This window comes from Anabrus simplex, chromosome 2 (genome assembly GCF_040414725.1).
Source record: "Anabrus simplex isolate iqAnaSimp1 chromosome 2, ASM4041472v1, whole genome shotgun sequence".
Lineage (NCBI taxonomy): Eukaryota > Metazoa > Arthropoda > Insecta > Orthoptera > Tettigoniidae > Anabrus > Anabrus simplex.
The window spans coordinates 819,489,905-819,634,083 of NC_090266.1; positions in this window are offsets into that span (position 1 = coordinate 819,489,905).

A 144,179-nucleotide genomic window follows, 5' to 3' on the forward strand; every position below is an offset into this window, starting at 1 on the left:
ACCAGAAGAAGAGGTAGAATGATAGGACACACTTTAAGACACCCGGATATTCAAAGTTGTTTCTTGGGGGAAGTATAGGCGGTAAGAACGGTAGGGGTAGACTAAGTTATGAATATGACAAGCAGATTAGAGCAGATGTAGGATGCAGCAGTTACATAGAAATGAAAGGGTTAGCACAGGGTATAGTAGAATGGCGAACTGCATCAAAGCATTCTACAGCCTGATGACTCAAATAATAATAATAATAATAATAATAATAATAATAATAATAATAATAATAATAATAATAATAATAATAATAATAATAATAATAATAATAATCATAATAATAATCATAATAATAATCATAATAATAATAATAATAATAATAATAATAATAATAATAATAATAATAATAATAATAATAATAATAATAATCATAATAATAATAATAATAATAATAATAATAATAATAAGTTCAGTCCCAATCTGTGCTTATAGATGACGAAATGTGGGAAAAGTATTTTTCTGACCTCATCCATATGCTATGATTCTCACTAAGATTAACATTGAATTCAAACGTACTACGCATGGTGCAGTGGTAGTGAGCCTGTTTCATGCCCGGAAGCACCAAATACGTTTCCCTGCCAGATCAGAGGTTTATACTTGAATTTCAGGGCTACTTCCAGGTCCACTCAGCCATCGTGAGAACAACTGAGAAGATATCTGACGGTGAAATAGTGGCCCCGGTATGGAAAGCCAAGATAATCGATCGAGAAATGTCATCACGCTGACCAAACGTCACCTCGTATTCTTCAGGCCTTCAGGCTGAGTAGTGATCGCTTGGAAGTCCAAGGCCCATCAAGGCTGTTGTATCATAGGGTTTGGTGTGTTTTGATTTCTTGTTCCTGAATAATTGTTTAATAAACAAAATCGAAATTTTCAGCTTCTCTGCTGTATCTTGTATTCCACAAAATACTCATAATCCTTCATTTACAGGCATATCACAGAAGTGAGTGACACGGAATATTAGTTGATAATTCATTACACACTTTGGTCTAAACCTCTCATTGCATTAATGTTTTCCCTCATCTCCGGCTCTGTAGGATAATCACTACATTGGTGGAAATACGCATATTTCTTGATATAATTTACACTACTAAGTTGATAAAAGTATCTGTCAGCTTGAGAACGAATCAATTTTATGATCGTTTTGAACAAATTCAAGGCAATTTTAAGATATCTCTTCCTTTTTAGTAGGTTGTTTAATTTCAAAGGCTAGATTATCGTTTCATTCTCAGCCCAGTGTTCCAAGCTTACTTCGTGCCGGAAACCTGTATGACAAACTGTTTTTGTAGTGTCTCTTCCGGCGTGTCTACTACCTGAGGTTAGGATTAGGTTGAAATAACTGCGGCCCTGAGATAGGTACCCTTTCAGCATTTGTTTTCAGTTTAAAATGGAAAATACATGAGAAAATTCTCAAGGTTATCTAATGGTAGGATTCAAACCCTCCTGCCACCAGAGATCGTAGGAAGGATTTGGTTAGTGCTCTACAACGATAAGCTATCTCATTCGAAAAGGAAGATCCAAGCACAGGCTGATATAATATGTGCGTCATTTTCTAAGATCATTTAAGAATACAATGAGAACAATCACGATTCAGAATATATTTGAAAGTATTCGTCTTGATCATCGTAGGCTCTGTGAATTGTAGGCTATATATCGTCGTTGCGCCTGTGAAAACCGCTATGTGGTAATTTTCTGGGAGATATACCGACCCGCAATACTGTACATATCGATGGCCTAGACTGAATACCTCGTATCTCACAAAGTTCTTCCTATCCATTATTTCCCTTAAGGCTGGTCACACCTCCTGCCTACACATGGATTATGCAGTCCATCAAAACAATGTTCGTTGGGTTCCTTTTTCCTATGCCGATGTACGAAGGAAAATGAACCTTACCGTACCGTACTATAGGAAGGTATGTTTGCGTGACGTATTTACTAACTCCTAGAGTATCATTTTTATAAGGTTCATTTTCCTTTACTCGTACGCATAGGAAAATGAACCCAACGAATATTGTTCTGATGGACTGCATACCCAAATGTGGCTGGAAGGCGTGACCATTCTTAAGGGGAATAATGGATAGGAAGAACTTTGTGAAATACGATGTATTCAATCTAGGCCATCGATATATCATCCTGAGCGAGGATTTTTGAACTTACTCAAACAATACTGAATCTTAGATGACATAACTTTAGCAACCAAAGTTCCAAGCTGAAATATTTCACACAGCGGTTTTCGCAGACGTAGACATTTCCTTTCTTTCTCCTCTTTCCCATCTTCTTCTTCTTCTCCTCACCTCATTCTCTCCTTCCTTACACTCTTTCTCCCTTCCTTTCACCTCTGCCTGCTTTCTTCCTTCCTTCATCAGTACATTGCTTCAATTCTTTCTTCTTGTCTTCATTCTTTCCCTGTTTTCTTTCATCTTATTATGTTTCTCCCCACATTCTTAGACTTATTCTCTTACTACCTCCCTTCCTTTCCCCTCTTCCTGCTTCCTTTCTTCTTTCAGTAGCGGATGCCGACCATTCCTTCCTTCTCTTCCTGAAATTCTTCGTTATTTATTCTTTTCCCTCCGCCGTTTCTTCTTTCCTTTCTTCATTCATTCTGCTTCTTTTCTGCTTTGCTTCCCTCTATCATTTATCCTTTTCTTCCTATTGTTCTTTGATTATTTTATACTTCCTTCCTTCCTTCCTTCCTTCCTTCCTTCCTTCCTTCCTTCCTTCCTTCCGCTCATTCATTATTTCCTTACTCCCTCCCCTCCTTCATTTCTTCCATCATTCATTATGCTTCTCTTCATTCTATCATCTTTCCTTCCCTTCTTTTTTCTTTCTCTCTTCATTTCCTTCTTTCCTTTATGCCTCCCTTTGTTACTTCCTTCCTTATCTTTCTTCCTTCCTTCCATCCATCCTATTTTTCTTTCATCATTCTCTCCGTTCTTCGTTACGTCCGTATTTCTCATCATGCTTCTCTCCTCTCTTCATCTTTCTTTTCTCCACAACTCCCATCAAATTTCCTCGTACTAATTTATGAAACATGATCTTGTTTTATAGCTGAACACAAGGATGTCTTTCAAGCTGTCTGAACAGCGTTTTGATTAACCGCATGTTATGTTAACACCGTAGCGTTTAGTGTCTTCAACAAAGTCGTAAATTACCGAGCTCGATAGCTGCAGCCGCTTAAGTGCGGCCAGTATCCAGTAATCGGGAGATAGTGGGTTCGAGCCCCACTGTCGGCAGACCTGAATATGGTTTTCCGTGGTTTCCCATTTTCTCACCAGGCAAATGCTGGGGCTGTACCTTAATTAAGGTCACGGCCGCTTCCTTCCAATTCCTAGGCTTTTCCTATCCCATCGTCCCCATAAGACATATCTGTGTCGGTGCGACGTAAAGCAAATACAAAAAAAAAAAAATAGCAACGTCATAAATTGAATTAAAGAAGACATCGGTCACCGTATTTCCCTCTTATTTACTGTAATGTTATTATAAGCAAAAGAAGAACGTTTGGTACGGCGTTCGGTTTATTATAGAGATGAGAGTCATCCAGGTATTAATTCATTTACCTGTACTTTAAAAGTATATATATATGCACTGTACGTTCCCCGTAGCATATTCCATCACCGGATGTTATAAAATAAGTTCATTTTGTAGAAATGTGATCATAATATGATGTATATTTTAACAAAATCATTCAAGTAACTTTTATGTAAGGTATAAAATCTCCAATGTTGACGAACGTTGTATTTCAGTGGCAGTCACGACAATTTCAATTACTGATGTTCAGTCACTTTCGTACGGTATGGTTTTCAATATCCTCCTTGGAGCGCGAAGTAATGACCTTCCTATTAATACTTCTGAGGATCTGCTCCCGCTCCAATTTAATACATAACATTTTAATTAACACTTAATGTCTGGCGCTACAGGAAAATATCACCTACCTCTTCCTTCGTTAAAATTTTCAAAGTACGGTAAATTTAAAAAAGTCCTTAATTCATATTTATGGATATCTTTCCTTAAATATAGAAAGATTTTAACGGCCCCGCTCTTAAATAATCACAGATATTAGATAATACACGATTTTAAGTCCTCATAACGTTTCAATACAAATGACCGAAGATCTTGAAGAAAATGTATTTGGTTTATTTCTCACTACAAGCGACGAAGCATTCAAATGCAGCCACTGTATCTTCGAATGTCTTATGAATCACGAGGGAGGACACTTAACGTCCTTTCGTTCTATCTCTTCCTATTTATATGGGAAGATGTTAATAGTCACGGAATTCACCATGCCAAACCACAAATTGTTATTATTACTACGACTATTATTATTTGAAAATTAATTGTTCATCTTCCCACCAGAGGGATCACATAGGTAGAGAGTAGAGACATCTGACGAAAAACGTTCAAACTTCTAGTGCAAGAAAGTTCACTGGGCATAATGCAGATGGCCAACTAAGAGGCGCTCACTTTAAATCAACGGTGTTGGTGTACCTCCGGTAGAGACCTCTACCCCCTAAAGCTCTTCCACGCTTGATGCAGTTTTAAATTTCGGCATTCTAGAATTTTAGAAAATTTGAATTTGGAGTCATAAAATTTCTTCATGTAGAGTTTATTCACCAGATATTGGAAGAAAATAATTATTGATGTGATTTGTGAAATTTTCAAAGTCCGGACAGTTATGCCCAAGTTTGACAGCAAGAGCGGTCGCCACTGCCAATGACAGGGTGGGGTCTTCCGGAGCCACCAAGTACCCTCAGATACGTCTCTCCTGTTCCCTTGAGAGGGGTAGCCATGGTGATGGTCGCCACGGACCAAATCTGGAATTCTGCCCAATGATGAAGTGGACGGTTTTGGAATCGCATCTCAGCCCTTGCCATTAATGATGGTGCTCAAGTTTGCCGTAGTAAAGGAGACTGGATCAGAGTGAGGTGGGCCCTACCTAGAGCCGGCATCTCTCGCCAGTTGTTACGACACAGCCTCAGATGGAATCAGGGCACTACAACAATAATTTCCTGGACAAGAGTGGCTGTTTTTATGGGGAGAGTTTGTTTCAGGCTTTTAGTTGGTGGTGCAGTTAAGGCAGGTGACATCGAGGACGAGTGTGTGGAATCCAAGCTCAGGCTAGGAGGCAGGGGCAAGGCAATGGCAGACAGGAAAAGAAATTACTAAAGGGAAGGTTCTTACAAGTGTCGACAAACCAAAGGAAAAGAAATTGTTTATATTAAAACTTTCTAACTGTTAACAGGGGCAGAAGGCCTCCTCTTTTCCTTAAGTAAACCTAATATTCTGAGATATTAAGGAAAGAAATAAAATTATATTCGCAATGCCAAGACTTGGTGACCTATACTGAAAAATGCTTTCGCTGTTTGGATGGCTCACCAAGAGGGTGACCGGCGTTAACAAATCCAGAATAATGCACGGTCCATGAAATCTGGGGGCAAGCTTGTCTGTAGGAACAACATTTTTCACCATGACTTGATCTCCAACCTTTAAATTGTTGGGTCTCCGTCTACGATCATATCTCTCTTTAACTTTATCATGAAGAGCTTTAAGGTCACTTTTAGCCTTTCTCCACAGAAGCCTGATTTTATCAAGATCTATTGTCTCTGGCAAAACCTCATTGATTGACCATAGATTAGACAACGGCGTGTTAGGAACGAAATTAAACATGAGAGATGCAGATGTAAACTTGTGTGACTCACGAACAGCCGAATTGAATGCAAAAGATAACCAATGCAGAGAAGTATCCCACCTAGAATGCTCTGCATGAAAAGCGATCAAGGCAGATCGAAGATTACGGTTAACCCGCTCAGCAAGATATGGCTGTGTGTAATAGGCAGATGTTGTTACATGTGAGATGGATAGGACAAATAGGTCAAAACAAAATTTGCGGAATAAATTAGAGGTGAATGCCTTGGCATTATCGGAGACTATGTACTGACAAGGACCAACAGAAGCAAAAATAATATTAAGTCAAGAAGTGGTAGACTGATCGGTGGCCAGCTTAGTGGGAAATACCCATGAAAATCTTGTGAACCCATCTGCAGTACACACATAAGGATGAACTTGTTCACGTTCCCCTTAGATTGAGGGAGGGGTCAGACGTAATCTATGTATTAGCCTTCCATACGGCGAGATGCTTGGTGAGATGACAATAACCATAGCTTTAGTGGACAAGGGGGCTTATTAAGTAAGTACGATTTACAAGCTTTAACCATTTCCCGAATTTCACTATCCATACTGTTCCAGATAAACATTTCTCTAATTTTGTCTCCAATTTTGAAGATGCCTAAGTGTCCCCGTAATGGGGTCCTATAATAGTAACTGAAGATAATAGGCACGTGAACAGCCGAAACTACAACTTACATCTTTGGAAAATGCCTCGAAGGGCGTCAAAGAACCCCATTCCTTAGAACATAAGGGACAATATTTTCCCCAGGAGAAAGGGTTTCCATAATAGGAACCAGTATTGGAAATTCCCGTTAATAATTTTCAATGTCACGGAATAACATAGGGGCATCGGTCAAAATAGCACTAACACAGGAAGGTATGGGAATAGAAGGAGAAGAGATTTCTTCTGGTTCAATGGGATCAACCTCTCCAGATAGCATGCGGCTTAATCCTTCTGCGACCACATTCTCTGATCCCCGAATGTATCGCACGTCAAATTGAAACGCCGAGATGCGGATTGCCCAACGGGCGATACGTCCTCTACGACGGGGTCTAGCTAAAACCAAACTTGGAGCCTGATTGCCGGATTAAAATTCGAACTTAACATGTTCAGGATACACGCGGAATTTTTCCAAGATGAACAGCATAACCAAACATTCTGACTCATAAATGGAGTACCTGGCTTCTTGAGCCGATAAAGACCTAGACGCGTGGACATTTGGCCGCCTCCCGAGTTCAATTTCTTGGAGAAGGACAGCCGCGGCTGCAGATGATGAGGCGTCTGTCTGAACGATGAACTACTTTGAGAAATCTGGCATAGCTAAGACTGGGGCGTTACAGAGAGCTAACTTAAGGTCTTCGAACGCAACTTGCTGCGATGGCCCCCATTCGAAGTTGACACCTTTCCTACCAAGTAGGTTCAGGGGCGCCACCCTATTAGCAAAGCTGGGGATAAATTTCTTGAAAAAATTCACCATGCCAATGAATCTAGCAATTCCTTTAACAGCCTTAGGAGGCTTAAAGTCACGAATTGTCTGCGTTCTGGAATGATCGATTAAAACTCCATCGGTTGACACCATATTCCCTAAGAAGGACATAGAATACTTAGCAAACGCTACCTGAGATAACTTTACTGTTAATCCGGCCTTACGAAGGCGATTTAAGACTTCCTTAAGATGATTAAAGCGTTCCTCAAAGGTTTCAGAAAAAATTACGACATCATCAAGGTGATGGTAAAAATATTCGAATTTGATGTCGGAGAAGACATTATCTAGTAGTCTACTAAGAACAGCCGCGCCCGTGGGGATCCCGAAAGGCTCCCGGCTGTATTCTTTACAAGTTCCAATCTGTGGCGAAAGCAGTCAGATGGTTAGATTCTTCCGGCAGAGGAATCTGATTAGATGCTTAGTTAAGATCTAGGATGGTGAAGAACTTAGCCTTACGAAACCAAGAAAAACACGAATGCAAATCAGGAAGGGGAACCCATTGAAATGCAACCTGACGGTTTAACGCCCTGTAATCAACGACAGGCCTGAAACCTTCTTGGGGTTTTGGTACAAGAGAGATGGGCGATGAATACGCCGAAGTTTGAGGTCGAATAATGCCATCCTTCAACGTTTAATCAATAATCTCCTAAGAGCCTTCACTTTAGGTGGAGATAGCCTATGTAGAGGAAACCTTACAGGGAGAGAATCAGTTACCTCAATCTTATATTCAATTAGGTAAGTAACACCAAGGTTTTCTAAAAATATATCGGCAAAGGACTGACATAATTTCCGTATACTATCAGCCAGGTCCTCAGGAAGATGTTTAAGATCTAACGACATCTCACTCTGGGTAGACGAAATTGACGACGATGAAGTCGAATTACATTTTAAAAGGGAAATATGTGAATTACTTTCAAATTCCAATGTGCAAGACTTGCTCCGAAGATCGAGCACGAGAACAGAATGTGACATGAAATCTGCCCCTGATATCACAGGACATGACAACTGTTTGGCAAGGAACAACTTAATTTTTCAGATAAATTAAAAAATGTGAACTTTAGCTTGAATAAATCCTAAAACTTCTAAGGGTGAAGAATTCGCCGAAACACATTTAACGGAAAATAATTAATCAGGAAATTTACAGCAAACTTTCTCTCTAGAATACCACTCCTCAGAAATAATAGAGCTAACACTTCCTGAGTTTAACAAAGCCGTAACTGGTTAGTTATTTATCTCAATTTTGAGGAAAGGCACAAATACTGAGGTCTCAGACGCGATTTTAAAACATATCTTTGGGCCTGAAAAAGATAAATTAGAGGGTGTTTCTTCCTCAGAGAGTTCGATGCCCGACTTAACCTGGCCTGAGCCTCGGGAACCCGAATTTGGCGACTCAGCCGGGTACCTCCACGATGGTCTGCACCATCTGACCTTCTGAGTAATGAAGGGCGAACACCCTTGTGTAGAACTTGATATCTTGAATAAAATCTGCTAGGTTCTCGTCTATCCCTTGAACTCGGCGGTAGAACCTTTGTACGAGAGATGATATTTCTCTTGCAGGAATGAAATTAGGTAAAAGATGTGCATGAAAATATTCTATAGAACTTTTATCAGCTATTGCCTATACAATCCTTTCCGACAGGACACGAACCGAGTATGAGTAAATGATTTGTAAAATTTGTGAATAAGACGGAAAAAACACCAATGCGTGATCCTGAAATTCTACAAGAAACCTTAGGAAGGTAATTACCTCATTAGTCGAGTTCACTGAAAATTTAGAAATGCCCCTAAACAGCATGTCTAACGGGTGAGGTAAGCTACTGAAACCTGGTGAAATAATGGGAGGCGGCTTTGGGGGTTGAGGGGGTTCAAAAGAGGTATTACTGATGACGAAGGGTGGAAGATGTAGTGGATGATTTACTTGTTCAGATGTGGCAGAAGTTTGTTGTTGTGATTCAACAGATTCCCTACTCTCAGAAGACTTAGTAGTGTTCTCGTCAGTTGGTACGTTTGCTGGTGGAAGATAGTCACCCTTAGCACTAGCGGCTCCTGACAACAATTGATTGACCTTATTTGATAAATCCAAAAATTGACCCACAAGAGAGTTAGCTATACTAGCATGATCATTCTTTAGTTTCAAAAACAATAGGTCCGTAGCACTATTGTAAAAATGGAATAATGGAACACGCTTTAGTTGAATTCCAGAAGTTTCACCTACTTCTGAAAACTTAACACACAGGTAAGCTCGGTAGAATTGACTGTGATGGTAGACAGAGCCTCATCAATTTCTTTATTCCCATACACCGGAATAGAAATGGGAAACTCTAAATATTCTTTAAGTTTAGCCGCGTCTATCGCAACCGTGGTAGCAGACTGGACTTTTCTAATAAAAAGTTCGTAAATAAGCTCTTCCTTGCGCAGGTACCACGGTGCAAGGACTTCCCTAGGACCAGAAATATTGAAGGAAAAGTTGACAAATTACGGAAAATACCGGAAGCAGAAACATTTTTAGAGTTCGGTTACAAATTCTATGAACAGCCGTAAAAGGGCGCTTTACCCAGACCGATTCAACCACGCTCTCCTACCACTCGTTCTGGAGATTGTGTAGAACGCAGAGGTGTAAGAAGGTGCGGTCACGAATGAGGGTGTAGAAGATAGATCAAATTTAATTTTAAAACTCTAAAATTTGAAATTTTATTTCTTTCACACTTTTTTCTTTTCAGATTGTAAACTTTGTTAAACAATAACCCATAATCAGGTACAATAAACATTTTAGTTAGGTAGCTCAAACGTTACACTATTACCAGGAGCACTACTGCTCCAATCAGTTACAAGTAAGAAGACGCGGCTCCAAAAATTACAACATTAGAAAGAGCGTCTTTGCTCCACACGATCTCCTAGGAGACTACTCTCCAAAATTTACAACATTAAAACCTCTCAAAGGCACAGTTTAACTTTTACATTAAGTGAAATACAACCAGATTCCACTGCCTTAATCGCTCTACATTACATATAAATAGGAAATTAAATAAGAATAGTTAACTGAAGCAATAAGTGCCCATTCTACCTGACCTTAGTGAAAAAGATTAAATTTATTGGTCGGAAATCAAAAGATTAGGAGGCAAACACTTGCACTCCTTTGAAGTTCACTTGAAAATACTTGAAACCCTATGTGAACTTATGGCCCGAAGTTACAGAGGCTAACCCTATACGACGGAAGTGACTAGATGAAGAAAACAAATTTTAAATTACTGAAAGGAAGAGATATACTTTAAAGTTTACGAAATCATAGACACCTCAGTATCAAGTTTAATAGGAATTAAAGAAAGGGTTCACACTCTTTATTCCCTAATTTAGACTAAGGTCTTTAGACTTGGTTGAAAATGTACATAGACAGAATTTTACATTATGAAAGAATGTGAAACCATCCCATCAAACTAGTTTATTGAGGCTATTACATGATTACAAGAAGTTTGCCATTACCTTGAGCTGGTGGGCCTTCCAGGGATGGGCAAGGCAAGCCGCCTGAATCCTCTACGAACACACTCTACTCCTTGACTGGAGCGATCGAAGGACAACATGGGCAAAACAGTCCCAGCTTTTATAGTAGAGAGTAAGATTCCAGAACTCTCTTGGCCGAATCCCTGTCCACACCCATAATGTTGATTGGTTGATTTAATAAAAGTATAAAAGTCCTTATTGGTCGAAAATTTATAATAAGGAAGTACGGAGAGAAGTGCTAGTAATCTAAGAACACAAAAAAGAATTTACCACATTTCAGTTCTGCAAACCTCTAAATTACAAATTTCTTTGAAAATGAATTGTTCATCTTCCCACCAGAGGGAGCACATAAGTAGAGAGTAGAGACATCTGACGATAAACGTTCAAACTTCTAGTGCAAGAAAGTTCACTGGGCGTATTGCAGATGGCCTACTAAAAGGCGCTCACTTTAAATGAACGGTGTTGGTGTACTTCCGGTACAATTATTATTATTATTATTATTATTATTATTATTATTATTATTATTATTATTATTATTATTATTATTATTATTATTATTTCGCCATATTTTCCTCACATTCTGGTGGGATTGCGGGTGCAAATTGTGTCCCACATGTGAATTTGATCCTGTTTTAAGGTTTGATGTCCCTCCTGACGCCAAACCCATGTGGAGGGATGTATTCACGATTACGTGTTTTCGTACTTGCTGGTTGTGTGTGTGTGTATGTGTGTGTGTGTTTGTTTGTGAAGAGGTATTATTGTAAAACACAAATACCCAGTCCCTGAGCCGGAAGAATAACCAGGCGCGACTAAAACCCCTAACCGTGCTGGGCATCAAACTCGAGACCCTCTGAACCGAACATTTCGACGCTGAGCGTCAGTCAAAGAAGCAGATGGATTAATAATAATAATAATAATAATAATAATAATATAACATTGGTTTTGCGTCGCACTATAACTACGTTTACGGTATTCGTAGAAAGTGAAAAGACGGAAATTAGTCCCGCAGTTGTTCTTCTGCTTGTCGATGAATCACTCGACTCGAAGCTGGATTATTTGATAATCTTCATATACCACCCCACTGAACTGTGTTCAAACCTGCCAACTTCGACTCAGAAACCCAGCGCTCTACAATTTGAGCACATAGTCCGGTTGGGAGAAGAAGAAGATACTCGTGAACTCATAGTTACTGAACACTTATTGTTCAAAATCACTCGTACAACAATACCGGTACAAGCGTTGTTCAAAACAAATACAATGCAAAAGCAGGTACAGCAAGTTCAATTAAAATTACGTACTACATACATTTCCGCATAAAAATTGCAGCACCTTTGCAACATGTACAAATTCCCTACGTTCTTATGCTTGCCCTCTCCTCTTAGAAACGCATTTCTCCAATTGAAGTCTTTTATTGACTACGTGGTATCCCTTTTTGCTGTTTTAGTGCAAATCCCTCCCGTCCACCTGATGGGCGCGCAACCAGTAGAATGTTAATGAAAAACGTGCTTGTGGTCCTGGTCGAGTTATTGAGGCTGTAATACAAGGGACGAGCTTATCGTCGCCGAGGTATTTCTAATTTGGATCGAATTGGCTGATACGCGTTAGACTGTTTCAAGCACGTAGTCCATACTTTAACCCAGGCCATTCCAACTTAAGAGTTTGATTGCTAGCGAGCCCCATGTCCGCCTAGGGCTGAATCCACTCTACCTCTCGTCGCTAAGGCTGTGGTGATAAGAGAACGTGCGCTCATCAGCTCTTCGACAGTTTTGACAATCGGTTTAAAATATCGAAGATATGCCGCCTGAATGACGAATTTTTATGACCCCCTCTTCCGTATATTGTGAGCAGGCTCCAGTCAACATTCAGAGAGAACTGTTAGAGCTGCAATGTAACACAATATTCAAAGACAGGTATTACATTATTCCACGCGGTCTTCCTGTGTTTTATAACAAAAAGGGCTTCCATGTATTCACACTGTGGCATACAAATTAGTTACTACGTTCGGTTCTGCATAGGATAGGCGTTGAATAACTTAATGGCTTAACTGCTCAGTGGATGAGGTTCGAATCGCAGTCGACTCTGAATTGAGATTTCCGTCTCAAAACTCACGTGGCGTCAGGAAGTACATCCGGCATTAAACCCCCAGTCAAAACGAAAATGGGTCACGTAGCTATCAGCTTGCATTCGGGAGAGAGTGGGTTCGAACCACACTGTCGGTAGCCTTGAAGAAGGTTTTCCGTGGTTTCTCATTTTTAATCCAGGCAAATGCTGGGACTGTACCATAATTAAGGCCACGGTCACTTCTGTTCCACTCCTAGACCTTTCCCCTCTCATGGTCACCATAAGACCATGCAAGTATGCAGACGTTCGTGCACTAGAAGTTTATTTTCTCTATACAGTCTATGTAAACATGCTACTCGGATTATATCCAAATTCACTGTATTTATAACAACACTGAGCCATAAATAAATGAGGTGTTGCGGGTAGTAAGGTCGAACTCCACAGCTTCCATCTGTCACGCTGTCCCTCCAAGTCTACTTCTCCTCAAGACCTCTTCAACTAATTTACAGAAATGTATACATAACTGTAGTTAAACGATTGTCTCACCTTCCTTTATATTACTTCCTAATCCATTCCATTTACCTATCTTTTTTGGCTATTGGCTTTACGTCGCACCGACACAGATAGGTCTTATGGCGACAATGGGATAGGAAAGGACTAGGACTGGGAAGGAAGCGGCCATGGCCTTAATTAAAGTACAGCCCCAGCATTTGCCTGGTGTGAAAATGGGAAACCACGGAAAACCATCTTCAAGGCTGCCGACAGTGGGGTTCGAACCCGCTATTTCCCGAATACTGGATACTGGCCGCACTTAAACGACTGCAGCTATCGAGCTCGGTCATTTATCTAATATTAAAATATCGAGGAGTAATAATAATAATAATAATAATAATAATAATAATAATAATAATAATAATAATAATAATAATAATAATAATAATAATAATAATAATAATAATGTGAAGGAAATCAGGTAGACGAAATGTTATTGAGTTCATTGATTTCGTCCAGCACAGGAATCTCTTAAACTGTACTTCCTCGCAACTAGCTTCTATGGCGTTCGCCCTTACTGCTTCAAAAGCCTCAATTGTTCATGTTGTCAATTCCTAAAATACGTATATTTTGAACCATGATTTACCCATTTCTCATCAATTACGATCTTACACACTTCTGATGTCTGTTACGTAATAAATGTTATACCATAACCAATGTTCATATCACCAGTACTGAACCCATGAACTTACCATTCCATCGTTTGTCGTCTGCCTCGGCTGCTTCAGTAAAGCAATATCGTACTCTTGGATCATGGGGTTGTTGCGAGTTTTTCTTTTTCTGTCACTTCATCGACCAAACGTAGGGTTCAAAGGAGAGCTTAACTATTTCAAATGAAGAGCAAAAAATGTGCTACTACAACATTTATTCAATGTAAACCACAATAATTTATCAATTAAATAGACAAAAAACCATTTAAAATTTTCACAGCATGTTTACCGCAGTCACAACGCATAACTTGAGTGGTAATGTTTTATTGAAATTATTTATTATTGTCTTTCAAAGAATTAAAACGTAGTGTAAAATTAGTGGGCAGCAAAAACCAGAAAACGAGAATAAAATCTGAAAATCGGGCACCATTGATCCCAACGATAACTGGGAGTTAATCCACACGATCCGTGGAAAATCTGACCTTCAACAAGTAGAATTCCAGATTTACATTTCATTCAGGTTATCCATCTTATCGGATATTGGAGCATTCCCCGAATGGATTCTAAATCGAACAAAATCGACTATCAGTTGCTTTGCGTAGGTTGCGAAATATCACTTGAAATCATGGTGTTCATTACAAGTTAACAACAATTGTCACAATAAAAAAAATTCCACCATATATTGTCATCTCGTGACACCCTTAAGCTACAGAGGAATCCAGATGCTGAAACATCCAACACCCCAAAGAGATGTTCAGAAGGGACCAACAACTTTTGATCCGAGGGGATCTTACGTTACGTCGTTCTGAAGGAACAAAACTGCGAAACGAAGGAAAATATTAATTCATTATGCATTGAGAAGAAATGCCAAACAGTGAAGTTAAAGAAATGTGATAAGTAACTTGAAAATATTCTTACTAAACCAACTTTCAGGTTATGAAACCGTTGCGTCGTTAAATTCGTTAAATTACAAGTCCACAATATATAGCAAACGAAATCAAGTCTTTCCAATTCTCTATAACTACGACTGCAATTAAAAATCTGTCTACCTGCACTTGTTCCATTAAACTAAACTACAAGTGATCGGTAGATCAACGTCTCACATAAATAATGTGAATAACGATAAATGAAAATAAAATAGATTAACAGCTGACGAATCGAAACCGCATTCGTAGTGTAAATCCTACAAAAATCAACTAAGTGACAACACACGACACTATCATAATATACCGGACACCCGAACAATAAATCTTAAAGTAAAGAAAAGTAAATAAATATGAACAAAAGTTCATCGAACTTGAACACTCGTGGCTAAGCACTAAGCATCAGTCTCCATCAGCCAGGATTCCACATGGGACAATCCTTACATTCATGCCGCTACTGATTCAACGCTACTATAGGAGCACCTTCTGGCTAGTAAGAATTATGCCTGAACATGGCCTGAATAGTACCTGCTAATATATTTCACATTCGTACCCACTACTGCAAACGCTAACATCGTTAAAGTCGATTCGCTAAAATGCCTAACGTATGACGTAATTATGTACAGACGACGCCCTAATGCTGTATATATCTTCAAATCGGAGTAAATATGGCTCCTTTTCATTTTAATCAACTTTTCCACCAATTCTTATTCATCATCGTGCCCTGTCCGCCTCTATTTCCTTCATGCTGTTCTAACCAACTCGTTACAATGTCATTGAGATTTCTTTCGCCCACTATTTCCTTTCAATATCTTCTTGCATTTTTTCCTTCGTCATTTTCTAATGTCAAAACTGTCTACTTTTCTTCCATTTTATAACTTTTAATTCTATGTCTTAATTTCTCAATCCATCTCCCCTTTTATTTCCATGGTGTGACTCAGGCTACGAAGGCTACTATTGTTAATGTATTGCAAATATTATATACACCCTATAATACTAAACTGTACACATAGTTATAAAAACACATTAAATGAACATACATACATACATACATACATACATACATACATACATACAAACATACATTATCATTATAGACTCTTATACCTTTCAGCGTTCAGTCTGTAAGCCTCTGTGAATTTATTAAACGTCGCCACAATCCTCGATTTGCAACTAGTGTTGTGGCCTCATTTAGTTCTATACCTCTTATCTTTAAATCGTTAGAAACCGAGTCTAACCATCGTCGTCTTGGTCTCCCTCTACTTCTCTTACCCTCCATAACAGAGTCCATTATTCTCCTAGGTAACCTATCCTCCTCCATTCGCCTCACATGACCCCACCACCGAAGCCGGTTTATGCGTACAGCTTCATCCATCGAGTTCATTCCTAAATTAGCCTTTATCTCCTCATTCCGAGTACCCTCCTGCCATTGTTCCCACCTGTTTGTACCAGGACTCATTCTTGCTACTTTCATGTCTGTTACTTCTAACTTATGAATAAGATATCCTGAGTCCACCCAGCTTTCGCTCACGTAAAGCAAAGTTGGTCTGAAAACAGACCGATGTAAAGATAGCTTCGTCTGGGAGCTCACTTCCTTCTTACAGAATACTGTTGATCGCAGCTGCGAGCTCACTGCATTAGCTTTACGACACCTTGATTCAATCTCACTTACTATATTACCATCCTGGGAGAACACACAACCTAAATACTTGAAATTATCGACCTGTTCTAGCTTTGTATCACCCACCTGACATTCAATTCTGTTGAATTTCTTACCTACTGACATCAATTTAGTCTTCGAGAGGCTAATTTTCATACCATACTCATTGCACCTCTTTTCTAGTTCCCAGATATTAGACTGTAGGCTTTCGGCACAATCTGCCATTAGGACCAAATCGTCAGCATAGGCCAGACTGCTTACTACATTTCCACCTAATTGAATCCCTCCCTGCCATTTTATACCTTTCAGCAGATGATCCATGTAAACTACGAACAGCAAAAGTGAGAAACGTAGGCCCTTTATAAAACAACACGAAAAGAAGGAAATTGACACAATGCGTCAATAAAAATAAATTTATCACGAAACTTAGTGACACGCGGAATTAAATGACAAAACAGGTAAACGCAATTCATGTATTTACACTCAACTTAATCCGTCAAAATACCCCTGGCAACATTTTTAATACCGGTTCAGATAGGCAACGAATTCCATGTTTAAATGTACTGACAACAAAAGAATTATTGTAGAGTGTGGATCTGTGATTTGGTATTTTGAGGATTAGGTTAACTGCAGCTCTGGTCGGGTTGTTATGAATGGTTGAGCGCAAGTGGAAAAAATCTGTTAGATAATAGGGTGTCTGCTTGTACACTACTTTAATAATAACAGTAAGGCGCACTCGAATGAGTATTGAGTTTAAAGGGTTCACTCTTTGCTATATTCAGATGGTGTTTTTAGTCTCTTTTTACAGTTTAGGATGTGGTAGCGAACAGAGACGTCATTGCACAGTGTGCAAACACAGTCACTCGTTGGGTTATGGTATTTAGCCTTTGCACATATTTGGTGATGGAAGCCATGTATCGCATGTCGGGTTAACACGTCTTCGTTCTTTGGTCCAGTTTCGATCGATTATAGCGTCACTGCCGTAGAATTCAAAGTCTATATCGGAGCGTTTCCTTAGACGTTTCTCCTGTAATGCTTGGAATGGTTTGGTAGATAGCAGAGGTAGGTTGATTCGTAGATCTTCTATGAAGTATGTTTCACGTTCGAGTCTGGAAGGAGCCGATTTTTCACTCCTAGGGCCTTCTTGAGGAATCTTGCTTTGACTTTTTCCATCTTCTCCAGGTCACTAAGTGTCAGGTTGCCCCAGATTATCTCGATTCCGTATGTGACAATCGGAGTTACTGTGGTCTTGAATAATGGCATTGCTGTGTTGAGTGATAGCATAGGTAGGTCCTTGATGTTGTGGATGGTCTTGATTGCTGCTGTCGTTCTGTCTCAGATGTGGTAATTGAAGGAAGTCATGGTCGTTTTAAATGTGATGCCTAAGTATTTGAATTTCTTGACTATTTCCAATGGAATATTCTTTAGGGTTATAGTGTTATCTGTGGCTAACTTGCCACCCTTTCTGAATACCATCTTGACTGTCTTTTCCTGGTTAATTTCAAATTTATTCTCTGAAGCCCATGTTTCTAAATTTAACATTGTCTTTTGGAGTTCCGTCTTTGAATACGATCCCAGAGCCGTATCGTCAGCGTACATTAATAGAGTAGTCTCGGGAGAGTCCATAGTTATTCGAGTGGGTGGGTGGGTGGTCACTCATAGTTATTCGAGTGGGTGGTCACCAATCATTTGCTTTAGTGTTCCTATCAGGATATCTCTGTCTATTAGGTCGAAGGCTTTTCTGTAGTCCACGAAGATGACATGGTATTTTTCCTAGGGTGTCTCAGTGCCTCTTCTACTTTCTCTTTTAGATATGCTACAGCTTGTATCGTGCTTCGTCATGTATAGAAGCCTAGTTTGCATTCTGGTATGAACGGGTCTACTTCTTTGGTCAGGTGTTTTGCTAGAATGGTTGCGAAATTTTTATATAGGTTACTTTCGAGCGCTATGCCTTTACATGAGTCGGGGTTGTCCGTATCTCCTTTTCCCTTGTATAGTACCTTCAGCGTTGGTGTTCTCCAGGTTTCCGGTATTTTGGCTGAGTTTAGGCATTGGTTGAATAGATCTGTGTAAAGTTTCAGTAAATAGTCTTGTGAGATTTTCAAGTGTTCTATGTAGATGTTGTCCGGGCCTGTCGCCTTCCCCACCTTGCCTTTACCGATTGCCTTCTGCAGTTCATTTTTAGTTAGTCCAATTTCGTGTACTTGGTCGTCATAGGAGTTTGCAGTGTTGCATGTTTCCTTGTTGCCCTTGCTTAGAAGCGTTGTGAAGTGTTTTTCCCATGTTTGCGTGCCTATTTTTCTCGGCCTGCACGTTCCTGAGAATGGTAAAAGGGTCTTTCTCGGCATCGGCTATTAGATTTATGGCTTCTTCCTCTAAGTATTTGGCTTTGTTATCTTTTAGGAGTTATTTGTATTTCCTTCTTTCAGTGGCATATGTCTCTAAGTGTTCAGAGGTCGCAGTGTCTGGAGTGCACGTAGAGTGTCTTTGTGTGCAGTGTAGCACTGGCAGTCGAACCACTTGTGTGCTCTCCCTTTCTTCGTTGGTAGGGTAGCTCCCTGTATTAGGTTTGTAGCTATCTCCACTGCTTCATCCAGGTGCCCTTGAGCAACAAGGGCTCTTGATTTCTGTATTGTCAATTGGTCTTGCATTTTCGTTGTATCAAGTTTTCTTGAAGATGGTACTTCCTTGTCATTGGGGGGTCGTGGCTTTCATTTCTCACTGCGTTCAAATTCTGTGTAAATAGGTACATGCTTTCTGATTGGAGCTGAGTTTGAGGATCATAGACCTTCTTGTTTCTTGATTGTAAATCTTACACCTCTGTAGAACACGACGTCAATTGCGCTCGTGCTATTTGTTGCGAAGTAAGTTTTAAGCTCTTTTCTGTTTACTATTATGAAGCCTTTTTTCTCAGAACTTGGGTAACTATTTCCGATTTTATGTTCGGCTTGCCTATCCTGCAATAGGGGTCTCTCGCGGTTATTACTTCGTCATCGGTGTTTACTTTCTCTACTGCGTCGAGCAGTGTTTCAACGACGTCATCTGCTGGTTTGTCAGGTGCAATGTATATTCCTATCATTGTCAGTTCGTTGGTCTTAATTACAACAGTGTTTACTCCTCTTCGAACTTCCTTTACTGTCCTAACCGTCGGTTTGAGGAAAGAGGAGACTCCTCTTCCGGCCTTTCCCCTGCTGGGATTGCATATGTGTGGTACCCATAAAATGTTGGTATGTCAGTTGGTTCAAATAGAAACGTTTCCAGTGTTCCAGAGGAGGATCTTGTTTGTTGCACTATTCGAGGGACACTCTAGTGTTGCGTGTTTTGCCTCGAAAGGAAAATCTTCTAACGAGGATCCCTGCCGGCCAAAATCCCGGGTTTTCGTCATTTGTAGGAATTAAAAGGGGATTCCCAGTTTGCAAGCTTTCATGGGACCAGCTGTGTTAAGCATCTCACCTGCCATTATCTGCGGAATGCCATTTTTATTAGCTTTTGACGTTCTCTTCTGTGGTTCTTTCTTTAACCTTTCCCACGAATAGCCAGGCGATTTTGCTTGCCGGTTGTAATTCGTCCTTGCTTTGTTTTGTGCCGATGATGGACGTTTGGTCTTTTTCACCATTGTGCTCCAGAGCTTGTTTTCCTCAGGACCGATGTCCTCAGTCGCTGGTGGGGAGCCGTGGTCATTTAGTTCAATCCTTGTATTCTTGTCTTCGGAATCATCATATGAACAGGGTGTAGGTTGATTGTTATGGGCTTGTGTCGTTCCGTCTTAGTGTATTTCTTGATTATCTGCCGCTGAGAGATTTGGCACATTCGACGTTCCATCCTTGTGTGCTGGTTGAATATATCTTGTTAATTTTTCTTCTTGTTACTTCCACTCTTAGGTAGAATGGGTGCCGGTCGTGTCTATCCATTTGCACACCATGTTTTGCTTTGCCTTCTTAATTTTGTTCTCCAGTTATGAAGTTCATATCCTTACGCATTGCTTGAATTTCCTATTTTAGCGCAGTTAGTTCTTCTTTGTTGTTCCTGAATGATGTCAGATCATGTCTGCATGCCTGACATATGCACATAAGCGAGCGGCTTTGTTTTTTTAGTTGGGAGCAGTCTCCGGCCCCCATTACCACACATTCTTTATGGAATCATGCATTGCATTTTTCTTCGCAGCCGACTGCTGCGTCATCTACATTCACTAATTTACTGCATGTACCGCAGGAACCGCTTTCCGCTTTTGCTTGCATTTTTCTTTCTTTCATATACTCCGTACATACACTGTGTTTGGGTACGATATTATTTCTGGAATGGAGTTTATCTCGTGAACTAATGTGATTTCTGCCTTGGAGTTCGTTTTCTTAACAATATAATAATGTCTGTTTCCGGTGAACCGTAGCTAGCGGGTACTCTAACCTAAATCCAGGTCGCTACTTTAAATCCCAGGTTTATTACAACTATAACACACTATATGTTACACTACAACTAATCATTCGATACGAAACCAGTGTAATTACTCTTTGCTTCTTTTTACCCCTTCGGGACTTTTTATATTTGTACAAACACTGTGCATTTAAACTCTTTGCTGCACTGCATAAAAATGGCGCTGATTTTCTCACCACGTGTTTACTATTCACAACACACCCAGTTTACGGAAAACACCAGGGAATTTACGGTTTCACATGCCAAACATTTCCTGTAATAGAACTACACATTCACACGTCATACCTTCCTACAACACACTGAGCATTAAGGTTTTCGTGGAGCTACACTTCCATGCAACCGTTCTCACCGCCATTCATCATATCATCTTGTACACTACTTTGTGGAGTAGAAGCGGTGAATGACAGCTACGACATTGGTTTAGTTTAAGCCAATTAGCTCATGGAATGCAGGAGTTATATGATGTAATTTTGGAATGTTCATTACAAAGCGGTCACAAGCACTCTGAGCTCTATGAAGTCTATGAGAGAGGGAGCCACTTAATCTCCTGCACACGACGTTACAGTATTCAAACAGAGGCATTATAAACTGTTGTACCAACAGCATTCTGACCTTGAAAGGAAGTCAGTCGTTCATTCTTTTTATTGAGTGAAGGGAGAAAAATACTTGTTGGCATATAGCTGTTACGTTTTCTGTCCAGTCTTCTCAAATTTCATCTCTGATGTAATTATTCTGTTTCCTTCTTTCTTGGCCATTGTCATTGTGCATATACCCTTCAATTGTGCATGTTAACCCCGTAATAGATTCCATACTCTTCGATAGAACACTCTTAAACTGTATCGTTCTGCTGATCGCCTATGGAAGTCATGAACTATTCGTTAGTTTACTCCCTTACACCTGTTATACAAAGATGTAATTTTGAAATTAAGTCATGTAAAATTGTAGAGGGTATGGAGGACCAATAGATATTTGTTCTTGCATACATAAAACTAATTTGATCGACACTTAAGTAAGCGCCACCAGACGAAATATCGCAGTCTGGATTTTAACTGAGGCACGGTGTATAGTTCCTTGCCTTTATCCTCTGATGGCTAGAGCCACGAGATTCATTCCAAAAAGTCCCATCTCAAAGTGCGGTTGAATAAAAGATTCCTATAGCAAGAAAAAATAACACAAATTCTACTGTATAGCAGGTAGGTTGATTCATGTAGATATCGATATTTAAACCTAGATATCCTTCCAGTATGTCTTTGCTATCCAGACTTAATGTTTACAGTCCATTGTGTCTTCTGGGATGGGCTAGAACAAGTTTGTTACTTCCATTCACCTGGCTCAATCTCATCGTTGGCTTTGACAAAGTGAAATTCGCTCTGGTAATGCTATTCCTTATGTTGCCTGTCTCTGTGATGAATAGTGTGAAAGTGTTGCTGACATTCGGCTGGTGCAAGCATTTTACTGGGCTTGGCAGATTGATATATACCAGCAACGTCTGGTTAGACAGGGAAAGCAACGGGAAACTATCTTACTCCTCATGTCCCTTGTACGCCATTTCAGTGACACCTAGGCCAGTATGACAGCTAAAGGTGGAGCTGTTGAGGATGCAAACACCCTTCGGGCTGAATACCCAACGTATAGCAGATAGAAAGACCGAAATTGGTATTCGAAGTTCACGTATACATTAGGATACACAGCCAGCCTTTAGTTTTCGCATTTTTTCAGACAAAGATCTCAGTGCATGTTACAAAGCGCAGTGCAGACTTAAAGTGGCGGATCAATTAGCCACTCAGTGTTTGCCTCAGGGCGCCTGCATGCCCGTGTTTACAAAACCAAACGTTAATCAGGTTCCCTATTCAAGCCAGCTTTCTGTCTATCCAGATTTGTTCCTAACTTCCAACTTACCAACATCAAAGTTCTAGTATAGGCATAGGTTGGAATAACAGAGAGATAATGACACCATCCACCAATTGAGTCACAAACAGCTGAGCCATTTCATACTGATTACCTTTATAATACAATATGTAAAGAAAGGTATACCTTGCGAATGCAAAGTGTATCTTGCATTGAAAACGTGCATTTAAAGATGGATTTGAAATTAATATTGTTATATTATGATAATATGATTTTAGCTCCAAAATATGCACACATCGCCCGTCGCTCTCATTATTAAGATGGGATAAGTCGTAGCATAGTAGATGTACTGAAAAGTGTATGTAGAGTGCAAAATAGAGCTTAAAGTGAAGCATCTCATTTACACTGAGAGGATGTTCGTGCGATTCGAATTATTTTGAAAATACAAATTTAAAAGTTAGTGAGGTAGACATTTATTTAATTGAAATAGCATTTGTGGTTTTTGTATTAGTATAGGAATAGAATAAATGAATTTATTTACAGTGAAGTAGTATTGTGAGAGAAAATCTAAACATTTTGAAAATTGACTTCTAGGAAAGTAGATTAATATTGCACCTTGTGTATCAGGGTTTATTAAAATTGGAATAGAGATTTCATTTTTCCGAAATAAAAAAAGCTAATTTGCTATATTTGTTAGTGTGGTATCATTATCAGAAATAGTAAGATTGTAGTGAAATATTAGTCGGTTTTTAAGATCACTGGTTCTCCAAGAAACGAATTTAATTCCGTATTTTATAGAAGGCGGTAGAGGTGGGATCCCTCGCTCAGTCCGAGGGAAAAACCGAACCTGGAGGGTAAACAGATGATGATGATGATTTTATAGAAACTTTGACATCAACGTATTCGTTGTTAATTGGATATAATATTTTAAGGGATAAGCTTTAGAATAGGATTCTAATTGTTATAAGGATATTAAGAATTGTAGGCTTTAAATTAGTCATAATTTGAATACTGTAATTTTATAATAGTGTTAAGTTGTACATTGGAGTAAATTGTTTAACATAATTTTAATTGCAATAATGATAAAATTGTACAAAAGTGTATTATATTTATTGAGTGTCAATTTGTATACAGGAACTGGGCAGAAATTAATGATCGCCTGTTTATCAAAAACGTGTCCTTTTGGGGTGCATTTAAGGTCGGGCGTGCGCCCTGATGAGAATTAAAGAGGCGCGGTAATTTGACCGGGCAAAGGTAGCATAATTATTAGTCTCTTAATTGAAGGCTGGAATGAATGTTTTGACGAAACGTTAATTGTCCCTGTATAATAAGTGGAATTTAACTTCTGAGTTAAAAGGCCTAAATGAATACAAAATACGAGAAGACAATATAGATCTTTATACGAAGTTATGTTTATTTTGTTTGGTAGTATTGTTAATAAGTATATTATCGCATTTTGTTGGGGTGATATGAAGATAATTAAAGCATTTATTTATGGATGATTGATCCGTTATTAACGATGATAACATAAAGTTACCTTAGGGATAACAGCGTATACTTTTGAGAGTTCTTATCGACAAAGAAGATTGTGACCTCGATGTTGGATTAAAGAATATGATTAGGTGGAGAAGTTTAATTAATAAGTCTGTTCGACTTTTAAATCCTTACATGATCTGAGTTCAGACCGGCGTAATCCGGGTCGGTTTCTATCTTTATAGTTATCGAGTATTTTAGTACGAAAGGACCAAATATTCAAAATAATTTTTAGTTGGGATGATAAATATTAATACTACTTCAGCAGAGAAGTGCATTGGATTTAGTATTCAAGACTGTAAGAGTATTACAGGTAGTACTGATAATGGAAGTGCTGATAAGAATATTAGGTGTTGTTATCTTAATTATTTGTGTCCTAACTGGGATAGCATTTCTTACTTTATTGGATCGTAAGAATTTAGGCTCTATTCAAATTCGTAGACGGCCTAATAAAGTAGGGTTTATTGGATTACCTCAGTCTTTTGCTGATGCAATTAGGTTATTTTATAAGGAAGGGACGTATCCGATAGTATCAAATTATTTGATGTATTACTTTTTCTCCTATTTTAGATTGTTTCTGGCACTGTTAACTTGATCTTTTTTCCCTTAATGACGACTTTGTTTAATTCATTCTAGCGATTTTAGTGTGTACGAGTTTAGGGGTCTATACTGTTATGACTGCGGGGTGGTCATCTTATTCAAATTATGCACTACTAGTTGGGTTACGCGCCGTTATCTCAAACGATTTCTTATGAAGTGAGATTAGCATTAATTTTAATAGGATTTATCTTTTTAGTTGATAGGTATTGTCTTATAAGATTTACGATTTTTAAAGGTTATGTATGAATTATATTTTTAACGTTCCCTCTTATGTTTACATTATTTTCATCATGTTTAGCTGAAACCAATCGAACTACTTGTGATTTTGCGGAGGGAAAGTCTGAATTGGTTTCAGGGTTTAATGTTGAGTATAGAAGAGGAGGATTTGCTTTATTTTTTTAACGGAGTATACTAGACTTCTGTTTATGAGAATATTATTTTGTATAATTTTTAGGGGGTGATGTTTTAACAATTTTAATTCACTTTTTAAGCTTTTATATACATTTGAGTTCGAGGAATGCTCCCTGGATTTCGTTACGATAAATTCATGTATTTATCATGAAAGGCTTATTTACGTTTATCACTAAATTTTATACTATTTTTATTGGATTAAAGGTTTTTACATTTTCTTTACTTATTTAGTGTATTCTATATAGTAAAGTTAATAGAAGATTTAAATTTCTGTCTTCCCTCAAACATATGCTTTCATAAGCTTAATAACAAGTTTACTAGATTATCTCAAATATGATACGTTAATGGACTTAAACTACGAGGATTGGAACTTAAATAGTGGCAACACTGCTTTGGAGACGCTATGCAACGGAATCTAATATTGTCGCAGATAGCACAAGTTTGTTACATACCTACCTTACCTCAGAGCAAATGGACTCGCCCTTCCCACATCACCTGTGTGCGCACAAGCGAGAGAAACATAGTCGCTTGTGAGCTAGCGGTCTAACGTAGCGTTGTCACTATGTTTTCCAAAAAGGAACAACGGAGTTGGATCAAGATTGAATGTGCCAGAGGTCGTACAGCACGACAGTGTCATCAAGGTCTTCAAGATGCTTGCAGGGAATCTGCAGTGCCTTACAGAACAGTGGCACGATGGGTAAAAGCCTCAACGATGGTCGGAAAACTGTGGCGGACATTCATCGGGCAGGTCGTCCTACGAGTGAAGAAGAAGTGCATGCTCTCGCCGCGTTACTGGACAGTGATCGAAACCAGACGATTCGTGAGCATTCGCTTCAGAACTGTTGCAGAGATTCGACAGGCAGTAGACCGCTCCATTCACACCATCAACAGAATAGAAATTAGGTTTATTTTAAAAGTTTAATGAAGTGAGGTGTATCTTCTATATTTAAAGTATTGGTTGTTAGATTAATAGATATTAGATCCATATTTTGGTAAGTATATTTAAAAAATATGGATCTGTAATTGATGAAATTGCTAAGATAAAAGTAATTGATAACAAAATAATAGCGATGTTTGTTATGGAGGCGTAGAGTAGTTCATTAGAAGCTAGACTAGTAATTTAAATAGAGTTCTAATATCCCCCTTAAGAAACCTAGAAATAGAATATAGGAAAACCAAAAAGAAGATTACATTATTTTCACAGTTCTAGAAATACAGTAGGTAATAGATGTTTGTACCATAATAATTAGGGTAATAGCAAGAGGATAATTGGCTTGAGCAAAAACTACACTATTGAATAAATTGAAGATAATTATTCTTAGATTTATAATAAAATTCAGAGGGTAGTTCAGTATAAAGTATTAATTTTGGGGATTAATGATAAGAGTCCTGTATTCTTTCCTCTAAGTTTTAGAAGAGGTATCTTAATATTGGTTTACGAGACCAATGTTTTTATTAAACTACTGAAACAAGGGTAATAAGTATATGTTGCTTTGGGGTGTACTACCCATCCTCCGATTACATCCCACATGCTTGTGAACACCCTGTGTAATTGAAACTACGCAATTTATTGCTTTGGTTATTGTTACAATTTTAGTCTCCTTTCAATCATCAGTATACAGTTGATGTCTACGAACTTTGGCTTCAGAGAACTATCTCTTGATGTTCTCCTTGTCACTGCACATTGTACTGAAGAGTTCTTCAGAACAGAGACATAGCACATTTCATGACTAAAGAGTGGTACAAAATTCAACACAGTAGCTTTGGTTGCAAGCTCTCGCAAGTATCTGAGATAGGTTTAAGCGTATACTCAGATGACATGTGTCAGTGGGGAAATCAACAGAAAAGAGGAATAGGTTAAACAGTCATTCAAGGAATAGCTTTTCTTTGGTCTTCCACTTCAACTCTAGATATGCAGAGCCTTATATTTCACAATTCTGCTGACCTGACGCTGGAGGAGGTGTTAGACTAACAGATTGCATCGGAATGTAGTGTGTTTGAGATTAATGAGATAGAGAATATCTGCAACAAGGCCGCAAGCCTTCTGCGGAAAAGAAAGTATACGCAAATAATTTGATTGAGGGAATGTTCTAGACGAAAGGTAAAATATTTATTATTCAGTACACTCAGGTGCTCAGTGGAAACATCTTGTGTATGCAAGTGCGGGAAATTAGATATTTTGGACTGGTAACATCTGCACGATATATACGCCTAAAGAGTGATGATGATTATCAGGGAAAAGATGATGACCATGACGATGATTTTTATTGTTTCAATGGGCTCTAACTTGAAGATCATCGGCCCTGGTGGAGGAGATTTGTCCAGTTGAATCGGAGATGCCAGGTATCACATCAGTTGGTGATGGCATCAAAAGTGTCAAATTTTGATCTGCTGAGTGAATCGGTAAGACGAGTATGGTGCAGTCCCTTCTGGTTAATAGGATTTCAAGAGGTCACAATGGATACAGATAGGGCGTATAAAAGACATGGCGATTAAAAGGATTTTTTGAGAGCACAGTCTCAATATTGTGGATTAAGAGAGATACAAACTGATGCTCGCCTTTGCTGGCAGGACCTAGTGTTTACAGTGCACTATGCCTTGTGGTATGGGCTGAAACAATTTTGTTACTTTCATTGACCTGTATTAGTCTTACCGGTATCCTTGGCTTTGACAATATGTAAGTGGCTGAGGTATGAGCAATGCTAGTAATGCCATTCCTTCTGCAGCCAGTCCCTGCTATGAATGGTGTGAAAATGTTGCTCATACGGTCACTTGGTGCATGCATATCAGTGGGTTTGCCAGACTGATATGTAATAGCAATTTCTGTCCCGGTGAGTAAAGCAACGGGAAACTACTTCACTCCTAATTTCCCTAGAATGCCTCTTCAGTGATGCCTAGGCTATCTATGACAGCTGATGGCGGAGCTGTTGAGGATCCAACCAGTCTTAGGGCTGAAGACTGAACATACATACATACATCAACTGATGCAAAAATGTGCTGTACTTATGCACTAGTTAAAAGATGCAAGAAGTGTGTGTTGAAAAGGAATGTAGTGAGGAAAAAGAAGAGTTCTTGAAGCTGTTTTAATGTCAAATATGAAAGGAGTTTTATGGTATAAATACTTTAAATCATTCAAGATATGAGCGGGCAGTGGAGTAGTTGGTCATGTGTGATGTTTGTAGATTTTTCAGAGACTGGAGAAGAGTATGAAGAATGTCAGTAACAAATATTGTCTGGTAGAAAGGCAGTGTCATGAGCACGGAAAAAAAGACATGTCCTGTAAATATCAATATGAATAATGAGATAATTTAGAGTGTGACAGCGGTGTAGCTGGCAGAAGGTGGAAAACAGTAATGTAATCCTTGGGAAGTTATGGAAGTTTTGTCATTTTTAAATGAAAATTACACTATCTTTTTCAGCCTTATAGAGTTACAGAGCACTGGACAAAGGGAACGATCTTACCAGGTGACGTGATATAGCGGTGACATGATGCATGTTAGGTTATGTATGATTGAAGTTCTGTCCATAGAGGAGTTGAGTTAATTTCATACTTCACCCGAAGACGTTTCTTGAGTTCATTCCACGGATATCAATAGATTTGTGGCGTTTGTAGGCATCCATGTAAGTCTTGACTCGTGTATTACTCTATAATGGATTGTAATTTATAAGTATTCTCTCTTCTTTTAGTACCGTCGTGGGTATGTAGCTCAGTGGACTCTGGTTAATTCGACATTGGATAATTCGAATAAAAGTTTGTTCCCCTTGATATTAATATTGTATTAATGCAAAAAATCGTGCTTAATTCGAATTTTCGAAGCTCAAATTTAAATGATTCGAAGTCAGTTTTTTTTTATCGTAAGTTACTTTTGTAACGGTTCCACGATGTGAGGCCTTCAAACAATTCCCAAGAATTCTCTATATTTATTGTAGCTTCCTAGTTACCTTTATCTCTGCGACTATCAAAGAGTGTAGGATTGGCATGGCCTTTGACAATCGCTTCACCATGGGGATCCGCACTTGGCTATCGGAAATCTTCCCCTTCCATCATCCCGAAGTCGTCAAGTTTGGAATGTGAGCTAACAATTGCGGACTGATTCCCTAAAGCAGGTTTCAAAAATAAAGAAACCAGTGTAGAAATTGTTCAAGAAGAACTAGAAACGCACGTGGAACCTGAGCGATGACAAGAAGTAGTGACTGGTGTCAGTTACGACGGGTACTGAAGGTGAAGTGTGTGTGGAGATCTGACAGAAGACGAGATTCTGCAGGAAATGCTACAATTCCATTCCATCGAATGATGAAGTGAAGAGTAGTCATGAAATTATAGAAGAGCCTCTACCGACCACGTCTGAAGCTTACAAAATGGTAGGAAATTTAAGAAGATATGTTGAAGCTCAGCCAAGTGTTTATGATGACGCGTTTCAAGCTTTAAATGAAACTGGATATTTTGTCTATCGTGTAAAACTAAAGAACCCCCCACCCAAAAAAAAAAAATTACTAACTTTTTCAAGTGCGCAATGGAATTAGTGTTCTGTTGCATGTGTTACATTGTGTGTAAATACTGTAAATGCTGTTATTTTACTAGTGTTTATACAGTGTATTTTCGTGTGAAATCTTTCATCTACAGTACGCGACAACCATAGCAGCTGTTAAGATAAGGTAGAATGCATAATACTGTAATAATGAATCATTACAATGAATTTATTACATTTTATGTATTCGTACAGTACTGTACTATATTTTACTTAAAGTAGTCATTCTTGGTTAATTCGAATGTTGTATCTTTTGATTTTTTTCTGATTTTTTTGGAGTTCAAATTATAACGAGTTCCCTGTATATGGTAAATGATGTAGACCAGAGATGCACAAAACGTGGTTCTGTGAGCAGGAACGAGTGTCGGAGCTCTTGCCACCCGCTCCGATCCCACTTCCTCAGTATTCATCTCGCTCGCACAGTTGCTGCCCACTGCGAGTTCGCACATGTGCTCATCCTACAAGCAATGGTATCTGCCACACTTTCTTGCATTCTTGGTCTCGAGCATCGGTAGTTAGTATGGGTGTAGAATAAGTAATTAAGATACGGTAGAAGCGTGTGTGTAGGTTGGAAACGTGGACAAGGATTGTTAAAAAAGGGACTGGTCGATGCCACTATGGTTGGTGTGGAGTCTGACGAGTTTACAGTTTAGCTGTGTGATGACGAAAGAGCTCGCATAAGATGTGAGTGGATTGTTATTTAACAAATGTTATGAACGAATTATCGCTGGTATAGACAGGTGGGTATAATGGCAGGAGGGTACTTGGAATGAGGAGATAGAGTCTATGATAGGAATAAATGTGATGAATCCAGCAGTAAGCGTAAATAGGCTTCAGTACTGCGGTCACGTGAGGCGAATGGAGGAGTGGTTACTCAGGAGAATAATTGACTCGGTCGTGGAAGGTAAGAGATGTAGAGGGTGTTGAAGATGACTATGGTTAGACTTAGTTTCTAATGATTTAAAAATAACAGATATAGAACTAAGCGAGGTCGAAGAGCTAGTTACAAACAGAGGATTGTGGAAGTGTTCAGTAAATTCACAGAGGCTTGCAGACTGACCGCTGAAAGGCATAACAGTCTATAATGAAGATGTATGTGTTACGTTATCTCGTTGATCGAACCGTGGTAGTTTATTACTTCACGTCCAGGTGTCTTTAGATGAACATGAGATTGCGTCTAAAATCAGACATTACTCAACACTTCCCCGAAGTCGTCGTGTCGCTTCACTATATCCCTGTACTAGTGACAACAAGTTTATATTATCACTGGGAATAGCTCCTCTGAACTCTCGGAGTCAGCGGAACTAGTTAACTTATCTCGTCCCCCACGGATGCTTAGTTAAGCAGGTCATTCCATTTCAAGTCATTTCTAACCGAAACACGTCTTCTGGTGCGTATGTCATGATTGTTGTAACACTTACCAATCGATTTGCTTCCGCATGGGTAAGTTCAGCCAACAGTGCTATATATCTTTCAAATCTGTTGTTTGCTAAATACAGCGTGAATGAATTATGTACAATGAACTTAACGGTATATACTAATGCATTATGTTGTCCGTGGCGGCCACTGGCAAAACTTATTAGATGTTCGCGATGTTCAATAAATTTCCAATTTCTTTGCAATCATTTAAGAAAAGGCTAGGAAAGCAACAGATAGGGAATCTACCGCCAGGGAGACGATTTTTGGTTTTGTAGAGTTGGCAGGTATGTCATTTCAGTCTGCAGATCAGTAGTGATTCGATTCGATTCGATTCGAGTGATTCGATAAAATAGTTTATAATTATTTACGCTTATAAGGATCGGAAGTGTGTTTTACGTATGAGTTGTTTCGATACGAATTCGTGTAACAGTTTCGCGAGTGTAACGTTCATTTCATGCTGTACTCAATGACTTTATTTTTGAGTAATTTTGAGAAGAACACATTATATTCAGTTCATCTGGCTTCTTGGCTGCATGGTCTGCGTATTGGCCTTCGGTTTAGGAGGTCCCCGGTTCAACTCCCGATCGGGCTGGAGATTTGAAACACGTCTGGTTAATTCCCCACCCCCACCGCTCGGAGACTGGGTCTTTGTGTTCGTCTGAAGTGACCGTTAACCAGACATCAATCAAAAATATTAATATTTACCAAACACAACAAAAAGCAAAAATTGTGACATAACTTAATCAGTTGCCTTTAAATGATGTCCATAAATAATGTGTTTTACATCAAATGCTGCTAATAACTGTGAATAATTTGTTATACCGTAAATATTTCATCACTTTCCAAGCCAACCAACAAACCCATTGTCCTGGGCCTCTGTATTTTTTCTCTTATAAGTTGCTGTAACAATTAGAAAAATACATTTCAAATTACATATTTTTTCATTAATAATAGTCTTGAATTAAAATTTAAAATGTTTGTCAAATTCTCACATTAAAACAACTATATAGAAAAGTCAAGGACATTCTAAATGACTCATTATTTGATAGGACAGAAAATACGTTCAGGAAACATTTCAAATTAAGTGAGCAAACGGTTCCAGAGGAAAGGAACGTAATATTTTAGAAAAACTAATTTGTGATAAACTGCTAAAAAATGACCTGCACAGTAAGTGCGCTATCGTTGCACTGAAGTGCTCAATGTGCAAATTCAAATGCTCAAAATATGAAATATAAAGGTTTTCGTCTGAAATTTCACACAGGGATGCATTAGAACTTTCTAAATTGTACATGAAAATCAGAAGAATCCTTCTTCCCCAATTTTACGATTAACTCCCCTTATAAAAAAACCTGCAGAATCAGTACACTTAAGCCGATGTGCTGAGGTAACCAATGTACAGATTCAAATGCTAAGAAAGACGTTAGAAATTGTGATTTTCGTCTGAAACTTCACACAGAAGTTCATTAGACAGATCGAAATAAAATTCCATGAAAAACTGAAGAAATCCCCGATTTTCCAGTTGTACATTTGACCCTTCGAAATAACATTACATGACAAAACAGAAAATATTTGCCCGATCTTTTCCTATTGTTTGGTAAAACAGACATAGAACAGTTCGAAATAAAATTACATGAAGAAAAACAGAAAAATATTTTCCCCGACATTTTTCCAGGTGTGCATTAGACACTTTGAAATAAAATTACATGAAAAAAGAAAAATGTCCTGATTTTTCCAGTTAATGCCTCATTAACGGGCATCGGCGTTTACATACAACACAGCACACCACTAACCACTAAAGAAACACACAATATTGACCCTCCAAACTGAATCAGTGTCAGGAGGGGCATCCAGCCGTGAAACTGTGTTTAATGCACATATCGTGCTGACTCCAAATAATTGGGATAAGACCAAGCAAAAAACTAGACATAATGCTCAGTTCATTGTTCTACAACACACAATGAGAAATATTTTTGATGATAGGATTTTGTGTTGATAGACGTTGGTAAATGGACACAGACTTGGAGGTGAAAATATTTAAGTCCAAATAAAAAGTATTGGGGTGCAGTGGAGTGAAGTCAGGTGATGGAGTAAATACAATTAGGAAACTGAAGTCTTGAAGCAGGTACATGAATAGTGTTATTTCAGAAGTGGAATAACGAACGATGACAGAAGTAAGGACATAAAATGCAGACTAGCACAACCAGGAAAGGCCTTTCTTAACAAAAGAATTTTGCTCGTTTTGGACATTGATATAAGAATTAGGAAAACGTTTTTTGTAGACTCATGTCTGGAGTGTGGCATTGTATGGAACGGAAACATAGATGATAACTAGCTCATAATGAAAGAGAATATAAGTTTAGGAAATGTGGTGTTACATAATAATGCTGAAGGTGATATGGGTAGATCAAATCACGAATAAAGAGATATTAAATCGAACTGCCAAGAGAAGAACGATTTGGTGAAATTGAATGAGAAGAAGAGATAGACTGATAGGACCCAGGACTTGTTCAGTTGGTATTTAAGGGTAAGTGTTGGCGGTAAGAATGGTAGGGGTAGACCAAGCTGCGAACATGACAAGCAGATTAGAGTAGATGTAGGATGTAATAGTTACGTAGAAACGTAAAGGTTAGCACAGGATCGGGTGGAATTGAGTGCTGCATCAATCCAGTCTATGGACTGACGACCCAAACAACAACGAAAAAACCAGACGTTAAGCGCGTTAAGTGACCACAGAATTGTCAAGTACCACTTTCCGCATTATTTTGAAGAACGTAAACATTAAAAAGTTACTACCTCATATCATAATAACTTATTTCAAACTTTATCTCTTGCTACTTTTGTCGATCATTCATTGTATGTAACACTAGCAAGATACCCGTGCTTCGCTACATCTTTAAACTGAAAATTATTATTCGAAGTGTTATATTTTGGAGAGCCCACTATCAGCTAAGCCTGTAAAATACGCCCTCAGTTCGTACGTCAAACGTTTTGGGGGGAATGGTTATTTAGTTTCTTATTTAACACCCATTTGAACCCCCATACGGGATAATTTGAATGTTTAAACTCTATCTTATTTAAAATCTGGGATGTAAAAGTTACAAACCTGTGAAATTTTGATTTTGTACGTCGAAGAGTAATGTTGGAATGAATACTTTTTAAGGGGTGAATGTTTTTAAATATTTATTAACAATTAGTGCATAGAATACAAATTTTCATGTTTGTGTCATCTTCAGGTAATTGAGATATAAGTATCCTCATAAAAAGAATTCACCCCCTTGTACAGTCCTTTTTAGAAACCCCACCACTTAAGTTTTTTTCGAAACAAAAATACTTGTTACTATATATTTAAAAGATTAAAAATACTAATTTTCATATCTGTAATATGTGGTAATTCCTTTTATATACTGTAGATATGCTCATTTTAAAAATTCGCCCCCTTTAACACTTCTCCTTAAGTGGATTTTTAGAAAATAAATTATGCGTGTTTCATTACTTTTAAAGGAGATTTCAAATATCAATTTTCACGTCTGTAACATGTTACTATTTTGACATAATATCTTAGATGTACTCATTAAAAAATTCATCCCCTTTGTGACTCGTGTTTACCCCTCTTAAGAAGATTTTCCAAAAACAAAAAATATGTGTATCCTTATTTTTAAAGATTTCATAGACCAATTTTCAAGACTGTAACATCTTCAGCTTTTTACATATACGTATCCGCATAAAAGGTACTCAATCCATTTTTCATCTTTTTTCACACCCCTTAAGAGGAATTTTCCGAAAACAAAAAATACGCGTTTCTTGATTTTTAAAGAAGATTTTCAATACCAATTTTCACGTCTTTAAAATGTCAAGCTTTTGAGATATAGATGCATTCATTTTAAAATTTCACCCCCATTTTCACCCCCTTAGCGATGGAATATACGATAATCCTCCCTTAGCGAGCACCTAAATTGTAATATAAAAGTATTCTCAAATTTAATTTCTTTATGTTCAGTAGTTTTGGCTCAGCGATGATGAATCAGTCAGTCAGTCAGTCAGTCAGTCAGTCAGGGCATGTTATTTTTTATATATATAGATTACTGCAGCTCGATTTTTATACTAAATGTGAAATTTCTCAGAATGAATTTTAACTCTAAAGCGGGTGCGTCTGTCAGTGGTACGTAGCCAGATGCGAGGTAAATTTTAATCATTGATACTTCTTAAACTTTGGAATTGATTAACTGTTGCTAACGCTAAACGTGATTATTGACTTTCAATCCTTAAGCAATAGAATTGAACAATTAAGGAATGAAAACAAAATACAACTGACAGTACATAATTATTCTTTGAAAATGGTAAAATTTGGTCAATATTTGGAAGACTGAAAACAAGAAAAAAGAAAAAATTATCAGTTCCTCAATAGTGGACACAAAAATCAACCTAAGTTGATGATTTTGAAGGATTACTGTCGTGATTGACTTCCGAGTAATCTTCACCATCAGAGGGAACGGAATCGTCATCGGCCTTCTCAATTTTTTCTTCTCGTTGGATAATTCATGTAGTATAATTCGTACGTCTTCATCCCTAACAAATTTGACCCTACAACAAATGTACAGAGCTATTTTATTCCTATAGTGTGTACAGTATACGTGAAATCCCAGGACCGTCAGAAGGTACGATTTTATTTACATTTCTGGGCGCTTGGTAGGAATAGATCACTGCCTGGCGACTTGAACAGATCACGGTACAAATTCATGTTACCTTCTGCACGGACAGCCTTACATATAGAGTGTTGAGAAAAGTTACCCGGAAGGTATTAGCAGTGGCATAGCGATTGCACTTAGGAACAAGCAACCAGAGGGCAAATAAACAGAATGAGCGCGCCAATTAACCTGTTTCAAGATCGAAAACATATCTCGGAGGTAGTATCAACAATTTTTAGGAGCAGCTAATTAACGTTTTAATGCTTCTGTACAGAGAGCAAACAAGTAAATAGAATTGAATCGAATGTTTTAAAAGGGGCGTAATATTAATGTCATACTGACTAATCTTTTGTGAATATACGAAAAACTGTTTGAAGACTAAACTACTGTAAGTACAACGTATGCATTTTCATATTTTTTTCTGATTGGTAAGCTATTAAGTAATGTTATATTAAACAAACTTTTAACTCCAATTAAAATACTACTTTTTATTGAATTATAAATTTTACTGACTTATGGCCTTTAAAAATAATACAACCTATAACTAGAGAAATTTAATTTATCTTATGGAACTCCATGTGATAATTATCCTAAGTACTACATTACTTATTATTCAGCCTCATATTTTAGTACTTAGAAACATACTTTTTTCAGACATAATCCTTCTGAAAAGATTTAGCAAGAAATAAGTTCAGCAAAAAAAAATATTGTTATTTGTTATATTTGTTATCACTGTTGCTTCTTATAATATAGAACACATTAGACAAGCAAAATAATCTCATTAACATTAATGTTTAAATGCAAACTAATCTTCCTTCAATGTTCCTATTCTGTATCATTGTCATGTTCGTTGGCCAAGAAAAGATTCCTGTGCAGAAGTCCTTGTGCCCCTAAGGAAAGTAGGTCTGGAATTTCATCAGGTCTTGTATATTTGCTTTTTTGGGATCTTTCTCAGTTTGGTATGACGGTACGGTGATGATGGTGGTATTGTGTCCTTGAACTAAGACCCATGAATAAGTTCGGTTGATAATACGGGTTACTGTAGGATAACCATCGAAGTAACCTTTTCTTTCATGGGAGAAAGCAAATGGTATAAAGGGTACTGATTGAGAAGTTTACTCTTTCGTTTCTAGATTTTCATTTTGTCTCTTCAGAGACATAGATGCTCGTTTAAAACAAACCGCCAAATTTGACACTCAGTCATCACTCAACCCGAAGCATGAAAAATGCCCATTTAAATGTAATCGGTAGGCCTAAGTTTGAAGTTTCCAAAATGCGCAAAAACAGAAAATAGACGAAACAGTGAGTTACGCCCGTTCTAAAAAGTCGATTCAATCGAACTGACGTCACCGCAGCATGACGTAGTAAAACGCTTCCAGTAAACAAGCTGGCTGGCGAGATGCCAGGGTCCACGTTAGGCAGTCCAAATTGGACCACCGAGAAGAGAAGAAGCGCAATAGGAGTGCATCATTAACAGAAGTTCAAACATTTCCACAATCATTAAGGTGGTGTGCAAAGAATTTCAACATGTACGTTTTACTCTTGTTCATAATATTGGTCAATTCCTATTATAAAATAATAATAATAATTGTAATAATAATAAAATTAAACGTGTGATTTGATAGAATTTGACGATAATCATTCAAGAAGAAAATATAATTCTGTATTTAATTAAATTTCATTTTTACAGTAATAATCTGTTTGTAAGTGTGTTACTTTTTTGGGTATTTTCTATATTGCTTAGTCGTACACTAATTTCGACAGTTGGGAAACTTCACAGTTATATATTAACTAAGTCAAAATTGGAAAATCGAGGGCTATAACAATTGAATCGGGACTCGCAAGAAGGAACTAAGTTCATTTTTGGCCTTTTTCTTTTCAGTTTGATATATTAAGCCGATCAAAGCGTACCTTGCTGTGGTGAACGGAACAGTGTCCAATTGTTTTTCATGCGGGAAATATCAGGAAACTTGACACCATGCAGAAGAGAAAGAAACTAACGTAAGTTGACGGGTAACTTTGATATTTGCAGCTATCATTTGTACGTTCGATTGATTGATGTGGAATATTGAACCCTTGACCTTTGTGTGATAAGGAACCAGAGTCCTAAAATCATTACATGATGTCCCATATAAATTGCAAGTCATGAGCTCTCGCTACATTTTTTTACTCTCTGACCAAAGACGGCACGTGGAGGAACAGGTGGTGTTTCTCATTCTCACGCTAAAGAAATTACGTCACCCGCACATGTAAAAGGAGCATGGATATGTTGGACTATTTTTTCTAATAAAATGTACATTTCAAGGAGAATTGGCGATGAAACTGCCGTAGAAAATTGTAAGTGAAACAAATTTGTCATTAATAATAAAGGTTATAGAGCGCTACATAGCTTCAGAAGGAAATTTGTCAAAAGATGCGCCTGTTCGTTCAAACTCTGTTATATCGACCAAATATAGTGCCTATCTTATGAGGTAATTTAGCAATTCAGTGGGTTAAGAGAAATCCTTAAATACTTATCAATAACACTGCTACTAAACTAAACAACTATGTGTTACATCGCGACCTGCCTTCAGTACATTTTTATGGAGCAGAAAAAGTGTTTGTAAGAATTTGGCGGTAAATGAAAATGGCATGAGAGTGGGAGTAAATGTATAACGGAACGGTGCGCCATTTGTAATCTCGCATTGTGTCCAGTGAATTCGAGGGGAGTCCACGTATTTCAGAGTAACCTTACAAACCAGCGTTTGAAAGACTAAGTCCCAAGGGAGATAGGTTTTAAAAGTGAATCGTAAACATTCTACAAACTACGATTTAAACTGTTGTGTTGTAGGGTTGAGGTCGTCAATTGCCGAAAATTGCATAACATGAAATCAATTAGTCAAAGTATTCTTCCGACAAGGTTATTGACGGTATTCCAAATGAGGAATCACCACGTAAATTCAGAGACAGGCAACAGACGGTCATTCTAATGCCGCGATGATGCAACTCCTGCAATTGAAGTTGTAAATATATTTTTTTGTATTCTAAAATATTGCGTGTGCGGGTTGGTGTTCGACAGACGTGTTCGGCCCGTGCAAGGAAGAGAACGTGTGAAGGGCATTTTTGTTTGGCATTATTTTCAGCTGAATTAAAATAAAATTAAAACAATAGGAAAAATATGTTTGTAAAGCCACTATCTGTCGAGTTGGCTAAATAAAAACATTGATATGCTCTAATGATGGGAGACGAAGTACGAATACAGTTATGTGAATCATCACATTTGTAGAATGCTTTTATTTATTTCATGATGTTACCATTCCTTGTGTGTATCTGTAACGCATTTTAGTCACCCCTTTTCGTCAAAATATCACAGGAATATGACATAAGTTCATTTGTTGGATGTTCAGTGTAGGAAACCCGAGGAGTTATTCTTGTGTAATTTATTGAGATGGGAAAAGGGTCAGTCCATAATTAGGATTCCACACGAAACCGTAGGACCGTGATGGATAAGAATATTTGAGTGACGTCTTAAAGTAAATCTCTTCGCATAATCTACGTGGGTCAAGCATTATATTTCATGTGAATTGCCAGCGAGGCAAGGTTTTTTCCTTTCATTTTGACGCAGGTTAAACAAGAATAACATGTGTTTCGTCCCGAGATAACGAAGCGAGGCTCGCGTTCCCGTTACTCCGGGGAGCTGTTAGGTAGTCGATTTAGTTCGCTACTAGAAAGAAACTAACTGTAACTGAAATTTGTCATTTGTAGTAAAATGTTTGGAATTAGATTTCATTATTTATAGAGATTCGTTTTGTAGAGAATTGAATTCATTTTTGGAATCGACGGAAATGACATGATGGTACGATTTATTGGAAATAACCATTTTCAGGGATGTCAAAATGTGAGAATCGGTAGTAATGTTGTTTGATATCATCTGAGGGTGTACAAAGTTTTATTTGAATGTCACAGAGCGATGTGACAGCGATTTATTTACTTTGCGTTGTGTGTTAATTTATGCAGATTGTAGGATTTAATGTTAGGATTATCTAAGCTAGTTCCTTAATAATTGTTAGGGTTATAATGTAAGCTTGTTGAGTGATGTCATGAAATAAATACGTAGTACTGGAAATTATGACAATATAAACGTTTCTTGAGCGGCAATGAAGAAAGTACGAGCAATAAAACAATATATTTTAATTAAATTATTATGGATTACAAAGAAACCATTCGTCCGGGAGAGATAAAATGTTGTTAATTAGGATTATGGGATAACTTCATTTGATAAATTATTAAATTCAGTGAAATCGTATTTGAGAATTAACTTAAAACCAAGTGACTAACTTGAAAGTGTATTCTGGAAATCTTAATTTTATTTGCTGGTAAATCTCAATTTATTAACGTAAAGATTAAGGGGGATTTGTCCGATGGCAAAGGGACCTTACTGCCATAAGTGTTGTGAGCGTTTGTTGTTGTTGTTATCATTTTGATTTTGATTTTTTGAACATCAGATGTGCTGAGGATTTATTAATGTGGAAAACTTGGACATCAACTACTGTAACTTAATTTTGTCCAGCCTTCAGCTTAGAAATTTTGATGGCCATGGGGTCATCAACCTCAGTGACTTAGATTAAGGCCATCTGCCATCATAGCACCATTTTCCTTGCGGTCATCATCCTCCATGACTTAAACGTAAATCACAAAGTTAGATGTCGGTCCATGACATAGTCGCTGGTCACATCGATTCAATTAAGGGTCCATGCCATACAACCACTGTGTGGTAGATACCGACTGGACTGCCTTAATTACACCAAGAGTCCACAGCTCGTGCTACGGGGGCTGGATCATTACGAATCATTATGATGGTACATGCAGTCTCACATGGAAGCCGATCTTAGGGATCTCCAGACATTCTTTATTTCACTCTTAAGACGTTGGTTTCTATTAAGAATGCCCCAGAGGAAGTTGAGTTAAAGTCTCCGAAGCGAGTATCTCTCATAATCTTTATTATTGTTAATTTTACGGACAAGACTGAGTTCGTTGTGTAGTGATGATACAGTGTCATTTGTCTCTTCGACCACATTTTAATTTTTAAAAATAAACATCAATTTCTTTGACCCGATTCCTCTCACTTATTTAGTAGATAGTTTAAATTACTGAAACCCGTCTCTTACCTAAGCAAGTGACGAAGAACTCGTATAGACCAAAGAGAAAGATCTCATGTCGATTTGCTAGTAGGTAAAGAAGGTAGGTACCCTACGAGGAACCTTAAAGGGTTTAATATGGAATGTGGCATGTGCTAAGACATGGTGTTCATTGGTTTGTTAGTTTTGTCCAAAACAGCTTCTAAGTTCAGTGATGTAGGACCTGTAAACAGAACACTTTCTTTTTCTTTTTTAGAATTTGTTTTACGTCGCACTGACACAGATACAGTAGGTCTTACGGCGGCTGTGGGATAGGAGAGTGCTAGGAGTGGGAAGGAAACGACCGTGAACTTATTGAAAGTACAATCCCAGCATTTTCCTTGTGTGAAGATGGGAAGGCACGGAAAACCATCTTCAGGGCTGCTGACAGTGGGGTTCGAACCCACTATCTCCCGAACGCAAGTTGATAGCTACGTTGCCCATACCACGCGGCTACTTGCTCGGTAAGAACACACTTGTGATTTACGAACGATTTCATCCAGTCCTTCTTCTTCTTCTTCTTCTTCTTTTCCCACACCTGTGGGGCCGCAAATGCGGACTGTATCGCATATGTGGATTTGGTCCTGTTTTACCGTTGGTTGCCCTTCCTGACGCAACCCTATATGGAGGGATGTAATCACCATTGCGTGTTTCTGTGGTGGTTGGTAGTGTGGTATGTTTTGTGAATGTGAAGAGGAGGGTGTTGGGACAAACACAAACACCCAGTCCCCGGGCCAGAAGGAATAATCTGATTTGAAAATCCCCGACTCGTCCGGGCATCAAACCCGGGCCGCTCTGAACCTAAGACCTCAACGCCGAACATTCAGCCAAGTAGTTGGACATTTTAATCAGAGATTGATTAGCAAGTATTCTATTTAAAAATAACAACGTACTTACATAAATATCACTATGATTAAGACGCAAAAGCACTGAGTTACTGCCTGAGAACGGTTAGCGAATGAATACAGTAATTAAGTACATTCTTTCAAAATCCTATTTATAAATACGTGTTTCAGAATATTTTATTTAGAACTGTTGATCATCTTGACAGATAAAACGAGAAATACGCAACGGATGTACTTTTCTGCTTCCCGTGAAAATAGAAGAAAATGATCACATCAATTTAAGCCTTAAGAAGTACAGAAACTTAAGCGTTATTGGTGACTTTAATCACGAATAGGTGCTGTTTACTGACGAAGCTTAGTTCCATTTACATTGACGTGTAAATTCAAGACATGATAGGTATTGATCACGTGTGAGTCAAAGACTAATTCACGAATCTCCACTCCCGAACTCAGAATTGTTGTTTGGTGCGGAATAACAACATTACTGTATTACAATATTATTTAAGTATTACAGAATTGCAGGATCGATTTTTGTCAACATATCATTAATCTCGCTCAAAAAACTCAAATTATTCTTCGCAAATTCTTCCTGTTACTGATTGAGGAGGACACTTAGCTATTTTCAACGAGACGTACCCAGAGCTCATTATTTTATATAACAAGGGCGTAATATTTTCGGGGACAGAATCATTAAAGATAGTAGTCAACTCACACTCCCAATTTAAAACCTTGTTATTTTTATTTGTGGGGTAATTTAAAATACAAACTGTACAGAAGAAAACTTATCACACAGAACTAAGAAATGTTTGCAGAATGTAGCCCGTAATATATCATTCTAAAACGCTTGTCTATACGCTAAGAGAGGGTCATTTCTGCACTGGTACTATGAGGTTAGTTTTATTAATTTCTTCTATTTTATTAATCCATTCGTAAAAACAGTTTATGGATTTTGCTACGAGCTTGTGCCCAGTGAGTGAGTTTTCCGCCACTCGGTGCAGAAAGAACGGACAAAACTTAACGATTCATCCTCAGTCGGTCATATCCTGCTGCTCAGTTCAAGTAAATGCTCCTAAACTTCGTGTTCACACGCTGAAGATATTTACATGATTTTGTGTTAAATTGGTGCACTTTTATTTAGTTACTTTCTGTTTGTTTTGAAATCATTGAGTAATTAGACTTTATATGAGAGGCTTATTATCCTCAGTGGGCAAATTGTGAGCAAGCAAATTAAAATACAGTTCTCTCTCTCCAACTAACTTTTTCCTTTTTTCCAACCTCCTCTCGCTCTCTCTTATTCTCTCCATCACATCGTCTCTTCTTTTCGTATCCCCTTCTTTTTCTATCACTGCGCCCTCTCTACTATTCTTCTCTCTTTATCTCCTTCCGCTTTCTTAACCCATTCTCTACCCCACACTCTTCTCCAACTCCCTATCAATCATTCCTACTTTATCTCTCCAATTCATATGAACTTCCCATCACTCTCCTTCTCTTCCTTTCCTTCTCTACCCCTATTCATTCTACTCTCCTTTCCCTGCCTTTTCCCCCTTCTGCCGGGCTGAGTGGCTCAGATGGTTGAGGCGCTGGCCTTGTGACCCCAACTTGGAAGGTTCGTTCCTGGCTCCATCCGCGGGTATTTCAAGGTGCTCAGATAAGTCCGCCTCGCATTGGTTGATTAACGGCCATGTAAACGAACTCCTGTGGGACAAAATTCCGTCAACTGAGTGTCCCCGAAAAACTTCAAAAGTAGTTAGGGGACTTAAAACAATAACGTTATTATTCTCTCCCTTTTCCCTTCTTTTCCACTCTATCCATCTCCTTTCCACTTTCTTTACCCGGCCTTATTTGTCCTCTTCTCCGTTTTTAATCTCTCTTAATTATCATCCTTATCCCTGGCCCTTCCATCCCCTCTTATCCGCTTCTCTCCCTCTCTCACACACTTTCTCAATCCTTCACCTTTTCTTTTCTCTCCTCCCTCTTTCTCCCTCTCCTTTCCACACAATTTCCTTCGTCTTCTCTGTCACCTTCTTCCTCCTCTCTTCCTCTCCCTCTTTATTCCTCTCCCTCACCTTCCTTACCCCCTTCTACCTCCTCTCTTTCTCTCTCTCTTAATTTCCCCCACTACCGTCCTTTCTTCACCTTCTCTATCTTCTCTTCGCTCTGTGAGCTTGCAGACCACGATGAGATGTCCCCAGAACCTATGAACTATTACGAAGGACAACAATAGAACTAATTTTCAACAATACTCTGATCCTTTCTAGAGGCAACTTTGCAGACAGTAACTATGAAAGAAGAGGAGGAGTCTCCTGTGGACATTCAACACAACTCCAAGAGGTATTACAACGTTCACTTTCTTAACACGAGTTCACAAAGAAGACAATGATGCTGTGTTGAGGTGACTGAGCAGTCAGTGCCCACTGCTGCACGCTGCTATCGATCCAGGCTATGCCGCACACGCGACTGTGTCAACTCGTCTTGCAAGACACTTCGTACTTTAGTTACTGCAGTAATGGGCTCACTGACCGCACTTTTGGAGCCAGCACTGTGAAGGACACCGCGGATTCAATGTCTAAAATAACAGTTTACGAATAAAGTAAAATTCAGAAATTAATTCTAGCCTTAAATATCGAAGAATGTTTAATTGTCTTCTTAAAGAATTGTCATTTACTTTCCTTTATTCCTGTCCACAAAGTACAGCTATACGAGACGCCGAGGTGCCGGAATTCTGTTCTGCAGGAATGATTTATTCTTTTTCTTCTTCTACCGCTCTTCCCACATTTGTGGGGCCGCGGGTGCAAACTGTGTCGCACATATCGATGGCCGGATGCCTTTCCTGATGCCAACCCTATATGGAGGGATATGACCACTATTGCGTGTTTCTGTGGTGGTTGGTAGTGTAGTGTGTTGCCTGAATATGAAGAGTTAAGTGTTGGGACAAACACAAACACCCAGTTCCCGAGCCTGAAGAATTAATCAGACGCGATTTAAATCCCCGACATGGCCGGGAATCGAACCGGGGGCCCTCTGAACAGAATGCCTCAACGCTGAACTTTCAACCAATGAGTCGGACTCTGCAAGAATTATTTCACATGCCTAAATCGACCGACACTAGGCTGGCGTATTTGACGACTATCAAATACCACCGGCCTGAGTCAGGATCAAGCCCAAAAACTAAGATCAGAAAGTCAGCTCTCTAACCATCTGAGCCATTCAGCCCGTCTGTCATACAGACGTCGCACCGACACAGATAGGTCTTATGGCGACGATAGGACAGGAAAGGCCTAGGAATGGGCAGGAAGCGGCCGTGGCCGTAATTAAGGTACAGCCCCAGCATTTGCTTGGTGTGAAAGTGGGAAACCACGGAAAACCATCTTCAGGGCTGCCGACAGTGGGATTCGAACCCACTCTCTTCTGGATGTGAACGTGGGAGATAAATACATTAATTGCCCTCCTGTTCCCAAGATAACAGATATGATGCCCATTCGGTTCGGTGGTATTTGGAGGTGTCTGTATATAATATCCCGTTCGATTCGGCACGTTAAGGGAACTTCACGGGACAAAATTATGTCATCCTTCCGTTCAGTAAGTCAGTTATCAGTTACTATGGACATTAAACAACAGCACATTCTTTTTACAATTCTCTTTACGTCACACCGACTTGGACAGGTCTTTCTTTTATTGGCTTTACGTCGGACCGATAAAGATAGTTATTATGGCAACGATGGGATAGGAAAGGGCTAGAAGCGGGAAGAAAGCGCCCGTGCCATTAATTAAGGTACAGCTTCAGCATTTGCCTGGTGTGAAAATGGGAAACCACGGAAAACCATTTTAAGGGCTGACAATCTTTTCAGAAAGTCGACAGCGTAGATCGTCAAGAGTTTGAATATTCATATCCCTACAATACAAGGCTATGAACAATTTCTTACCTGCTTTTCCAATTTGGTCAGGAGTAGCTTCTTACTGTCTGAAAAGTCTGACTAAAATCAAGTTTCAACTTGCTACTTTGCCAGCAACGCAAGATGCAGCCCGGTATCACGCATCACGCATTACGCACATATCAAGTCCAAATATGGTTGGGGAGGTAAAGAACCCTTGGGGTTGGGGCTGAATGACAAGCAGATAAGGGCTGACTCATATAAAAACAACTAAGAAACGCAGCACCAGTTTCGTTGCTATAGGCATGTGTTTGCCAGTGTAAGAAAGGAGCTGCTAAAGCTTGTAGCTGCAGAAAGGCTGATTTGCATTGCTCTATGGCTGTGGACAATCATGCCTAAATGTCCCTGAGATTATTACAAACGTCGATGACCTAGAGGAAGAAGCGTTTTCAATAACTGATCAGCTGATCGTCCAAGAAAATGAGGACAATGCACATTTTACATTTGCTATAGAAGGTGATGAAAGCGATACTACATATAAATCCAAAAGATCAAAAGTCTAACGTTACTATACATTTTTCTAAAAAAATCTGATTGCAGTTACTCAATATTTGTATTATTATTATTATTATTATTATTATTATTATTATTATTATTATTATTATTATTATTATTATTATTACGGGTTTTCCGTGGTTGGCAGAAGGATACGAAGCGTCTGGGTTGAATGGCTGGACAAGTAATGAAATAAAGCAGAATTTATGACAGCAAATTTGGAAATTGCATTTCTTTCGTTTTCTTTATTCTGATTTAAAATCGATAGAGAATCTGAAAGTATAACAAGCAAATAGAACATATTATTAATAAGCTCGTCAGCTCTAAAAATACAAGGGACTTAGAAGTCCGAAAATCTGGTACAATACTTGAGATAATTATCAGTTTGTTGATTTACATAGAAAAAAAGTATTATTGACCTCGACAGGTGCAAATATATTTTATAAGAGCAGGATTTACTCCAGCAAGATTACACTACTCAGGATTCGGAGCTCCAAATATACCACAGTCTAACCTCGCAGAGGCAATCAATTTCCTTTGCTATATAGAAATTACACTATGAAACCCATTGGGTGACCTCACTTCAGAGTGTTCATCAATCACTCCGCAATTTCAGTGACACTAAGCACTGTTCCTAAATGGAACCAAGACGCAGAAAAAGTTACCAATTAAACAGGGTCGTAATTGCCCATACTAAATGGCCTTAATGACAAAAGCAAATGGTTGCACATAACAAAATGCAAGGAGGCATGTGTAAAATAAAATGAACCTTAAATACATCATATTCTGGGAGTGGGTAAATATGTCATGCAAACATACATTCCTACAGTACGGTACAGAAAAGTTCATTTTCCTTTACACGTTATAGGAAAATTAACTCAACGGGATTTTTTGTGATGTACTACATATCCATATGTGGTTGGGAGGCGTGACCAGTCTTAAGGGAAAGAATGGACCGAACGAGCATTGACACATTCGCAGTTTTTGCATACGATGAACGATATATAGATATATTCCATATATTGTGGTCTTATTTTAACATTTTATGCACATATCTAACATTTGGCTACAAAGGGTCACTCATTTTATCCTTAAATTGAAGCAATAAACCGTTAGGATAACGGTCACTGTGTTTTAGTGGTAGTGTTCCTTTTGGAAACATATTGTGCTCTGAAGCTCTGTAATTCGGTGAATATGAGGTTTAGGAAAACATGTTACGGGAGTAAATTGCAGTAAATTTTGTGTTGTGTGAAAATTTATCAGGGTACCTTTTTGTAGGATGCAGTAGTAAAGAGTTATCGAGCAAAATTCGAAAAAGTGACACAAAAGTGCTCGTACTGACGCGAGCACAGGCGCGCCAAATTAGAAAACTTATATTCTTAATATTGGCCTAGGTATAAACAACATACCCGAAATCCAAAACTACATGACCATTTATCAGGTAACACTAACTTCCATCCCCACACCATTTCACGACCTGGCCACTGGCGTATATTTCAGCTGTAACATTATTTCCGACTTAGAGTGAGTTTGAAGTCAACCTTTAAGTTACTCTGACATTCTATAGGTAAAATAGAATAAATTGAACTGAGAATATATAGAGATAATTTTATCAGAATAGGAAGTAATTTCCATTCATGAATCTACTTAATTCTCCTGCAGAGTTACGTTCTTCTTCCTGTCAGCATTCCAGAAGTTACGCAGTTAATTCCCCATGCACGACAAACGGAACATTCTACAATAATCCACAGTCCCCAAATGAGTCTGTAGAACACTTTATTTTCAACGCGAACCTTCCACATCCGAGAAGTAGAGGAAATAAATAAATAAATAAATAAATAAATAAATAAATAAATAAATAAATAAATAAATAAATAATTTAATCAGTTACAGTGTGAAGGCATTTTGACTTGACGCCACTTACGCAGTCCGTGCGTCAATTTCTACCTTACGTAGTTCTCTACCAGATGAAAGAGAAACGTATTCGTATTGGGCAGTCTATATCTATTCATTTTGTCGGGTGAACAACAAATAAGTCACCAGAGATCGTGCATACCAAAATCGTATGACGTAGAACGTCGAATGCAATTAATTCCGCCCTTTAAAATTCCGACCACCTTTACCAGGTTAGAACCGGTGATTTAGCGATCCAAAGAATGGCACTCTACCACTGGTCCACGGAGGGAGCTAGTACATGACGTAACGAAATTTGATAGAATAGAATAGAATAGAATAGAATAGAATAGAATAGAATAGAATAGAATAGAATAGAATAGAATAGAATAGAATTGAGAAAACCCCAGCCGCTTGTCTCGGACCACCTGAAAGTGGGTGAGAGTGTTCATTTACTACAATCCATTTATTTGATACATGCATTAGATTTTCCTTGGTACAACTATTTGTCTACCACTATATTAAATATAAATACGTAAACCTAATAGTGTTTATATCCATTTTACACATTATCACACTTTTTCATTTTCATTTTGGTCCTAGATGGTATAAAATGTGACATATTCTAGGACAAACATGTATCCTACCCTTCATTGTTTTCGGCAGTGTTTATTCTATTTTAGCTTATTTTCTTTTTCCACATATTTCCTAAATTACATAAAAATGTGCTGTTCCTCCCAGTGGAATACAATCCTTACTTACTTAATCATTTTACAATTGTATGGAATTCTTTCTCGCTGTCTATTTTTTACTTATATTCACTACCCAGACCTTTAACCCAAAAATGAGTACGTCTCCCTACACAGTCTTAATAGATTCGCCTTAATAGATTTTCGTCATGATTCCTTCGTTGCCCCATGTTCTTATATATACCCATTAGCCATCTCTTAACATTTTACAAGTTGCTTTACGTCGCACCGACACAGATAGGTCATGTGGCGACGATGGGACAGAAAAAGGCTAGGAGTGAGAAGGAAACGGCCGTGGCCTTAATTAAGGTACAATCTCCACCATTTTGCCGGTGTGAAAACGGGAAACCACGAAAACCATCTTCAGGGCTGCCGACAGTGTGGCTCTAACCCACTATCTCCCGAATACTGGATACTGGCCGCACTTAAGCGACTGCAGCTATCGAGCTCGGTCCACCCCTTAACTTCTCTGTTCGTAATCCTCTTTCCTTCTTGACAGCTTTTGGATAATTTCGCAGAATTCCAATAATGTTCTTTTGGTCTTACATTCTGCCATGACCTGCTTCACAATATCTTTCACTTAATATCGTTACTTTATTTGGGCTCTGAAGCCCGCTACTGTGCCAAACCATATAATTAATCACCTATATAAACATAATATATTGTATATTATAATTACTTAAAATTAAAAGTAAATTTAATATAATTTATATTTAACGTAAAATGTCATTTAACGCCAATTGAAATTACCATCAAACTGAATTTCCTTATCTCAACAGTCTCCCATTCCTGTTCTCTCTAGCATGTAAATGTTTCATCTAATGATGATATGCGAAGTTCGATATTTCCATCCCATTTCCCCTTCTTAAGCTTAAAAATATTTTATTACCTTTCTATCTACTGTATATCTGGGTATATACTTACATCTTCAAATAGCATTGTAACTCTACTATTAGCTTTGCATTCAGGTAGACCCATTATTATTTTACAGTATTTATTAGTTAATGTATCTAGTTATTTTCTATCTACTTCAATGCCCCATGCTTCTGCCCCATACAATGTTCCTATTTTACAAACGCATTTAAAATATTTGTATGCAGCTTATACTCATCCTTTGTTATCTTCATCTCTAAATATCCCGTGCTAGATAAAGCAGTCATCCCTTTCAGTATTGCTTGTCTTATTTGGTCACTCCACATCCCAAAATATTTCAGTATAATTCTTAAATATTCTATTTTATTGACTACTTCTAATTCTACGTTTTCTATCAACCAATTTTCCTTTTCTTACTTAATTTATTTCCCATTTTTACATTTTGTTTCCTTAATATTAATTTTCAAATTCCACTTTCTGCAATATTCAACCACTTTTAACGGTATTATTAATAGTTGTTACTTATGTTCATAGCTGTGCGCGCTAAGGCTCGCTCTTTACGCTAGTTGTTACACCGAGACAATCACTTAACTTGTGCATAATTACTTCAATTGACCATGCACTCGGCATTTTACACGGAAATGAGACCTTGAAACACACAGATATTGATTAAAGTCTTCAAGTTATGAGTTACGTTGTTGTGAATACACCGCCTTAACAGTCATAGATAGGGCCTACATCAATATTATTTGGTTAACATTTGTAGCTCTTAATAAAATTCTAATTTAGAATGTACGCCTATCCTGCAGGTGGTGCTTGTAGTATCGTGAATTGTCTGGTGAAATTGTTTCTGTGACGTCCTGTACAGATGAAATTTCGAAGTGGTACCATCAATATCGCGAAGTAAGGAGGTATAAAATATCTTGAAGACGTTTTGTATATAAATCGTCGCTTAGAGCAATCGTGCCGTCGCCTATAAAGGCATTGGCAGATACACATAGTATACGCAATAAATTCACGTATAATTATATCACATTCAAAAAAAGTCTCTACGGTACGTATTTACTTGTCTTCCGGTACTTATTTCGTATTTTTGTTTTCTTTGCAATTAGTTTCACGTCGCACCGACACAGATAGGACTTATGACGACTACGGGATAGAAAATGGCTAGGAATGGGAAGGAAGCGACCATGACGCTGATTAAGGTACAGCCCCAACCTGCATTTGCCTGGTGTGAAAACAGATAACCACGGAAAACCATCTTCAGGGCTACTGACAGTGGGGTTCTAACCCACTCTCTCCCGAATGAAAGTCTCGTATTTATGATGGCTACAGTAGCTTGCTCGTGTTGTCTCCGAAGTGAAAAGTAATATTTCGGTCTGATTACCACAAAACACTTCTCAACATTAAACCCAAGTTTTAAATGTTTAGCACCTTTCAGGAACGTGTAATTGTCCAATTTGTCGAAGATTTGGCATCATATGTGATGGTGTTGTTATAAACTAACATATTAGTGCATTAGATTTTCTTTGTGTTCTGCCAATCTTCCCTTCCCTACGGATTGCAAAATTATGGTATCAAAACCAAGCACCAGCTTACAAAAGGACGACAGATGTACATACAAAGAGTATATTTCCGTAGAATTAGTTGTCGGCACTTGGACTTAAACCTTCTCACGACTGCCACTTATATGTTTCTTATCCGAACAATGTGTAAGACAAAACAGTTTATTATAACTACTATTCTAAATAAATTTTGTCTTGAGCTAGTTTACAATAATTGAAATTAAGAGGGTTCCTCCTATTCAATACAAAGATATTTATTAACGTGAATGAATCACATATCGTTCACATGAGGTACTAGTTTCGGCACCAAACTATGTGCCATCATCAGCCAACAAGTCAAATCGGGCAAACACAATATAACCTTAAAACAACTTTAAATACACTATAACACCTGCATGGATGAATATGAAATACAACTTTAAAACAACTTTAAAACACACTATAACACTTGCACAGATGAATATGAAATAAAATATGGTACATGATGATGTTGCATTTCAGATTATAATCCGTTAAAATGACGATGGCTCCGTTGTTGTATACCCATGGCGGTTTGTCCAGCTTGTATATGTCTTTAGATTTTGTAAACTGTTAAATTATGCTGCGGAGTTTAATGTCATATGAAGTTGACATTATGTGTGTTCTGTAGTTTGGTTCCGAAAAATAAACATAAACATGAACTTGGTTAAATCCAAAGAATTATTTCCCACTTCAATAAGGGTTTTGGAACCTTGAGCAGCCCGAGTAATATTGAATAGGAGGAACCCTCTTAATTTCAATTATTGTAATCCCACTTCAATACGGATCATGAAATTTCTAAATATTAACTGAGCTACTTTCCTGTCAATTCAAACGTAAGAAAGATACATACACCAATTTTTGTATTTCAGACTCCCTCTGAGGCTCGTCTCCTGAGGAGTTCTTCCTGAACAACGTATACCTAAAGATTCCACCCCCTCTTATATTGACCAGTTTCATGAACATCCACCAATCCGTTTTCCCATGATGCAGTAACAGACAAATGGACGGACAAACAGGCAAAAATTAAACTGAGTCCGACATAAAAATTATGTACTAAAAAGTACAGAAATACTATTTTCATGTTGAATATTGAATTTTCATAACCGCATTGTACTCGAAACTGACTTTCAACGGTACTTATTTCGTATTCTTTATTTTAGTTTTTTACAATTTGCTTTACGTCGCACCGATACAGATAGGACTTACGACGAAAATGGGATAAGGAACGGAGAGGAATGGGAAGGAAGCGACCGTGGCCTTAATTAAGGTACAACCCCAGCATTCGCCTGGTGTGACAATAGGAAACCACGGAAAACCATCTTCAGGGCTGCCGACAGTGGGGTTCAAACCCACTATCTCCCGATGCAAGCTCACAGCTGCTCGCCCCTAACGGCAAACATATTAGATCATGTTCAGGACATACAATACTCACCGATGAGATGTTATGTACAGAACAAGAATGGTAAAAGCATCCGATGCGAAATCGGAAGTTTGTGGGTTTGAATCCCACTGGTGTCCAGTTAGCCATTTTTGTTCTGTACTTAATATCTCTTCGGTGACTACTTTATGTGCTGAAAACGACCTAATACGTTGACAATTTATTAATACTGTATATGTTTACAGACCGGACTGGTGTCTGACTCTGTAGACAAATGGTTAGCATTCGCATTCTTGTCTTCACTCCCCTACTCTATAATATCGCGCACTTTACTACTTCCCATGACAGACGCCTTCCACCCTCATCGAACGGTCTGGATGGAAAGGTTGTACCAGGCTGTAACAGCCACAAGAAATTATTACACTGTAAAAGGGTGGATACATTAACGTTGAGTGGTTAGAGTGAGTTAGAATATATCTCATTCTATACGTAAGAATCCCAGTAGTAGCTCCCGCTCAGCTGGTCTGCGAACGAATCCCGGTTCATTTAAAATGCTACGATCGAGCGAGTTCGCCGTGCGCTTAGGAGGCGCGCAGCTGTGAACTTGCATTCGGGAAATAGTGGGCTCGAACCGCACTGTCAGCAGCTCTAAGGATGGTTTTCCGTGGTTTCTCATTTTCACATCAGGAAAATTCTGGGGCTGTACCTTAATTAAAGCCACGGCTGCTTCCTTCCAACTCCTAGCCCTATCCTATTTCATTGTCGCCATAAGACCTATCTGTGTCGGTGCGACGTAAAGCAAATATCAAAAATATATATGTATTTATAATAAATTGGTCTGTCAATAAATCGCAGTTGTTTTTTAAAGAACTTGGAAAAAGAAGCTGCCGGTACTGCGTACCGTTGCGTACGGACATGAAAAAGAAAGCACTGAGCCTGACACATTTGATCACTCCCAGATACCGTATATTTGTGCCAGTATTCTATTCAACTCTGCATCCCTACGCAGTTACCTGCATCATACAACCAGCCAACCTTCGTCTAGCGATAGGTAGGGCGGGGGGGGGGGGGGGATTTTTTAAAGTAATATTGTATTAGATTCAAACCATGTTCACTAGCTTCTCACCAAGGTGTCAGCGGTTCGAATTCCAGGCAATGCATATGTGGTTTATGGAATGAAAAGTAATGAGTGGTTCAGATTTTGTCTTAAAACTGGAGATGCCGTAGTCTCGATCACGATATCAACAGTCGCGTAAAATTACAAGCTTGCTTGGACACTGCAGACTGAAATAAAGTTCTCTATAAATGTTTGCCTAAATGGTACGAGTTTAAGAGGCCTAGGAACCTTCATACTACACCGTTCACCAGACCGTAGTTCTCAGACAGCGTATTAATCAAATGCCCCCTCTAGATATTCTAAGTGGTAAGCTAACGTTATCATCGATTTGTCCTTGTGATAAATACCGAAAATATTGGCAGGTTTAATATCCTTGCAAGCTGGAACAAGCAACATGGCTGAGTCTGCGCATATATTTGTTCATTATCGACCAATAGGAACAAGGCTTACTTGCATTGTTCATATCATACCGTCACCAGACATGTTTAATGGGTTAGTAGGTGCCATGAATAATTGTGTTGTGGTTCTGACCTTCGGAGAGGAACAGCAGTATCAAATTTCAAAAAGTGAAGCAACCTTAAGATTTTTATTTTACTGTATTTATTTTTGGCATGTTGAAACCCTGTTTAATCGAGAGAAAACGTGTTACACATTACAACTGAGAGTATTCATTGTCACTCAGGATATTAGATGTTCTAGGTATGCCGAGACTCGGAATGCCTCCACAGGAAAGTATGGTAAAGATGCAGCAAACAAGTCCACCATCAAGCCGCTATACAAGTTCCAAGAGACAGGGTAGTGTGGCAGATCTAGCCAAAGGTGGTCGTCCGAAAGTGCAAACACAATAAAAGTTGATCGACGTGCAAGCTGCATATTTCATGACTCCCACGAAACCTGTGCGACGCCTATCTAGCCAATCTGTCTCTCCGTTGGTAGGGCCCACACGGCATTACGCAAGTCTTTAGAGTTGCATCCGTACAAAATTCGCATCATTTACGAGTTGCTACCTGAAGGTGATGAAAAACGTGTAGCTTTCTGTCAACTGTAACTCCAGACGGAGAAGAACTCGATGATTGGTTTTGGTCTGAATGGTTCCACCTTGATGAACGTACAGAATTCACGCATTTGGTCTACGGAAGATCCATATCAGCTGCACGAGACCCTCTACACACACAAATATTGGGTGTTTGGTGTGAAATTCTTTAATGGCACAGTGGATAGTGAGCGATACATGCACATGGTGCAACAGTATGTAAACACTATACCTGAAGACCAGCAGCAGAACACGTGGTTTTAGCTGGACAGTGCTACGGCTCATTCAACCATGACTTTCTTGGAACAGTGTCTTTTCATGGACAAGAGATTTCGCAGGGATTGCTACCATGCAGCCACTTGTTCGACACCTGACTTTTCGTGTGGGAATACCTTAAGGGATGCTGCTTACAAAGCTCATCCTCACACTATTCCCGAACTGCAGGGGGAACTGAACGTTGTGTTGCTGCAATTCCTCAACAAACGTTACAACACGTGTGCAAAATCAATCAACATGGTATTCATATATGTGAATCGTGTAATGGAGGCGTCTTTCAATATTTTTCGTAACTCAATCGTTTTTTACATAAGATTAATGCGTCTCTTTATGATTAGGCTGTATTTAAAACTTATATTTCTGTTGAATGTTTCGTATAAAAGGAGAATGTGCAGATTCCACAAAAGATGTGTGTGTCCTTTCTAGAGCGCAAAGACAAAGGATATCCATTTCTCCTTGGCTTTCTTCCAATTACTTAGGGTCGACACTAGATTTAGATTAAGTCTAGTCTTACGACCGGATCTCTCTCCTGACACCATTCCTATGTGGAGGGATATATTCACTATTATGTGTTTCCGGATCGATTCGTAGCGCAATATGTTGCACGTAAATGAAACCGTGTATTAGGGGCGAACACGAACACCCAGCCCCGAGCTTGAGAAATTTACTAGATGTGTTTAATAACGCCTGGACGGCCGAAAATTGTAGCAGAGGCCCTCTGAACGCAACGCCACAAAGCTGAAGAATCAGTCAAGGAACCGGACACAGTGCTAAACGGAAATGTCTCCAACAAAGACAGTACACGGACTTTTAACAAAATGCACTGAGCCAGGTGCTCAGTTGCCAAATGAGGGCTGTTTAAGTGTCATTTACATTTTCTACTTGCCTCAGTGGCACGTGCTTCGCAGATGGAAAATTTAAAATTGAACGGAATGTGTTTGATTCATTGTCATACTTCTACTTAGATTTTAAATTTCAGTACTCAATATAAACTTGGTTTTCTTGATTCACTTTACGGCAGTTATTATCGAATTGTAGAACGCGTACCCCTAGATGTACTTTTCTTGCTGGTGGTGATTGCCAGTGGTTTAAAGGAGCTCTAACACGTCGAAGGTTTTCGGCGACACAAGGATAGGAAAGGGTTATGATTGGGAAGGAAGCGGCCGTGGCCTTCATTGAAATACAGCCCACCGGGCTCGATAGCTGCAGTCGCTTAAGTGCTGCCAGTATCCAGTATTTGGGAGATAGTAGGTTCGAACCCCACTGTCGGCAGCCCTGAAGATGGTTTTCCGTGGTTTCCCATTTTCACACCAGGCAAATGCTGGGGCTGTACCTTAATTAAGGGCACGGCCGCTTCCTTCCCACTCCCAGCCCTTCCCTGCCCCATCGTCGCCATAGGACCTGTCTGTGTCGGTGCGACGTAAAGCAACTAGCAAAAAAAATACAGCCCAAGCATTTGCCTGGTGTGAACATGAGAAACCACGGAAACCATCGTCAGGGCTACCAGCGGTGGGATTCGAACCCACTATTCCCGAATACAAGCTCACAGGTACGTGATCCTAACCGCACGGCTAACTCGCCCGGTCCCGAGAAGTACGCCTGAGACTTTTGATGGGGTATGCGAGCAGCTTTCAAGGGGAAATTTGAAGAAAAATTAGAATATGGAAAGATATACGACGAAAGTTAAACATATTCACTTCTAAAAATCCTCAAATTGCTGACATTGCCATCAAGTTTATGATGCGTTTTCACCAATGGTGTACTTTAAACACAAATACAAGACTAAATCTGGAGTCATGTCTAGCTTGAAAGTTTCACCTGGACTACCACAAATCAGAAAACTTTGTCACGCTATGCAGGCACAATCCTTCCCATTGAAATTTCGGTGATACGTAATCTCTTAATTCCAGAATTAAGATTTAAATGATTCATTCTTAGTTATCATTTTGATACTGACGTTAACATCTATAGAGTTTTGTGAAACTTTCATACAAGCAGGGAATGCTGTGTTATTTTGTTGTCATTGGATAACACTTGATATTCACGATCTTACCTTATTTACGGGGTGTATTTAAAAGTACAGTTTTAATAAATTAAAACTGTCTTAATAATTAGTAAAGTACTCATATTCTAACCAATAACTGAGGGATTTCTTTTTTCTGGGGGCACATTGAAATGTTAGTCATGAGTGAGGAGTGCAATCTTATAGAAGTTTAAGGATCTCTGCTTTACGGCATTGTGTTATCTACGGCAATTAATTGACTCGGTGTTCTTGTGTGTGAAGATGATTTTTGACCTCTATAATGTTGGGGTTTGTGGTAATGTCTGTCTCTCCGTCTGTTAGGTCATCAGCCTGAAAGCTGGTTTGATCCTCAAATAGCACCATTAAAGGTTTCCATCTCCGTAGCGTAACGGTAAGTACTATTAGCTGCCGTCATCTGAGGCCTGGGTTCAATTCCCAGTACTGCCAAAAATTTAAGAATGGCAGGCGGGCCGGTATGTGATCAAAATGGTACAAGCAACTCCCCTCCATCGGCGGTGTGCCTGGAAAGAGCTGCACCAACTGGGGTTGAGGACGCGAGTTTAATAATAATTTTATAGTTTTTACGTCCCACGAACTGATTTTTGACGGTTTTCGGAGACGCCGATATTCCAGAAATTTGTCCCGCAGGAGTTCTTTAACGTGCCAGTAAATCTACTGACAGGAGGCTGACGTATTTGAGCATCTTCAAATACCACCGGACTGAGCCAGTTTCGAACCTGTCAAGTTGGGGTCAGAAGGCAGTGCCTCAACCGTCTGAGCCACTCAGCCCGGCAGGACGTGAGTTTATTTTATCACTAAAGGTTAAAGGGAAACTGCAAAAACGATAGTGGCAGCCAAATGAGGCATATTAGACAATATTTGGAGTGAGATAGTTTGCCATTGCTTTCCCCACTGTGCTGAAAAGTGTTACTGCAGCACGATTGACACCTTTCATCGCATTTCTCGTGCACCGAACATCATTACTCAGCACCGCACACACCAGAGCAGCTTTCATACAGTTGAATGTTCTTCAGCTTTTCCCAGTTATTTCTGGGATCGCTGGAGCCACCCAGGCTCATTTTGGTTTTAGCCTGAGGTTTAAGGCTGCGTGCTCTTCCTGATGCCACGTGATTCCTGAGATGAAAATCTCAATCTATGAATAGACCGGGATTCGAACCTCAACCTTCTGGATGGGAAGCCAGCAGAAGAATTAATCATACGCTATTAAAATTCCCGACCCTGCCATGAATTGAACCCGTGGGCCTCCGAACCGAAGGACTCCACGCTGACCATTCAGCCAAGGAGTCGGACGTACTATTTCGGAAAAAATCCATGAAAATCTCCATCAACAAATACCAGTGAAAACGGATTTCTTTCCTCATTTACCAGATTTGCAGTCCTCTCGTCTGAAGGTCCAGGATTCGATAAATGAAATGGCGTATGGCTTTTATTGCCGGGATTGTCCGAGGATATGTTCGGCTAGCCAGGTGTAGGTCTTTTGATTTGACGCCTGTAGGCGAACTGCGTGTCGTGATGAGGATGGAATGATGAAGACGACACATACAACCAGCCCGCGTGCCAGCGGAATTAACCATTGATGGTTAAACCACCCGACACTGCCAGGAATCGAACCCAGGACTCCTGTAACCAAAGGCCAGCTCGCTAACCATTTTGCCATGGAGCCTGACCGTGGATTCGTTTCCCGACAAGGACAGGGTATTTTACCTGGACCTTGGGGCTGGTTCGAAGTCCACTCAGCGAACGTGAGAGCAAATGAGGAGTCATCTAACGGTGAGGTATCAGCCCTGGTCTAGAATGCCAAGAATAACGGCCGAGAGAATTCATCGCATTGACCACCTGTCATCTCGTAATGTCCTGACCTATGAGCTGAGCAGCAGTCACTTCCATTAGGGATGTAGAATTGTTGTTGTTTCATTTACCAGATTTATAATTTTGTCTGTAGATAAAAATGACTCGAAACATATCAAAATCATGGAAATGCACAGCCTGTTTCCATTCTACTGACCGGGTCAGGAATGGAAAGAATGAATCCCCCATCTACCTGGGAGGATAGGAATTGTGCCGGCTGCCGAAACCTGTCGCACTCCTCTGGGATAGTGATTAATGGCTGATAGATGAAATGATATTGGGGAGCGTTGCTGGAATGAAAGATGACAGGGAAAACCGGAGTACCCGGAGAAAAACCTGTCCCACCTCCACTTTGTCCAGCACAAATCTCACATGGAGTGCCCGGGATTTGAACCACGGAACCCAGCGGTGAGAGGCCGGCGTGTTGCCGCCTGAGCCACGGAGGCATCAAAATCATATTTGGCTCAAATATTTACTTCCAAATCTGAAAGATATGTTTCCATTTCAATTTGGGGATGGTATTTTAATCCAGTAGTATGGGTTAACGTTCTCAAATATCAAGATAAGTAATACAAATTAATTTTAGATTTGGAAATTGAAATGCAATTCAAATTCAATTTCGACATCCCAACGCGTGGAATTCTGCAGTCAAGCGCGCGTTTCACCACTCGCTCGAGTTCAGGGATATCTAACTGCTGCTAACCCACTGCTTTCATGCGAATAATAATAATAATAATAATAATAATAATAATAATAATAATAATAATAATAATAATAATAATAATAATGTTATTGGATTTGATGTCCCACTAACTAACTTTTGACGGTTTTTGGAGATGCCGAAGTGCCAGAATTTTGTCACGCAGGAGTTCTTTTACGTGCCAGTAAATCTACCGTCACGAGGCTGGCGTATCTGAGAACCTTCAAATACCAACGGACCGAGCCAGGATTGAATCTGCCAAGTTGGGGTCAGAAGGCCAACGCCTCAACCGTCTGAGCCGCTCAGCCCGGCGCTTTCATACAACATATTCGACTTCAGAACCTTCCAGTTAAAGATCGCAGCTAATTTTTGGTAAGTGAAATACCTATGAGACGTTGATGATCTCAGACAAATTTCAAGTTATATATTGATTTAAGCTCTTTGATAGTTCCCTTGTTAGACTAATACAGAAGATGTGAAACTCCGCAAACCTATGCAATCCCAGTCCTTCGCTATGGCAACAGACTTTCCAAAAGAGCAGATTTCGACGATCCAGGTGTGCCAACGTTAAATGGGCTCCAGTCACAAGGACAAATTGCGTGAACGAGCTGAGAACGAGCGGTAGAGCTGGAAAGGACACGTGATATGGATGCAACAAGACCCGTCGGCCTATGTCACAACGATGTGGGATCCAAGGACATGAAAACGGAGCACAGTATTGTCACAACGATGAAGGTCCTTAGAATTCATGGAAGTTGTTGGTGTACAATGCACTGGGACAGAAATAGACTGGCTAATATCGAAAGAAATGCTCTTATCTTTAATTTAAATGGAGCAAGGACAAAGGACTACGGGAACATTTATAAGTACCGCATGTGTAAATAGGTAGGAACTAAACCCCACAGGGACAGAAACGTCATAGCAAGAGAGATTTTTAATGTTATTTCTTACAATTTGTTTGACGTCGCTCCGACACAGATAGGTGTCATGGGGACGGGGGGATTGGAAAGGGCTAGGAGTCGGAAGGAAGCAACCGTTGCTTTAATTACGGTACAGCCCCGGCATTTAACTCGTGTGAAATTTGGAAACCACGGAAAGCCATCTTCAAGACTGCCGACAGTGGGGTTCGATCCCACTATCTCCAGAATGGAAGAGAGATTGTACTGGCTTGCCTATTATAATTTATTCATTTATATTCTACCCGGTTTTCCTGTTGCATGAGTTTCAAAGTAAGAGATGAATGTCAACTTAAGACGATCTCTAGTTCTAAATTCTAATTATTACTGAATTCAATTTTTCCATGAAGACTGGTCACGTAATAATTACGCAAATTCGTGACCTCGTCCCGAGCTAGCGCAGCTCATTTCAGGCACACTCCAAATGCAGGTGAGCTGCTTATACCAATGTAACGACATATCAGTCCTCTTGCCTATCTTCACTTTTCGGCAATGCTGGGGCTGTACTTTAATTAAGGCCATGGCCGCTTCCTTCTCAGTCCTAGCCCTTTCCTGTCCCACAGTCGCCATAAGACCTATCTGTGTCGGTGCGACGTAAAGCCAATAGCAATTTTCGGCAGTACCAGGAATCGAACCCGTGCCTCCAAGGACGGCAGATAATAGCGCTAACCGTTACGCTATGGAGGTGGAATAATAATAATAATAAAAATATATTATGATGCCCCTTCAATTGTTTATGGATTTTAAGAAATTCAGGGATATCAGAACAGCTCAATGAGAGTTTCATGAACTCAATATCAATGATAGCACTTTAATTCCTATACCTCTCATTGGTCAATGCAATGACGTAGTGTGGAAGAGATGGTGCAGTGAGCATAGGCCTAAGACATGGACTTCTGATGAATGAATTGATTTTTACATGCTTTCTGACAAAAGGGCGCGTTTTGTGTGGTGAACGCTCCGAGAGGCGTACTCATCGGACTACCTGCTTCCTACTTTTAAACATGCTGGCGGGTGACTAATCGTTTGGATAGCAAAATTCCGGCATTCTCTTCATCCTAGTATTACTTGTGTTAGTGACTGTGTGAGCATTTTAGATGGCCACATGTATTCTAGGGTACAGATGTTATTCTTTCACAAGAATACATTATTTCAGGTTGATAATACGATAAATGCACAGAGCCCGATTTGTTCAGTCTTTTTTTTTGAAGTGCATAAAGATGAACCTCAAAGTCTTCCCTGCCCTAGTCAATCACCCGAATTTAACCACTGTGGACACTTATTGGCACATGAATAAGAAGCTGATATTTTGCTCCATTGCCTCTGAAACAATTCAATGAGTCCGTTCACTGGCAGAAAATTCCACTTTATTCTGATCAGGTGTGTATTAATCCATTTCACAAATAATAATAATAATAATAATAATAATAATAATAATAATAATAATAATAATAATACACTGGCGGAAGAAAATATCCAAACACCGAAAAAGGTCTTGCTAGATTAATGAACGTTGGTAGGCGTGTTTATACATGTGAAAGATGACGTTGATTCAAATTTCCCGCAAATCGCATTAGCGTGGCGCTAGTAGCGGTCCCATGACGTTGCACATCAGGTTTGCTTTTGCTTAAAATACGGGCTCTACTGTATGAGAGCGTTAGATACCTGTGACATTGGACGGAGTGACTGTCAGTGGGTCATGAATGCCTTTACGACGACAAAGAGGCCAGTATTAACAGCTCACTGCGGTTGAACGAGGCCATAAATAGGGCTACGTGAAGGTGAGGTTTTCTTCCACGCTATTGCAGAACGACTTGGCAGGAATGTCTCCACTGCGCATGCGTGCTGGTCGCAGTGGTCACGAGAAGGTACGCTCGTAAGAAGACCGGGCTTCGGACGTCACCGTGGCACCACCGAGGGGGAGGACCGCCATATTCGGGGTATGCCTATGGCGCAGCGGACTGCATCTGCAGCAGTAATTCGAGCGGCTGTTGGTACCACTGTGATGCAACGAACTGTTTGAAATCGGTTACTTGAAGGATAGCTCGGAGCCAGGCGCCCTGCGGCGTGCATTACGCTTATCCCAAACCACCGCCGTCTGCGAATTCAGTGGTGTCAAGCGAGAGGATGGAGGATGGAGTAGAGGTCCGCTGTGTTTTCCGATGAGAGCCGGTTCTGCTTTGGTGCCAGGAATGGTCGTGTGTTGGTTCGAAGGAGGCCAAATGAGCGCCTGCATTCCAGCTGTCTGCGGCGTCGACGCACTGGACCTACACCGGGAGTTCTGGTCTGGGGAGCAATTTCCTATGACAGCAGGAGCACTCTTGTGGTAATCCCGTGCAACCTGACTGCAGATGTGTACGTCCGTCTGGTGATTCGACCTGTTGTGCTGTCATTCATGAACAACATTCCCAGCGGTGTTTTCCAACAGGATAATGCACACCCCTAGGCTGCCTTCGTAACTCAACGTGCTCTACAGTGTGTCGACATGTTGCTTAGGCCTGCTCGATCCCCCGTCCTGTCTCCAATCAAACACGAATAGGACATCATTGGACGACAACTCCAGTGACATCCACAACCAGCATTAACCGTCCCTGTATTGACAGACCAAGTGCAACATCCCACAAGCTGACATTCAGCACCTGTACGACACAATGCATGCCTGCATTCAACAGTCAGCCGATTACCCCGGTTATTAATGGACCAGCATGGCACATGGCGAAGGCTTATCTCGCGCAGATATTAACATGTAGTCTTGTACACTTAATCAATTAAATATGTTACCTCGACAAATATATTGCCAAAATTTCTGTATTCTACATTCCTTATTTCATGATGATTGGATTTTTTCCACCAGTGTAATAATAATAATAATAATAATAATAATAATAATAATAATAATAATAATAATAATCGCAAAGTCTTCAGGACCTCAGTAAATAAACACACATTTGTGGTCAAAACTAGCAGCAGAGCTAGTACAAATTGGTCAGAAGAATGGAAGAGGCAACACAGTGATTTCATGAAGGGATTTTGGAAGAATAATGAGGCGAAAGTCATCAAGCCATTGAACAAGTTCCAACGCACTCTTTGAATGGGCATAACTAAACAATAATAATAATAATAATAATAATGATAATAATAGTAATAATTTTATATATTTTGATGCCCCTTTCGATTGTTTGTGGATTTTAAGAAATTCAGGGATGTCAGAACAGCTCGATGAGAGTTTCGTGCACTCAATATCAATGATACCACTTTAATTCTTAAAACTCTCATTGGTCAATGCAACGGCATAGGCGGAAGAGATGGAGCAGTGAGCATAGGTCTAAGACATGGGCTTCTGATGAATGAGAGAAAGCAGTACTGTAATACTATTATACTGGTCAAAGGTTGTACGTCCTCAACTTGGCAGGTTCGATCCTGGCTCAGTCCGGTGGTATTTGAAGGTGCTCAAATACGACAGCCCCGTGTCGGTAGACTTACTGGCACGTAAAAGAACTCCTGCGGGACTAAATTCCGGCACCTCGGCGTCTCCGAAGACCGTAAAAGTAGTTAGTGGGACGTAAAAAGCAAATAGCATTATTATTATTATTAAGGTTGTACGACTTCTTATTAAAAATGAAATGTGTTGCCTTATGTGGTGTTTCCATTACTCTTCTGTGTACACTGAAGTTCTTGTCTTTGGAACGGGACGACTTTATATCGAGTGGTGTTCAGCCGTCAATCGAAGGGTATTGCCGTATTTTCTTTACTGCATACAACCGTCACACAGTCTTCGTTCAAACGTCCTAGCTTCTCTACGTATGACTATACTGGATCGATTGCAATTATGGTATGTAATTTTCTAGTAAGGATAGGCAGACAGCAGTACTGATCGATGACATTTAGTCCTCAGGCTGCCAAGGTTGTTCATTACAAGGAATGCATTTTGTAACTACGTTTGCGTTACCTCCTAGAACTTAATATACTTTATCATATGTTGAACTCGTAATATTCACCCATAGCTATAGCCATGATATCTACAATCTCGTGAAAGTGCAAGCTTCCTTGGTGTATATTTTCTCTGTGCGAGTAATATTCCCTCATCATCCAGTCTCATAAAAATTGTTACTTTATTTATCTAGCTTTCAGAACACACAAGAACCTCGTATATCCGAATTAAGTGGGACCGGAACTGTTTAGGATTATCGAAAATCCGGATTATCCGGAAAACTAATTAAAACAAATACAGTACATGTTATATAGTCTATTAACATAAGTTGTGCACAAAAATATAAGAACATTTTTCTTACATTTACTACTCTGATTTAAGCACTAAAATAATGTGAGTTTTTCTGTTTCACATTTGTATAGCGTTTGCGCGCAGCACGATCACGAAGACGTTTTACTAACATCAGTTCTGCCGGTGTGGTTTCAGTCTAGGATTCTAAATAGGCCATCGGTTTGTCCAGCTGCATTGTTGCCTCTCCATGAGTCATTGTCTCTTCTGATGGAGCACCAGTTTCATTTTCGAATCCATCATTACTCTCGTCATTACAGCCGAGGAAAATTCATCTGTCATTAAGCCGTAGCCTGAATCACAGTCATTTTTTCAACCAGTCATCTACGTCGTTCTCATCTACGTCCGAGGATCTAGGAATGTTTGCAAATGTGTCAAGGAACTCAAAAGAGTCCACGGTTTCCCATTCTGAATTCCAGGCGAATGCCGGTACGGTACCTTTGATAGACCGTGGCCGAATTACTTCCAATTCCTGTCCTTAACTATCCTTTGCGGAAAAGAAATTCAAGATGAGACGACCCCGTAAAATAAATACTGTACAAGTAAAAAACAATTTCGATCCGGATAAACCGGAGATCCGGATTAATGAGGGCCGGATAAACGAGGTTATTGTGTACGACATACTGATATAATCACGTCTTATCTATTACACTTTGCTCTACATTTTAGGAGTTCTTCTTGTGGATAAGTGGTAGACTGTAGGCCTCCAGATCCCAGTATCCTGGGTTCATACCCTGTGGAGGTAGTCGCATATTTGAAGAGCGGCGAAAGTTCATTCCCCAGCCCATGCCGTATGATATCGGAATATCTGTTGATATCGGTGTTAACCCGATAAAATTAATGAAAACTTAGCAATTGGTCTCCCAATAGAGTGCCGATATATCTGCTATTCAGAAATGTTTAATTTGACACGAAGGCAGTCTAAGGGACCAAATTGGAATGCATGCACATGGTATTATTATTATTATTATTATTATTATTATTATGATTATTATTATTAATTTTGCCCAATAAAGGAGCGGGCTTGAACTTACTTAAAACAATGTTTCTTCTTTTCTTCCCAATATCTCTTCATTCTTTACCGAGTTCCTTTTCTCCTTCTTCTGTCTATCATGTATACTTTCTTTCCTTTTAGGTTTTTATGCAAATTTATGTTTGCTTAGGCCTACTAGAGCCGGCCCCGTGGTGTAGGGGTAGCGTGCCTGCCTCTTACCCGGAGGCCCCGGGTTCGATTCCCGGCCAGGTCAGGGATTTTTACCTGGACCTGAGGGCTGGTTCGAGGTCCACTCAGCCTACGTGATTAGAATTGAGTAGCTATCTGACGGTGAGATGGCGGCCCCGGTCTAGAAAGCCAAGAATAACGGCCGAGAGGATTCGTCGTGTTGACCACACGACACCTCGTAATCTGCAGGCCTTCGGGCTGAGCAGCGGTCGCTTGGTAGGCCAAGGTCCTTCAAGGGCTGTAGTGCCATGGGGTTTTGGTTTGGTTTGGTTTTTTTAGGCCTACTAATCGACTAAATTTTGTTCTACCTTAAATGGTTTCCTCGGCAATACGAATTTCTTCTAGATCTTCGTTTATTTCCACTAACCAATTGTTGCGATTTTCCAGGGTTAGTGCTAGGTTTAGAAGTCAGCCTATTCTTATCCATTCTGTGTACAGTCTGCGTCTGAGAGAAGTCACGGCAGCTTGTAGATACGGCACGAGTAACAGATACTACACTCTAAGCTAAAAACCTTACTCGTGAAGACTGTGCGTGATCTCTGAAACAGATGCATGGCCATAATTAAACTGTTCAGTATGCAGTTCTTACAGTAAGTGTTTAGCTTCCGTGGCTCAGGCGGCAAGGCGCCGGTCTCTCACCGCTGGGTTCCGTGATTCAAATCCCGGTCACTCCATGTGAGATTTGTGTTGGACAAAGCGGAGGTGGGACAGGTTTTTCTCCGGGTACTCCGGTTTTCCCCGTCATCTTTCATTCCAGCAACACTCTCCGCTATCATTCCACTTCGTCTGCCAGTCATTAATCATTGCCCCAGCGAAGTGCGACAGGCTTCGGCAGCCGGCACAATTCCTATCCTCGCCGCTAGATGGGGGCTACATTCATTCCATCCCTAACCCGGTCGAATGACTGGAAACAGGCTGTGGATTTTCACAGTAATTGCTTAACTAAAGCTCAAATGCACTACCAACCTGAAACTTGACAAAAGCACCCCAGTTCGTAAGAATCACCGCGGACACAACAGATGTTTATTGTCAGGCCTTGAGACTTGAGACAGGCGCATGCACAGCAACTATACATACACCTCTTACCCTATACTCCGCATCCATGCGACTCCTCGTCACACGACCATACTAGGTGATTATAAAATTGTAATTGCTTTTATAATGATATCTATGATATTTTCTGTGACTTGATAAATTTCCTGTGGTTCCTTTTTTCATCCCAATTCCATTTACGTATTTTCGTCCTAGGATTCTTCTGAGAAATTTGCGCCCTTGTTTTTCGATGTTCCTTATTTGTGACCTGCCGCCAGTTATAAGGGTTTCGGTTGCGACTGCTTCCAACATTAGGCCATTGTGACATCTGATTGTCCCCACACTTGACAACTGCACGATGCGTCCAAACGACCTCTTGGAGACCCACAATCAGGGGCATGCATCTGAATGTCGCTACACCTGACAACTGCGCGATATGACCATATGGCGTCATGGAGACCCACAATCAGAGGCATGCATCTGAATGTCGCTACACCTGACAACTGCGCGATATGGCCATATGGCGTCATGGAGACCCACAATCAGAGGCATGCATCTGAATGTCGCCACACCTGACAACTGCGCGATATGACCATATGGCGTCATGGAGACCCACAATCAGAGGCATGCATCTGAATGTCGCCACACCTGACAACTGCGCGATATGACCATATGGCGTCATGGAGACCCACAATCAGAGGCATGCATCTGAATGTCGCTACACCTGACAACTGCGCGATATGACCATATGGCCTCATGGAGACCCACTATCAGAGGCATGCTCGTGTCAGCTCGCGAGCTTCTCAGATTGGCTGAGTTGATTCAATTTGCCACGCGCGGTGCAGATCGCCGATCTGGAATAGAGCCCTTGAGGCGGTAGAGGTGGGATCCCTCGCTGAGTCTGAGGGAAAAACTGACCCTTGAGGGCAAACATATTAAGAAAGGAAGAAAGAAAGAACTAGGCTGAGGTGGAGGTTGTCGGTCACTTACTGGGTTCATCTTTGCTCTGAAAATAATCAATGCACTATGCTTTATGACATAAGAACGTAGATCTGAATAACTTGGACCAGGTGAAAGAGTCCTACTAAAGACGGCCAGTGAATTCACTCCCCTCAAGAGAAAAAGGAAATATGGGTAGTGGATTGAATCCCGTGTCTACACGATAGCCCAAAGACAAACAGCTTGACTGAGATGGAAGTAAGACTAAGGAAAACTGGGAGAAATTCTTATAGCAGAGAACGCTCACGGCCAAAAAAAGAAAAAATCTGAAGAACCAGACGAACTTTCATGAACAACCAACTGACCCAGATCGAAGAGAGCTTCACTAAAAATATCTCGAGAGAGACTTTTACAGAATTTCCAAACAGAATCTTAGTAAATACACCCCACAAGTACAAGCTAGTTTACTACAACAAGGGAAAGTACCACCTTATAGCCGAATATTTTAAAAACCTGCCCAATTTTGATCCACCCAGTGACGACCTTGACTACCAGCAAACGACATCCAACACAGACACACTACCTTCTTCCGTTGAAGAAATTAGTCAAATTATCCAGCTACTCAAGAACAAGGCAGCTGGAGACGACTCAACTGAGACCGAATTCTGGAAGTGTGCCGGTAGAAAGGCAGTGAACAAGCTCATTGCGATCATTCAGAACAACTGTGAAACGGATGTTGCCATATGCCTGAACCTCAGGTATTATCTACCCTCTTCACAAGAAAGGAGATCTTAGAAACATGGAAAACTATCAACAGATCTCTCTGCACCCTGTAACCTACAAGGTCCTGTCTAATGCCTTAGTAACAAGGGTTTATAATCAACTGGACCATCAAGTGGCAGAATACCAGGGAGGCTTCAAGAAGAACCGATCCCGTGCTGAGTAATTCCTCAACCTCAAAATAGTACTAGGCTATTCGAAGATTCGAAGCCACAAGTTAGTAGTCACCTCTCTTGATTTTAGAAAGCCCTACGACTCCGCGGACAGAAAAATCCTTAGTAAAATTCTCAAGGAAGTAGGAGTAGACAACAAAACCCGAAGGCTCATTCTACAAACACTGGCTTACACTCAATCCATGGTTAAATTCAGAGGTGTGATCTCGGAAAACTTCGAGATCAAAACAGTGGTCAGGCGAGGAGGTAGGCTTTCCCCGCTTGTCTTCATCTGCGTCCTTGAAGAATTTGTGGGAGAATGACGCAATAACGTGACCAAGCCTACGCATAGCACTGATTGCTGAATCTCTGGAAATAGCGGCGATCCAGGTCTATTGTTTCAGGAGACGGGCATCCGAAGCCGGAGTCTAAGTGTCACTGGAGAAAACCAAGTACTTTACCAGCATCAAAGAGGCAAACAGAGAGACGTCTCTAGAAGAGTTTAAAATAAAGCGAGTGGAGATACTTAAATAACTTGGCGACTGAGTTCAACCAAACTTGCCTGAGAAAGTAGCCCTCCCCGAGAGAATTAACAAGCTGCAACTGGCCCATCGATTGATTCAAAACACCTATGAAAAGCGATGCCTGTCACGAACTCTGAAGCTGAAATACTACACAACAGTCAACCAACCGAAATCCCTGCATGCCATAGAGTGTCTCTCGGTAAATAGTAGAGGCTTCACTGAAAAACTGGAAATAAAAGGTAGGGGAATTCTAGGAAAGATCCTAAACCCGGTACTGGAAGATGACGAATACCGCAGACATCACAAATCGGTAGAGAAACTCTCTGAATATATCAGGAAAAGGATGGCATATGGAAACATTATCTCCCAAAGGACTGACTAACCACTTATTTACTTTCTGCGAAATAATAAGGTCCTTACCATCATGCTGTCATAGGCTGATAAGAACATAAAATAACTGGGGCTGACAGACTCACGAAACTGACAGGTTGTGAGACAGATCCTGAAGAAAATCTGTTTTTTTTTTGTTTTTTTTGCGATGGGCTTTACGTCGCACCGACACAGATAGGTCTTATGGCGACGATGGGATAGGAAAGGCCTAGGAGTTGGAAGGAAGCGGCCGTGGCCTTAATTAAGGTACAGCCCCAGTATTTGCCTGGTGTGAAAATGGGAAACCACGGAAAACCATTTTCAGGGCTGCCGATAGTGGGATTCGAACCTACTATCTCCCGGATGCAAGCTCACAGCCGCGCGCCTCTACGCGCACGGCCAACTCGCCCGGTAATCTGTGTTTTCAGGAATCACCACTGAGAAAGCATGTGCCCCCTTGTCGGAGGAAATAATAGAGCTACATTCGGAGAAGATGCGGAAATATTGGGCAAATATCAAAGCCCAACAGTTGAACAAGCTTGGTCCTAATTGGGACTATTCGAAGAAAGAAGATATGAACTCAGGAACCTGCTAATTATTCACTGTACAAAAGAGAGCAGAAGTGAAATGCAATTGCCTTACAAAACAAACGTGCACTAACTCAGTAGGTCATTTACATTCTGAGGGATGGCTGGACTTGTGTTGCCAAAATTTCTTTCCACAAAAGCATGGTTTTTTTTTAATTTAGCGGTTTGGATGACATATCCGTTGTCTTACCGCTACTGAACTGGATTGGCACTGCCAGCGCGACTACCTTACGATTCGAGAAACCACTCTGATACCATATATACGAGCGTTTATTTTTTCGTTTCCATTCCCCACCCTGAGGGGGTGAGGCGGGCCGCCAAGTGGGTTGCGCCCTCGCTCTGGCCGAGAGTTGCATACGAGCGTGCCCAAATCGGTGACTAGAGCTTAACTTGCCGCGATGTGTTACGAATGACACACTAAATGCCATGACGAGAAGCTAGCCCACCGAAAATTCCACCCAAAATACGGCCAATTTCAAACTCCGTCAATTGCTGGTGACACTGTCAGTGCCAGTGTCATGTCAGTAGGATTGGCGCATGGCGCATTAGCGTTTATAAGGCATAGGCCAACTCTGTATTCTCGTTGCGCTGACTGACTATTCGACCCTTCACACATGCCTGATAACGCTATCACAACCATCGTTGAGGCGTCACTACTACGCTCTTTTGGTGGCTGTTCTAGACGTTACAGATAAATGTAATTCTAAATATTTACACAGCTGTGTACGAAATTAAATTCCACGTTGGATAATTCCTTCTGAAGGCGTGAATTTTTGTCAGCGAGTGTATACAGGGTGCAGTATACAGTCCCATAATCAGAGACCGTCCGTCTCCATGGCTAAATGGTTATCGTGCTGGCCTTTTGGTCCAGAGAGACCCAGGTTCGATTCTCGGCCAGGTCGGGGATTTTAACCTTAATTGCTTATTTGCAACGTCTCGGGGTCTGGGTGTGATTACCGTTTTCAGGATTAGAATTCATCATTTCTTTTTTACAATTGGCTTTACATCGCATCGACACAGAAAGGTCTCTTTTTGCTATTTGCTATTTGCTTTAGGTCGCACCGACACAAATAGGTCTTAAGGTGACGATGGGATAGGAAAGGGACTAGGAGTGGGAAGAAAGCGGCCGTGGCCTTAATTAAGGTACAGCCTCAGCATTTGCCTCTTGTGAAAATGGGAAATCACGGAAAAACCATCTTCAGGGCTGCCGACATTGGGGTTCGAACCCACTATCTCCCGGATGCAACCTCACAGCTGCACGTCCCTCACCGCACGGCCAACTCGCTCGATAGAATTCATCATAGGTGGGGCTACATCCTGACAGACACGCAGGTCTCCTATACGGCGTCAACTCGATAGACTTGTACGGGTGCCTTCGGTGGCCACACGCCATTAATTATTATCACAGACCGAGATAAAATGGATCAGGACAACTAAAATTAAAAAGGAATCAACCCTCTAACTCGCAATTTCCTTCCAAAGTAAGGTAACGCAGTTTTCGAGCGAAAACTTAACAGGTGGGCGTCTCCGCGGTCTCAATTCAATATTTTTCCTTAAAACGATGCGTATGAGTGAAGCGAGTATTCTAATCGTGCAAAAATTCGACGTACGGTTTCTGACAGATCTTGACCATGGACACCTAAAAGTGTGTCTTGTAACATGATTATGATTTATGACGTCGCGAGGACTCATTCTGAGCCATTTGAGATGCAAACCTCGTCTAAAGCTACATCATGTTACTTGTCACATTTCTAGTTGAATGAAGATTGTGAATTATGAAGTGATCCCCTTTGTCACAACCTGTTGTTATTGGATGGCATTTTTCGTACAACCTACATAGCACGAAGCTCTCTATAATATCTATACAAGTGTCCTCTCAGGTGCTTTGTTACCTCCCTGCTATAAAATCCCCAGAACCTTCGTAGCGAAACATATTGACAATATGGAGATACAACATTTAGTCCTCAGTTGGGACTAGGAAGCACCTTATAGGGTTTTTCACAATCTGCCTTACGTCGCATCGACACAGATAGGTCTAATGGCGACGATGGGACAGGAGTGATAAGGAAGTGACTGTGGTCTTAATTAAGGTACATCCCCAGAATTTGCCTGCTGTAAAAATGGGAAACCACGGAAAACCATATTCAGGGCTGCCGACAGTAGGGTTCGAATCCACCATCTCCCGAATGCAAGCTGATGGCTACGTGACCCATACCACACAACCACTTGCTCGGTTTATAGGTCTGCGCGGCTTGCCCTTCTTAACCAGGCCTTCCACACTTCTTTTGTCACAACTGAGGTCAATGAATAATACCAATACTCAGTATTAAAGCTGAGTAGTTTCGAGATAGTCCGCCTCTGTGGTGTAGCGGTTAGTGTGATTAGCTGCCACACCCGGAGGCTCGCGTTCGATTCCCGGCTCTGCCATTAAATTTGAAAAGTGGTACGACGGCTGGAACGAGGTCCATTCAGCCTCGGGAGGTCAAATGAGTAGAGGTGTGTTCGATTCCTACGTCAGCCATCCTCAAAGTGGTTTACCGTGGTTCCCTACTTATCCTCCAGGCAAATGCCGGGATGGTACCTAACTTACGGTCACGGCCGCTTCCTTCCCTCTTTCTTGTCTATCCCTTAGGCCTACAATCTTCCCATCCCCACAAGGCTCCTGTTCAGCATAGCAGGTGAGGCCGCCTGGGCAAGTTACTGGTCATTCTCCCCAGTTGTATCCCCCGACCCAGAGTCTGAAGCACCAGGGCACTGCCCTTGAGGAGGTAGAGGTGGGATCCCTCACTGAGTCCGAGGGAAAAACCAGGGAAAAACCAACCCTGGAGGGTAAACAGATTAAAAAGAAGAAGAAGAAGTTTCGAGATAATGAATTAATGAGCTTGAACTAATAGCAATTATAGCAATTAATGAAGCGAAAATTATTTCATATATAATCAGGTGAAGTCAACGGCGGGGGAGTAAATCAAAGCGAAGGGGCAAATCTTAAGACAAGTACGAGCACGGGATATTCCAGTACAGTTTGGGAAAAGAAACGCAAAATTGAACTTGGGTCTTTGAAAACCTTGAAAATTTTTAAACAGACGTGTAGTCACTCATAAAAGGAATATGTGCATGGTATAGTATTTTCCTCGCGTTTAATATTTATTAGACTTAACTTATAATTATCATCAAATTATAATTCACTCCCATGTAGATACAAACCCTGTGGTTACCCACAACTTACATTATGCCTATAGTTCAATTGTTTCTGAGTAATGTGAACCTACGGGGAACTTCATCTTTTGAGCGACTGTACAAAACCATCAAAATCAAGATTACTTAAAAATAATTTCCTAATTGCATTAGCGGAAAAAGACGTTAACATTATAGTATAATATTATTTTGCGTAACTGTTCAGGTCCTTGGCTGAAAGATCACCGTCGAGGCCTTCGGTGCAGAAGGACCCAGGTTCGATTCCTGGTCGGATCGAGGATGTTAATTCCTCTGACTCAGAAATTCGGTATTTTTGTTATGCCCAACACACTCCTCTTCTTACACACACAACACAATACACCACACAACCAACCACCAAAACAACACGCAACAGTGAATACATACTTACACATAGGGTTGAAGATAAGAGGGGCATCCGATCGTTAAACAATATGAAATTCATATGTGCTACGCAATTCGCACCTGCTACCCCACCAGGGTGTGGGAGAAACGGTGGAGGATGAAGATTATTTTCTGCAACTTCGTATGCCTCATATATCAGCTACTCGCAGATATAGTACAGGCTTTCAATCACACAGATTCTTCACAATATCATTGAGATTAATCATTATCCGACGCGTTGGAGGAATGGTCAGCGTACTGCCCTTCGGTACAGAGGGTCACGGGTTCGACTCGCAGCCGGGTCGGGGATTTGAATCGCTCCCGATTAATTCTCTTGGCTCGGGGACTGGGTGTTTGTGTCTGTCCCAACACTCTCCTCTTCATATTCAGACAACACACCACACCATCATCCACCACAGAAACACACAATAGAGATTACATCCCTCCATAAAGAAAGGGCATCCAACCGTAAAAATTTGCCACATTAAATTGTTCGAAGCAGTTCGCACCCGCGACCCTAATGTTGTGGGAAAAAAGCTGTATAAGGGGAAGAAGAAGAAGATTGAGATAATAATTCTTCTTATTATTCTACCGCTTTTTCTACACTTTGGGGTCACGAGTGCGAACTGTCTCTCACATGTGTATTTGGCCCTGTTTACGTCAGGCTACAATTCATGACGCCAACCCTATATGGAGGTACATCCTTATTGCGTGTTTCTGTGGTGGTTGGTAATACAGTATGCTGTCTGAATATGAATGGGAACGTGTTGGGAAAAATACAGAAACCCAGTCCCCGAGCCAGAAGAATTAATCGGATGCGATTATAATCCCCGACCCGGCCCAGAATCAAACCCGGTAACATCTGAACCGAAGGCGTCAACGCTGACTATTCAGCCAAGAAGTTGGAATAGTGAGATAATCATTAAAATGTTCATTTTATTTTTATTCTAAAATTAGAAAAAAATCTGAATACATCAATTATTTTAGTTTCAGCGTTGTCAAATTGAAGCGACCATGAATGATATGCGAATACCCCTGTGGAAGGGGGCGGTAGAATAACACCCACGGTATCCCCTGCCTGTCGTAAGAGGCGACTAAAAGGGGTCCCAGGAGCTCTGAACTATGGAGCGTGGGTTGGCGACCATGGGGCCCGTAGCTGAATCCTGGCATTGCTTCCACTTACTTGTGCCAGGCTCCTCGCTTTCGTATATTCTATCTGACCTCTCTTGGTCAATTCTTGTTCTGTTCCGACCCCGACGCTATTAGGTTTGCGAGGGCTAGGGAGTCTTTAATTTCCACGTCCTTCGTGGCCCTTGTCTTCCTTTGGCCGATACCTTCATTTTTCGAAGTGTCGGACCACTTCCATTTTTTCTCTCTGTTTAGTGTTATATAGAGAATGGTTGCCTAGTTGTACTTCTTCTTAAAACAATAATCACCACCACCTGATATGCGAATAATGAAAAGAATTGGCATTATATAAATTATTTTTACTCACTTGAAACAGTTTAGAATTTCTCGGAAACAACTGTATTTATTATATTATAGTAATTTCTACGATGAGATCGTGTTCCCGTGATAAGCATGTAGCTACTGAACAAGGGTCAGCAACGCAACACGTGTTACACCGAAGTGCGCTGGGAGCAATCTCCTATATGTTGCAGTTTGTGTGAAAATGGAAAACAGCGGAAAACCATCGTCAGGGCTGCCGATCGTGGGGTTCGAACTCACTATTTCTCGAATGCAAGCTAACAGCTGCGCGCCCCTAACCTCACGGCCAACTCGCTCGGTTTGTGTAAGACTGCCAAAATACCGTCTCAATGAAGGGGAAGGAGATCAAATTTTATATACATATATTTCGAGAATCCTTAATAGGTTGTTCATAATATTTCTGTAAAAGTTGACTGTCGGAAAATGTCAGTGTTTAATCTAGTGAAAACTGAATAGAGGAAGCTGATATTGAGAAAAAATGAGTATATCCAACCTCTTTACTTTTCCAGGCTGTTAATTTAAAATGTACAAGTTTTGCAAATTTTTGTCCGGTTTGACGTCAGATGAAGCTGATCATATTGCATTTTTTTTGTACTTGGGTTTCATATTACTGTATAATAAATGAAGATACCTGCATAAAAGACAAATGAACTGTCATTTTGGGTAAGAGGAGCGGAGACAGATGTGTGGGACTCTTCGTATTTTATATTCTAAAGATAAGAAGCGTAGAGACGTCAATGATCCAGCGGTGCTAACTGCAAATAAATTAAAGTCTGTTGAGAAGCTTTATGGTTCAAAGATTTCCGCAAGCTAAATGCCGAATGTGTGCCGCCTCTGTGGTGTAGTGGTTAGCGTGATTAGCTGCCACCCTCGGAGGTCCGGGTTCGATTCCCGGCTCTGCCACGAAAATTGAAAAGTGGTACGAGGGCTGGAACGGGGTCCACTCAGCCTCGGGAGGTCAACTGAGTAGAGGTGGGTTCGATTCCCACCTAAGCTATCCTCGAAGTGGTTTTCCGTGGTTTCCCACTTCTCCTCCAGGCGAATGCCGGGATGGTACCTAACATAAGGCCACGGCCGCTTCCTTCCCTCTTCCTTGTCTATCCCTTCCAATCTTCCCATCCCTCCACAAGGCCCCTGTTCAGCGTAGCAGGTGAGGCCGCCTGGGCGAGGTACTGGTCATTCTCCCCAGTTGTATCCCCCGACCAAGAGTCTGAAGCTCCAGGACACTGCCCTTGAGGCGGTAGAGGTGGGATCCCTCGCTGAGTCCGAGGGAAAAGCCGAACGTGGAGGGTAAACAGATGATGATGATCATGATGATAAATGCCGAATGTAATAACTGCCTACAATTAAAAACCAATGGTTGTATGCGGGATAGTTTAATAATATTAAAAACTTCTATTAGCTGGCTTTGGGACCTATAGAACGTGAAAGATGACTAAGCTCTTCATTAACTGAAGGACAATTTTTCCTCAATCAGTTTCCCAGAACATTGTGAAGAGTTTTATCAATAAAAATGCTAATATTCTTACAGAGCTCCATCTTCTTTCTACACCAATGCCACGAGGCACCGTGCGCAGAGCTGGAACCAGCATTTTGTCAGAGAAAGCTGTTGCCTATATCTCAGGAGACATTAATTGCTTCTCATTTATTCCAAGTGTTTACAATAACTAATCTGGGGAGGCAGAGGCCTTCTACCACATTCTTGTCAAGTTCTACATGCAATTTATCTATTGCTATCCTTGATGTAACTTCTCATGTTATTTACTTTGTATTCTGCCATTTAATTTATCATAGCCTCTTCATGATGTAGTCATTCACCATATGCATCCCGCCTCCGTAGCGTAACGGTTAGCACTGTTAGCTGCGGTCCCCAGGGCCCCGGGCTCGATTCCTGATACTGCCAGAAATTTAAGATTGGCAAGAAGGCTTGTACGTAGTTAGAAAAGGACACGCAGATCACCTCCATTGGGGGCACACTGTAAAGAGTAGCACCACCTCGGGGTCAGGATACGAGTTTACATTTACCATACACACCGTATATTCTCCGATTTATCGTAAATACTCCTTGAAATAGGTTTGGGTCTTGCCCATTAGGTCTACATGAAGTAGCCACTTGTCTTTTCCATTGCACGAAGTAGTCTTTTATGATGTAGCTATTCATGTTGTCCATGATCGGGTCCTTGGATGACTGGTCAGAAGACCCGGGTTCGATTCCTAGCGGCTCGAAGATTTTAACCTTGGCTCGTGGACTGGTTATTCGTAATGTCTCCAAAATCTCTGATTTTACACACCCCACACGACACTATCCTCCACCAAAACAACACGCAGTTTCCTATACACTGCAGATGCCGCTCACCCTTATCGGAGGATCTGCCTTACAAGGGCTGCACCAGGCTAGAAATAGCCGTACGAAATTATTATCTTACCCATTACATGAAGTAGCCTTCTATTTTATCCATTACCGGTACATAAAGTAGCCATCCATTTTAACCATTACATGAAATAGCCTTCTATTTTACCCAATACATGAAGTAGCCTTCCCTTTTACCCCTTACATGAAGTAGAATTCCATTTTAACCATTTCATGAAGTAGCCTTCCATTTTACCCATTACATGAATCAGCCTTCTATTTTACCCCTTACATGAAGTAGCCTTCCATTTTACCCCGTACATAAAGCATACTTCTATTTTACCCCTTACATGAAGTAACCTTCCATTTTACCCCGTACATAAAGCATCTATTTTACCCGTTACATGAAGTAGCCTTCCATTTTACCCCGTACATAAAGCAGACTTCTATTTTACCCATTACATGAAGTAGCCTTCCATTTTACGCCTTACATGAAGTAGACTTCCATTTTACCCATTACATGAAGCATCCTTCAATTCTACCCATTACATGAAGTAGCGTTCCATTTTACCCCTTATATGAAGAAACCTTCCATTATAACCATTACATGAAGCAGCCTTTCATTTCATCCATTACATGAACTAGCCTTTCATTTTACTCATTACATGAAGTAGCTGTTCATCTTACCCATTACATGAAGTAACCTTCCAATTTAACCATTACATGAAGCAGCCTTTCATTTCATACATTACATGAACTAGCCTTTCATTTTACCCATTACATGAAGTAGCTGTTCATCTTATCAATTACATGAAGTAGCCTTTCATTTTACCCATTACATGAAGTAGCTGTTCATCTTATCCATTACATGAAGTAGCTGTTCATCTTATATATTACATGAAGCAGTCTTTCATTTTACCCATTACATGAAGTAGCTGTTCATCTTATCCATTACATGAAGCAGTCTTCCATTTTACACTTTACATGAAGTAGCCTTCAATTTTACTCATTACATGAAGTAGCTGTTCATCTTATCCATTGCATGAAGTATCATTCCATTGTAACCATTACATGAAGCAGTCTTTCATTTTATCCATTACATGAAGTAGCTGTTCATCTTATCCATTGCACGAAGTAGCCTTTCATTTCATACATTACATGAAGCAGTATTTCATTTTATCCATTACATGAAGTAGCTGTTCATCTTATCCATTGCATGAAGTAGCCTTTCATTTCATACATCACATGAAGCAGTCTTTCATTTTATCCATTGCATTTCATCTTATCCATTACATGAAGTAACCTTCCATTTTAACCATTACATGAAGCAGCCTTTCATTTCATGCATTACATGAAGCAGTCTTTCATTTTACCAATTACATGAAGTAGCTGTTCATCTTATCCATTTCATGAAGTAGCCTTTCATTTCATGCATTACATGAAGCAGCCTTTCATTTCATGCATTACATGAAGCAGTCTTTCATTTTACCCATTACATGAAGTAGCTGTTCATCTTATCCATTGCATGAAGTAACCTTCCACTTTACTCATTACATAAAGCAGTCTTCCATTTTACACTTTACATGAAGCATCCTTCCATTTTACCCATTACATGAAGTGCGGTAACCTTTCGTTTAGAATCTGAATTTCTCTCGTATTTGCTGGATGAATAATATGAAACATATGTAATCTTCATTTTTAATAAATTATTTTTCTAGGAAAAGTGGTACACGGTTAAAAGTGGTATAATTTCTAAAGATTAAAGTCTAAATCAGTTCTTTCGTAATCAACAGTTTTATCATTTCAAAATCAGTGAAACAAATATTCTCTCGTAAGTTCATCTTCCCTGAATGTTCCATTGCTTGAAGTGATATGACAGGTTTCTGTCGATGAGTAGTGGTAGTAGTAAAGCGGAGGTAAGAAAAGTTTTCCTCCGGGTACTCCAGTTTTGCCTGTCACCTTTCATTCCAACAACGCTCTCGAATATCATTTCATCTGTCAGTCATTAATCATTGCCCCAGAGGAGTGCGACAGGCTTCGGCAGCCGGCACAATTTCTATTCTCGCCACTAGATGGGGTTTCATTCATTACATTTGTGACCCGGTCGATCGAATGGAAACAGGCTATGGAATTTCATTTTCAGTAGTAGTAGTAGTAGTAGTAGTAGTAGTAGTAGTCGTAAAGCAAATAAGATTTTAGTACTGTGTGACCGTTGATATCGTGATCATAGCCACGGAACTTGCAGTTTTATGTGAAATTTGAACTACAAGGGCATGAATTTTCATTTCAAGAATCCCACATTATCGGCTCACCTGATGCAGGTCTTTCTATTTGACGACCATGGGCGCCCTACGCGTCTGGATATGGAATTATGATGATAATGAAGTCCACCTAGTGGCCGCGATCAAGAAGGCCTCAAGTCCATGTGATCTGAAACCGTGGTTAGCTGGTTCCAGTTCCGTTGTTGTAAAAATAAATCACCATCAGAATGACGACCAGCAGGGCAGGAGAAGTGGTGGTATACAATTTCTAATAATTTGATTGCGTGCCAAAAGCCTAAATTAAATTTAAATCTCTCCAAATCTTTCATATGGAGTGATGGTGTACGGCGCTGTTGAGGTGATTCATCTGTCGGATGGAGAAGTTAAATCTTAGACAGATCTCCTGGTGTTATTCGACAGTAGCAGGCTATGCACCGACGTCGAGTTTCACCCCTCCCTATCTCGTTATCATCATAATTCCACATCCACACGCGTAGGGCGCCCATGGTTGTCAAATAGAAAGACCTGCATCAGGTGAGCCGAAAATGTCTTCGGACATAAATAAATAAATAAATAAATAAATAAATAAATAAATAAATAAATAAATAAATAAATAAATAAGTAACATACCAATGAGAACACAATGCTCTTTCGTCAGTACTGCATTTTGAAACCAATCCTATGAAACGCAGACACCACGGCTCCATTAGAGTGTGTGTTTTAATATTAAGTAGCAGTGTTTTTATTATTATTATTATTATTATTATTATTATTATTATTATTATTATTATTATTATTATTATTTAGATTCGTTTCAACCCCGTACTGGTTACGATTACACAACTTCCTTGACTGTTGATGTTCTTTTTACGCCAATACTCGTTCATTCTCTGGATCGGTTTTGCTCGTTCCTCATCCGAGACCACCCTTCTTGTTCTCCTGGGTTTCTCTACGAACAGATCCATCACCTCCGCAATTTTCCTCTGAACACTGTTCCGTTTGTAATATCTCCCTCCTCAATGCCACATTTTTAAGGTCCTGATGAATTTCTTTCAGCCATGTTACTTGGGTCTTTCTTCTCTCCTGGAAGATGAGGATCTTATTTGCTAGACGTTCCGGTCCCATTCTTCTCAGGTGTCCATAGAAAGACAGTCGCCTCTTCCTTATCGAGGTTGAAATTTTTTTGCATTTTTCATACAACTCATGATTTGATTTCAAACGGAAGGTAAACTAATTTCCTGTTGCTTTCTTGGGTCCCAGAATTTCCTAGGATTTTTTGCTAGTTGCTTTACGTCGCACAGACACAGATAGGTCTTATGACGACGATCGGACAGGAAACGGCTAGGAGTGGGAAGGAAGCGACCGTGGCCTTAATTTGCCTGATGTGAAAATGGGATACCACGGAAAACCATTTTCAGGGCTGCCGACAGTAGGGTTCGAACCGACTATCTCCCGAATACTGGATACTGGCCGCACTCCTAGGAAATTTACGCTCTTTCTGTTCTATTTCGGTAAGTCACTTTCTGGCAATTATCTCTGCTGCATAAAGGCATTCAGGTGTCACCACGGTATTAAAGTGTCTGAGTTTGCATTTTTTTTGTTTTGTTTTGCAAGTTTCTTTATGTCGCACCGACACAGATAGGTCTTATGACGACGATGGGAGAGGGAGGGGCTGGGAGTGGGAAGGAAGCGGCCGTGGCCTTAATTAAGGTACAGCCCCAGCATTTGCCTGGTGTGAAAATGGTAAACCACGGAAAACCATGTTCAGGGATGCTGACAGTGGGGTTCGAACCCACTATCCTACGAATACTGTATACTGGCCGCACTTAAGCGACTGCAGCTATCGAGCTCGGTGTGTCTGAGTTTGGCTTGATAGGAGAGGGATTTGGACTTGTAAGTTTATTATTATTATTATTATTATTATTATTATTATTATTATTATTATTATTATTATTATTTTGTTTGTTCATCCCAAAGGCTGGGTTGATCCTCAACAGCTCCGCAGTCAGCTATCGTAGATGGCTTAAGTATCACTGAAGAAGGATACTGGGAAAATAAGGAGTGAAGTAGTTTCCCGTTGCTTTCATCACTGAGCCAGAAGTTGATATTACTTATCGGCCTTCCAGGTCCACTGAAATGCACCCACCAGTTGACCCTACGAGAGAGATTTTCACACCATTCATCATCTGGACTCGCTGCGTAAGGAATGGCATTGCTAACATCACTCATACGGCAATCAATTTCATGTCAAAGCCAAGGATGGGACTGAGACACGTCAATAAAGGTAACAACTTTGGTCTATCCCATAGCAGAAGACGTAGTGCACTGTAAACACTTGCAATTTTACAATTTGCTATACGTAGCACCGACACATATATGTCTTATCGCGACGATGGGACAGGAAAGGGCTAGGAAGGGGAAGGAAGGAACCGTTGTATCAATTACGGTACAGCCCCAGCATTTTCCTGGTGTGAAAATAGGAAACCACGGAAAACCATCTTCAGAACTGCCGGCAGTGGGTTTCGAACCCACTATCTCCTGAATACATGCTGATACTACGTAACCCAAACTGCACAGCCACTTGCTCGGTTAAACACTTGTTCTCACCAGCAAAGGCATTATTATTATTATTATTATTATTATTATTATTATTATTATTATTATTATTATTATTATTATTATTATTATTATTATTATTATTGTACCAGGTGGTACACCTCCACGCCGCTAATTCAAACTTTGCGCCAGTTAAAACTCCTCTACTGGAGGAAGCCTGAACTTTAACTTCCATATTAATTCAACGATTTCTCAGAAGATGTCATTACTATAAATTTTGAAGTGTTCTGAACTATGTCAGTTTCGATTCGTTTTTGTTTTATCTGTAGCAAGAAGTTTGAACAATCTCTTCTAGAGGACACTACTTAAGAATTATAATTGTGCACCCTAGTGCGAAGTGAAGGAACCTTTTTTTTGAAGAAATTTAGTACTTAATAAGTTTGTTCTTTGTTAAATTTCTTTCAGTCATTGTTTAAGTTGGCAATATTAACCCTTTCTTTCCGCCTGTTTTGAATTTGACCATTAAGGAATTTCTGTAATTAATTTTCCACCAATAAGGTGTTTCTTCTACATCTAGTGTAGTAGTTATTGCCATTATCCAATAAAAGGCTTGTGGGCGGGTGTTCTCATTCCTGAAAGGTCTCGAATGTTCCGCGAGGGTATATAAACTGCTGATTTTCGGGTCTCTGCGCCACTTCAGTAACATCTATCATTGTGTAAATTATGTAGCAGGGGGCGGGAAGCGCCTCTTTCTTCGGGCAGCAGTTCAACCACCAGGTAATGGCCTTTTAATAACTTCTTTTCTTGCTAGCTCAGCAGTTTAACTCTCGGGGCAGGTCCGAAGCCTTTTACCATGTAACTTTCCTTTAAAATGTAAAGACACTTGGTATCTATTCTATCTTTTTAAACTACAAATTGGGATAGAGAGTGCTTAACCCTCTCGATCTCCCACTCATATTGCTTTGAGGTGAACTTATTTTCACAACCGTTTCTTCCCTCCTAATGTAATGTAAATCGTTTTCTTATATAAGTCACCTCTTTAGTATGGGATTAGCCCTTGCATTAGCGGCCTAGTGCCAAGTAGGTTTTAGTAAAGTATATTAGGAGTGCAGTTTCGCCTCCTCTCAAGTTGGTATTTTGGAGGCCATGTAATTGTCCTGTTTCTTCACTGAATAGGCCTCAGTAGGTTGGGTATTTTTACCCCTGTGTTATTTGTGTTTGGAGGTCAACTTGAAAGTGGAGTTTGGTGTGGCCTTTGATAGGCTTGAACTTTAAGAGCGGGTTGCTCTTTCTTAAAATTTTGATTTCTGTGTACCTCGAGCAGGCTTTACTGAGTAATAGGGAGCAAGAGCTCCTGACCATGATTGGGGTTTCTGCCCCTTTGTCAAACCTGGTATCTGGCTAAAGTTGGGCTAATTGCTCAAGAATTATGTGTCTGGCTCTCGGAGCCCAAATCCTGTAACACTGTAATTGTACATTCTCGAATTGTTGCTAGGCTACTGAGTACCTGTTAAAATTGTTATTTATTGAACTTGAAAAGAAAATATAACCTTGTTAAATTAACTTTAATTCCGTATTTTGAGACCTGTTCACCCCAGCACCTTCTTTCACCTCTGCACATCCACAATACTCCGTAACAATTATTATTATTATTATTATTATTATTATTATTATTATTATTATTATTATTATTATTATTATTATTATTATTATTATTATTATTATCAAGCAAGTGGCTGCGTCGTTTGGGCCACGTAGCTATCAGCTTGCATTTGGGAGGTAGTGGGTTCGAACCCCACTGTCGGCAAACATGAAGATAGCTTTCCATGGATTCCCATTTCACACCAGGCAAATGCTTGGGATGTGCTTTAAATAAGGCTATGGTCATTTTCTTCCCACACCTAACCCTTTCCTATCCCGTTGTCGCCATAAGACCTATCTATACCGGTGCGACGTTAAACGAATTGTAAAAACAAAGCAAAAAAGTATTGTTATTATAATTATTAGTATTCATTATTATGAAAATAATAATAATAAAATCATTACATGAAGAGAATCTTGCATGTGCTCTTTTTATCCTTAAATAACTTGCTTCTTGTAGTTCACAAACTTCCATACAAAGATTGCTGTCACCCTCCCGATTCATGTTACAAATTACTAACAATACGGTACTACAGGAAAATTCTGCTTTCAAGGCAATGGCTTAAGACTGTCCTGAATAACGGTGGCCGTATTACACATTCTGCTCGTTTGCTCCACTGCACGCTATACATACTTGGATTGAGAGTGACTGCGGACTCAGTGGGGGAGACCTGTGATTCCAAACTGCCCTCTTGGCTTTAAGTTTTCCACATGCACAGAATTTCTAAAGAAGAAATCAATAGAAACCTTGGGATTACAAAAGAAATGCGCGTTGAACCTACGAAGAGCTATACACTATGATGAGTAAGGGGCGAATTTCTATGATACACCATATTTGTTCCACGAACTTCATTGAGATTTCTAACTATGCATTTCTGAAAGAATTACGGGCTATAATTTTGCTTTTAAAGCTATATTTTTGGACTTTTCTGAGATTTTGATCAGACTTCTGCTTAATTCTATATAAAATAACATTTTTTCCATATGCCATATTGTCATATTCCGATAGCATACGTGAGTTTCTGTGGCAAACATTCATATCGTCGTTGCCCCTGCGAAAACCGCTATGTGATAACATTTTTGAGAAATACTGACCCGCAGCACATATATTATGAAAAGCGAGAATTCTTTGACAGTATTGAACCTTAGATGACATAAACTTACTGGCCAAAGTTCTAAGTTAACATATTTCACTTAGTGGATTTTCCAGCCGCAAAGGCGATATATTACTACTGCAATAGGTAGGTGGTGGATGTGTTTCCGTGGAGGGAAAATGCTCAGTTTTAGTTTATTTTCAGTAGGTAGCAGTAAAAGCATGGAAAAAGGAGGCTTATAGGAAGTTTCTAATGAGCTCAACTTTGACAGTGGAAGACAACATCTTGAATAAGGCATCTTTGCTTAGTACGTCTTAATCTCAATCTTATCTGAATTGTCACGTTGCCAGACTTTCTTTCCGGAAAGGGGAGGAAAATCGAACCAACCTCCCCTCCACTCTTCATCTGTGCTTTGTTTGACAATTCAGTTTTTCAGTGTGATTTCAACATGTATAAGTGGAAGTGTTCAAAGTGCGAAACTGAGGCAATTCGTTCAGGAATTAGAGGGACTGATATTTTTGTAGTGATGATGTTATTTCATAGTATCTTTCGTGGCTGCGCGCCGGCCTCTCACCGCTGGGTTCCGTGGTTCAAATTCCGGTCACTCCAAGTGAGATTTGTGCTGGACAAAGCGGAGGCGGGACAAGTTTTCCTCCCGGTATTCCGGTTTTCCCCGTCATCTTTCATTCCAGTGACACTTTCAAATATCATGTCATTCAACTGTCAGTCATTTATCATTGCCTCAGAGGAGTGCGACAGGATTCGGCAGCCGGCTCAATATATCTTCGACCGGGCGAGTTGGCCGTGCGCGTAGAGGCGCGCGGCTGTGAGCTTACATCCGGGAGATAGTAGGTTCGAATCCCACTATCGGCAGCCCTGAAGTTGGTTTTCCGTGGTTTCCCATTTTCACACCAGGCAAATGCTGGGGCTGTACTTTAATTAAGGCCACGGCTGCTTCCTTCCAACTCCTAGGCCTTTCCTATCCCATCGTCGCCATAAGACCTGTCTGTGTCGGTGCGACGTAAAGCCCCAAGCAAAAAAAGATATATCCTCGCCACTAGACGGGGCTTCATTAATTCTATTCCTAACCCGGTCAAATGGCTGTAAACAGGCTGAGGATTTTTATTTTCAGTATGTTATTTCATAGTGCAAACTCTGAGAAGGTGGGGTATTGGCTCAAAAGTGTTTTAATGTGCAACAACACTGTGATACCGGTAAGAATCAAAGGTGTTTAACGAATTTTCCCGCCATGGAGAACAGGCAGCATGTGCTTTTTAGGGAGCTCCTTCAAATGCAGTCCTGTTAGATAACACTTGGGAATTTTGTAGATATCTCCGCATGATGATATGAATAGATCCTTCTTAGAGAAGCACAGCCAATTATCCTCTTGTTGTGAATATGTGCTAGAGAAGATAAATCTACAGTTCTCATCAATAACATAAGGGCTTCCGTGGACAACCGATGCAGATGGAAGATACGTACCTAACGTTAATATTGGTGTTGTTGTATGTCCGGCGCTCCCTGCTCGCTCCGCCAGCCAGCTACACGCGCGCCAAGTGTCATTCTTCTAGCCTCGACGCGCAGCTCTCAGTGCGCGTGCCTGAACTATCGTGTGTGTACTATAAAGAGGAACTCCCAGCCTGTCCAGATGCCCACTTGCCCCGGTGTCCAGCTCCAGAATACACCCTACGTCGAGCACGGAGGCTACTCCTCTTGAAAATGTGCTTCGACCAGGTGGACTGAATTTCTGGCAGTACGAGGTCTCACCTCTGGTCACCGCTCCTCTGGCCTATTCCGCTGCCCATATCCAGTCATACTATTACATACCGTAATATTTCCCTAATTAATGCAAGCTCCCTTGGTTTCGCCAAGTAAGAATTCTTCCTACATTGAACTTGCTTTTATGAACTCAGCAAGGAAGGACTTTCCAAAACATTTATGTCAGTACTTCTGATAGTTTTCGACTATCGACTTTTCATATATCAAGGACTATCTTTTCAAGATAGAAGTGGATGTAAATACTGCAAACTTGTATATAGTGTACAACAGCTAGACTCTTTCTCAAGATTCCTAATTCATTTTGCTTCAAGTTAAATTTCAGTTTTATTTGTGTAAATAGTGTATTTTGCATTTGAAGCAAATAATAAAGTTGTGTTTTGTAAATCTCAACCTTGGTTACAACAGGTGTAATGAAAGAGTACCGGCCTAGTGAAGTGTTTCTTCTAACATGTGAATTTCTGGAGAAAGCAAATCATTCCGCCGTTGCAGTGCTGTTTGATGATGCTGAGAAGCTACTCTGGCCAGATGGTTGTAAAGAAAAAAAACATTATACTGCCTTTAACCCACGCCGTCACGTGCACGACCTAGGCAGGAAAATGAAAGTACTTTACCCCAAAATTGTACATGATTCGTGTCTTGCGCATGGTTTGCATGGAGTATCAGAAGAGATTCGGAGCAACTACCCTGACATAGACAGACTAACTTCTGACTGGAAGGAAATGTTAATGAATGATCAATTTCGAGTACAAAAGATCAAAGAAACATCCCCTGCTCTACCTCATCCTCTTCAACCTCCTCACTGGGGGACGTGGCTTGATTATACTCAATATTATTGCAGAAATCATTATGCTTTTGAGAGGGTAATTCGAGAGCTGGATCCATCTGATTCGTCGTGTATTAAAATTGTACAAGATTTGTTTCCTTCTCAGAGCTTGGACAGAAACTTGGCGTGCATAACATCAATCTTTGGATAAATATCAGTATCAGTCACTTGTCTTGAAACTGGAGGGTTTCCACTTCGTAATGAACTGGAAATAGTAAAACAACCTGAGGATGTTCTAAAGCGAGTAAAATGTGAAGCAAGTGATATAATTTGTACGAAATTGGAAAAGGTACTGCTGCCCAATGTAGGTTACTGTACGCCTCACAAGATAAGCGGCACTTTTTGCGCACACGAAGCATTTCAGAATTCCTAACCAGAATTATCCTCGGATGAAGAAACTTTAATCGAATTTGCTCCCTTAACATCATGTGATTTAGAGCGGAGTTTCTGTAGGTATAAAACATCGTGTCTGACAACCGAAGAGGCTTCCAGTTTGCCAACTTGAAAACGAATGTTAATATCCAGGGTTGCTTCACTGACAGTGGGAACAAATGCCTGGTAGCGATATTTTATTCTCAGTTTCATAAACAATTGGCTGACGAGACACTAGCCAAGAACTTCGTCACTGATTGTTATTCTTTTCAGGGTAAGATGATTGATGATGATTGACCCTTGTTGTTTAAAGCAGCCTAACATCTTGGTCATCGGCCCCTAATGGTGCGAATTGAGACTAAATGAAATGACAAATTAAAATCCCAAAATCCTCCACTGACCACAATTCAAAACGTGAGGACGAAGAATGAATGGATGGATGGATATGAATTTAAAACGATCAGTGGAACAGACCGACAGTGCCTCACACGCAAAGAAGCTGGCGTAAAACAATAGTATTACTGACCAAGGCACTGCTTCTATAGCACGATGCTGAATCGATGATGCTTGTAGTCGAAAGGAGTCCAAAATCCAGGTCATCGGCCCCTCACAATGGTACTTATCGCTAGAAAAGTAGAACCATGGTATTTGTCATGTTCCGGTACTAACCAAGAGTAGCGTAGACTCGCGGTATTCCACACATTATGGTACTACTCACAGGTAATGAAATTCGCACATGTATTACAGACCTACTCTGTTTCCCACATTGCGGCGCCATTGACAAACAACACAAACCTATGGTGTTCATCACCTAGGTGTACTAACCACAGGGACTCGTGCTATCCCGTGGTGTTCCTCATATAATGGGTACTAATCATAGGCAAGCCAGAACCATCGGTTCCGTCATCCCATAGTGTCGCTCATATAGTGCTACTAATCACAGGTACTGTAAAAGCCGTCGCGCTCTCGTTTGCTACTAATCACAAACGTATTTGGTACCTAACACAATGGCACTACGCGCAAGGAAAAGCGACCCAATGTGTTCCCGGCGTGGTGGTACTAATCACAAGGAGTTTCATGGTTCTAATATAATCATCCCTTGGTCGCCTCTTTTAGTCGCCTCTTACTACAGGCAGGGTATACCGTGGGTGTATTCTTCGTCTGCGTCCCCCGCCCACAGGGGGTTGTGTGTTTGGTCCGCGAAAGGTATTTTATTTCCCTCAAGTCCGCCGGCAAGCCGGTTAGGACCCCCATATCCGCCACCTGGGACGCGCCACGGGGGAGTATCACCTCTCCCCCTGCTACGCCAGCGTAGTAAGTTCGTGGTTTTCAGGGTACGTAACTTGCAGGAGCTCAAGTTGAAGTGAAACTTTCTGACAAATGATAGGAATAATATATAATCAGTAATGATATTGAGATGTTAGTTATATGTTAATTAATTAATCAAAAAGTAAGATCACAATGTTATACATAAATTAATTAATCTGTAAGGTCATATTTCGATTTTTTTAGGTCATATTTGCTTGCATATCTTTAATATTTTTAAGTCATTAAAATCCGCCCCTTATGATTAGATTTACCAGGATAACCATGGGTCTAATTTTATAAGAAACTTTCTAACAGTAAAGTAGTCTCCTGACTTGCGATAGGTGGTAAAGCTGTTGGGCTCTGTAGATCACATCAATTCTTTGATGTCGTTCTGTCAGTCTTCTCTTGCGACCGACACCATCCTTTTTATCAGTTCTTCATTGTAGTATTGACTGCAGACGATGGTAGGCCTCTTGCTTCATCTCACAGCATGCGCAAAGTACTCTATTTCGTGATACTTTCTCAAAGAGAAAAGTTCACGGCCTGCACTTCTTCGTCTAAGGATTTTGGTGTTCCTTATCCTTTGAAACCACAATATTCGAACCATTCTTCGGTGGACTCATATTTCACATTTTGCTTTATGAAGTAATATTTACAAAATTTCGTACCGACAATGCTCTTCCTATCCATTATTTCTCTTAAGACTGGTCACGCCTCCCAGTCGCATATGGATACGCAGTCTATGAGAAGAATTTTCGTTGTGTTCATTTTCCTATATTCATTTGTAAATGAAAATGCTCCTTACCGTACCGTACTCTAGGAATGTATTTTTCCATGACGTATTTATGCACACCTAAAGTATACTGCATTTAATGTTCATTTCCCTTTACACGTTAGCATAGGAAAATGAGCACAACGAAAATTGTTCTAATGGACTGCATATTCATATGTGGCTGGGAAGCGTGACCAGTCTTGAGGAAAATGGTGAATAGGACGATTATCGTGCGAGACGATGTTTTGCTAGTGCAGCGACAATATAACAGTAACTTTGAAGCAGTATTATTGACGTAGGCCTACTTTCAGGCTGGGGTTATAATTAAAAAGCAGGCGTTTCATCTTGTTGAAGCTAGTTCATTCTACTTCGATTCGGCAACGAATTCCTAGCTACTGAACAAATTGGCCGTGCCGTTAGGATCGCGTATCTGTGAAATTCCACTCGGGAGATGGTGGGTTCGGATCCCACCGTCGGCAGACCTGAAGATGGATTTTACCTGGTTTTACTTTTCACACCAAGCAAATGCTGGGGTTGTACCCTAATTAAGGTCATGACCACTACCTCCCCATTCCTAGCCCTTTATAATCTTGGCGTCGCTGAAATGCTCTGATTGCGACGTTAAACACAATCAAAACAAAAATATTGCTCGGGGTTCTTGGTGATCATGTAACCCAAGTAAATAAAAGAATTATTTCTTAAATATTCTGGCCGTTCAACTGCAGCGAAACTTCTTAATGCAGTTGATGACTAAATACCACGAGCGTACATGCATGATTTAGAATTAATTTAATAATAATAATAATAATGTTATTTGTTTTACGTCCCACTAACTACTCTTTTACGGTTTTCGGAGACGCCGAGGTGCCGGAATTTAGTCCCGCAGGAGTTCTTTTACGTGCCAGTAAATCTACCGACACGAGGCTGACGTATTTGAGCACCTTCAAATACCACCGGACTGAGCCAGGATCGAACCTGCCAAGTTGGGGTCAGAAGGCCAGTGCCTTAACCGTCTGAGCCACTCATCCTGGCTAGAATTAATTTTCCAATAAAAATGTTCGTATGCATTTTCTTCGTAACTCTAATGGAGTTATGGAAAATTTCAACTTCGTGTGTTAAGAGAGCATTACGAACATGTGGCCCAGGCTGCTTACAAGTCCACCCTCGGAATGTGAAAAATCGTAGCTAAATTTTATGATCCAATATTATACAAAGCTCTAATATTTTCAGAAAATGAACTACATGGTAAGAAGTAGAATTAAGTAATGAAATAACAGTCAATAACACTGCTACAATATATATTTTCGTTCCGGAATATTTCTTTAGGAATTGTTTACGAAAACACTCGCGCTTCTTCAACGGCAGATTCAGTTCGCTTGCGTTCGTCTTACAGGGCGAGGAGAGAAGGGAATATTTTACCGTCCCTACTTCCGTGAAAAGTTTGTCAGAGAGTGGGGATGCAACCCGCCACTACAAGGTCCGGAATTCCTCGCATTTCTGTCAGCTGTCTGTTCGAGCGACTGAATTATGAGTCGCCCTCTCCAGGTACGCTCACACTGGCAAGCTTCATATTCCTTTCGCATGGAGCGCAGAAGAACTGCCGTTATCACGCAGAAATTAAGACATGATACACATCTGGCTATAATACGTATCGAACGTGAAAGTATTCCAAGTATGTGAAGGCCAAACCATCAAAATGTACAGGAATAAAAAAGAACGAAGATAAAACAAAAATAGAAACCGAACACAATGTTCCATATTTATTTGAAATTGTTTGAAAAAACATGCTACGGCGTGACTTTAATAAAAAAAATGTTATTGGTTTCTCGTCTCTGCATCTACTTTTGCGGGTTTTAGAGACGTTCAGGTGGCGGAATTCGTCCCACTGGTGTTATTTTCATGCATTTTGCCATGGTTAAGCCATCCCAGCACGACAGATTACCTTCCTGTTGATGACGCTGTCTACCCATGGAATCTTCAACATTCTGCGATACACCCACATTTCAAAGGCGAAACCTTCAGTGAACATCCTTTAACCTCCTAAAACAGCACCGGTAACACATAACACTTTACGACACATCAAAGGGTTTCGAATAGGAGGCAACACAATATGTTTTAATTTCAGGAGCACACGTCTTGTTGCAATGTCGATTCTGGGTTTTGATTTCCAGAGGATAGTAAAAATTAGAACAAGCGACTTCAATCTACTCTCCATTTTTCTACATTCTGACAAGACACATTATAAGATATTCAAGGACTACAGAGTTAGGGCCCTTACATCAGCAATCAGATTCACAGGTAAGGAGTCAAGAGGGCATGTATAAAAATTTGGACTGCCTACTTGAAGTGGTACAGACGCAATTGGTTCACTGAACATATTGCGATCTCGTTACGAAGTCAAGACATTCAGAAAAATAACCATGACACCTGGAGGGAAGCATCGGAATGTGAATGGGCATTGGACGTATTCTTCTCTCTGCTGTGGGACTACGTAACATGTATTGTACATCCTAGCGATAGTTTTCTATTAACTACGTGCAATATAGTCACGGAAGTTCATCTATTTTCGAATATATATACAATAATATACGGAAGTCGGATATACTGTATGTGACACCTAACGATAAATTTAATTTTATGTTTTGAACCCTCATACTCTCTAGTTCGTCGTAATCGATCACACTATAGAATATTTCACATTTTTATCTACCAAAATAACTAAATGTAATAACTTACTGGCAATTGAATACTTAATTAAGAAGTAAATCACTTCGGTGCATATGGAGTGAGAATATGTGCCTGAATTGAAGGTGATTAATTCGTTCATTGTGCAAAATTTTAAGATCTTAATCGGTACTTCATCCCTTAATGTTCCAGATCAGTTTCTTGATATTACAGAAAAATAAATTTTCCCTTTAATAGTGAAAGGTGCAGATAAATATCCTGTCCAGCTAATACAATCAGGAAATTTTTCTTGACTATACCTGAAGTCTCCTGAAATTAAAGCCAATGTGTTATTCTTCAATATTCACTTCACATCACGTTGTATGAAATTCACATAGCATTCCTGAACGTAAACCATTGGAGAGCTTTAGTGACTATGAAATAGTACTGATATTGTTTCTTAACAACGCTAAAAATTATAATTAATTTTATTCTCTCCAGAAAAGTTCCAGTCAAGGAAGTATAAGTCTATTTTAACTTTGCTTCCAACATGCTAGCATGACCCAGTTTTAATTCAATCATGACTGTAGCATTGTTAGTGGCATAGACGATGAGGTTTCTTTTGAAATGAGTGATATTTCTAACATTATTGTTTGTTATATAGTCTGCCAAGCGTGCAGTGACGATCGCTCTGTTCTTCTCTGGAAATTTTCATAGTACCAATCATAAGACAATTTCTGTTGAATGTGCAAGTATTTAGAAACTAGTATATTTTCGCTGAAAGTAAGATATTAATATTATGTTGTCCGTACGATCTAGTAATAATGTTTTGTCCACTCTGCCCTTATTTCTTGATATCTCAGTTCTCAACATGATACAAGTGTATCAATTAAATTCCAAGCACGATTAAGTTGAAGTGAGAACGTAAAAAGTTCTGGTTTTTAGAAGAAAACATTTCATTGGTGCATACAATTTCAGTATGGACTGTAATGCCTTTCAGCGTTCAGTCTGCAAGCCTCTATGAATTTATAAAACACCACCAAAATCCTCTATTTTTAACTACCTCTGTGGCCTCGTCTAGTTCTCTAGCTCTTATCTTTAATTCATTAGAAACCGAGTCAAACCATCATCGTTTTGGTCTCCCCCTACATCTCCTACTCTCCACGACCGAGTTCATTATTATTTTATGTGACCTATACTTCTCCATTCGCCTCACACGTCCCCACCGCCGAAGGTGCTCTATGCCTACAGCTTCATCAAACTATTTCATTTACAACATAGCCTTTATCTCCTCATTCCGAGTACCCTCCTGCCATCGTTCCCACCTGTTTATACCCGTGTTCATTCTCGCTACATTCTAGTCTGTTACTTGTAACTTAGGAATAAGAACCCTTAGTCCACCCAGCTTTCACTCCCGTAAACTAAAGTTGATCTGAAAACAGACCAGTGTAAAGGTAGTTTTGTCCGAGAGCTGACTTCATTCTTACAGAATACTGTTGATCCCAACTGCGAGCTCTGCATTAGCTTTGCTGTATCATGATTCAATGTTACTTACTGTGTTACTAGCCTGGGAGAATACACACCCTAAATACTTGAAATGATCTACCTGTTCCAGCTTTGTATCGCTAACTTGACGTTCAGTTCTCTTATCTACTACACTTTAGTCTTGGAAGGGCTAATTTTCATATCATTCTCATTGCACCTAATTTCAAGTTCCAAGATATTAGATTGCAGGCTTTCAGCACAATCTGCCATTAAGTCGTCGGCTTGGGCAAAACTGCTTACTGCATTTCCACCTAACTGAATCCCTCCCTTCTGCATTCAGTAGATGATCCATGTCAACTAGGAACGACAATGATGAAAGATTACAGCCCTGCCTAACCCCTGAAAGTACCTTGAACCATGAACTCATCCTACCATCAATTCTCACCGAAGCAAAATTGTCAACATAAATATCATTGATCGCAATTAATAATCTGCCCAGTATCCAGTATTCGGGAGATAGTAGGTTCGAACCCCACTGTCGGCAGCCCTGAAAATGGTTTTCCGTGGTTTCCCATTTTCACACCAGGCAAATGCTGGGGCTGTACCTTAATTAAGGCCACGGCCGCTTCCTTCCCACTCCTAGCCCTTTCCTGTCCCATCGTCGCCGTAAGACCTATCTGTGTCGGTGCGACGTAAAACAACTAGCAAAAAATGATAATCTGCCCTTAATCGCATAGTCCCCCAGTACGGCGAATACCACCGTTACCTCGGTACTCTGTTATATGTCTTCTGTAGAACTACGGAACATAACTTTCTATTCCTCTCGAAGCGTTCTTCAAATTCTTGGCGCATACTGAAAATCTATTTCTGAAAACCCCTCTGTGGTCGGAAACCGCACTGGTTTTCATCCAACTTACTCTCATCCACTGATCGCACCCTCCTTTCCACAATGCCAGTGAACACCTTGCCTTGTATACCGATATCTCGATAGTTGTTGCAGTCCTTCCTTTTCCCTTGTTTATAGATAGGTGCAATTACTGCTTTCATCCAATCAAACCGTGCTTTACTTACATTACTCTGTGTAGCTATTTCATCTCTGCCTTCTCACTGTATTTCACAATTTCAGGTCTAATTTCATCCATTCCTGCAGTTTTATGAGAATGGAGTTTATTTAGCAGACTTTCCAATTCCTTAATCATAATTTCAATTAAATCAGTGCCCTCCTTTCAATGAACTCGGTTGTTCACGACGTCACCAGACAGATTCCCTTTTACATTGAGAAGATTTTCATAACATTCCTTCTACTTGTCCAGTAATTCCCTGGAATCTATTATCAGTTCACCTAATTTATCCAAAACACTACTCATTTCTATTTTCCCTTCCTTTCCAAATTTTTTTATTACTTTCCAGAAAGTTTCCCTGCTGTTTAAAGTAGTTTTTCCAGGTTATTGCCGAAATCTTCCAACGAATTCTTGGATTCAGCAATTAAATTATTTGTTTCCTTCCGTTTATTTCATCTACATACAATCCCCTGTCTGCATCAGTCATTGTTTGGAGCCATTTCTGATACACCTTCTTTGTATGTTTACGAAAACCCCTCTGTGGTCGGAAACCGCACTGGTTTTCATCCAACTTACGCTACTTCGTCATTCCACCAAGGTGTCCGCTTTGTCCCATCTTTATACACAGCTGTTTGTAATCATTCCCTTGCTGTGTCTACTACAGCATCCTTGTAGCCACCCATTCTCTTTCTATATCCTTAACCTGCTTACCGTCTATGGCTTCATAATAATAAAAATGTAAAACATTAAAACAGAGACAAATATGTTATTAAATGCATTAAACCCAGAAAAACGCACTTCATCTAATTCAATGGACATCTTTTGATTCCTTAAATCACATATCATTAAAATAAAATCACCTTGGAAATACTTACAGCTACTATTCTACGTGACCGAGATCCACGTTAATTTTCCGAAACAGACAACCGACGGCACGAAAAAAGGGATGGTTAGAGCAGCAGTTGATTTTACAACTGCGAGCACGTGCTACAGGCATTTCACGTATTTTCTTCTTCCTAATTGGTTTCTAAAACTTGTCATTGGACAGATGTACGTACTCTGATTATAAAAACATTTCGTTATTTTCACTCCCATCATTGTTCCTCCATGTATCGTTACAATTATTGATATCATTATTAATATAATGATCATCTTTAACTTGTTATTAACAACAACGGAAGCAGCACTGTTGCTGACGGCGATGGTAGCAGTGGATGACAAAAACTTGCTTACATGAGTTGAATTGTCTCTACAACTGTAGGCCTACTTTGTGTATAAAATGGTAACGCTGCAGACCCCATTCACGATGTTCTGAGTTAGATTCCTGAGCCAGCACAGTCTTTCTAAACGTTAAACATGACGTTTCTAGAAGTTTGTCCTCCAACTTATTTTGAATATATCACAAATAGTTTGAAAAACTAAACAGTGCCGTACACGGAATGAACACAAGAAATTGCATCTCTTTCATAAGCTCACGAACACACATGGTGCAAATCATCAGTAACTTGTGTAACAGTGAAATGTGAATCATAATCCACTAGAAATGAATAACTAACAGAGAAAGGAATAACATTTATTATAGGTACACACATAGTAGAAAGAAAGAACATATTTGAATATTATTTTTTGTAACTCTTTGATCCTAATGGCAGATTGTGCTTAAAGCCTTCGAATATCTTGAAACTTGAAATTAGATGCAATTCAATTCAATCATCTAATTCAATGGACATATTTTGATTATGATGTGAAAATGTCAGGCAAGTAATTCAAAACTGGAAATGACATGTATGTAGGATGTGTATTGTACTAGGATTTTAGTATCGTAGGGCCTAAGTGAGACTGAATCAACTTGCATCAAAGCTAATGCAGCGAGCTCGCAGTTGCTATCAACAGTATTCTGTAAGAAAGAAGTCAGCTTCCGGACAAAACTAAAAGGTTCACAGACAGCTTTTCCTTCGCTATTACGGTGCATTATCCAAAGCAGTCGAACCTACACACATCTGAGGAACGGATAAAGTGTTTGGTCCTCACATTTCCCCAGTAGAACGAAGGGACGAGTAAAGATAGCTCAAACTTCTCTGTCGGCATATCAATGAGTCACTTACATTTGACCTACAACACAGCCCTTTTAGTATGATATGCCCGTGTGGATGTACCGCCAATAGGCCCAATAAAATTCAATATGAAAAAGTGGCGCTTAGCCGCTTTAGAATGTTAGGTCTACAATTAATGGTACCTTTCTCTGACAAACTACTGAAAGGATACTATTCAGATTTTCACGAATTTCTTAAAACAGTCATGAAAAGCCACTGAACCAAAATTGTAGTTAGATCTTTCCCACAGCCTGAATTGGGAAGACATACAATTTGTCTTTCTTTTAAAAATGTATTTCAATAATAATCCTGTTGTTTTTAAGTCCCGCTAACTATTTTTGACGGTTTTCGGAGACACCAAGATGCCGTAATTTTGTCCCCCGGAGTTCTTTTACGTAGCAGTAAATTTATCGTCACGAGGCTGACGTATTTGTGCACCTTCAAATACCTACCACCGGACTGAGCCAGGATCGAACCTGGCAAGTTAGGGTCAGATGGCCAGCGTCTCAACCGCCCGAGCCACTCAGCCCGGCTAAATGTTACTTCAAGTGAAAGGAAATCACAACGCGTTTTCAGCCTACACGTGTTGGTACAGAGAAATTACAAGAAATGCCAAAGGCAGCCCTACACATTTAGACATTCTACATGCAGAAGTTACAGAGATATGGATACATACCGTAAGTTCGACAAGTTCAACAATTAACAAGATAGGCATTTCAATTCCCCTTAAATAAATTCGTAAGGCACACATAATGTATAACAACTAAACCAGCCCCATAGGGCGTATAACTTGCCCACCGGTTGCACCACAGGCATCGTAATTTGTCCTTCAAAATGATGGGAGGAGTCTGCAGAAACTTTTACTGCTTTTTGCAACGTTGGTCTCAGGTAATGTTCCAAAAATGGACAAAAATGAAAATCGTGGCTACTCACATTTGGACCGCCTGCTTGCAGGAGACAGTCTACGCTGGATTCGGTGGACGTTTGGTATAGTCAAGAGAGTATTGAATATGAGAGAAATACGTAACTTTATATAGTATAAAACATATAAAACAGAGTCACATAAATGTGTAATAAATTAATTGAATGAATGAATAAATAAGTCATGCCAAAATAAAATATAATAAAATAAAAATAAAAATGTACCTGGCTTATTGAAACGTAAAGCAGAAGCACGCTAAATGTCATGTGTGTATTCTACGAATTCAGGAATAGTTCTACAACCACATAATGGACAAGAGCTTACGGGGTAACCAAACCGACTATTCTTTACGTTTCCATAAAAACTTGATATTAACCGAGAAGTGGGTTCTACAATATTTAACCGAAATTGAATATTATACTTCATTCTATAATTCTTTATGTAATGTATTATCAAAATCGGATGTTTTAAGAAAAATCATTATTACGATGTCTGGTTGTATTATAAAGATATTTCACATTTTTCAGTAACTGATATTAGCTCCTCAATCTTAAATATCCGTCGTTTCACTGCGATGAGTCAGTTTGTAGGAATGGCTCAAATTCCCATGGTATTGGGTTGTAAACTGCCGAGCTACCACCACAAGAGTGCAGTGATAGTATACTATGGGAGGTAGTACTTCGACGAATACTTATTTAGAATATACCTGCCTAGGCAATAACGTTCCCGTAAGAAAATCGGCATTACTTCTCCATCTACGTAGCCCCTGAGGGACTGGGGAGAAACGTTGGATTCCTGCATTCATAATCCAGTATTTAGTAATATTAACTTTCTCAGACGGTGGGAAATAAACGCTGTTTACTTCACTATAAATTAGTTTCCACTTTTATGCAAATTTCAGCATTTTAAGAATCTATCCAACATCCAGATGAAATACAGTGTTAGTCTATAGACCTATTTCGATGAAATGCGAATAGTTTTGTATATAAACTGTTCGATAAACAACAACTACCTCTATAATAATAATAATAATAATAATAATAATAATAATAATAATAATAATAATAATAATAATAATAATATATTCCTACTCACCAGACGTGTACAACTCTTTGATGTTGTGAATCTCCCGACTTACCTGCGGAGAAAGAAGCAAGGTAAACATTAGAAAAGAAATGGAATATTCTGTATATTTAAACAGAAATGAAACACAAAAATGAAATTCCATTCGTAGTTCAAAATACATTTCCTCTTTTTCTTTAACTTCAAATTATATGGAAACTTTTGTTTTACACTTAACATCAAACGCCTTATTAGTTCATATGGACAGCTGATTACGATCAATTCATTTTTAAAGGAACACTGTTATTATTTTCTGCCTATTTACTTAACAACTGGCTGAGAGCCATCAGCAAAAGTACTGTAGTCTACAAATAAGCTGAATCATAACCAGGCGCGTAAAGAATGTGACACGGACACGCTTGTCAAAATAGAAATGCGGGACCCCTAAATAAAATGTAAAACCTGTGATTAACATAATATAAATGTAATTATGCCTGGTAGGAGTAATGCAATATATTGTCAAGTTATATCAACATTCGTTTATCAAATAATGTTTTTTTGCTAGTTGCTTTACGTCGCACCGACACAGATATGTCTTATGGCGACGATGGGACAGCGAAGGGCTAGGAGTTGGAAGGAAGCGGCCGTGGCCTTAATTAAGGTAATTTGCCTGGTGTGAAAATGGGAAACCACGGAAAACCATCTTCAGGGCTGCCGACAGTGGGTTTCGAACCTACTATCTCCCGAATACTGGATACTGGCCGCACTTAAGCGACTGCAGCTATCGAGCTCGGTCAAATAATGTTTAATAGCTATTTTCATGCCGGTGTCGCTAAGCTGCTGCACCGCCTACACGCTCGTGTTTAACTTTAATTTTTCAGTAACTACAGAGCTATACCCTGTAACCGATACCTAAATCTCAGCTATAATAATTTATTCGATTACAACAAAGAAAAAGTATACAAACAAAATTAAGTCAAAACTGTTCAAATAACGTTTGAAACATTTCAAACCGCACAACTGGTAAGCCTATTATTAAATTCACCCTAAGGAAGCTCGTTCGAAACTGAGTTCTTATTGGCACCTGTTATCGAATAAATAAGTGACAACAGTAAAATGTTCGGCAAAATTTGTGCATAATATGACTTCAGGTGCACTGTACAACAAGCATGTATAATTTTTAAACTAAAATATGATACTTTGGTGTCAATAATCACTGCTACAGTTATTGTTAAATACTTTGGTGCAGGTCTTATGAAGAAAATGTCGCAGTGTTGCGAAAGACAAGGACAATCAGTTCTTACAGCTGTGCTGTGTTACGGTCAACACAGTAAACTGCTGCTACGTGTAATACACTAGTGTCCAAAAGTTAAGCATAATCACTAAACGAGGCCATACAGCCTGATCGGGATGCCAGACGGATTGCTGAACAAACGGAAGCTGACTCAAACACCATAAGTCACACAACTTGTCCAAAAAAAACAGTGTCAGTAAGGTTCTGATAGCTAAGGTACACCTTTGACAACAACTAACAAAACTTGGCAATGTCTTGCAGAAAAAATATGGTGTTAATAGGGTATATGCTTATCGCTAACGGTCACACATGCTTCGCAGCAACGTGGCATGCTCTCTATCAGGTGATCCAAGAATTCTTGTGGCAATCGATCCCATTCCTCCGAAAGGGCAATGCGAAGGTCTTGGGGGGTCATTGTTGGAGGCTGATGCGATGCGATTAGCCTCCCCGGTGCATCCAAGGCATGTTTTATAGGATTCAGATCCGCAGACCTCGCTGGCCAGACCATGCGATGAATGTCTTCCCCAGCCAGAAATTCATCCGCCAGAGCAGCGCGGTGCGGTCCGGCATTATCGTCCATTAATAGGAAGTCTGGGCAAACCGCGTCTCTAAAGAGTCGAGCATGTGGTGTTAATACCTCATCCCTGTATATCCTAGCGTTAACAGTGTTTCTCGGACCACCCATGAAGTTGTGCAAGTCCGTACGTCCATTCAACATGATGCCGCCCCACACCATGACGCCACCACCACCGTACTGGTACCGTTCCAAGATATTCCTGTGGTTGTATCGGCTATCCGGTATGTGCGACGGGAATCGTTCTGCAAACTGAAGCGGGATTAATCTGTGAAGAGCACATGCCTCCTTTCATTCATGGTCCAGTTTCGATGTTGACGGCTCCACAGTAAACGGGCCCGTCTCTGTGCTGGAGTGAGCGGGACGCACACCGCTGGCCGTGGGGCAAACAACCCCGCTGTTCTGAGCCTCCGGTACACAGTTTGCCGGGAAACAGCAACCCCTGAGACGCCTGCAAGCTCCGCCGACAATTGCCTTGCAGGTGCACTCCGATTTCGTCGTGCGGTTAAGGCCAGATATCGGTCCTGCTGGTCGACCTGGTACTGGCCTACGACTAACATTCCCTGTGTCTCGAAGTCGTCTCCAAAGCCTGGACATGACACTTTGTGGCACATTCAAGGATACAGCGACGTCGGTCTGTGTCTGGCCTGCTTCCAGGCGGCCGAGTATTTTACCCTGCAAAATGGAGTCCAAATGGCGTCGTTGTGCCATTACGTTGTCACATTCACCACGAGGCTGCAATCCGCACACTATAACAGGGCAAACACGACTGAGGGAGTATGGGGCGCAGGCACTGGCTGTGTTTTCGTTGCGGTTACGCCGCTAATCAAAGCAGGGAACACTCCTTTCCTATACAGAGCGAACACGTGAAGTTGGTAGGTGCATATGTCGGGCGATTTGCGGTCGATTTATTGTTGCCCTGCTCACTCGCAACTTATGCATAACTTTTGGACACTAGTGTAGTACCAATTCCCCTAAGTACAAATTGTCAAAGTAAAACTTATTTCGACTGATTCTACAAAAGCGCTTTGATCATTTCCGTGCAGAGTGACGTTAGGCTAGATATTTGATTTTGATTTTTTCGCGAGGACCGGGCCCGCCTAACGTTACGCCCCTGATCATAACGTCTTATTGCTCGTTCTATGATGTTAGTTACATTTCCACTTACAGAAATATTCAAAATATTCCCTAAAGTTGACGGACCTTTGAAAATGTACAGAATGCTTCTAAACAGTGAATTGTAATGCGGAAGTTCTGAGTGTGTTGTCTTTCAAAATTAGTGTTGCAGTTCACTCTATATTGAATTGAGAAGTCTAGAAAGAACAACATAAATGAATGTGTTAACACAAACAAGGAACGAGGGAAGTTTCCCCAAAGCTAACATGTCAAACATTTAAAATCAGCATAAAACCTCATTCTAACAACCAAACTGTACATTTTAACCAAGACTGAAGCAAAAAGGTACTTATGAACGACACTTCACAAAGTGTTTTAAAATAACTTTTCACGTACATACGTTGTTCATAATTTTATTATTTCATTGATATCTTTTACGGAGTAATTTCAATGTTTTGTAATTCATTGTAATTGGCTGAGAAAGAAAAACAGGTCGAAACATGTACCAAATAAATGTTGCATGAATAAGTTTATCTCATAAAGTGTGGGTTTTGGTGTGTTCAATATTGAAAGTTGGACCTATAAATTAAAATTCCATAATAATTAAAAACTAAGAGTTCGCAAGTCTATACTGAACCGTCATGAAGTTCACTGTATGGTAGGCCTAGATTAATGTGAAAAATGCTCATACTTCTAAAGACAGTCATAACGGTATCAAAATTGCAGAATATTTATTGTCTCCTGACTGCCCTACCACAACCAGTTTAGGACCCTGTTGGGAGAGCGGGGAATATGTATTTGAGTCCCAAGTGAGGAAAAAATTTCAAATTTTTCATCTCAAAAATTTCATTTTACCTGAGCCCACATCGATCACAGTGCTGATCAAGCAAAGATAATTAACATACGAAAGAATGTGCCTGGAAATAACGTGCTCTCCGGTTGTTTTACGTAGAAAGAAGCTTTAGATGATAGCAGACCGCGAGATTTGTCATCTTCAGGGATGGATGAGTACCTGCTCTAAATTTCCAGTTCATTATGGTTTTTACGAGTTCTCTTGTGTTATGAAGAAGATTAATACATTGATAATATTGAACCCCTATATTCTGACGCCGATGATAGGAACTATGTATTCGCTTACGAAAGTACCTGAATGTAGTAATGTTCATGTTTCTTCAAATTGTTAACGAACATGAATATGTACCTGATTTCCTAAGATCAGTTTAATAAAGAACGGGATTTTACTCTATCATAGCGAACTTCTAACGTACCCTACAAAAATCATAAACTTTTATCACGGGACGGATTCAGCCAGAAAGAACAATTTAACCAATGCACAGAGATCTCAGTTAGCCAAGTTAATTTGTACCCTCGTGCCGATGTAATGCAGCTTCTTTCAGGCATTACACCACTGGAGATAAGCCTCATGTACAATTTTAAACACATACCAGCCCTCTGCACTACCGGGAATCGAACCTGTGCCTCTGAGTATGGCAGCTAACCGTTACGCTACGGAGGCGGACGTGAACCAAGCGCATGCAACGTCTTAGTAAATTAATTATTATTCATAAGAGACTTCTTAAATATTAGATCAAAATCATCTCTAGCATTACAAATTATTCATGATTAATTTTAACCTAATTTTCCCCAAAAATAACTTTGTGCCGCTTAGTTTAGTATGGCTTCATACTGGCCTATTTATAGCCTGAAATTGTCTTCGCATGAGAGGTGTTTCAACTTGCTTGATTTCGACGATCAGCTAATAGGGTCTAACAAGGGGAATAACCAAGTATGATCTTACTGATAGGAGTGCGGAAATTGCCTAAAATACTTATTACTCATAGCTACTGCAGCTCATCGTAAATAGACATGAACCATTCAATTCGGGGTATCAATTTCACTAATGAAACTTCAGAAAACAACGTTTATAGTGAATTAACAATTAAACGCAATATACACTGTTACTGGACTGTAAAACTGATCCACTGCAGGTAATTACTTGACAGAACTGAAAAAAAATGTGGATGCGTTTGATCTATACATTGTTCAGATCCATCAAATATATCTTTTACAAGTTGTTCAATCTGTCGAAACAGAAAATATAACACTTTGAACACATAACGTACGTGTAAAATAATACATTAAAATAACAGAATGACATATTTCGTTCAACAAGAATTATGTATTTATTTATTTATTTATTTATTTATTTATTTATTTATTTATTTATTTATTTATTTATTTATTTTCCTTTAATTGTACACGTACAATCTATGTGTAGTAGATGGAGAAAGAGCAATCCCCGAATACACGGAAGTGCCTCCACCCCCTCATGTATGCTTAAATAAATTCTACTAAATCTATATATATAAAGTAGCTTGTCCTGACTGACTGACTGACTGATTCATCATCGCCGAGCCAAAACTACTGGACATAAAGAAATGAAATTTTGGGCATAGATTCATATTAAGATGTAGGTGCTCGCTAAGAGAGGATTTTTGGATATTCCGTCGCTAACGGGGTGAAAAGGGGGGTGAAATTATAAAATGAGTGTGTCTATATCTCAAAACTTTAAAAGTTTACAGATGTGAAAATTGGTATTTAGAATCTTCTTTAAAAATAAGGAAACACGTATTTTTTGTTTTCAGACAATCCCAATAGGAGGGGTGAAAAAGGGTGAAAAAGGGGTTGAATGCCTTTAATCCGGATACGCTACTTATATCTCACAAACTGAAGATATTACAGACCTCAAAATTGGTACTTTTGATCGCTGTGAAAAATAAAGAAACACATAATTTTTTTGTTTTTGGAAAATCCAATTAATGCGAGGGTGAAAGGGGGGGTGAATTTTTAAAATGAGTGCATCTATATCTCAAAAGTTTTAAAGTTTAGAGATGTAAAAATTAGTATTTAGAATCTTCATTAAAAATAAAGGAACACGTATTTTTTTGTTTTCGGAAAATCCCAATAGGAGGGGTGAAAAGGGGTGAAAAATATGTTGAATGCCTTTAAAGAGAATACATATATCTCAGAAACTGAAGATATTACAGACCTCAAAATTGGTACTTTTGATTGCTTTCAAAAATAAAGAAACACAAATGTTTTTGTTTTTGGAAAATCCAATTAATGCGAGGGTGAAAAGGGGGGTGAATTTTTAAAATGAGTGCATCTATATCTCAAAAGTTTTAAAGTTTAGAGATGTAAAAATTGGTATTTAGAATCTTCATTAAAAATAAAGGAACACGTATTTTTTTGTTTTCGGAAAATCCCAATAGGAGGGGTGAAAAGGGGTGAAAAATGGGTTAGGATGCCTTTAAAGAGAATACTTATATCTTAGAAACTGAATATATTACAGACCTGAAAGTTGGTATTTGGGATCTACTTTAAAAATAAAGAAACAGGTATTTTTTCGTTTTGGGAAAATCCAAATAATGGGGGGTGAAAAGGGGGGTGAAATTGTAAAATGAGTGTGTCTACATCTTAAAACTTTAAACGTTTACTGATGTAAAAATTGGTGTTTAGAATCTCCCTTAAAAATAAAGGAACACGCATTTCTTTGTTTTCTCTAAATCCCAATAGGAGGGGTGTAAAAGGGTGAATAATGGGTTGAATGCCTTTAATGAGGATACATATATCCCAGAAACTGAAGATATTACAGAACTGATAATTTGTAAATGGGATCTCCTTTAAAAATATAGAAACACGTATATTTTTGCTTTTGGAAAATTCAATTAATGGCGGTTAAACAGGAGTGGCAAATTGGGGTGAATTTTTTGAAGGACTATATTTACAGAATATCTGAGAAGCGTAAAATGTTACAGACGTAAATAGTGGGTATTTGGAATCTCCTGTAAGTGTAAAGAAACATAGGTGATTTGTCTTTGGAAACTCCACTTAAGGGGAACTAAAATGAGGTGAAATTTTAAAATGAGAATTTCTACAGTATATCTCAAAAAACTTAACATGTACAGAAGTGAAAAATGGTCATTTTTTTATACTATTAAAAATAAAGAAAAGTGTATTTTTAGTTTTCGGAAATACAACTTGGGTAGTGGGGGGTGGGGGGGTAATAGTGACTGAAAATGGTGTTGAATTCTTTTAATTAGGCTACTGATATCTCAAAAATGAAGATGTTACACACTTGAAATTTTATTTTTGGAATCTCCTTTAAAAGTAGACAAACACGTATTCTCGGAAAGTCCAATGAAGGGGATTTGGAGTGTTAAAGGATAGAAAAAATTAATTGACTTAATTGTATGAGAATACATACATCTAATAAAAACTAAAGTTGTTACAGACGTGAAAATTGGTATTTTGATCTCCTTTAAAAACAAAGAAAAGCGCGTTTTGGGGGGGAAACAATCTTGGTGGGGGGGGGGAATTGAAAAGGAGTTGAATTCCTTTCATGAGGACACATAAATCAAAAACTGAAGAAGTTAGAGTCGTGATAATTGGTATTTAGAAGATCCTTTACTATTAAAGGAACAAGTATTTTTTGCTTTAATATCACTTTGTGAGGGAGGGGGGCTGGAAGGAAGTTAAAAACGTGAATTATTTTTAGGGGGATACTTATATCTCAAAACTGAAGGTAATAAACGTGAACATTGGTATTTGGAATCTCCTTTAAACATAAAGAAACACGCCTTCTTTTAATTTTTTGGAGGGTGGGGGTAAATAAACTTAACGGCGGTGGGGTGTAAAAGGAGGTGAGACCAATTGATTTTACTGTTCGTAATGTACTCATAAGGAGCCTCCGTTGCTCAGGCGGCAGCGCGCCGGCCTCTCACAGCTGGGTTCCGTGTTTCAAATCCCGGTCACTCCATGTGACATTCGTGCTGGACAAAATGGAGGCGGGACAGGTTTTTCTCCGGATACTCCGGCTTTCCCTGTCGTCATTCATTCCAGCAACACTGTCCAATATTTCATTTCATTTGTCACTCATCGATCATTGCCCCAGAGGGGAGCTTCGGTAGCCGGCACAATTCCTATTGTCGCCGCTAGATGGGGCTTTATTCATTCCATCCCTGACCCTGTCGAATGATAGGAAACAGGCTGTAGACTTGCGATGTACTTATTCTGATCATAAACCGATCATTTTTAATCTTTCCTGGGTTCTTTTTCAACAGCCATATTTTCCTTCGGAGAACGTTCTTAGATTAGAGTAAATTCTCCTGGCATATAAATAAAAATTTAAACACATTTGAAATAAACGATAGGAATGAGATTGGCCGTCAAATTTTTCACCTCTATAATAAGGTCAATAATACACGGAGGTATGTCATTCGTATCGCCAGAAATTCCGCACACTTGCCTACGCGCAACAATGGTGCTGGTCACATTGTTAGCAATGACAATGGCAGCAGATGTATTTTACCGCCAAGTAGCGGTCTTGCATATTGCTGTGGGGTCCAGAACATATATAATAATAATAATAATAATAATAATAATAATAATAATAATAATAATAATAATAATAATGTTCTGGACCGTCGTCAAATGTGCGGAACGCGCTGGAAACGGGTCCTGGACGGGCAGGCCCTAATGACTAAGAATGCAGTCCGGTCGTGAGTTCAGTACCGCCAAGACACCCAAGACGACACCACGCCTGATCTGAAGGATTTGTTCCATATTAAAAATGCTTTTAGGAAAAGATGGCAAAAATTTAGGGACCCAAGTGACCGGGTGGTATACCTGGAACTAGCCCGGGAAGTACGAAATCGATTGCTGGAAGGAATGATTGAAAAGTGGGAGGAAACTTCCAGTAATCTATTAGAAAACGAGTCAGATCGAGAATTTTGGCTGATTCTCTCAGAAAAAGAGTCAGATCGCGAATTTCGGCGGATTATATATAAAACAATAAGCATTAAAATATAAATTTCAGTATAATACCGTAGCGAAGCACGGGTATCATGCTAGTGTTTATATATGTGTAGACGATTTCAGATTTACATATTTACACTCCAGACACTGTACTCTTAGAGTAATAATTACCTTACATTTATGCTATACATGTTAGAGCAAGAAGAACCAGTCATTTATACCCTTACTCATACCGTTGTATACACACTCATTCACAACAACTCTCATACCCGCACGCATACATATTCACGCACATTCAGCTGTACTTTCACACATCATTCTGGAAATTCTAATTTATGCAAGTTATATACTAGTAAGTGACATATGGGTTTCTATTTACATATACTGTATATTTTCTTTATTGCGTGGAGGAAGTGAGGAAGAAGAAACAGTTTTATTTCAGATGGTAGAAGATTCCAGAGAGGAGCAGACCGTGCGTAAAATCCATTTAAATATGGGGTTGTTCTGGTGAGGGATAGAACAAGAGTAACTTCTTGGCTTCACTTAACAGAGCGGTAATTAAGCTGCAGGAGGTGGAAAGGGAAGTGGTGTTTTTGTCTGTCAGGGATTTCTTAAGGAAGGCTGCGTCTATTTGATTACATAACGAGCTCACTGGTGGCAATGACCTGGCTGTATTTAGAAGGATGTGTTTGTTAATTATACGTTCTGCTCGTCGCTGAACACCTAGTATCCTCATATATTCAGTTGTCGTTGTGTGCCAGGAAGGAAGACCATATAGTAGTATGTGCCGCAACAGGGAAATATAAGTGGTTTATAGGGCCTCACTTCTTCCTCCCGAGAGACATCTACGGACAAAATCTTGTGCTCTGTATGTCTTACACCTCATTTCCTCATATTCTGTAAAATCACTGTGTAAACATTGTTTACGTCACGTAAACTTGTCAATATTTTGAATAATGAAAAATGAACAAAAGTCATTGGCCAGCTTGACATTTCGCGAAAGCCATGCGTCGTTTCTTCAGAAGAAAACAACGCCATTTTCATAAAATACCCAGTTTTCCACTATTTTGTCTCGCATCACACGATATGAACCTAGAATACTTCATGATCAGTAGCCTATACTGTTAAAACATTAATCAAAGCTGACTGCATTAAGATTGTTGTGCCATAAGACATATATTATTTACGAGCAATTACCCGCGGCTTCGCTCGCGTTGATTTCACAATTTGATCAGAGTATTCGTCCCTCGGCATTGTACTAAGAGACTATCTGAAAATTCCTAACGTATAAAAACTCACCCAAAAATTGAGTTTCATTTACCCCAGAAATTCTTTGTAAACCATGTTTGTGGTATTACCTTTTGGTGCTAAGACTACCATGTGACATAGAACTGTACATGCGAGAAACAGTCTTCTCTTAAGTCAAAAATTAAATACATATTTCTATATTTTAAAGGAGATCCCAAATACCTATTCCCACATATGTAATATTTTTTTTGAAATATACATAAGTTTCCCCATAAAAAGAATTCAACCCATTATTTTAAAGGAGATTCCAATTATCAATTTTCACGTCTGTAACATTTTCAGTTTTTAAGATATGAGTATCCTCACAAAAAAACAATTCAACTACTTTTCACTACTTTTCACTACCTGTGAAGCACCGTCTCGAAAACAAAATGGTACAGGTTCCTGTATTTTTAAAGGACTTTCCAAATACCAAGATCCTTGTCTCTAGCATGTTAAATTTTTGACATATGATGTAAAATGAAATGGCGTATGGCTTTTAGTGCCGGGAGATTCCAGGACGGGTTCGGCTCGCCAGGTGCAGGTCTTTTCATTGGGAGCCCGTAGGCGACCTGCACGTCGTGATGAGGATGAAATGATGATGAAGACAACACATACACCCAGCCCCCATGTGAGGGAAATTAACCAATGATGGTTAAAATTCCCGACCCTGCCGGGGAGTCGAACCAGGGACCCCAGTGACCAAAGGCCAGCACGCTAACCAATTAGCCATGGAGCCGGATGACATATAATGTAGATATGCCGGTACTCATTTTAAAAATTCACCCGCTTTTCCAATTATTTTCAGCCCCTCAATTGGATTTTCCGAAAGCAAAAAAAAAAATACGTGTTTCATTATTTTTAAAGGATATTCAAATACCAGATTCCATGCCTATACGTCTGTAACACCTCCAGTTCTTTTGGATAAATGTATACTCACAAGAATTATTCAACTTCTTCTTCCTCACTTCTTTCCACCCCTCTCCCGCCTTAAGTGGACTTTCCGAAAACAAAAAATACGTGTTTCTTTATTTTGAAAGGAAATTCAAAATACCAATTTTCACGTCTGTAACATCTATAGTTTTTGAGATATAAGTATCCTCATACAAAGAATTCAACTAATTTTTCAATTAATTCACCCGTTAAGTGAATTTTCCAAACACAAAATATTACGTGTTTCTTTACTTTGAAAGGAAATTCCAAATGAAAATGTTCACGTCTGTAACATTTATAGTTTTTGAGATATAAGTACCCTCATACAAAGTATTCAACTAATTTTTCAATTAATTCACCCGTTAAGTGGATTTTCCAAACACAAAATATTACGCGTTTCTTTACTTTGAAAGGAAATTCCAAATGAGAATGTTCATGTCTGTAACATCTTCAATTTTTGAGATATAAGTATCCTCCTACAAAGTATTCAACTAATTTTTCAACTAATTCACCCCGTTAGGTGGATTTTCCAAACACAAAATATTACGTGTTTCTTTACTTTGAGAGAAAATTCCAAATGAAAATATGTTCATGTCTGTAACATCTTCAGTTTTTGAGATATACGTACCCTCACGAAAAGAATTCAACTCCTTTATCACTCCACCCGCGCCCGTTAATTTGGTTACCCCCACCAAAGAACGTGTTCCTTTATTTTTACAGGAGATTCCAAATACCTATTTCCACGTGTGTAACCTTCAGTTTGAGATATACCTTTCTTCAGAAAAAGTATTCAATTTTTATACTTCCTTTCACACTCCCCACTCAAGTGAATTTTCCAAAAACAAACGGTATTCGTTTCTTTAAAAGAGCTTCCAAATACCAATGATCACTTCTGTAACATCTTCAATTTTTGAGATATATGTATCCTCGTAAAAGGAGTTCATCTCCGATTTCATCCCCCCTCTACCAAGTTCATTTCCCCCCCCACCCCCCCACCCCCGTTAATGCGTGTTTCCTTATTTTTAAAGCAGATTCCAAATACCAGTCTTCACGTTCTTAACATCTTTATATTTTTGGAATGTATATATACATACCCATACAAATAATTCAAGTAATTTTCCAATCCTTTAACCCCGCCACCCCCCCTCAAGTGTCTTTTCCGAAAACCAAAGAATACGTGTTTCCTGATTTTTTAAGAATATTCCGAATACCAATCTTCACGTCTGCAACATGTTCAGTTTTTGAGATATACTGTAGATATGCTCATTTTAAAAATTCACCCTATTTTTCAGGTCCCCTTAAGTGGATTTTCCGAAAATAATATTTATGTTTCTTTACTTTTACACGAAAGTCCAACTACGACTTTTCAAGTCTGTAATACGTTACGTGTCTGAGATAATTTGCAGATAAAGTCTTTTTAAAAATTCACCCCGTTTGTCACTTCTGTTCACCCCCCTATTGATTGGATTATCCAAAAACACAAAAATTCGTGTTCCTTTATTTTCAAAGGAGATTCTAAATTTCAATTTTTATGTCGGTAACATCTACAGTTTTTGAGATATAAGTCTCCTCATAAAAGGTGTTTAACAACTTTTCCCCCATTTTCACCCCCTTAATGGGATTTTCCGAAAACAAAAAAACACGTGTTTCTTTATTTTTAAAGTAGATTCCAAATACCAATTTTTACAGCTGTAAACGTTTAAGTTCTTGAGATATAGACATCCTCATTTTAAATATTCACCCACCTTTTCACCCCCTTTAGTGACGGAATACCTAAAAATCCTCCCTTAGCGAACACCTGCATGTTAATATGAATGTATCCCCAAAATTTCATTTCTTTATGTCCAGTAGTTTTGGCTCGGCGATGATGAATCAGTCAGTCAGTCAGTCAGTCAAGTCATCGTATATATATATATATATATGTATACTAGCAAGGTACCCGTGCTTCGCTACGGTATTATACTGAAATTTATAATTGAATGCTTATTGTTTTAGATATATAATCCGCCGAAATTCGCGATCTGACTCGTTTTCTGCGAAAATCCGCCAAAATTCGCGATCTGACTCGTTTTCTAATAGATTACGGCAAGTCTCCCTCCATTTTTCAATCTTTCTTTCCAGCAATCGATTTCGTACTTCCCGGGCTAGGTGCAAGTATTGCACCCGGTCAGTTGCGTAGCTATATCCTTGCCATCTTTTCCTATAAGCATTTTTAATATGGATGAAATCCTTCAGGAGATCCGGCGTGGTGTCGTCTTGGGTGCCTTGGCGGTTCTGAACCCGCAGCCGGACTGCATTCTTAGTCATTACCCGTCCAGGACCCGTTTCCAGCGCTGTCCGCACATTTGACGACGGCCCAGAACATTATTATTATTATTATTATTATTATTATTATTATTATTATTATTATTATTATTATTATTATTATTATTATTATTATTATTATTATTATTATTATTATAGATGTTCTGGACCCAACAGCAAGATGCAAGACCGCTACTTGGCGGTAAATTACATCTACTGCCATTGTCATTGTTGAGAATGTGACCAGCACCATTGTCGCGCGTAGGCAAGTGTGGGGATTTCTGGCCATACGAATGGCATACTTCCGTGCAATATTGACCTTATTATAGAGGTGAAAAACTGGACGGTCAATCTCATTCCTATCGTTACTTTCAAATGTGTATAAATTTTTATTTATATGCCAGGAGAATCTACAGTAATCTAAGAACATTCTCCGAAGGAAAAGTTGGTCGTTGAAAACGAACCCAGGAAAGATTAAAAATGGTCGGTTTATGATCAGAATAAGTACATTGAAAATCCACAGCCTGTTTCCAGTCATTCGACAGGGTCAGGAATGGAATGAAAATAGCCCCATCTAGCGGCGACAATAGGAATTGTGCCTGCTGCCGAAGCACACCTCTGGGGCAATAATCGTTGAATGACGAATGAAATCAAATATTGGACAGTGTTGCTGGAATGAATGATGACAGGGAAAACCTGAGTATCCGGAGATAAACCTGTCCCACCTCCGTTTTGTCCAGCACGAATGTCACATGGAGAGACTGGGATTTGAACCACGGAACCCAGCTGTGAGAGGCCGCCGCGCTACCGCCTGAGCAACGGAGGCTCCTTATAAATACATTATGAACAGTAAAATCAATTGGTCTCAACTCCTTTTACACCCCACCGCCGTTAAGTTTATTTACCCCCCGCCCCGCCCCCCCCCCCAAAAACTAAAAGAAGGCGTGTTTCTTTATGTTTAAAGAAAATTCCAAACACCATTGTTTACGTCTATTACCTTCAGTTTTCAGATTAAAATAATTCACTTTTTTCACTTTCATACTCCCCCCCCCCCTCAAGTGAATTTCCGGCAAAAAATACTTGTTTCTTTAATAGTAAAGGATCTTCTAAATACCAATTATCACGACTGTAACTTCTTCAGTTTTTGATTTATATGTCCTCATGAAAGGAATTCAACTCCTTTTCACTCACAACTCCCAAGATGATCCCCCCCCCCCAAAACGGGCTTTTTTTGTCTTTAAAGGAGATACAAATACCAATTTTCACGTCTCTAGGCCCTAAAATCTTTAGTTCTTATTAGATGTAAGTATTCTCATACAATTAAGTCAATTAATTTTTCAATTCTTTCACCTCCCCCCCTCCCCATTCATTGGATTTTCGAGAATTCGTGCTTCTTTACTTTTAAAGCAGATTCCAAATATCAAATTTCACGTCTGTAACATCTTCATTTTTGAGATAACAGTAGCCTAATTAAAAGAATTCAACACCATTTTCAGTCACTTTTACCCCCCCCCTCCACCCAAGTGCTATATCCGAAAACTAAAAATACACGTTTCCTTATTTTTATAGAGATAAAAATACCATTTTTCACTTCTGTCACATGTTAAGTTTCTTGAGATATACTGTATAAATTCTCATTTTAAAATTTAACCCCCTTTTTCTTTCCCCTTAAGAGGAGTTTCCAAAAACAAATCGCCTATGTTTCTTTACATTTACAGGAGATTCCAAATGTCACTTTTTACGTCTGTAACATTCTACGTTTCTCAGATATTCTGTAGATACTGTCTTTCAAAAAATGCACCCAAATATGTCACTCCTGCTTAACCGCCATTAATTGGATTTTCGAAAAACAAATACGTGCTTCTTTATTTTTAAAGGAGATCCCATATACAAATTTTCAGTTCTGTAATATCTTCAGTTTCTGAGATATATGTATCCTCATTAAAGGCATTCAACCCATTATTCACCCTTTTACGCCCCTCCTATTGGGATTTTCAGAAAACAAAAAATACATGTTTCTTCATTTTTAAAGGAGATTCAAAATACCAATTTTCACATCTGTAAACGTTTGAAATTTTAGGATGTAGATACACTCATTTTAAAAATTCACTCCCCTTTTCACCCCCCATTATTTGAATTTTCCAAAAACGAAAAATACCTGTTTCTTTATTATTTTAAAGTAGATCCCAAATACCAATTTTCAGGTCTGTAATATATTCAGTTTCTGAGATATAAGTATCCTCATTAATTGCATTCAACCAATTTTTCACCCCTTTCCACCTTTCCTTTTGGGATTATCCGAAAACAAAAAAATACGTGTTTCCTTATTTTTAAAGAAGATTCTAAATACCAATTTTTACATTTGTAAACTTTTAAAGTTTTGAAATATAGATTCACTCATTTTAAATTTTCACCCCCCTTTTGACCCCCTTAGCGACGGAATATCCAAAAATCCTCTCTTAGCGAGAACCTACATCTTAATATGAATGTATCCCCAAAATTTCATTTCATTATGTCCAGTAGTTTTGGCTCGGCGATGATGAATCAGTCAGTCAGTCAGTCAGTCAGGACAAGCTATTTTATATATATAGATACTAGCAAGATACCCGTGCTTCGCTACGGTATTATACTGAAATTTATAATTGAATGCTTATTGTTTTAGATATATAACCCGCCGAAATTTGCGATCTGACTCGTTTTCGGCGAGAATCCACCAAAATTCCCGATCTGACTCGTTTTCTATTAGATTACGGCATGTCTCCTCCCATTTTTCAATCTTCCTCTCCAGCAATCGATTTCGTACTTCCCGGGCTAGGCTCAGGTATTCCTCCCGGTCAGTTGGGTCCCTAAATCTTTGCCATATTTTCCTATAATCATTTTTAATATGGATAAAATCCTTCAGGAGAACCGGCGTGGTGTCATATTGGGTGCCTTGGCGGCACTGAACCCGCGGCCGGACTGCATTCATAGTCATTACCCGTCCAGGAGCCGTTTCCAGCGCGGTCCGCACATTTGACGACGGTCCGGATTATTATTATTATTATTATTATTATTATTATTATTATTATGTGTTGCTGGAATGGCTGATGACAGGGAAAACCGGAGTATCCGGAGAAAAACCTGTCCCGCCACCGTTTTGTCCAGCACGAATGTCACATGGAGTGACCGGGATTTGAACCACGGGACCCAGCTGTGAGAGGCCGGCGCGCTGCCGCCTGAGCAACGGAGGATCCTTATAAGTACATTAATAACAGTAAAATCAATTGGTCTCACCTCCTTCTACACCCCACCGCCGTTAAGTTTATTTACCGCCACCCCCCCCCCCAAATTAAAAGAATGCTTGTTTCTTTATGTTTAAGGGAGATTCCAAACACCAATGTTCACGTCTATTACCTTCAGTTTTGAGATATTAGTATCCCAATAAAAATAATTTACCTTCTGCACTTCATATCACAATACTCCCCCCCCCCCTCCAAGTGAATTTTCCCGCAAAAAATACTTGTTTCTTTAATAGTAAAGGATCTCTTAAATACCAATGATCACGACTCTAACTTCTTCAGTTTTTGATTTATGTGTCCTCATGAAAGGAATTCAACTCCTTTACACTCCCGCCCTCCAAGATGGTTTCCCCACCAAAACGCGCTTTTCTTTGTTTTTAAAGGAGATCCCAATACGAATTTTCATGTCTGTAACAACTTTAGTTTTTATTAGATGTATGTATTCTCATACAATTAAGCCAATTAATTTTTCAATTCTTCCCCCCCCCCCCCCTTCATTGGACTTTCCGAGAATACGTGTTTCTTTGCTTTTAAAGCAGATTGCAAATATCAAATTTCACGTCTGTAACGTCTTCATTTTTGTGATATCAGTAGCCTAATTAAAAGAATTCAACACCATTTTCAGTCACTTTTACCACCCCCCCTCCACCCAAGTGGTATTTCCGAAAACTAAAAACACACGTTTCTTTATGTTTAATAGAGATAAAAAAAATACCTTAACTTCTGTAACATGTTAAGTTTTTTTTATTTACATATACTGTAAAAATTCTCATTTTAAAATTTCACCCCTTTTGAGTTCCCCTTAAGTGGAGTTTACAAAAACATATCACCTATGTTTATTTACATTTACAGGAGATTCCAAACATCCACTTTTTACGTCTGTAATATTTTACGTTTCCAAGATATTCTGTAGATATAGTCTTTCAAAAAATTCACCCCAGTTTGTCACTCCTGTTTAACCGCCATTAATTGGATTTCCCAAAAACTAAGAATTACGTGTTTCTTTATTTTTAAAGGAGATCCCATATACAAATTTTCAGTTCTGTAATATCTTTCGTTTCTGAGATATATGTATCCCCATTAAAGGCATTCAACCCATTTTTCACCCCTTTTACACCCCTCCTATTAGGATTTACAGGAAACAAAAAATACGTGTTCCTTTATTTTTAGAGGAGATTCTAACTACCAATTTTTACATCTGTAAATTTTAAAGTTTTAAGATGTAGACGCACTCATTTTAAAAAATTCACCCCACTTTTCACCTCCCAATATTTGGATTTTCCAAGAACGAAAAAAATACGTGTTTCTTTACTTTTAAAGTAGATCCAAAATACCAATTTTCAGGTCTGTAATATCTTCAGGTTCTGAAATATAAGTAGCCTCATTAAAGGCATTCAACCCATTTTTCACCCTTTTACACCCTTCCTATTGGGATTTTCAGAAAACAAAAGAATACATGTTTCTTTATTTTTAAAGGAGATTCTAAATACCAATTTTTACATCTATAAACTTTAAAAGTTTTGAGATATAGATACACTCATTTTAAAAAATCACCCCCTTTTCACCCCCCATTAATTGGATTTTCCACAAACAAAAAAATACGTGTTTCTTTATTTTTAAAGGAGATCCCAAACACCAATTTTCAGGTCTGTAATATCTTCAGGTTCTGAAATATAAGTAGCCTCATTAAAGGCATTCAAGCCATTTTTCACCCCTTTTCACTCCTCCTATTGCGATTTTCCGTTAACAAAAAATATGTGTTTCTTAATTCTTAAAGGAGATTCTAAATACCAATTTTTACATTTATAACCTTTAAATGTTTTGAGATATAGATACACTCATTTTAAAATATTACCCCCCTTTTCACCCCCCTTAATTGGGTTTTCCAGAAACAAAAAAATAAGTGCTCCTTTATTTTTAAAGGAGATCCCAAACACCAATTTTCAGGTCTGTAATATCTTCAGTTTCTGAGATATAAGTATCCTCATTAAAGGCATTCAACCCATTTTCCACCCCTTTTCACTCCTCCTATTGCGATTTTCCGAAAACAAAAAATACGTGTTTCTTTATTTTTAATGAAGATTCTAAATACCAATTTTTACATCTCTAAACTTTAAAACTTTTGAGATATAGATGCACTAATATTAAAAATTCTCCCCCCTTTCACCCTCGCATTAATTGTATTTTCCAAAAACAAAAAAAAATATGTGTTTCTTTATTTTTGACAGCGATCGAAAGTACCAAAATTGAGGTCTGTGGTATCTTCAGTTTCTGACATATAAGTAGCGGTATCCTGATTAAAGGCATTCAACCCCTTTTTCACCCTTTTTCACCCCTCCTATTGGGATTGTCTGAAAACAAAAAAATACGTGTTTCCTTATTTTTAAAGAAGATTCTAAATACCAATTTTCACATCTGTAAACTTTTAAAGGTTTGAGATATAGACACACTCATTTTAAAATTTCACCCCTCTTTTCACCCCCTTAGGGACGGAATATCCAAAAATCCTCTCTTAGCGAGCACCTACATTACAATATGAATATATCCCCAAAATTTCATTTCTTTATGTCCAGTAGTTTTGGCTCGGCGATGATGAATCAGTCAGTCAGTCAGTCAGTCAGTCAGTCAGGACAAGCTACTTTATATATATAGATATAGACTAGCAAGATACCCGTGCTTCGCTACGGTGTTATACTGAAATTTATAATTGAATGCTTATCGTTTTATATATAACCCGCCGATATTCGCGATCTGACTCGTTTTCTGAGAGATTCCGCCAAAATTTCCTGTCTAACTCGTTTTCAGAGAGATTACGGCAACATTCCTCCCATTTTTCAATCCTTTTTCCAGCAATCGATTTCGTACTTCCCGGGCTAGGTCCACGTATTCCACCCGGTCAGTTGGGTCCCTAAATCTTTGCCATCTTTTCCTATAAGCATTTTTAATGCAGATCAAATCCTTGAGGAGATCCGGTGTGGTGTCGTCTTGGGTGCCTTGGCGGAACTGAACCGGCGGCCGGACTGCAATCGTAGTCATTACCCGTCCTGGACCCGTTTCCAGCACGGTCCGCACATTTTGACGACGGTCCAGAACATTATTATTATTATGTTATTATTATTTATGTTCTGGACCCCACAGCACGATGCAAGACCTCCACTTGGCGGTAAATAACATCTGCTGCCATTGTCATTGACGACAGTATGACCAGCACCATTGCCGCACGCAGGCAAGTGCGCAGGACTTCTGGCGATACGAATGACATATGTCCGTGCATTATTGACCTTAAATTCGGGGTGAACAATTGCACGGTCAATCTTATACCTATATTTTATTTAAAATGTGTTTTAATTTTGAATTATATGCCAGAAGAATCTACTGTAATCTAAGAACGTTCTCCAAAGGAAAAGATGGCTCTTGAAAACGAACCCAGGAAAGATTAAAAATGATCGGTTTATGATCAAAATAAGTACATTGAAAATCCGCAGCCTGTTTCCAGTCATTCAACCGGGTCAGGAATGGAATCAATAAGCCCCCAGCTAGCGGTGAGGAGAGGAATTGTGCCGGCTGCCGAAGCCTGTCGCACTCCTCCGGGGCAATAATTAATGAATGACAAATGGAATGAAATGATATTGGAGAGTGTTTCTGGAATGAATGATGACGGGGAAAACAGGAGTACCCGGAGAAAAACCTGTCTCGCCTCCGCTTTGTCCAGCACAAGTCTCACATGGAGTGACCGGGATTTGAACCACAAAACCCAGCGGTGAGAGACCAGCGCGCTGCCGCCTGAGCCACGCAGGCTCCTTATAAGTACATTAAGAACAGTAAAATAAATCGGTCTCACCTCCGTTTTCACCCCACCATGGTTAAGTTGGTTTACCACCCCCCCCCCCCTCTCAAAAAAAGAAGGCGTGTTTCTTTATGTTTAAAGGAGATTCCAAATACCAATGTTCACGAGTGTTACCTTCAGTTTTGAGTTATAAGTATTCCCATAAAAAACAATTCACTTTTTTCACTTACTTTCACGCTCCCCCCACCCCTTAAGTGAATTTTACGGCAAAAAAGATTTGTTTCATTAATAGTAAAGGATCTTTTAAATACCGATTATCTTCAGTTTTTGAGATATGTGTCCTCATGAAACGAATTCAACTCCTTTTCACACCCGCCCCAAAGATGATTCCCCGCAACCCCCCCCCCCACCAAAAACCCTTCGCGTTATTTTTAAAGATGATCTAAATACCAATTTTCACGTCTGTAACAACTTTAGTTGTTATTAGATGTAAGTATCCTCATAAAATTAATTCAATTAATTGTTCAATTTTCACCACCCACTCCTTCACTGGATTTTCCGAGAATACCTGTTTCTTTACTTTAACAGGAGATTCCAAACACCAGTTTTTACGTCTGTAACATTTTACGTTTCTGATATATACTGTAGATATAGTCTTTCTAAAAATAAACCCCAATTTGTCACTCCTGTGTAACTCCCATTAATTAGATTTTCCAAAAACAAAAACAAAACGTTTCTGTATTTTTAAAGGAGATTCCATATACTATAACTGTCTGGTCTGTAATATCTTCAGTTTCTGAGATATAAGTATCCTCATTAAAGACATTCATCCCCTTATTCACACTTTCCACCCCTGCTATAGGGATTTACAGAAAACAAAAAAGTAAGTGTTCTTTTATTTTTAAAAGAGATTCTAAATATCTATTTTTACATCTGTAAACTTTTACAGTTTCGAGATGTAGATACACTCATTTTAAAAATTCAATTTCCCCACCCCCAATTTCACCCCTCATTATTTGGATTTTCCAAAAACAAAAAAAATACCTGTTACTTTATTTTTCAAGGAGGTTCCAAATTTAAATTTTCATGACTATAACCTCTTCAGTTTTTGAGATATAAGTCTCCTCATGAAAGGTGTTCAACCCACTTTCCCCCCTTTTCACCCGCCTTCATGGGATTTTCCGAAAACAAAAAATTACGTGTTTCTTTATTTTGAAAGGAGATTCTAAGTATCAATGTTTACATCTGTAAACTTTTAATGTTTTGAGATATAGATACACTCATTTTAAAAATTCACCCCCCCCCCACTTCCAACCCCCACTATTTGGATTTTCTAGAAACAAAAGTACATGTTTCCTTATTTATAAAGGAGATCCCACATACCGATTTTCAGGTCTGTATTATCTTCAGTTTCTGAGATATAAGTATCCTTATTAAAGGCATTCAACCATTTTTCACCCCTTTTCACCGCTCCTATTGGGATTTTTCGTAAACAAAAATATACGTCTTTCTTTATTTTAAAAGTAGATTCTAAGTACCAATTTTTACATCTGTAAACTTTGAAAGTTTCGAGATATAGATACACTCATTTTAAAAATTCACCCCCCTTTCAACCCTCCACTATTTGGATTTTCCAAAAACAAAAAGTACATGTTCCTTTATTTTTAAAGGAGATCACAAATAGCTTTTTTCAGGTCTGTAATATCTTCACTTTCTGAGATATAAGTATCCTCATTAAAGGCATTCAACCCATTTTTCACTCCTTTTCACCCCTCCCCTTCATGGGATTTTCCGAAAACAAAAAATACGTGTTTCTTTATTTTTATAGGAGAGACCAAACACCAATTCTTATTACTCTAAACCTTTAAGTTTTTGAGATATAGATATTCTCATTTTAAAAATTAACCCCCCTTTTCACCCTCTTAGCTACGGAATAACCAAAAATCCTCCCTTAGCGAGCACCTACATGTTAATAGGAATGTATCCCCAAAATTTCATTTCTCTATGTCCAGTAGTTTCGGCTCGGCGATGATGAATTAGTCAGTGAGTGAGTGAGTGAGTGAGTGAGTCAGTCAGTCAGTCAGTCAGGACAACTTAAGTTATATATATAGATTTAGTCCTCTTTTTGTTATTTACTTATTTATTCATTTTTGAACTTATTTATTTATGTATTTATACGTTAATAACAGAGACTAGCTACATTTATAATAGACGGACTTGTATTTTAACACAAAGTTTACTAAACTCAACACAAGTTTACAAAATAACAGAATACAAATTAATCAAAAGAACATTAAAAATATTGGGAAAAAACTCATAAATTTTAGAGTAACATAGGCTCATAGCTGATATACTTTTTAACTGCTGAATGAGGGCGAATACGAATCCTATCAAGATATGCCACATGATTCAAACTGGCTCGGAGAAGTTGATACTGTGTTCGAAGTACGATAGAATGCAGTGATACCATTGAAAGGATAATTGTCTGCTAATTTCGTCCTTTCTCAAGTGAGGACAGAGACGGCCTAATACAGCGAACATAGTATTGTACTGTAATTATAAATGGCTGTTAGTTTACCCAATACTGCAAATATTTTATTCATGAATCAGTTGAACATATGTTGAGAACATAGTGTGTCTCCCTATCAAATGCAGGAAATGTATGTACCTTTCAATCGAGGTTAACGTAGATATAACAATATCCGAATCGGCTATCTGCGAGGGAATTGAATCCACGTCCTTCAGGCTGCAACCTCGGCTAGGCAGTTCCGCGTTAGCATTTAGAAGGACGCTAAAGAATTGATTATTATTATTATTATTATTATTATTATTATTATTATTATTAGTTATGCCCAACTAAAGAGCGTGTGAACTTATTTAGCACAGCTTTTCTTCCCAAGATCTCTTCATCCTATCGCTGTGCTTCTTCTTGCGTTCTTCCGGCCATCCTGTAGCTTGTTTATTTCTTTAAGCCAATTGTGCTTTTTTAGAGATACTGCGAGATTTAGTACTTTCTTTTTTAGCCTATTGTTATCCATCCTGATCAGGTGACCATAGAATTTTAATCTTCTTCTAATGGTTTCTGTGATTTTTTCTGTTACTTGATAGATTTCCTGATATTTCCTTTTCATCCAAGTATCATTTTCGCATTCAGGTCCTAGAATTTTCCTGAGAATTTTCCTCTCTTGTTTTTCGATGATTTTTGTTTGTGATCTGCCACCAATTACCAGAGTTTATCATGCATAACGAGCTTCTTGTTTGACAACTGTGTTGTAGGATCGTAATTTTGCGTTTTGGTATATAGATTTCTTGTTGTATCTTCTTCAGACAATTTAGCATTTTTTTTGTAATTTGGCAATTATTTCTTTGTTTGCTTGCTGGTTTGTCCCATTTGGTTGTATAATTTCACCTAGGTATTTGAATTTATCTACTTGGGAGATTTTCCTATATCTAGTGATTAGAGTGTGGTTGTTAAATCCCAATTTTTTACCTTCCATATACTCTGTCTTTTCGTATGAAATTTGCAGACTTGTTCTTGCCACTATTTCATGAAGTTTTTCTACGGACTGGAGTGCTTTTTTTGTTGTTGGAGAGAGAACTGCGAAGTCATCTGCAAAGGCAAGGCAATCAAAGTGAATTTTGTTTTTCAGAAGTCTATCAATATTGCCTACGGCCGTAGCCGTGTTGAAACACCGAATCCCGTGAGATCTCCGAAGTTAAGCAACATCAGCCATGGTCAAGATTTGGATGGGTTGCCACGCGCTGTTGGTGGGGGGGGGGGGTAAGTGACTGGAGGAGTGGAAAGGAACTGGCCATTCTACCGCACGTAAATTCCGGCTCAGGCACGTCTCTGCGGAGGTTCGGACCTGCCTTCGGGCAGAATACACCCTTACCACACCTACCAATATTGATCCCTTTCGTTTCATTTGTCCATTCTCGAACCACTTTTTCCAGAACTAGATTGAATAGTAGTGGTGATAATCCATCGCCTAGACTGACACCTGTTGTAATTTCGAATGGCTCTGAAATTTCTCATACAAATTTCGCTGTTGTGCCCGTTAAGTTTACTTCATCATTTCCCTTGTTTTTCTGGGCATGATCTTCCTTTCTGAAACCGTGTCTGATATTCTCCAATGAGGTGGTCGGTTTGTTTCTCTGATCTACTCAATAGGGCTTTAGAGACAATTTTGTAGACGACTGATAGTATGGAAATCCCTCTGTAACTGTTTATATCCGATTTATCCTCTTTCTTGTGGAGTGGGGAAATTAGTGCGCAGTTCCAGTCTTCTGGAATTTTCTCAGTATTCCAAATGTTCTGTATGATTTCTTGAAGTGCGTAAGTCATTTTCTCGCCATCTGTTTTCAGCATTTCAGCAATTACCCATCTCATCCTGGTGCTGTATTATCTTTCAGTTTTGAATTATTTGCTTGATTTCGTCTAGAGTGGGAGGTTCTGAGTCTGGATTTGGTGTAGGTTTCTCAAAGGTTAATTTGTTTTGTGTACTTTCGCAATTGAATAGACTTTTAAAGTTTTCTGCAAGAAGTTTGCGTGTTTTTTTTTGTTTTTTTTTGTTTTGTTTTTTTTGTTTTCTAATGATAATTCTGGACGTTTGAAGCAAAGGCTGGGTGCTTGGTAATTTTGGACTTCCTCAGAATTCTCGTAGTACTTTCTAGAGTTGCTTTCCAGGAAGTCTTGGTCTATTTCCTTCAGAAGGTTTTGGTCTTGTTTTCGTTTTTCTGCTTAAAGCCGTAAAATAACAGCCAGGAAACATCTTGAGGCAACCTCTAAGGCTTAATACCTTAGTTATATCCCTGAGACCGACTTCGATCGATCTCCCCACTATCTTGAACTTGTTAGCATGATGGAAATGTCAGTTGACAAAACAATTATTTAAGTTCCCACCGAACATTATAAATTAACATTCGATGTTTTGTTTGTCAATGTGTTTTATATCCTTGAAGGAGTGTATTTATGTATATAAAATGTAAGTAAATGGTTGTAGAATCAGTGAATTGTATATATAGATTCTGCTAAGTTAGAAATTATTACGAAAAGAGGAATTAATTATGTCATTGTCTTCTACATCCAACTAACTAATTTTTTGATGGTTGTCGGAAATGAGGAAGTGCCGGAATTTTGTCCCGCAGGAGTTATTCTACGTGCCAGTAAATCTACCGAAAAAAGGACAGGTTACTCCACCTTACACAATTCGAGTGAAATCCATTGGACTGTTTTGTATTTGATGTGATGAGGAAGGTTTGTTTTAAGAAAACAGAGTAAAAGAGCCCCTGCTGGAACTATTCTGCGCCTCCTCGACCTTCGAGCGATGTCAAGGGAACTTGACTCTGCCTCTAGCGAGATGTTTACTGTAGCTCTTGAGAACATGTATGTGGTGAAGTGATTACTGCTATTGGCTATCATGGTGAAGCTCTCATTCTGAGGTAAATGGGCAGCTCAATTGATCGCGTAAATGGCTTTCGTTTATCGCCCTTAAAGAGGGACACTACCTCACCAACTCATTCACTCTCCAGTGTTGCCAACGTAGCGACTTTGTCGCTAAATCTAGCGACTTGTGATCATTGAAAGCGACTACATTTAAGTTTTAGCGCCTAGAGACAGAACTGACGACTTCTAAACATTCATACAATGCAATTTTGAAATTTGAAATTTGAGTTTCAGGAAATCAATTTATCAAATATTTTGTCCACCTGAATGATCAATATTATCTTCATTTTGTATTCGTATTTCGTAGACAGTACTGCCTTCTACAAAGAATCAAATGGATCTTCCCCGATTAAACAACTGCGAAGAGTAATATCTTGTGGTTGTTATTAACGCTGTCATTGGCACACAGGAATTCATGACATTAGGTTTAAGCCAATAATGTATCTTCTTATATATACATATATCAACTGCAGGTTGTTTTGGAGCTAGTCGGTGCCCTGTAGCATTTGTGGTTGTATATTCTCCGAAGTGGTGTTGTTCAAAGTTGTTTTATATTTCTTTCTTTTCAGGTGCAATTTTTGAATATTTATATCAGGTATGATTATTTAAAAGCAGTGGCAGCGAATGTACTTATTTTGTTAACGTGCTTTGTAGCGTAGTGAGTTATTTTTCTTTATATTGCACCGGCGCATTGTTTACAGGAAAGAAAAATAAGGACTTGCCTGTGCTTGAAAGAAATTATCTCCATCACTATCGAAAAGAATGTGTATCCGACCCAAATTATAAGGGATGGCTTACTAGCGTAGCTGGGGACTCAACACGAGCCTTTTGAAAATACTGCCTTAAGGTTATACGTGAAGTATAGAAGCCTTTCACTGAAGGTCCGTCGCGAGTGGTCGAGAGAAGTTTATCAGTGTTCGTTGCTGAACATTGTTCATTTATCACAAAAGACTTTTTTTTACAATTTGCTTTACTGTACAGTACAGTACGAAACTCGGGGACATTATTTCTGTACCATCTAGGCCTACATTTTTGTTTTACAAGTTGCTTTACGTCGCACCGACACAGATAGGTCTTATAGCGACGATGGGGCAGGAAAGGGCTAGGAGTGGAAAAGAAGCAGCCGTGGCCTTAATTAAGGTACAGCTCAAGCATTTGCCGGGTGTGAAAATGGGAAACCACGGAAAATCATCTTCAGGGCTTCCGACAGTGGTGTTCGAACCCACTACCTCCCAAATACAAGTTCATAGCTACATGACCCAAACCGCACAGCCACTTGCTGTCAGATGTGCAAGACTGTATTCTCAGATTCCGAAGGATTCAGAATGCATAGAAAAAAAAGCACAGAAATTGTTGGGGAAGTGCTTGTTTCTCAGTTAAACAGGGAGTATACAACTTTTAAAATAAACATTCATTATGGTAAATTTAAAAATATTATAAATAATTTGGTATAATCTTCAAGAACAAAACGGTTTGCAACTTTTTCTTCTTCCTTTCTTTCTTTCTTAATCTGTTTACCCTCCATGGTTGGATTTTTCCTCGAACTCAGCGAGGGATCCCACTTCTATCGCCTCAAGGGCAGTGTCCTGGAGCGCAAAACATTGGGTCGGTGGATACAAGTGTGAAGGAGGAACAGTATCTCGCCCAGGCGGCCTCACCTGCTATGCTGAACAGGGGCCTTAAGGAGGGGATGGGAAGATTGGAACGGATGGACAAGGAAGAGGGAAGAAAGACGCCGTGGCCTTAGGTTAGGTATCATGCCTGGAGGAGAAGTGGATAACTACGGAAAACCACTTCGGGGATGGCTTAGGTGGGAATCGAACCCACCTCTACTCAGTTGACCTCTCAAGGCTGAGTGGACCCCGTTCCAGCCTTCGTATCACTTTTAAAATTTCGCGGCAGACCCGGGAATCGAATCCGGGCCTCCGGGGGAGGGGGCAGCTAATCATGCTGACCATTACACCGCAGAGGAGGTCCTGCGACTTTTTTAAAGTGAAAAGTATACTACAGACTTCTGGCGACTTTCAAAAATATGTCTGGCGACATTCTCGTTCTAAGTGTTGGCAACACTGCCCTCGACAGATATTGGAGACACGTGTTGCAACCACCATATACACAACAGAACGATTGAAAATATTAATTCTTGCCAGTTAAAATCGCGGAGAATGATTCACTTGGGATAAAATGAACTAAGAAATTTGGCTTATGCCGACGACTTGGTCTTAAAGGTACAATGAACCGGAAGCTTGCGACCTAATTTCTTGGAGTATGAAAAGAGACAAAGCTAATTTGATGTGAAAAAATATATTTCCAAGATTAGCTGTTGGTTTTAAGTCACTCCGAATCAGAGAAGTCTTATGGCGATTATATGATAGGACAGGGCTTGGACTGGAAAGGTAGCATCCGTGGTTTCAAGTAAGGTACAGTCTCAGCGTACAGCCTGGTCTGAAAATAGGAAACCACGGAAAACTCTCTTAAGGGCTGCGTACAGTAGGATTCGAACGTACCTCTTAAGCAACAGGTAACACAACTCGAACCGCGCAGCCAATTCACTCGGTCACTTCCAAGAATGAAGTGACATCAGCTGGGAAACAGCTGGCGAAGATTGAATGCCAGATAAGGAGTGCGAAACTGGGAGAAGTGGATAATTTAAAGTACTTACGGTGTGTATTCTTTTGCCGGGAGTAAGATAATGGATTAAACTTGCAAAAACAGAAATCACATATGCACGCAAATAAACAACCGAAGTTATAGCCCAAAATCTAGGCATGAATGGGTTTCTTCCGTGACCACATGGTTGGGTTCAACTGTATTCTCTAAGAAGGAAGTGAACTCTCAGATGAAATTACCTTTGCACCCATCTGTTTTCAGACTGACTCTGTTGAACCGGAGAAGAAAACTTGATGAACTCAAGGTACCTTATTCATATGCTGGATGTATTAGACATGAATATAGGATACTAGTTCAGTGTTCTTAGAAAACAAAGTTTATGGAAGTTTTCACTCTATAGGACATTCAAGTGTCATTTACTTTTTACTTTTATTATTAGATCTAGAAAATTTGGTGTTCGTAAAAGGAAAGAAAATATTAAAACATATTGATTATGTTTGAGAATACACTCACTCAAAGTAGAAGTTGAGCATCTACGAAGACTAGTAGAAATGAAGATCATGTGATAGTATTACAATGACTACCATATCACATCAAGTAGACGAAGGGATCTGGGGCTATAGGAATTCTACTGATCCCATGTCAGTGAGATGTAGTACGCCTAGGACGCCGTCATACCCGCACATGATGGTCATCCACATTAATTCAGAAACGAGATTCATCGCAGATGAAGATGCGATGCTATCCATCACCTGGTTATGGTGGCTCCATGGTTAAATGCTTAGCGTGCTGGCCTTTGGCCACAGGGGTCCCGGGTTCGATTCCCGACAGGGTCGGGAATTTTAACCCTAATTGGTTAATTTATCTGGCACGGGGGCTGGGTGTATGTGTCGTCTTCATCATCATTTCATCCTCATCGTGACGCGCAGGTCGCCTACGGGAGTCAAATCAAAAGACCTGCACCTAGCGAGCTGAACATGTCCTCGGGCATTCCCGGCACTAAAAGCCATACGCCGTTATTATTACCTGGTTACGGCAATTGTGTTAACGGTAGCCAAGGCATGAGCCGGTGAACCCGTACTCTAGCTGATTCCAATTGTAGAGATAATATGTGGAATGCTACTGTGCTGTAGAAGTCCGGATGGCCGAGGGAGTTCGCTGGGTGGGTGGGATCGCGAAACTGTGAGCTTCCAGTCGGGAGATGGACGGGTTCGAATACCACTGTCGGCAGCTTTAAAGATGTTCTTTTGTGTTCCTCCATTTCCACACTAGGCAAATACTGAGACTGTATTTTCAATAAGGCCACGGTGGCTTCATTCCCAGTCGTAACTCCATCCTATCATGTCGTCGCTATAAGAATTGTCGAAGTCAGTGAGACAAATAGCAAAAATATAAATAGACCACTTCGTGCCGAAGTTACGAATAAGGCATTCCTTTATTTCCAATCCGCCAGGGGTCTACATGGTCTGTAACATAGGAGGCTTTGCTTAATTATAAGTAGGAAAACGTCCCGACATCAGAAGTAAGTATTAACACTTTCTGAGTTGAGGATGGAAAATCCCTTACGGTGCCAGGACGCGGAATCTAACCCTCTAGCACTGAGTTGCTGAACCGCTCAAGCTCCATTAACAGCCTTTGTGTTTGAGTATGTTAAGTCACTCTCCCTGCACTCACTCTACTCCTACGGCCAAATTATGTTAATATTACTCACTCACACAAGCACGGGCGTTTTTGATCAGTGGTGGAGCTAGACCCCGATACGAATCATAAACAATAACTAATGTCCACAGAGGAATTCTGACGGTAGTGGCTTGAAGAATATGAGTAGGTCGAAGTCTAGTGGACTTACAGAAGAACTGGGAGTAATTTTGGTCGCGCACTCCATTGGCAAGGGCCCAGCTCGTCTGACACTTCCCTGAAGGTTGTCACGCCAAACACAGCCCGGAAGAGCAACGACACCTTAATGTGTCATCTGTCATTTCCTTGACTTGGAACCGGGAAGAAGGAATGCTCTGAAAGAGCTGTTGGGTAACATCTCCATGCCGATCGTAGACGTTGGCAGTGTTGTGCTCTAGTCCAGAAACTGATCCACAAAGGGAGGTTACAACATTTTTTTATTCATATTACATATTACAAGTGACCAAAACACAAAAGAAAAATAGCCTACAGCATTTATGAACAAATGAAATGAGCTATTAACATAAGAAAACACTTCTTCTTCTATCACTTTTTGCACAGCTGTGGAATTGCGGGTGCGAAATGTATCACACACCCGTGGTTTCGGCCAAGTTTTACGGCCAGATTCCATTCCTGGCGCCAACGCTGTGTGGAGGAATGTAATCACTATTGCGTGTTTCTGTGGTGGTTAGTAGTGTGGTGTGTTGTCTGAATATGAAGAGGATAGTGCTGGCAGAAGCACAAACACCCAGTCCCCGAGCCAGAAGAATTAATCAGACGCGATTAAAATCCCCGACCCGGCCCGGAATCGAACCTTGAACCTTCTGAACCGATGCCCTCAACACGGACCATTCAGTCAAGGAGCCGGACTTCGCTGATTATGAGTATCCTGCAGAAATCGACAATAAAGAGTTTATTTTCTTTTTGTTCTTTGTTGATTTTTTCCTAGTGGTGGGATTCCCCATAATCTCCAGAATGCAAGCCAACTGCACAGCCAAATCGCTCGATAAAGAAGGAAGTAGTCGTTACTCTGACCCTGACGACTTCAAGGTTCTTGAGGAGATTAAGAAGGTAGGGGATACACGGTTTGTATCTATTCTTTTTCTCTTTGTCGACTTCTACTGGCTGTGTGGCATCATTCTCGAATCTGACGGCTGGATCGATTACATACTCGCTTTTGGATCATTCGTCGAAAGCAATTATTATGTCTATTGATGAATGTTGCCAGTAGTAGGGTTACCAGACGTCCGTATTTACCAGGACATGCCCTTGTTTTTAGCGTCTGTCCTGGCATCCGTATTTATTTTCTAATTATTTGCTTATTGTCCGTATTTTCGTCTAATAATGTTAAAATGAACTTTTTCCAACTGGCAACCCATTTTCGTAAACTTTTTTTTAATTTTTTGCTAGTTACTTCTCGTCGCACCGACACAGATAGGTCTTATGGCGACGATGGGACAGGAAAGGGCTAGGAGTGGGAAGGAAGCGGCCGTGGCCTTAATTAAGGTACAGCCCCAGCATTTGCCTGGTGTGAAAATGGGAAACCACGGAAAACAATTTTCAGAGCTGCCGACAGTGGGGTTCGAACCTACTATCTCCCTAAAACTGGATACTGGCCGCACTTATTTCGTAAACTTAGACTTGCTAATTCCATAACCTTTGACTTCAGCTGCAGCTTGAACTTTTTAATTTCCTGCAGTCTTTGACTAGTATATTATCGCTGGTCGAAGTCGAGAGTCGAAGTTGGCGATAGCATACGTAAACGGAAGCTAAAGACAAATAATGTTCGTCCATATTGCTGCTTAGTTGTGCCACAATCCTTGTGATCTACTCTACAATATCTGTTGTGATCTGTTGGTACGTTAAATGTATTATGGGGAATAGAAAGTGTAAGTTCACTGCTGAATTGGAGAAAAGATATAAATGCTTGAAAAACGGCCGCACCGACGAAGAAGCCATGTGTCTAGTATGTAAACCAGGAACATACGTTTCTGTGGGTAATCGCGGAGCTATGGATTTAGAAAGTCACATTACAACGGGCAAACATAAAGCTAATGTTCAAAGTGCATCAACTTCAACTTCAAATAATGTGTTGACATTTTTCAAAAAGAACACATCACTAAACGAAAATGCGATTACTGCAGAGGGAGTTCTTGTGTACCACAATGCTGTTCATCATGGGAGCTACAAAACTGTGGGTTGTATGTCTAAGCTTCCATCTAAATTATTTCCTGATTCTGAAATAGGGAAAAATATTCACTGTGCTCATACAAAGTCTGAGGTCATTGTCAGTAATGTACTTGGACCTCACTGTGTAGAAAGTGCCATTAAACAAGTCAAAGACGTATCATACATTGGTGTTTGTACGGATGGCAGCAATCATGGGAATATAAAACTGTTTCCTGTGCTCATGCAGAATTTCGACAACAGGAATGGAGGGCTGCAATCAAAGTTAATTGACCTGCACAGTGTTAGTCATGAAAAAGCTGCAACAATCTCTTCAGTGGTGTTAGATGTCTTGCAACAAAATGGAATTTCGGAGAAGTGCATTGCTTTTGGAGGAGATAACTGCAATACGAATTTTTGTGGCCTGAAAAGAAGAGGAGATAATAATGTATTTTCTAACCTCAAATTTCAGCTTAATGGAACCTTGATTGGAGTAGGCTGCCCAGCACAAGTGTTGCATAATTGTGTTCAACATGGAGTTGATTTATTGTCAACTACTTTTCTACATTCACCATAAGGAATGAAGAGCTAAAAACTTTTTGTGAATTTGTTGATGTGAATTACAAACCCCTATTGAAGTACACAAAGACTCGTTGGTTTGTCACATTTTTCAGCTGTTGAAAGGATGCTTGAACTGTACCCAGCACTTCAGTTTTATTTTCTATCTGTGGATAACCCACCAACAATTTTGAACAAGTTTCTCACCAATAAGTTAAGTGAAATGTATTTAATCTTTTGCCAGTCTTTAATGTCAGTCTTTCAAGAGAACATTCTTCATGTTTAAAAGGAGAATAATTCCATTATTGAAGTGAAACAGGCACTTTATGAAACTGTTTGCATTTTGCACGCTCGTTTTTCAAATAATTTTGTTCCTATGAAAGTGAAAGGAATGGTGAAAACTTTGAAGGAGGAAGGGTTGCAGGAAGACATTGATTCCTTCATGAAAGAAGTCCATGATGTATATAATGCATGTCTGGAGTACCTTGGAAAATGGTTGCAACCACTTGAAGAATTCAGTACTTTTAAATGGATGACCTTAACTTCAGATTTCAACTGGACTGACCTTCAAGATACTGTTAAATATCTTAGTGCTAAAGATGTACACATTGATGATGTTAGATTATTTGACCAATTTGTAAATCTTCAAAAGTATGTTGAAGTGCAAAAGCAGAATGAAAATTTATTGAAGGAACTAGTTCATAAAAAATGGGCTGGTTTTCTAAATAGTGTCAATATTACATGTTCTTCCGAGCTACTGAAATTGGATGAAGTGTATTTTGCAATTCCTACACATAATGCCAACGTAGAAAGATTTTTTCTTTAATAAATGAACAGTGGACCAAAAAGAGAAATAGTTTAAGTGTTGACTCTGTGAAATAGTTGGTGTCAGTGAAATTTAACATGAAAGACTTCACTTGTAACCAGTTTTATGAATATTTAAAAGACAATAAGACGTTGCTCAATAAAATGAGTACCCCTGATAAGTACAATCAACATGAATAAGGTGTCGGTGACATTCCAGCTTTCGAGACTTCTCTTGTAGCCAAGCAATATGAATAAGATACGGTACGATAAATAAATGGTTTTTTAAAAAAATTAAGCAATTTTAATGCTCTCCTGGTTTTGTCCTGCTTTTTTAGCTCAAAAGTCCTGCTTTCGAGCCTTTGTCATCTAGTGACCCTAGCCAGTAGTGGATATGCCGTGAACTTCTTCATGGACAACCTTGCCTGAATCTTTCAAGCTCTTGGCCTAGATGAAACGGATGCAGTGATGTCTGGTATTAATCAGACTTTCATTGTACGTGCAGTAGCTGACCCCGTGGTGTAAGAGTATCGTGCCGGCCTCTTACCTGAAGACCCGGGGTTCGATTCACGGCCAAGTCAGGGACTTTTACCTGGATCTGAGAGCTGGTTTGTGATCCACTCAGCCTACGTGATTACAATTGGGAGCTGTCTGACTGTGAGATAGTGGCCCCGGTCTTGAAAGCCAAGAATAACAGCCGAGAGGATTTGTCGTGTCGGCCACACGACACGTCGTAATTTGCAGGCCTTCGGGGTGAGCAGCGGTCACTTGGTAGCAGATGGCCTTTCGGGGCTCTTGGGCCATGGGGTTTGGTTTTCGGTTTTGTGCGTGCAGTGGCCTAAAACGTTGTGACAGTGTCCACAAACGTTACTGTAATGCACTAGGTCCTGAACGGAATAGCTAATACTGGTTAATGGCGTGTGGCCTCCGAAGAGGCCTTCTGCAGCTCTTTAGGGTTGACGCCGTATAGGCGACCGTCGCGTCTGTGAAGATGGGTCCCTACCTATGATGAATTCTAATTATGAAAACGGCACACATACACTCGGCATGAATTAACCATGAGCGTTAAAATCCCCGACCCGACTGGGAATCGGACCCCGGACCCCCTGGACAAAAGGCCAGCATGCTAACCATTTAGCCGTGGAGCTGGACCCTCATACAGCTACTACGTTGCCTGCCATCTTGAGGTCATCACAAAATTCGTTGCTAGTGAGTCTTTCGTGGTTAACCCTTCAGTACACGATATTTTGATTTTTTCCTTTACAATTATTTAGCTTTCTGTGGATATATTTTAGAAGGATATTTTTAAATCCAAGACACTGTTTAAACTAATTTTAATAATGAATATACCGGGTGAATCGCCCGCCCGTATTTCTTTGGATTTATGCAACCGGCAGTTTACAATCTTACACGAAAACATCTCTCCTGTTGACCGATAAGTTATTATGTAAGAATGATGTACAAGGCTTGAAACACCTGTACCCGTTGCTGACAATCCAGTAATAACTAGGTAAACATGAATGAAAATGTAGAACTATACAAGAAACGCTCCACGTAGGTCAGAAGAACAGCTGCGACTTCTCCGTGACCCAGAGCGCCGTGTGTTCGGAGGTTCAAATCCGGTGCTAGTAGAATGTGTTGACCCGTTTATTCCTATCCTACATGACCCGCAGTAATTAAGATCAATATTAGTTATAATCACTATGTATGCCTGGCTGAAGTTCAGATAATATCCTATGACTCATTAGCTGGTGTGCGGGTTGTTTTCAATTACATTATGTACAGATAACTTCTTCGTATCAACAGATTTCACTGGCACATTCCGAACAGTCCCTTTCCAAAGGACATCGTTTAACGCAGCCGTCCTTAAACACTTCGAAATGTATTCGAAGCTGGAAGTCTTCGTCCAAGACATCGCTCTTTGTACCGGTGGGGAAAATAAAACTGGCCCGGAAAATATTTACAACATGACTGACGAGGGATTGAGTCTCGTTAATGAACATCACAGAAGATGCTGGAAATGGCCTCATCTAAGAAATGAAAAGCTAAGGATCCAAAAGTCCTGACTCCACTTCACTCAGAAATCACTGGTAGAAGTCAACAAGCAAAGGTTCGTCTGGACGCTTTAAAACATGCACAACAGTAAATTTGTAAGGATACAGATGTAGCTCCATTTTGATAATGTTTTGACACGACGATCTCTTAATTCCCACTTGCACAGATAATCGGCTTTGAGATTTCGTCGGACTTCGTTCCAGGATTTCCTTCACTCGAGCAATGTTTTCTGGTGTTCGAACACTTTTCGAATAATTACGGTTTTTATTCGCTACAGAGCCTGTTTCACGCCACTTTGCCACTAATTTTTGCATTGCAGACTTTGCTGGAGGTTTAGCCACAACACTTTCAATCTTAAACTCTTACGCAAACAGTTCCTCACAGATTTTCCACGAAACGTGCTTCGCTTAACACTCGACGATGGACACGCTCTGTTTTATCGTGAGCACCATTTTGTGTTGCATTCAATAATTAATGTTATTGCCTTACGTCCCACTAACTACTTTTACGGGTTTTTTTCGGAGACACCGAGGTGCTGGAATTTAATACCGCAGGAGTTATTTCACCTGCCAGTAAATCTACCGACACGAAGCTGACATATTTGAGCACATTCAAATACCACTGGACTGAGCCAGGATCGAAACTGTCATGTTGGGGTGAGAAGGCCAGCGCCTAAACCGTCTGAGCCACTCAGCCCGGCTGTATTGCATTCAACTGGTCACTAAACGTCTTTCCCTCTCACTCACTCACTCACTAACTCACAGGTAATGACACAGCGACGTACTCGGGAGAGATTATGCGGGAGATGCGCACGCGTAGACATGTGACAGCAACCGATTGGTGCATCTAAATCACGGTTTTCAGCATTTCCTGTAGTGGGTAGTTCTGTTCATTTCAAGGGTCAATTCCGCATGACTCTTATAAATATTTTCCGCACCAGCTTCATTTTGTCCACCCTGTTTAAACATCGTGCTTCTCATGCATTATGTCCTGCCTCTGCACAGATTAACACCATATTCCACCGTTTTTCTCTTTTAAATATTCTATTTGTTCGGGGCGTCGACCTTTAGAGATCTTTTGCCCCTACTTGCACCATGTGATATGAACCTGTGTGTAACTGGAATGGGGGAAATGTAGAGTGTTGAGTGTGAGGAAAGGAACGTTAAGGACGACAAAAACACCCAGACTCCAGGCCAGGGATATTAATCATTTACCCAAAAAAAGCCCCTGGCCCAGCCGAGAATCGAACCCTGGGCCGCAGGGAGGTAGGTGGACGCGTCGCCCCCTACACCGCGGGGCAGGACATCTTCCACCACATACCCGGAGGTTACTTGTACAAGATCTATGACTCGAATGCAAAGGCACTATCCTAGACATTTTCCATCTTGTGATTCCGAAAACCGGTTCGCCCGGAAGGACGTGGGTTCTAATCCCCGTCAGGAAGTCGTAAAATTTAAGAAACGAGATTTCCACTTCCTGAGGTGCATATGGCCCTGAGGTTCACTCAGCATACACCAAAAATGAGTACCAGGTTAATTCCTGGGGGCAAAGGCGGCCGGGCGTAGAGCTAACCACTCCACGCCATCACGTGCCGCGTTTAACAATGGTGGAAGCCTCTACCTTCCACCCCTCCAAGGGCCTTCGTGGCCTGTATGGAGGTGACTTTGTCTTTGTCTTGATTCCGAAAACATTCGATGAGTAATTCTGACGTTAAACCTCTAGAAAAATTAAAATGAAATGTAAAGCCAGATTTCCCTTGCTGCAACGACCACAAAGTGTTGAATCATGCCACTGTTATGCTCTGCGAGTGGAAACCTTTGGGTGGAGCATGTACGAGTTACTTGATTGAATGCGCCCAGAATGATACTGACAGCGTTGTACGCAATTCGTTTGTCCATGGCCGGTGTTCAGGTTGCGATCTTTATTACGTCCATTTTATTTACTATAAATTCATTGCAAGGATATCTGCACTTCGGAAATGTCAAGTCATCATAAACGATGCCTATCTGAGTACAAAATAAAAAGTCATGAGTAAAGCAGAATTTGAATCCTCACTGCTCTGAAAAGAGAGCATTTTTAACGTGTAGTATTCCTCACACCTATTTAAAACGTGCAGATTAACGCATTATAATTATTTTTCACTACTAGATTGAAAGTTCTCGCTTCGAAAAGTTGCCTATGTGCATTATGGCCCTAATTTAGGTCTTTATTGGATGCTCTAACAGTGATAATTACTCGTACATGTCATAAGATATCACGCCTGCTATGCGTATATTATTTTAGTTCCGTACTTTATACCATATGTCCGCCTCTGTGGTGTAGTGGTTAGTGTGATTAGCTGCCACCCCAGGAGGCCCGGGTTCGATTCCCGGTTCTGCCACGAAATTTGAAAAGTGGTACGAGGGCTGGAATGGAGTACACTCAGCCTCGGGAGGTCAAATGAGCAGAGGTGGGTTCGATTCCCACCTCAGCCGTCCTGGAAGTGGTTTTCCGTGGTTTCTCACTTCTCCTCCAGGCAAATGCCGGGATGGTACCTAACTTAAGGCCACGGCCGCTTCCTTCCCTCTTCCTTGTCTAGCCCTTCCAATCTCCCCATCCCCCCGAAATGCCCCTGTTCATCATAGCAGGTGAGGCCGCCTGGGTGAGGTACTGGTCATCCACCCCAGTTGTATCCCCCGACCCAGAGTCTGAAGCCCCAGATCACTCCCCTTGAGGCGGTAGAGGTGAGATCCATCGTTGAGTCCGAGGGAAAAGCCAACCCTGGTGGGTAAGCAGATTAAGAAGGAAAGAAAGAAAGAAAATTTATACCATTAGTCCGCCTCTGTGGTGTAGTGGTTAGTGTGATTAGCTGCCACCCCCGGAGGCCGGATTCGATTCCCGGCTCTGCCACGAAATTTGAAAAGTGGTACGAGGGCTGGAATGGAGTACACTCAGCCTCGGGAGGTCAAATGAGCAGAGGTGGGTTCGATTCCCACCTCAGCCGTCCTGGAAGTGGTTTTCCGTGGTTTCTCACTTCTCCTCCAGGCAAATGCCGGGATGGTACCTAACTTAAGGCCACGGCCGCTTCCTTCCCTCTTCCTTGTCTAGCCCTTCCAATCTTCCCATCCCCCTGCAAGGCCCCTGTTCAACATAGCAGGTGAGGCCACCTGGGCGAAGTACTGGTCATCCTCCCCAGTTGTATCCGCCGACCCAGAGTCTGAAGCTCCAGGACGCTGCCCTTGAAGCGGTAGAGGTAGGATCCCTCGCTGAGTCCGAGGGAAAAACCGACCCTGGAGGGTAAGCAGATTAAGAAAGAAAGAAAGAATGTTTATACCATAACTTGAAAGTACACTCCTCCGCCAATTGCGATAAAACTAGACTGTCCAATATGGCAGTGAATAGGCATGTCTGAAATTGGTTGCAATCAATCACGCTTCTTGAGATACCAGTCCGTCATTTTCTTTCAAAAAGAAATGGCTTCGTGAGCCAATGAAGTACATGGTTCTCCAGTGACAGCTACAGGGGTGGAAATAGTGTGTACAATACAGTAACACTCCATAAATATGGTCAGAGAAGTGGGCTCCACTCTACAGTGTACAGTGTAAGCATATGAGTTTTTAAGTTGGGCCTCACGTACTACCTTTTGTACGGTTTTTGCATTGTACAGTACGAGGAAGACTATATCAGACTATGTTCAAAAAATTACTGTAAGAGTCGCTTAAGATAGACTAAAACAGATTTCGATAGCCTGGTTCTAATACCATGTATCTGACAATGCTCCTAACACTCATTATTTCCAAACGGCTGGGCACGCCTCCTAGCCGCATATGGATATGCATTCCATCGTTATGTTCATTTTCCTATGCTAATATATAAAGGAAAAGTGAACCATACCGTACCATACTCTAGGAATGTACGTTTGCATGACGGATTTATGCACTCCTACTGTATAATATATTTAAGGATCATTTTCCTTTACACTTAAGCACAGGAAAATTAGTACAACGAAAATTGTTCTGATGGACTGCATATCCAGATGTGGCTGGGAGGCGTGGCCAGTCTTAACGAAAATAACAGGTAGGAAGAGCATTGTCAGATGCACGGTATTATAACTAGGCCATCGATTTATTTCGTAGCATGTTGCATATGCACAGGAAAAGAAAAATGGGCTTAGGTGATTCACCCAGTATATCACATTAAACCGAGATTCATTTCTGAGAGATAAATCGTAGTGTTTACAGAGCGCTATATACCCTGACTAGCTGATGTACCCGTGCTTCCCTTCGGAATTCTACATTGTATACAGAATTATAGGTTAGGTAGTGTACACGTTGTGAGCAAGATTGTATTAAATTGCACAGCTCTTAACGTTACCCTAGATACGCGACGGGGAAGTCACCAAACCTCTTTTCTCATATGAAGACTGGGTTAGGGAATTTTCATTTTAATGGTAGCCCCGCTTGCCTACCATGATTCACAATCAGGTTGGGGAGTTTTCATTATAATGGCAGACACTCACTCTCCACCTGCCTTTTTATATCCTCAGAAAGACTACCTTTGTGGTTTCCCCAACTGAAATTAACATAGGTCATTACAACGACGTCAGTGGGAATGGCGCGATTAAAAGCAATGCTTTCATATGAAATACTCGATCAAATGAAAAACCACACATTTTCTCACTTTTAAATAACAGTACAACGCTGCCGATCCATCAGTCCAAAGTTCCAGAACTGGAATGACCAAGCCGCACTCAGCCGTGATCCGTGAACACTCTCCGTATTTTTTCTTCGGGGGGGGGGGGCGGCGGTGGAGATCGAATAATGGCAAATAATGGAGAATCCCAGGGCATAAACTATGCCCTTTTACTAATTTGTTTCCTAGGAGTACCTGATGAGTCGGTAAATCTCAATTAACTACACCGGTGGCGGAAAAATATGACCTGGAGGCAAATTTTTCCTCCAAGCCAGAGGGGAAACCCATTCTTCACTGCTAATTTGGAATAAAATGAGTGTATAATTTAATAAAAATGAAGAGGAAGAATCTTTTCTTAAGAAACGGCTCTTTTCAGGATTGAATGTTGAGTTACTTAGTGAATTGAGATGCTATAATTTGAAATAGGCCTAAATTGTAATTCTAGACCAGGTCATACTACTACTATTACTAAGTAAGCCTCTGCCTTAAGTGTGCACACTGTTCATCCAAAACAGCGCGTCAGAGTAGGGATCAAATGGCTGTAATACTATGATGAACCAGTGTGTTACTCACCAGCAGTATCAGAAAATGTTCGAGCCAGAGGAATGGCATGCTAAAGAAGAAAGTTTTCTAACTCCCCAGATATTTCGCGCCAATGTTCAGACAGGCTGTTATACTCGGCACGCAGCAGTAATCCCAGCTATCGGAGTTGAGCGGCAGCATAAAGAAAAAGAACATCACAACAATCGTCAATGCAATGTTACTGTTGATCAATTTTATGAGCTTTCAATATTGTAGGCCTTCACATTTAGTTTTCTTCAGACTCTGAGATACCACTCTTATCATAACCGGTACGTTAAAACTGAATAACACATAAATGATGGGAAATTGTATTCTCTATAATTTTTGTTATGTAGTACTTTTCCATAGCACCAATAACATAGGTATTTAAAAATTAAATTTTAGGCGCCTTCCCCTAAACTAAAATTTCATCCTGGGTGAATACATTCTTTTATAGTTTAGACTGCAGTTTCTTATTCCTCGACTCTCTGTGCTGATTTTCATTAAATTCTGTTAACCCATTTTCTCGTGGCTCGGCGTTGATGTGGACTTAGCAACAGAAATACAAATTCCTCTTTCCTTGCTAGGGGCTTTACGTCGCACCGACACAGATAGGGCTTATGGCGACGATGGGATAGGAAAGGCCTAGGAGTTGGAAGGAAGCAACCGTAGCCTTAATTAAGGTACAGCCCTAGCATTTGCCTGGTGTGAAAATCGGAAACACCGCTCGAGTTGGCCGTGCGGTTAGGACCTCACAGCTGTGGGCTCGCATCCGGCAGATAGTGGGTTCGAACCCCACTGTCGGCAGCCCTGAAGATGGTTTTCCGTGGTTTCCCATTTTCACACCAGGCAAATTCTGGGGTTGTACCTTAATTAAGGCCACGGCCGCTTCCTTCCCATTCCTAGGCCATTCCTGTCCCATCGTTGCCATAAGACCTTTCTGTGTTGGTGCGACGTAAAGCAACTAGCAAAAATGGGAAACCACAGAAAACCATTTTCAGGGCTGCCGACAGTGGGATTCGAACCCACTATCTCCCGGATGAAAGCTCACAGCTGCGCGCCTCTAACCGCACGGCCAATTCACTCGGTAAGAAACAAATTCATGAATATCTGTGTTTTCATAGCCGGTACGGTAAGAATGTATAAGACATAAATGATCGGAAATGTAATTCTATATAACTTTATCTCACTGAGCGTGAATAATTGTTCTGCTAGTGGCTTTACGTCGCACTGACACAGATAGAACTTATGGCGACGATGGGATAGGAAAGGCCTAGCAGTTGGAAGGAAGCGGCCGTGGCCTTAATTAAGGTACAACCCCAGCATTTGCCTGGCGTGAAACTGGAAAACCACGGAAAACCATCTTCAGGGCTGCCTACAGTGGGATTCGAACCCACTATCTCCCGGATGCAAGCTCACAGACGTGCGCCCCTAACCGCATGGCCAACTCACCAGGTAATAAAATTATTTATAGGCTGAATCGTCGTGGCTCATCTCCCGACTTTACATACCGATTCTTATTAAATTCTCTTCAGCATTTTTCTCGTGATGCTTGTAGACAGACAGACAGACAGACAGACAGACAGACAGACAGACAGACAGACAGACAGACAGACAGACAGACAGACAAACAGACAGACATACAGATAGACAGACAGACAGAAATTACGGGAAAGTAAAAAGTGCATTTCCTTGTTACTGTGGACATGGCCGATACAGAATATTTTTTTTTTCAAATTCTGAGCAATGCACAGACAAAACTCTTATTTTATATATATGGCCTAAAAAATGTTACTTTCATCAATCGGTCTCACAAGAAAATCACTCGAAGTGTCCGGCTCATTTCAACATGCATTGCATTGTAGGTAAAAAATGTAATGGCGTGTGGCTTTTGGTGCCAGGAGTGTCCGAGGACATGTTTGGTTCACCAGGTGCAAGTCTTTTGACGTCCACGTCGTGATGAGGATGAAATGATGATAAAGACGACACATTACACCCAGCCCCCTTGTCAGCGGAATTAACCAAAGATGGTTAAAATTCCTGGGCCTGCCAGGAATCGACCCCGAGAACCGTGTGACCAAAGGCCAGCACGCTAACCTTTTATCCATAGAGCCGGACATATTGTAGGTGAATGAGCAACATACATTAACTGAATTTGTAGGATATAAAATGCAATGGGCATGAAGTGTACGATAAATTTTATGGTGAAATTTAAGTCATAATACAGTGAAGTTGAACAATATACATGTTTATGACAGGATCGATTGGAAACCCTACTAAATACGGTAGACATGAGTACTCAAGCCATTTATGACAGTTGATCAGTATTGTAGACCTGATGTTAACTGTTGCAAGTTAGAGTGCTATACGCGGAGTGATTTCCCTCAATATGCACATCTAATAAACACTGGTGATACACAAACATCAAATGTGCAATCGTCAGTGAGTCCTACTTTGAACCAATGTTTTAATTATTGTCCAAACGGACATGGACGTACCCTCAAGAGTCCACTCTTGAAAAACGGCATATTTTATCAGGCTCATGAACATTTACGCTGTAAATTGGATATGAACAAAGGCCTGAAACTTCGTAAAGTAATCTCGGAACCAACATTTTAATTTTGTGTGAAAGCAGAACAATATAGGTTATAAATTTGGCTATTCTTTGAATGGAATAAGGCGCGCTCAAGGCATAAACCCTGCGCATTGCTATTGCATTTCAATCCTTCTATCTCTCATTCCACCCTCTTACTCACTGCTCATAATATTTGGCACAATTCATTACCGTATTGGCTTATGATTCGTCACTAATAACAATAGTAGCTGTTCATTGCTCAGGACATATCCGTGCGGTTTCCTCATCAGTCTAATATTTGACTTGACGATGTAGAAGTAACTTAGATATGACCGATCTTATTCCTTATGCAGAGAGCAAAGTCAGGCCAAATCCTTCTCCGTATAGGTCAGGAGCAGTTAAGGCAAAGTATTCCACCTTTCCTAAACTCTGTGCTAAATAGAGAGAGTGAATTGCCCTTACATTATATATCATCGCCTTTGCCCTCAGAAATAAATCTGGAAGCCATCCCCGAGGCAATATGCCTCTCCGGTAGCACGAATCTGTTTCTACATTCCTCGACTTCACGAGACTG